General features: G+C 46.4%; 5 protein-coding genes and 1 pseudogene across 11 annotated transcripts in view; 3 read left to right on the top strand and 3 right to left on the bottom strand.

Annotated features, from left to right (window-relative positions):
• Positions 1-4,645: 4,645 nt before the first annotated feature.
• HSD17B1 (hydroxysteroid 17-beta dehydrogenase 1) lies at positions 4,646-6,821 on the bottom strand. The gene is made up of 6 exons (XM_032396629.1): positions 6,496-6,821; positions 6,222-6,389; positions 5,912-6,091; positions 5,696-5,789; positions 5,036-5,213; positions 4,646-4,924 (listed from the first exon to the last, which is right to left on the bottom strand). The coding sequence occupies exons 1-6, from the start codon at positions 6,590-6,592 to the stop codon at positions 4,700-4,702; spliced, it is 942 nt and encodes a 313-aa protein (XP_032252520.1). The 5' UTR covers positions 6,593-6,821; the 3' UTR covers positions 4,646-4,699.
• Positions 6,822-7,113: 292 nt separating this feature from the next.
• Positions 7,114-13,810, bottom strand: NAGLU (N-acetyl-alpha-glucosaminidase). Its single transcript, XM_032396628.1, has 6 exons — positions 13,422-13,810; positions 11,732-11,879; positions 10,722-10,868; positions 10,441-10,526; positions 9,607-9,863; positions 7,114-8,514 (listed from the first exon to the last, which is right to left on the bottom strand). Exons 1-6 carry the CDS (start codon positions 13,805-13,807, stop codon positions 7,304-7,306), a joined length of 2,235 nt encoding a protein of 744 aa, XP_032252519.1. The 5' UTR covers positions 13,808-13,810; the 3' UTR covers positions 7,114-7,303.
• A 6,618-nt stretch (positions 13,811-20,428) lies between these two features.
• On the bottom strand, positions 20,429-81,396 carry ATP6V0A1 (ATPase H+ transporting V0 subunit a1). Of its 4 annotated transcripts, none has more exons than XM_032396405.1 (22): positions 81,276-81,396; positions 79,109-79,272; positions 63,859-63,937; positions 61,629-61,726; positions 60,954-61,082; positions 54,709-54,812; positions 54,252-54,378; positions 52,343-52,425; positions 51,631-51,724; positions 47,691-47,903; positions 46,306-46,456; positions 45,266-45,405; positions 44,767-44,924; positions 44,049-44,139; positions 40,371-40,489; positions 39,477-39,693; positions 38,992-39,099; positions 34,112-34,219; positions 33,107-33,124; positions 28,085-28,202; positions 27,601-27,772; positions 20,429-22,011 (listed from the first exon to the last, which is right to left on the bottom strand). In XM_032396405.1, the coding sequence occupies exons 2-22, from the start codon at positions 79,223-79,225 to the stop codon at positions 21,918-21,920; spliced, it is 2,538 nt and encodes an 845-aa protein (XP_032252296.1). In that variant the 5' UTR covers positions 79,226-79,272; positions 81,276-81,396; the 3' UTR covers positions 20,429-21,917. The 4 variants fall into 4 exon arrangements, with proteins under 4 accessions (XP_032252296.1, XP_032252298.1, XP_032252297.1 ...); XM_032396407.1 differs by having other exon boundaries at positions 54,709-54,791; XM_032396406.1 differs by lacking the exon at positions 33,107-33,124 and having other exon boundaries at positions 21,448-22,011.
• On the top strand, positions 68,699-68,807 carry LOC116627028 (annotated as a pseudogene).
• Positions 81,397-102,676: 21,280 nt separating the features above from the next.
• CAVIN1 (caveolae associated protein 1) lies at positions 102,677-116,783 on the top strand. Its single transcript, XM_032396621.1, has 2 exons — positions 102,677-103,313; positions 114,324-116,783. The coding sequence occupies exons 1-2, from the start codon at positions 102,843-102,845 to the stop codon at positions 115,023-115,025; spliced, it is 1,173 nt and encodes a 390-aa protein (XP_032252512.1). The 5' UTR covers positions 102,677-102,842; the 3' UTR covers positions 115,026-116,783.
• An 11,412-nt stretch (positions 116,784-128,195) lies between these two features.
• The window catches only part of STAT3 (signal transducer and activator of transcription 3), a 69,952-nt gene continuing 56,814 nt past the window's right edge, over positions 128,196-141,333 (top strand). For all 4 annotated transcript variants that reach the window (XM_032396413.1, XM_032396411.1, XM_032396412.1 and 1 more), the window contains exon 1: positions 128,196-128,517. The gene's annotated coding sequence lies outside the window, so the exon portion shown is untranslated. The remainder of the gene's footprint in view (positions 128,518-141,333) is intronic.

Genomic DNA, 141,333 nt, shown 5'->3' with positions numbered 1-141,333 from the left:
ACGGGGATCTGGAGCGTGGAGGGCAAGGCGGACCTGAAAGCGTTTTGCGGATGTCCTTTAGACCCTGAGAGAAGAGAATGGCTTCAGCCAGGTCACCCAGGAGACAGCGGCAAAGGCAGAACTAACACCTGGCTTTCCTCTTAATAAATTACAGAGGTGGGGGTCACAGGGTGGCACTTAAATCAGGACTCAAGAGTCCCCGCCGCCCTCCTGGCGCCCTCCCAGTCCAAGGGTCCTCCTGTGGGAGGCCACAGGACAACTCTGTCCGAGTCCCCATCTCACAGTTGAGGAAATTGAGGCCCTCTATGTTCCAGGAACATATAAGGAAGTAATGGCAGAGGTCTTGTGGCTCTGTGGGGAGCTCTCCACACCACCCAGAACCAGTTTGAGGGAGAGAGGAGGAGAGCTCTGCATGGCAGCTCAGTAGAGTTGCCAGAGGATGGTCTCCAGACAGGAGAAAAGGGAGGAGGGGGAGACCTAGTGGCAAGCGTTTACTGTGAAGCTAATGGGGCCGGAAAGGCTGGAATTGGTAGTCTCCCTGGGGAGAGGAAGCCAGGTTGCCATCAGGAGATATTTCAAATAAAGTGTCCACAGAGATCTCAAAAGGGAGGGAAACCAATTTCCAAAGATTCCAGTAATGTGCTGTGGTTTATTTTCCCAAACTAAACAAATGCTCATTTTCATAATTATGGGGGTTTGTTTTGTATTCCTTTTTAAAAAAAGATTTTATTTATTTATTTGAGAGAGACAGCCAGCAAAACAGGGGGGGAGGGCAGAGGGAAAGGGAGAAGCAGGCTCCCCACTGAGCAGGGAATCAGACTTGGGGCTCCATCCCAGAACCCCGGGATCATGACCTGAGCTGAAGGCAGACGCTTAATCGACTGAGCCACCCAGCACCCTAAAAAGGTGTCCCAAGGGGCGCCTGGGTGGCTCAGTCAATAGAATATGCAACTCTTGATCTCAGGGTTGTAAATTCAAGCCCCACATTGGGTGTAGAGATTACCTAAAAATAAATTCCTTAAAAATAAAGAGGTGTCCCAAAGGTGTATAAGCCTCTGGCCCCACAGAGCCTGGATCTGCCCCTGGAGTTAAGGATTGGAAGAGTTATAGAGCCACAAAGGCATTGAGGCCAGGCTTCTGGCAGGAGACACCTTAGGTTGGATTTTATTTTTTTAAGATTTTATTTATTTATTTGACACACAGAGAGAGAGAGCATAAGCAGGGGGAGCAGCAGGCAGAGGGAGAGGGAGAAGCAGTCTCCCCAAGAGCAGGGAGCCCGATGGGGGCTCGATCCCAGGATTCTGGGATCATGACTTGAGTCAAAGGCAGATGCCTAATGGCTTAACCAACTGAGCCACTCAGGCGCCCCCAGGTTGGATTTTTAAAGGGAGGACCCAAAATGAACAAACAAACTGCAGACTCTCAGGAAGTACCTTGAAACATCTGAGCACAGTCCCACACAGAGTCATTGTTGGAAGAGATCATCAAGAAAATGTGACTGCCAGTTGACTCAGGCTGGACCTAGGCAATTGTAGGTTCCTCGCCCCCTCCTCTGTCAGAATATTCCCACAGTGGGAGCCTTGAGAGAGCAATGTTGTTGAGACCATCTGGACATTATAGGTGACTGAACCTATTGAAGGCTTCTATATAAACTTTTAAGATTCTGGTGGGCAAGTGCAGAGATCTTGCAGCCGCCCAGGACAAGTCTCGTATGTCAGTTCGCTTGCTTATGAAACCCACCACCTACCAATCTGGAGTGGTCTGCTTCTTTCTTCTGTCTCTCCTTGCCCTCTGTGTACAAGGGCCAGTTTCAGATTTCACCCAGGGAACTGCCCAGGTTGTGAACCAACACTCATTTTTATTCAGTAAGTGTGAATTTAGTGTCTCCCATGATCAAGAATGATTCTAGGTACAAGGGATCAACCAGTGAACAAAACAAAGGGCCTCCCCTGGAGCTTAGATTCCTGTGTGTCTTGGGATGGGGTGGTAAAAGTTATAAATGTATAACAATAAAGTCAGCAAGTCAATAAATCTATAACACATCTATTGATGGTAAGTGCCATGAAGAAAAATAAAACAAGGTAAGGGGACTACAGTGGAGGGAAGGGAATGCTATTTTAGATAAGGTTGTCCAGGGAAACAGCAAAGACCTAAAAGAAGAGAATAATCAGAGATTAGGGAAAGTGAACCAGACAGAGGAACAGCCAGTTCAAAGGTCCTGGGGCAGAAAGCCAGCAGGGCTGAATCAGATGATGGGAAGTGGTGAGAGGTAAGGTCAGAAAGGAGGTGGGGGCCAGATCAAAGAACGTGTTGGAGGTCTTGGGGAAAAGCCTTGGATTTTACTTAGAAAGCCACAGGAGGTGTTTTAAGCACAGACATGAAATAACTTTCATTTTTAAAAGGTCATTCTGGGTGCTCTGTGGAAATTTTACTGTTGGTGGGCAGGGGTGGCATCAGGGAAACCAATTAGGAAACTACAGCAATAATCCAGATGAAGAGATGGTGCCTGCATAGACCAGGGTGATTTCCGAATCTGCTTTGAAGGTTGAAGGTTCCTGCTGATGAACTGGTTGAGGGATGAGCGAGAAAGAAGAATGCAGTTGTCAAATACTGAAGCGAGGTAGACGGGCAAGAGCAGTGGTAGGGCTGGAATGGACTTGGCATTTGGACACATTAAGTTTATTAGGACTCAAGAAGAGATGTTGAGTAGTGAGTTGGAGATGTATGTCTGGAGTTTGTGGGAAACAATGGAGTTGGGGATACTGGAGACTTTGCTGGGGCTCATCGGCATATAAATGGTCTTCAAAGTCATGGGACTGCATGAGACTATTAAGAATTCGACTCTCCCCCTTCCCAGGTCAACCTAACTGAGCCTGGCTGGCTCAGTCGGTGGAGCATGGGACTCTTGATCTCGGGGTTGTGGGTTCAAAACCCACACTGGGTGTAGAGATTACTTAAAAAATAAAATCTAAAAAAAAAAAAAGTATGAATGTAATTTGGAGGGATTACACTTTGCCTTTCTCATCATTGTGTCCCCACCTCCCAGGGGTGACCTTGTGAGCACACGCATACACACACATCCATACACACGCTCACACAGGGGTGCAAAAGAGCAGCTTGGGGGACAGGAGCTGGGCTCTGAGAGCAGGGCCTATGTCTCAGAGATTCATGCCACGTTGGCCCTTTCCACTTCTGTGGCCTTTCTGGATCCTGAACCATCAGGGCCAGCAGGGCAGGGGGATAGGCAGGGATGAGCTGTCCCAGGAGCAGAAGCGGCCAGCAGTCCAACGGCCCAGAGCAGACCACTACCTGGAGGTAGCAGCGGGCCAAGATGCGGTGCCTCCTCCCCGCCCCCCTCAGGTTCCACACAAAACCCCAGCAGCCAGGCCCCTGCCCACTCCAAATGGTCATTTCCCTCCCCGTCTCCTACTCCCTTCCCCAGTCCCATCTCCTGGGCACACCTATCCTTCTTCTGCCTGCAACCCCGGGCCTAGTCTCCACCTATTCTCCACTCCACCTCCAGCACCCTAGAAGATTGGCCCTTTCACTGGCTCCTGCTGCTCCAGCGCCTTCCCCTGACTTCAGGAAGGACAGCCCATTGGGCCGACCCACCAGGCCTGGAGCCTCAGCTGAACCCCCTGGTGAGTGGCAGCTTCTGGGCTGGTGGGGATCCCTCCAGCTGAGTTTTGTCTAGGGCAGGGGCACAGAGGAGGATGGAGCTGTATCCTTTTGACTCACTTAGCTTTGTTTCTTCTTTACACATCTGGCTTCCACACAGGAACACAATTACAAGAGTAACACCCCCAGTAGTAGTAATAATAGCGGTGCCTGCTGTTAAGACCTCCATCCCAGGGGCGCCTGGGTGGCTCAGTCAGTGTCTGCCTTCGCCTGGGGTCGTGATCTTGGAGCCCTGGGATGGAGCCCCACATCAGGCTCCCTGCTTGGTGGGGAGCCTGTTTCTCCCTCTCCCTCTGCCGCTCCCCCTGCTTGTCCTCTCTCTCTCTGTCAAATAAATAAAATCTTAAAAAACAATAATAATAATAAGACCTCTATCCCAGCAGTTCCAGACATTACCTCAATTAATCCTTTCATACACTCCATGACATAGGTCTTATACCCATTTTACAGATAAGAAAACAGACTGAGAGCGGCGCCTGGGTGGCTCAGTCGTTAATCATCTGCCTTCGGCTCAGGTCATGATCCCAGGGTCCTAGGATCCAGCCCCGCATCGGGCTCCGTGCTCAGCGGGGAGCCTGCTTCTCCCTCTCCCGCTCCCCCTGCTTGTGTTCCTGCTCTCCCTAACTCTCTGTAAAATAAATAAATAAAACCTTTAAAAAACAAAAAAAACAGACTCAGAGAGGATAAGGCCCTTGCCTGAGGTCCCATGACTAGTGGGGGTCAAGTCATACCCCTACTCTCCCCCTTCCCAGGTCCACCTAACTCCTGCTGCAGACACCCCGTGGGAATCCAGGGACCACTCTCCACCCTGCCCTTCCGCGGACTAGCTCCTTCCTCTTTCTGGGCCTCGGTTTCCGCATAGGCATAACCCGGGCTAACCATGATCTTTCCAGGTCACCCACCCGCTGCACGCGCCACTTGTCGCACAGGTGCGGTGAGCCGGCCGCCTGGCGCCGTCCCCCGGAGCCGCGCGCCCCTGGGGCACAAAGGAGAGAGCGGCAGACAGCGGCGGGCCAAGACTTTATTGCGGGGCGGCGGCGGCTGGAGGGGCGCAGAGCACGGGGCCGCCGCGGTCCGAGGCCGTCTCCTCCTCCGCGGGCTCGTCGGCGAACACCGCGCGGTGCATGGCGGCGACGTAGCTGCAGCCGCTGGGGTCGGCCAGGCGCAGGTGCGCCAGGGGCAGGAAGCTCTCGGTGCTGAAGTAGCGCAGCGCGGGACGCGGGGCGCGCAGCGCGGCGAGGAAGACCTGCGGCGGCGGAAGGAGGCGCGCTGGCCGGGGGCTGGCCGGGGCTGGCCGGGGGCTGGCCTCCACCCCCGTCGCGCCGTCCCTGGTCCCGGGGCCGCGCCCGGCGCCTACCTCGGTCACCTCCTCCGGGTCCTGCGCGGCCTCGCGGAAGATCCGCTCCAAATGGCGCTGGTAGCGGGAGAAGAGGACCCGGGTCTCGGCGTCCGCGCCGTCCAGCGCCCCTCCCGGGACGCCCTCCTGCTTCTCCAGAAAGGCGGTGCGCACCGGGCCGCACTCGATGAGGCTCACGCTGCGGGCCCAGAGGGGCGAGTGGGCGGGGGCGCAGCCAGCGGGCGGGAACCCAGCCCCACCGCCCGGCAGGGCAAGGCGGGCCGGGCGGGCAGGGCAGGAGGGACGGGGGTCTGTGCGACGGCGGCGGGCACCGAGTAACCAGAGCCTTTGAAAAGCGGCTTACTGCCCGAAAAGCACCCCTGCCCCCCCCCCTCCGCCCCACAGCCATTCGGGCGTGTGAGGATTTGCATCAGAATTCCAACCTGGCAGGCTCCCTTACTGTGTGACCTTGGGCCAGTCACCTAACCTCTTCGGGCCGAGCTTCCCAGCTGGATGGCAGCAGAGGTGCGGTAACGAGTGGCAAGTGCCCTGGCACACAGTAAATGTGAGCCGCAGTGGGGAGGGGCCAGGGAGAACACCTGAGAGAGGTTCCAACAGGACAGGGTGCTGGAGTTCCCAAAGTCAGGGGTCAGGGGTCCCGGGGGCGGAGCGGTGACTCACTGGACACCGAAGGGCGGCAGCAGAACCGCCAGACTCTCGCATAGACCTTCGATCGCGAACTTGCTGGCGCAGTAAACGGCGTTGAACGGCAGCCCTTCGAGGGGATTAGAGGCTTTGGATGCGCGTCTGGGAGGGTCTCCACCAGGAGCCCACTGCAGCCCGTGGCACTGCCACCAGGCTCCGCCCCTCCCGCTGGCCCCGCCCCATTCCACGCACCCATCAAGCCGCCCATGCTCCCCGTCACCAGTATGCGTCCCGAGCGGCGGCGCTTCATGTCGGGCAGGAAGGCCTGCAGTGTCCGCACCGTCCCCGCCACGTTCACGTCCAGCACGGACCCCACGGCGCCAGCCGTATGCACCTCCAGCGGCCCGAGCAGGCCCCGCCCCGCATTACACACTGAGGGGAGAGAAGTCGGGCCCTGCCTGCCTCTCTGTCCTCGGACCCAGTAGGTCCCTGGGCCTCGGGACATTTTGGTTTGGACACAGCGCCGGAAAGGCTCCTGCACACGTGTTGCGGGGAGGCTCACCCAGCACATCCACGCGGCCCTCGGTCACGCGTGCCCGGGCAGCGGCCACAGAGTCTGCGTCCCTCACGTCCAGCTGCAATGTCTCCAGGAAGCCAGGAGGGCACCCTCGGGCCCGGGCCGCCTCCCACAGCGGGCCCTGCGCCCTCAGGTCCCGCAGCGTGGCATACACTGGAGGTTCCAGAAGAAGACGAGGATCTGAATTCCCTGCTTACCCCTAGCTGGGTCCCCTTGGATCTGGGCTGCTCCTTTCTCTCCATCCCAGCCCCTCATATACCTTTGAAGCTCCGCGAGGGGTCAGATGCCAGACGCAGGGCCAGGTGCAGGCCAATGCCGGAGGAGCAGCCAGTGATGAGCACCACGGTGCGGTCCATGGGGAGAGGAGTGTGGGGAGTGCAAGGCTCGGGTCTCTGAGCTAGATTACCACCTGCTCTGCTCCGCCCCTGCCCCCGCTCCCGCCCCCGCCTGCGGGGTCCCCACCCTTTGTTGTGTCTCCAGCCTAATCTCAAGGCTGAGCCCTCCTTCGGGTCTGGGGCCTACTCTCCCCATCCTGCTGCTGGTCAAGGCAGAGATGCTTGGAATACCCCTTCTTCAGTGGCTGGTCAGAAGCAGGGCAAAGCTTTGCAACTAGGAGATGTGGGCTCTCATGTGGGCACTAAGTGCCCTGGGCACATCTTCCCTGGGTGTGCCTCTGCCCCATTGGGACAATTATAGGTTCCAAAGTTTGCTGCTGAGGGTGTGAAAGTAAACGTTTTGGCAGGGCATTCCCAGTTCCAAGGTCGGGTGTTAGTATCAGAAATGGGGAGGCCAAAGCGAGGGGGCAGGGAGAAAGAGCCTCACCCCAGTGTCCATCCTATAGCCCCGAGTCCTCCCAGGCATCATGGTAGTGACAGTCTGACAGGCCCAGGTGATTCACCAGTTTATTAAGTTGTATTAAAATAGTACTTTGATCCCAAATTTGGGGTGGTGGAGGAGGGCGGCTCACCTCCCTCCCAGTTTCCCATGCCTGATCCTCTGGCAGGTCTTGAGTTCCTTTGCCCAGGCCTGGAATTTGGGAAGCACACCACCCAGGGGTGGTTCATCTGTCACAAGGAGCCAGCCAGCAACCGCGGGTAATATTTGAGGAAGAGCTTCTTGACCAGGTCCACAGTGTCACCTTGGGGCTGGCTGGGATACCTCCGTGTGCCGAAGACAAAGGTCTGCTCCAGCCAGAAGGCGTTCTCGTCAAACTGGTGCTGTTGGAAGGGAATGCCTTGGACCAGGCTCGCGACCAGCATGTCCACGAAGAGCTCCCAGCGCGGGGTGTAGTAGTCAGCCACCAGCCCGGCCAGCTGCTTGTTGGCGTAGTCCAGGATGTTGCCCTCGGGCCCCCACAGCGTCAGCTGGTAGCGGCTGTTCCGCTCATAGAAACGGGCCTCGGCCTCGCTGACGGCGGCCGCCCGGGCCTGCTCCAGCCAGCCGCCCAGCAGGAAGCGGCGGTCACTCGCCAGCACTGTGTCCAGCGCAGGCAGAAGCTCGTAGACCAGGGTGCCTGCCGCCCTGAGCAGGGGAACCAGCTCCTTGTTGAGGTAGGCGGTCCTGGCCTCCCCGTAGTGGAGGCTCACCAGCTCCTGGGCCGCCTGGCGAGTGACGTCCAGCAGGTCGTAGCGGAAGGCGGGGCTCGCGGCCAGGGCGGGAGCGGCCGTCAGCAGCAAGCGCCAGGCCTCGAACACATCGGAGCGGTTGTACCAGACAGTGGTAACCATCCGCAGGGATGGCCTCCTGACCAGAGGGCTGCGATTGTGCCCGCTGCAGGCCTCCCCGGAGCAGTTGTAGACACTCCGGAGAAGCAGCCTCCATGCGGCCTCTGTACCCTTGTGGGCGACTCCATACCGACGGGCCGCAAAGCCGGTCACCCAGGCCTCCAAATCGGCCACCGGGTCCTTCCGCCAGCCCAGCTCGGCCATGAGGGCATAGACCACTTCGTTCTGGCCAATGCCCTCAGGGGCCATGCCCGTGCCCGCCATAGTGGAATTGGGGAAGAGGCGGGCCGCTGCAGGGCCCCGGTTCACGGCCTCCAGGGCCCCGAACAGGCCGTGGTTGCCCCCAAAGTTATGCAGCATGCACCAGATAAAGGGCTGGCCGTGGAAGGAGGCCGTTCGGATGTACACGGGCTGGCTCTCAGCAAACAGGTCCAGAACCAAGAGGCGGCCACGGGGCACCGCCCCCAGCACGGCTCTCACCTGGGCCGGCCCCCAGAACTGGGGCTGGTGCTGGAAGAGCCAGCCTTGGAGCAGCCACACGGCGTCAGGGTCCACTGTGGTTGGGGCAGGGGTAGGGAGACAGAGAAGCGGACTGATGAGAGGAGAGAGGGCAGGGGAACGTTCACCCATTCTACAGATGAGGAAACGGGGGTCCAGAGAAGTTAAATGACTCTAATCACAGACCGCTCCTTCCTCTGTAACCCCCAACCCACAGGGCACTGCATCACACAACCCCTTCCCATCGCCTCCTCCTCCCAGCTGGGAGCTCTAGGGCAGTGTGGGCAAGCTTCATGAAGCATCAAAATTACCCAGAAGGCTGCTTAAAACAGATCCCTGGGGGGGCGCCTGGGTGGCTCAGTCCTTAAGCATCTGCCTTCAGCTCAGGTCAATCGTGCTCCCCGCTCGGCGGGAAGCCTGCTTCTCCCTCTCCCACTCCCCCTGCTTGTGTTCCTGCTCTCGCTATCTCTCTCTCTGTCAAATAAATAAATAAAAATTAAAAAAAAAAAAAAAACAGACCCCTGGGCCCAAGCCCAAGTCGTTCTGATTCAGGAGAATATGCAGACCTGACAGGCTCTGGGACGAGGCTGAGGCCACGGGTCCTGGACCCAAGTGGGTTCCCTTCCTGGCTGACACGGAGGCCTCCCCACCCAGCCACTGCTGACCTGACCCCTCTCTGCCCCTCCCCTGTAACTGGCAGGAAGGAGCACTGGGTTCCTTGAGCACCAGGAAGGGCACCCACCAGCTTTGAACACATCCCCTAACCTCTAGCCCGCATTACCTCCCTCGGCTCGGAGGCAGAGGCCAAATGAAATACTTGCAATAGCCAGCACTTAATGGCACTTTCCTCTGGGCCAGGCATCATTCTGCTTATGAGGTAGCCCCAGTAGCCCCATTTTACAGATGAAGCAACTGAGGCACTGGGTGGGAGGTAACTTGTTACAAGTCACACAGGCCAGGGTCTGAGCAGGCTGTCTGGCTCCAGAGCTCACCTCCGAACCGCAGTGTGGTTAAGTGAGATGGTGTGTGTGTACAAGTGCTTGGTCAACTGTCAGGTGCTGCCTCTTTCCACCCCACTGACCTCTGCTGCACCCATGTCCCTGAGGGTGAAGGGAGGCTCCCCTTCCCAGCTCCCCCTGGCATCAAACCTGTGATCATGGCCTGGTAGACAGAGGCCGTGGCTGCCGTAAGGTAGGAGGGCTCCGAGGAGGGGGGTTGCATCTCGTTGAAAGTGTCGGCCCCATAGATGTGATCCGTGCCAAACTCTTTGGTCAGCTCCCGCAGGAAGAGGCTCCCAATGATAGGGAATAGAGGGTCTTCCGGAGCCAGGAGGAAGGAGCAGGAGTAGGAGCAGTTGAAGTGTCCCCAGCTGCCCAGCTGGGTGACATTGACCTGAGGGAACACCCTAGCAGGGGAGGAGGCGGCAATCCAAACATTTACTGGAGGCTGACACAGTATTCACCACCAGCCTCACTGGCTTATCTGCAGTTTCCGGAACTCATCCCACTCTCCCGTGCCTCCGTGCCTTTGCACAGACTGTGCCCCCTGTGGCTGGAGTCCTTTCCTCCTCCCTCTCTGCTTCTGTAGCTGGTTACTCCTCAACATCCTTTGAGTTTCACCTTATCTGTAAAGCTTCTGCTCTCTCCCCCTCCCACCGGCTGAAACAAGCAACACTCATTTTTCAAGATGTGGCCCAGTGCCGCCTCTGCTCTGAGCCCTGGCAAGCCCTGTGACAGTGGTGTGAAGCAGGTGCTCATGAGCATGAAGGAGGTGCTAACCAAGGCTGGGGGCCCCAGCAAGGCTACCCGAAGGAGGGGAGGTCTCAGCTGGGCCTCGAAGAATTTTCCCAGCCACAGGAGAGGAAGGCCAGCAATCAAGCCCAGGCCTCCATCCAGAACTTCAATTTTTCTTTAAATCACGTCTTGCAGGGAAAAATAAATTCCCTCTCTGAGCCAAGATGGAGGGAAGGAGGGGAACGTTACCTGGTGAGAGCCTTGGGGACGTGCCCTGCAAAGGCAGGCAACACTGGGATCATGCCGAAGGAGCGCATGCGGTCCAGGATCCGATGCTGGGGGAGGGGGGCAGAGTGGAGGGGGAGGTGGTGGGCGTGGCCCTAAGATGGGAGGCCCTCACTACCCCCCCCAGCACACAGAGTCCCCAAGGCCTAGTTAAGAGCCCCAAGGCTAGCCAAATACCACCCTCCTTGGCCCAGGACTATGTAGCACTGTCCAATTCTGCCCCCTTTCCTTCCCCGTCCTTTTACCTGTAGGTAAAGCTGTTTGAGGTGCCAGGAGCGGGGCAGGGGGCCACCCCAGGTGTGCAGGTTGCCCATCCGCCCCCAGGCCAGGAAGGCGGGGCCTGTGAAGTACTCATCGATCTCTGACTGGGTCAGGCCCAAGGCCAGGTACACCTGAGGAGGAGGGTGATCCCCACACATAAATACATATAAATACATTCATCTCCGTTCATTAATTCATTCACTCAACACTCATTCATCTCTTCTCTGTGCTGAGCCCTAGAGTTACTAAGACAAAACGTGACCCTTGCCAGGAGCTCACAGTCCAGGAGAAACAGACCTGTGAACAGGTGAGTTTACTAATCAGTCAGTTCTGCTGCAAGGGTGAGGGGAGGCACAAAGGGGCTCTCCCCCAAATGGGAAAGGGGCCTTAGAAGGCCTCACGGAACAAGGTCGCTTAGAATGAGGGGTGAGGCCAGCTCTGCAGGGAGACTAAAGAGCAACCCCCCACCCGGCCCCCAGCAGCAAGAACCCTCAGGGCCCAGGCACGGAAGGGCCCAGGCAGGGCAAAGCCTGAAACTGAGGGGAGCTCCTGAGTGTTGACAGCAGCAGGTCTCCACCAGATCTGCATCTCAGAAAGGACACTGGTGGAACTTAGGAGCCAGGAGTCCTGTTCAAAGACTCTTGGGTGTGTGTGTGTGTGTGTGGGGGGGGAGTCCTTCAAGGAGAGGGGGCAAGAGCCTGCACTGGAGCCATGAATAAGGATGAAGAGGATGAGACAGAATCCATGGAAGCAGCAGCCTGACCAGCTGTGGGGGTGGGAGAGAGGGGAGCCCAACTCCTTAGCATTTCTAGTGGGGTGCTGGGGTCCAGCCCCCAGGAAGTGCTCCTCTGTGTTCAGCTCAGCAATGGAAGCCTGTTTCCAGAGAGCTGGGGCCATCATGCACACCACAAACACTTCTGAAGTCTTTATTCTGTGTGTCAGACCCTGAGCTGTGGGGAGACAGGAACATGGGGCGGGGTGGGGGGAAACGCACCCGCTGCCAGATGGCCTCCTGGCCACTCCAGGCCAGTGCCAGGTTGATGCCATTCAGTGCCATCCAGTCCAGCTCCCACTCCCAGCGGGCCCAGTCCCACCACACGAAGGAGTAGCTGTGTGTGCACACATTCTGGTAATAGCGGTACCTGCGGGTGGGGTCATGAGCTGCAGCATGTCACTGGGGGCAGAGGGGACGTCCCCCAACCTCTGAGGGTCCCCTGCCCCGGAACAACCCCCCCTCCCCAGATCTAGCCCAGAGGGGAGGGGTTGTGGCCCCTTTACTGCTTCACTCCAGGACCCATCCCAGGTGGCGCTGAGACTCAGTACTGAGGCAGGAGGGAAGAGAGGCTAGGGAGACAAGGCGGCCAAAATAAAGCCATTCTGGTTTTAGATTGACCCTTAACCTAAAAGTCAGCAGGTCATAAAAAGAGTCACAAGATCCCACTCATGGAAAACTACAAGACCCCACTTCCTCCAGCAGTAAAAGCCACAAGGGTTGGACATTCTTAAAATTGCTCCCCATGGGTAATTCCACAACCCAATCACAACCCTAACACAATGGAAAAATTAACCACCCAAAGTAAAGGTTAAACCCAAAGTTTAGGGGCGCCAGCGTGGCTCAGTCAGTTAAGCGGCTGCCTTTGGCTCAGGTCATAATCTCAGGGTCCTGGGATGGAGCCCCTGCATTGCGCTCCCTGCTCAGTGGGGAGTCTGCTTCTCCCTCTGCCCCTCCCCCTGCTCCTGCTCATTCACTCTCTCAAATAAATAAATAAATAAATAAAATCTTTAAAACACCCAAAGTTAAAAAGTAAGCCTCTCCCTATACGGATAGCTAATCTGAAAAACTTACAAAAAACCCTTCGTTAGAGGCAAAGGGGTGTCCTCTTCCTCATCTGGGAGAGATGGCTACTTTGTGAAATAGCACCTTTCTTACTTCTAGACTTAATAATATCTTTGTCCCTAGACTTAATAAATCTTTCTCCCTTCTCTAAGCAGCTTGCTCTTGAATCTTTCTCCCAAAAAGCCAAGAACCTGCTTATGAGGGGCCTGAGGGCCTCCCATTCGGGGCGTCCGCCTGTCCGCATCAATATGGGAGCTTCTGAGGTGCCCCCCGGCTGTCCCAGGCAGTATTTGGGAGAGCACACTGCATTTCCAGTCAACTCTTCGAGAGACCCCTTCTGCACAGTGGTTAAGCGCTCTATGGCAACATAGGTCCCTGTCCTGGAAAGGGGGGGTCCCTCTCCCCACAGCCAATGTGGAGACAGGTGTGTGAACACACCACCTCCCTGCGGTGGGACACGCGCCAGAACCGAGGCTGTGAGGGGGTGGGTGTCATTCCTTGGTGGGCATCTTCCAAGAGAAGGTGGAAGGAAAGGAATAGCATTTTCTGGTCCCTAATTATGCAAAGTCTACGCCCGTCACGGTGCAAATCTTCACGACCAACACTGCGCGATAGACGTCATTATTTCCATTTTTCAGTGACCCAGCTGAGGCTCTGAGAGGCTGACTTATTCAAGGACACCCGGCTTTTGGAGGCAGAGCGACCCTAAGGCCAGCGCCCCATCAGTCCCGGCGCAGTAGCTGGCGCGGGGCGGGGCCGGGACTCTGCGAGGCGGGCGCCCGGGGGCGGGAGGCGGCAGGCAGGTGCAGGCGGCCGCGAGCGGCGTGGGACTCGGCGCGCCCCGTACCTGTTGGGCGTGGCCTCGGTCAGCTCCTCCTGCACGGCGGGCAGCGGCTCCGGCAGGCGCAGCTGAGAGCCCGACCAGGCCACGTGGCAGCCGCAGAAGTCGCGCAGGTAGCGGTGCAGTCCCGCGGCGGCGGCCACGCCGGTGGAGCCGAGCACCCGTACCCGCGCCCCGGCGCCGCCGCCGCTCAAGCGATAGGTGTCCAGGCCGGACTCAGCCGCCAGGGCGCGCTCCACCGACACCGAGAAGGCGGCCGCCGGTCCGGGCCCCAGCAACCGGGCCAGCAGCGCCCGCACGGCCGCCGCCTCCTGGGCCTCGTCCCCGGCCGAGCCGCCCGCGGCGGCCAGGAGCAGGAAGCCCAGGACCGCCGCCACAGCGGCTGCCTCCATGTTCCTGCGGTCTCGGGCTGGCCGGGGCCCCGCGGGGCATCAATTGCGCCTTGGCTAGGGGGCGGGACGGCCCGAGTCCAATCAGCTGCGGGCCTCAGGCCACGTGGCACAGACGGTGGTGCGCCAGCCCGCTCTGGGAAGACCGCGCTTCTGGGTCCCAGACCCCAGCCCCGAGGGTGTCTCCTGACCGCACGTGGTGTGGGAGCGCGTGACCCGTGTCATCAAAAGCCCGGGCTGTGACCCGCTGCCCTTCACAAGCGCCTTCAGGTACTGTTGTACCTGAAGAGCTTTCACATGTAATTCGCTGCCCTCCATCCAGGCAACTGTCCAACAGATATTTTTATTTGGAGTTTTATTTTGTACCAGGCACGGCCACCCTCCTTTAGGGAAAACCTAGAAAGCAAATACATAAGTTGAAAGGAATCTGGAGGCCTGGGTGGCTCAGTCGTTTAAGCCTCTGACTCTTGATTTTGGCTCAGGTCATGATCTCAGGGTTGTGAGATCCAGCCCCACATGGGGTTCAGCAGGGAGTCGGCTTGAGCTTCTCTCTCTCCTTCTCCCTCTGCCCCCTCCCCGCTCATGTGCTCTAAATAAATAAATTTACTCCTAAAAAAAATGGAAAGGAATACGTTCAAACTCCACCCCCAGCCCCAGCAAAGCTTACAGACAAAACTCACAGGTGTCTGCACTTGGCCCTAACTTTCTTCTTCTAGGTTATGGTGCCCTCCATTCTAGGAAAGTAGACCCCAACTACAAAACATATTCTTCTCTAGTTTGACCACAACCCATATCCCGGATGAGCCCGGGACAGAGCTCCTCAAAGAACCTGCCACCTCCTGTTTTACCTGGCCAAGAGTTGACACCCCCCCATCCCACCACCCCATGGACACAGATGTGACCCTCTCACATCCTTCAAAACCCCTTAAAACAAAACAAAACAAAAAAACCTTAAAAGACCCAGCCTGACAGAAACTCCGGTGACTTCTCTTGGAATGTCTGGCCCCTCTCCTCCCTTAGACAATAAACTCTGTCCTGCTTGTTGCAATTCTTTGCCTAGGACACTGGCCACCCTAACATAAATAAAGTTGTGATGCTGTGAAGAAATACAAAGTTACCCAGCCTAAGGCTTCCAAAAGGAAGGAACATTTAATGTGAATTAAATTGGGATTGACTAGGAAACAGGGAGGAGAGAGCATTCCCGGCAGAGAAAATGTATATATGAAGACTGTGGAAGGGTAAAGAAAGAGCTGGGCAGATTTGAGGAACTAAAAGTTCAGGAAGTTGGAGAGATGGGTCATGTGAGCATGGACTGGCCGTGGTGGGGCAGGGCGGGCTGGGGGGCAGGTAAGGCTCTCCATTTGATGCTTAAAGGGTAGCCGAAGTGGGACAGGCGGAGCCCATATCTTCATTGTACATATTGGGAAACTGAGGGCCAGAGAAAGGAAGTGACTTGGACAAGATCAGTAACTAGCAGGAGAACATGTCTAGGACTAGAACCCGGACCTCCTAACTCCCAGACCAGCGTTCTTGCCACCATTCCCAAATGATGCAACTTTTTAGGCTGTCTGCCTGGGCACGGTGGGGTCAGGTGAAGCAATGTGGTGGCATGAAGTGGTGGGCCCTTCAGGAGGAACACACTTTCTAAGAGGATTCTGGGTCCTTTTGGAGGCATATGTAGCTTTTTCCCGGTTGTCAGGCCTGAGTGAAACTGCTTAGAGAAAGGAGAGGGGTCAGAGGAAGAGTTGCCAGTGCAGAGAATCCAGAGCCTGAACCAAAAGAGAACACAGGAGTCCACCGAGCTTGCCCTGCTCCTCTGCCCCCTGCCCAGCCACAGACACAAACTGCAGTCCCCCTGCCTTGTTCCCAGCTCAGTGAGCAGCTCCTGTGGGAGGTGCAGCCCTGCTCCCAGTCAGTTCCTGGTATCAGAAGGTTCTCACCCTTTCCCAGGGAGCAGCTCCAAGACTAGCCCAGAGAGCTGTGCCCTCCTGGGTCCATAGTCTATAGCCCCTGGGCCTCTCTCCACTCCCCTCCAATTTCTCCTCCAAACACTCTTTGCTCTAGGTAAGACTTGTCAGACTTTCCTCCCAGGACCATTTTACCAGCATTTCTGGATCTTAGGGCACACGAGGGTTGGGGGAGTTGGGCTGCAGGTTGTCAGGTCAGGGTGCCTCTCTATGGGATCTGGATTCATCTAGAGTGGTGGCGGTTGCTGGCAGCAGCAAAAGATTAGGGACACCTTCCAGGGGGTTGGTAGCACATTCAAGGCCTGAGCTCATGGATGCTGGGCAGGAGCTTCATGGATTACTCCAGACAAGTCACACTGTCTCTGCTCATCTTGCCAACCAGGCTGGGAACTCTTTGAGGACAAGAGGGGGCTGGCTGAAGAAATTAAGGTACATCAACTGGATAAAATATCATTCGCTAAAAAAAAAAGGATGAGGACAATGTGTTGTGTTAATGTTCTGCAAACTATATATTTATATTTAAAGATCAAACTAGTGGGTATAGCAAACTCCCATTTGTGTTTTTAAACCAAAAAAAAAGGGCCATGGAAACAGTGGCTGCCTTGGGTGGAGCACTGGGACTCTCAGGGTGGGAGGGGGGCTTTTATCATAGGGCCTTTTGTACTGTCTGATCATTTTACCATGACACACTTTATTTTTCAATTAACGTGTGTGGAACAAGGGAGCTGGGCTCTCCATTCTCCATCTGTCTCCTCTTTTGTTTCTGGCCAGCCTGACCTTCTGCCTATGCACCCCAGAATACCTCCAGGGTCACTTACTCCTTTTGGCCTGTCACAGCCTGTAGGATCCCACCCACCTTGCATGTGAGAAGGAATGTGTGGCTCCTTCCCTGTCTCGCCACCAGGGGACAGCCTACACCCGGACATGCCTTGGGTTGGCTGGGGAGCAGGGAGAGCAGGCAGGTCATTGAGAATCTGGGATCTGAGGGGAGCTCCAGTGGCCCTTCCACCCAGGGCTCCTAGGGGCAGAAAGAGGTGCAGTCCTACCCAGGCCCCCAGTGAAGGACAGGACGGAGAGTGGGGTCCTGCAAATGCTGATGGACTTGTCTCCTATCTCTATAACACCAAGCCACCCTCTCCCACACTTGTTCCAGTACCTCAAGGTGGGGCACTCCCTGGATGGGAGCACAGACTCACTCAGCAGAGGTCTGGGGTGCAGGGATTCCATAAGAAGGGGATCATATGGCCCTAGCGGCCTGATGGCAGCGCATCTCTTCTGCTCTCGGAAGAAGGGGATCAGGATACATGGCATGTCCCTTAAACACAGGAGCCATGGATCTATCCTGCTCCCCGCCCATACCCCAGGGCTCCTGGGATTCCCACCCCCCCCGCCCCCCTCCATGGCTCAGTTCCTGCTCAGTCCATCTTTAGCTGCTGCGCTGGAGGTGGCCCAAGGCCACTAGATCCCCCAAGTTCCGCTTAGCCAATGACCTGCCAGCCCAGGTCTTTTCCGCTGGGCAAGGGAGGAATTTCTCCCTGTGGAAGCCCTAGGTCTCCCACGCCCTGCCCCATTTTATTGATACAGACCATAAAGTTTACTGATTTAAATATTCAATTCAGGGACGCCTGGGTAGCTCAGTTGGTCAAGTGTCTGCCTTCAGCTCAGGTCATGATCCCAGGGTCCTGGGATCCAGCCCCACATCGGGCTCCTTGCTCAGCAGGGAGCCTGCTTCTCCCTCTCCCTCTGTCTGCAGCTCCCCCTGCTTATGCCCTCTCTCTTTTTGTCAAATAAATAATCTTAAAAAAATAAATGTTCAATTCAGTGTTCAGTGTTTTCTTTTTTTTTTTTTTTAGCAAATTCAGAGTTGTGCAACTGTCACTATAATCTAATTTTACATTTTCATCATTCCCCAAAAGAAACCCGGTATCTATTAGCAGTCACTGCTGCCATTTTAATCCAGCCCCAGCCCCATCCAGCAGCCAGTCCTAGGCAACTGCCCATCTACTATCTGTCTCTACGGATCTGCCCATTCTAGACATTTCACATAAATGGAATCACACATTATGTGGTCTTTCATCTGGCTTCTTAGCATAATGCTTTTGAGGCTCATCCATGTTATAGCATGTGTCAGTACTAGATTCCTCTTCACCGTAGACTAATACCTATCGTATGTATGGATGGGCCACTGTTTGCTCATCCAGTCACCAGCTAATGGACATCTGGGTTGTTTCCATTTTGGGGCAATGACCAATACCACAATGCATACCTGTGTACAAGTTTGTATGCATTTTTTCCCCATTTTTCTTGGGTAGATATGTAGAAGTTGAATTGCTGACTCATGTTAATTCTATATTCAACATTTTGAAGACCTGCCAGACTGCTTTCTGAAGGAGCTACACCATTTTCCATCCCCCTCCCCCTTGCAGTTCCAATTCCTCCACATCCTTGTCCACAGTTGTAACTGTCCCTTTATTACTGCCTTTCATGGTGGGTTTGATGTGGCAGATCCTCCTGTAGTTTTGATTTGTATTTCCCTAATGATGCTAAGCATCTTTTCATGGGCTTATTGCTCATTTGTGTTTTTTTTTTCCTAAAAATGCCTACTTAAATCCTTTCATTTTTTAAATTAAAAAAATATTTTTTTAACTTTTTTATACATTTTTTTTTTTAAGATTTTTATTTATTAGAGAGAGAGCGTACAAGCCAGGGGTAGGGGCAGAGGGAGAAGCAGACTCCCCGCTGAGCAAGGAGCCCGACGCCGGGCTTGATCCCAGAACCCTGAGATCGTGACCTGAGCCGAAGGCAGCCACTTAACCGACTGAGGCACTCAGGCACCCCTTAAGATTTTATTTTAAAGTAATCTCTATACCCAACATGGGTCAAACTCACTGCCCCGAGATCAAAAGTCACACACTCTACTGAGCCAGGCACCCCTAATTTTACCTTTTAAATTAAGGTATTTATATAATTCTGACTGAATTGTAAAGTTCTTTATATATTCAAGATATATGTCCCTTATTAGATACGATTTGCAGTTTCTCCCAGTGTGAGGGTTGTTTGGATTCTGTCCTTTAAAGTACAAAGCCTTGTAAGACTAAGGCCCTTATCTTTGTTTTTAGATTTATTTTATTTTAGAGAGAGAGCGAGCCTGTGCGTATGCGGCAGGGGGAGGGGCAGAGGGAGAGGAAGAGAGGGAGAAGCAGACTCTGTGTTGAGCACAGAGCCCAATGCGGGGCTTGATCTCATGACCCTGAGATCATGACCTGAGCCGAAATCAAGAGTTGGATGCTCAACTGACTGAGCCGCCCAGGCGGCCCTAATCTTTTATTTTTTATTTTTTTTTAAGATTTATTTATTTAAGAGAGAGAGAAAGAGGTGGGGGTGGGGTAGAGGGAGAGGGAGAGAAACTCAAGGAGGCTCTGCCTTGAGTGCTGTGCCTGAGATCAGGACCTGAACTGAAACCAACAGTCGGACGCTTAACCCACTGTGCCACCCAGGCGCCCCTCTTTAATCTTTTTATCGCTTTGCTTTTGGTGTTGTATCTAAAAATCATCACCTAACCCAAGCTCGCGAAGACATTCTCCTGTAATTTCCCCTAGGAATTTTAGTTTTTAACTTTTACATTTAGGTCTACGACCCACTTTGAGTTAATTTTTATATACAGTGTGGGGGCTGCAGTCCAAATTTGTTCTTTCGCACGTGGATACCCAGTTGTATAAATACTACTTGTTGAAGACTGTTCTTTCCATGCTGGATTATCTTGGCCCCTTTGTGGAAGCTCAATCTTCCACAAAGTAAATCTATTTACTTCTGGACTCTCAACTCTATTCCACTGAGTCCAAATATCTATTCCTTATTAAGCCTCCCTTTTGAGTCAGTAACAGAGCAGAGGTTAAAGAGCTCCTCCACCTTGAGTCCCATCCTGGACTGCTCACACGTGGAGCCAGGTGGGGGTGCCGCACTCAAGGGCCTGTTCCAGGGCAGGTGGCCTGTCGGGGAGGAGAGGGCTCAAGGATAAGGAACATGAAACAGGGGGGTTCCTGCCCCCCTCACCCCTCCTGGAGCAGCAGCTGTCAGCCCGCCGCTCCCATTCCTGCGCAGCCCCTGTCCTGGAGGCCCCAGGAGGAATGGGGAGGGAGGGCATGGAGGAAGAATGTGGGTGCCTTACATGGCAGTCAGGAGGGAGCCGGCGCCCTCCCTGCCCGCCCCGCCTGCTGGCTCCTCGGCCGCCTGCCTACCTCAGCACCTCACATTCTCCCGCTGCCCTGTGGAACCCCACGCAGAGCCTCTACTTACACCAAGGCCAAGGGCATCAGGGCTCAAAATATCCAGGCTCCTGAGTCCTGGAAAGCACACTTGGAGAAGAGGGAGAGGCGGGTGGGCAGATGCCCAGGCCCCCTCGTGCCCTGCCGTCTGGGTGGGTAGGGCGGGAAAGGAAGAGGAGGAGGGGTCCCCAGGTCCCCTCCCCACTGGAGGCAGTATCTGAGAAGCTGCTGGGCTCGAGGGAGGGGAAGGCACCCAGGAAACTTGAGAGGTGAGAATTTCACACACTGCCGGCCTGCAGCTGTGGCCTCGATCACAGGAAAGCAGACGTGCTGGAGGAGGGGCAGGGGCCTGCGACAGGGGCTGTGGGCACAAGGACAGGCAGCCTCCCTGGTAGGGTCAAACACACTTTATTCAGCACAGGAATGTGTGAACACAAGGGCCTTGGGCAGGGTTCCTGACAAAGAGCTCTGCTTCAAACCCTGCTGTACCCAGAGCAAAGTCATCATGTAAACCACCGGGCCCAGAGGGGAGGGGGCTCAGCACAGGGTCACACTGGCCAGCACACAGGGAAGCTGGGGTGGGTGGCCCATGCCCAGGAGAGTTGTGAGCAGCTCTAAGTAACTCACTCAGAAAAGCCAGGGTGGGAGGGGGGCAGGGGCCTGGCCCATTCAGGGGATTATCTCCACCACTGGGGGCCCCAAGGTTCAATTTAGCTGAAGCAGCCAGGGCTGCTGTGTCAACACATGATTCAAAGGCCCTAAAAGCCATAGCCCTGGGGGTGACAGGAGAGGTGGCCCGTGGGGGTGGGGGTGGGGGTGCAGCTCTCACAACCAGCACACTGCAGCCCTGGCATTGCCTCCAATCCGCAAAACGTAAATGGCACCAGCCTTTGCTGCCCAGGACCCCACTCCCTTGACTGGGGTCCCCAGTGGAAGTGGGGAGGGGCACAGGAGGGCAGAGAAGGCAGGTCTGCAGGCAGAACCACCCTGGATGACTACGGTCCTGCCCTCAAGACTCATGATTGGGGGTAGGGGAAGGTCTTGGGGTCTGCACCAGGCAAGAGCAACGGTTTGAACCCTCTGCCCAGAGAGCGTGCTTGTGGCAGGGCCCACAGCTTGGCCTGAGAAGCCTCCAACCAGAGGAGGCAGCCCAGGACCTCTCTGCTCGGGTCACTCCTGGCTGTGCTGTTATGCTGGGTACACACAGGGGCAGGGGGAAGGAGGGGATTCTGGGAGGGAGGAGGAGAGGGTGTGGTTAGGGAGGTGGTGCTGGGCACCCTGGGACCCTTGGGAGTGACAGGGAGAAGCCGCGCACGACGGCACAGCTGGGTCCAGCTGAATTCCTGATTAACAACTGTTCTGAAGACCAGAGGGGATGGGCAGAGGACAGACATGCCACCTTCCTGGAACTACCCCTGCTAACCCAAAAATGGGGCGTGTTAAAGAGCACCCCTGCCCCCAACCAGTAACTAGAGTGGCAGGAAGAGGGGGCTCAAAGTCTGGGTGTGGATGGTGACAGCACTCCTTCCGTGGGCTTTGGGCTCAAATGTAAAATGCACAAACTTTTTCATCACCGGGGGACAGAGAAGGGGCTGTCTCTGGCTGGACGGAGGCTGGGAGGGCAAGGCCGGTGCCTAGTGGGTGTGAGTGACAGCCAGAGCCCGGCTTCTCTCTACACTACACATGAAGGTGGCGGTGGCAGGGGACTCAGGGAGGGACGGATCTATCTAAATAACTCACAGGCGGCTGGGGGAGGGGTGGCGGGGATGACACAAACGCCCCGATACCCAGGGAACACAACCAACAGGCAAGAGGAGCACAGGTAACCACTGTGCAGGGAGTGGGGAGGGCAGCCTGCCGGCACACAGCCCCACGATGGGCTCACTCGTCAAACTTCCCTTCCCGAATGTGCTCGAAGGAGAAGGGTAGGAACTTGAAACCGGTTCCGCTGTAGAATTTATTCTGGAACTCCACCCTGGGGAAAGGGAAAAGGAGTGTCATCATTCCACAGAATCCTTTTGGGATTTCACAGTGGGCTAGAAAGATGCTCTGACTCACCTCCCCAAGGCCTCGCTTTCCTAGCTGAGCTTGGGAAAGCAGCTTGGCCTTCTGCCACCCACCCACCCACCCAGCCCAGCCCAGAGCTTGGCCTAGTTCCCACAGCGCACACAAGCCCTGCTTCTGAAGGCAAGAGTGCCGCATAGCTCCTCCCTGGTTTGTCCTCAGTTCCTGCTCCTTCCTGTTGAGCACAGTGTGTTTATGCAAAACTCTTTGTCTAGCCATGTGCAAAAGAAGTGCCCTTGGTTTGAGTCTCTAAGGGCAATGTAGAGACTAACCACTGGACTCCCGGCCGGCTCAGGGGCTTGAGGCCGAACTCTCAGGGAAGCACCTGGGCAGCAGCGAGCTCAGCGCCAGGGACTCTGGCAAGTGCCCTTGTTTTCTAGTTTGTTTCTTTTCCTTGCAGGAGGAAGGAGAAGGGAGGGTTTTGAGTAAACACTGGAGGCTTTGGGGAGGAAATTCCCAGGAAAGGGGCGTGGGGGGGAGGGGAGTCTTCTCCAAGTAATGGCAAAAATATTCTCCAACTACAAAAACATCTGAGAACGAATTCTTCTCTCAGGGGCTGAAAGGAAAAGCAGAGCTTCACCTCCCTTCCCAGGCAGCCCAGCATCCACCGCTGACGGTCTCCCTGGGGCCCTTTCCAACTCTGAGGGGCAGGAAGACAGCACTCCTGGAAGCAGAGCTGGGCTGCAGGCTACACTTCCCCCTGCATACTCCCTGGATGGCTGCCCAGCAACCAAACCACCACCAAATATGGGCAGAAAAATGCATGATTCAGAGGATAAAAAAGCCAAGGAGAGCTGCCCTGAGGAATGGTTTCCACTCAGCGCTGAGTGACCCTGGGGACACCAGAAGGACAGAAGGACAGGCAGGGCTCGGAGCTGGGGCCCGCTGCAGGCAATGGTGCTCATGCAGGGCATGGTGGAAGGACTGTCTGCTTCGGGGGTCAGTCTGTGGTGGCCCTCAGAGGTCCTCAGAGGCCCCGTCAGCCCTGGGGTGCTGGCTGAGGACACTGCAGAGCTGCCGGCTCCACTCCCTGAGGAGAAGAGGTGAACAGAATTTTCTGCGTGGGCATAAGAACAGGCGGCCTTCTCCTCCCAGCCCCACATTCCAGGGGCTGGGCCAAGGTCCCAAAGCCTCCCAGACTCTGGAGGGGTCCCTGGGCCAAGGGAAAATAGGACCTGGGGGAAGGGGCTTCAAACTGAAGTCAGTCACAGGATTCCTGGCAAAAGCAATTTCAACCCAGGATCTGGACTCGTCCCCATATCCCAACCCCCTGAGAAGTCCTAGAAGCTACAGCTATTCAGGCCTCCGTTGGGGGAATTAGGTGGGGATGGGGTAGGTTCCTGCCTCTCACCCACTGCTGTCTGGTCCTTCACGTTGAGTAGGCTGTTTGCATATGGCAAGCGCATTTCTGAACAACTGGAAAGAGACTGACACATCCCGTTTGCATTCAACAACATTTATCGAGATGGTGGGCAGGTCATCTTAGGGTCTACTCGGGGTCCAGAACTCTGAGCCCCTGGCTGGCTAATCACACAAACAATTCGAATTCCAAACTGGATGAATGGACTAGAAGCTTCAGAAGTTTTCAGATGCCCGTGGGATCACCATCCTTCTCTTGGCATTCCTCTGTGTGCCTCATCTACCCAGGGGGCCCAGCGGGAAGGAAGGGCTACACGTGTCTGGGATGCAGGTGCATAAATTCTGCCAAGTGAGCCCATGGGCAGTCCCTCTGACACATGGCCTGATACCACCTCTAGCACCAGCCACTGCCTGTGGTTAGACTTAGGGTGGCCACCACCACGGACACCTCAGGCATCTCATGGTCAGCCCGACTTCACGCCCCTTCTCGGCCTCACTTACCCCAACCTCCCGGAACAAAGCTGGAAAGCAATCTCCCTATCGGACTCCCCACCCACCCCTCCCTCCCAAGCAGGGAAATGTGTACTTCCTGAGAAAGTACAAACATGAAGTTCTTTGCGCCAGGGCCCTGCTCGCCGCCCAGCAAGTTCCTCTTATTTTAGGAGCCTGCTACACCACCCAGGGAGCCTCCAGAGCCCCACCGTGCCCCAAGCCACCTCTAGAATTCTACAGTTGTGAGGAGGGCCTCAGGAAATCGGATGGTTTCTCGGACACCCCTTCCCTTCCAGCTGCAGTACTGGCAAAGGCCACCCAGTGACCCCGAAGGATAAGTGGGAGTCCCCGGAGCACTCACCACTGCTACATAATAGGAAACCTTATTTCCTTGAGTGAGGGAAGGGGGAAGGAGTCCTGGGTCTCCTCCCTTTCCTGGCGGGGGTGTGAGTGAAAAGAGGCAGTTTTAGGAAGACGATCCTAGACCGAGCTGCTTCTCTGGCCCTTTCTGCCGCTCTCTGAGCAGTCCAGGGCCTGGAACACACATCTGTCTAATGGCCCACATGTCAGGGCAATGATGGCAGCCAGGAACTACACTTCAGGTGTGCTTTCTTCCAGGCCAGCCGTTCCCACAACCGTCCTGTGGTAGCCTGCTGCGGCGCCACTCCATTCCTTATGATAATATGGTCCCCCCTTCCTTTGGCCCTCAACCAAAGGAGTTGGAGTTTGTGAGTGTGCAAGTGTGCACATCGACACGTATGTGGAATCTGCTCAGTAAGAAGGGATTTAGTTCCTGAAAGTGGGCCAGGGGGCAAGAGTCTTTCTACTAAAGTCAGTTTGGTGTCCACAAACTGACAAATCCTATCCCTGCCTTTGCCTTTCCTGAGGAAGAAAAGACAGCTAATTACAGTAGGCAAAAATAGATAGACACGTAACTCAGAAGATGAAATCAGCAAGTTGGGACAGTAACCTGTTCACTCTCGTTTTCAAATATATCACCCACCTCCTTTAGGACCCCACATGAATCTCAGACTAGTGGTTTATGTTTGTTACCAAAGCAGACATTGTTGTTCTTGTCCCCACTGAAGACATCCAGAACTTTTATAATGGGGCAGCCCTTGCATCAGGATCAGGAAACCCCAGCTGACAGCCAGGGGTAAAGTGACAGGTATGAGGACGCCCAGGCTGGACCCCAGGAAAAATAGCAGCAATGTCCCGCAGCCATTTTCAGCAGGACCAGCTGTCCCCAGCCTCACAAGAGGGCCATAACTCAGAATTCCTGCAGACCTGGGGGACAAGAAGGCCCAGGAATCCCTGCAGTGCATCCATATTCGGCCAGGAGGGGGAGCACAAGCACCCGTTTCATTCACCCCCTTTCAGTAAGGGCGATGCTCCAAACGTGCCTCCAACAATGGATTCTGAAAGCCGAACAGTTTCGTGTTTCTCTTCTCCGTGATACCTCTACTACCCAAACCAACCAACCCACAAGTTTGTCTGACGAGCCCATTCCTTGAAAATTACAGGCATTCAGATGTGCCTCCCCCAGGGGGTCTCCCCTCTCTAAACACTAAAAGCAGTTTCTTTACAAGGGACCATGGCCAAGATGCCTTCTCCACAGGGCAGCCCACTTCTGAGCAGGGCGGCTGCGATCTGCACTTGAACACAGTTTATGATGAGCCGGGGCACTGTGACAGGCACCTGGTATGCACATCATTTCCTGTTTATCACCACAACCATGTTACGTGGATACCATCCTCTCTTCATCTGAGAGAAAGTGAGGTTCAGTGAGGTAAGTGCTCTCCTCTGGGGGTCACCCAGCCAGTGACAGCAGAGATGGAATTTGAACCCAGGTGGGCCTAATTCTGAAGCCTGTTCTCCTGTCGCTCATCAGGTCCTTGGGCTCATTCACAGGGCCGTGGGAAGACACCTTCATTTGAAGGCCACAGGTAAGCCTGAGGGAGACATAATCCTTCTGGCCACAACAGAACCTGGCCTCCCAGGCTGCCTCTGCTCACTGCTCTGACTGTTCTGACCCAGCACCGTGACTGCTCCCCAGCCCGCCCAGGGAGGAGGCTACAGGCTCCCCACTTGGGTTGGGATTCAGGTGGGGTAGTAACTGGCCCCTCAAGCACAGGGCTCAGGAAGACAGAGAAGTGACTAGGGAAGGAAGGAAGAAACAGTGAGTCACCAGAGGCTGGTCACACAGACATTGCCTCATACCAAGTGGCTGAGGAAGTGTGCTGGGGAGAGAGTATGCTGATAAGCTGAGAACAGGGTGGCGTGCCAGCAGTCTGAGCCCCACAGCGCTCCTAACCTCCTGGCTGGACAGTAGATAAACAACAGCTGGGTGGGGAGGAGGGCAGCAAGGAGGAGGAAGCCAGCCAGAGGACGGGTTATTTTAAAGAAGCTTTTGAGGGAAGAGTAAGTCCCAGTTGCGCCCCGCCCTTCCATGCCTCACATTCCCCTCTGTCCATAACAGAGGAATCTTTGAGGGGGCTCAGCATAACCAAGTCAGGAGGAAAACCAAAGATAAGGGGAATGGGGCAGAGGATCCTTGGGTTCAGGTTTAGAAAACGGATGTAACGAGACATTCTACACACTCTCTGATCTTGAGATCATTAGCACCACAGACCATCTCGTCTAGGAGTTCCTAAGGTAGGGTCAGTGAGTTTGTGACCCCCCTAAATGGGTAAAACTATTGGGGGGGGATGTTTCTCTAGGGAGAGGGCCCAGAGCTTCCAGGGCCACTGGGGTTTGAGACCCAAAAAGAGAGGGAGAATCACAACATAAAGGAGGAAGCAGAGACTCAAAAGAGGGAGGGCTTGAGGTAGAGAAGCCAGATAAAGTACAGGATGCCTAGTTTTTAGTATGAGTATGTCCCATGTACATTTGGGAAATACTTATACTAAAAAAAAAAATTCACTGTTTATCTGAAATTCAAATTTTACTGGATGTCCTGTAATTTTATTTGCTAAATCTGGCAATCCTACCTTGAGGTCATAGGGTCACTGCCTGGACCAGACCCCACCTCTCCCACCCCCTGGGACTGAGCTAGCTCTCTCCAGGCAGAGCCATTAAAAGCCACAAACTACTTGAAGGAAAACAAACAAATCCAAACCTGCCCTTCTGAAGAAGCTGCTTCAGGGCACTGAGCTACACACTATGGAACCAGGAACCCCCCCCACCCACATGGAGTTGCCAGGGCTCCTACCCAAAGACACCAGGACAATGACAGAACAAGGGGGACAAAACTGGGGTACAGTGTGCTCTAGCATCTTCCTGGACTGCAAATCTATTCCAGAGTTGCTTCCATCGCTCTGAAGACAGGAGAAAGTTTATGCCAGAGCAAAAAAACCCCAAACAAACCAACAACCTCAGCAGGTCCATAATCAAGAGCAGTAAAGAAGGCTAAAGGCAGGGAGAGGGAATCTGACAACACCCACCAGAGAATTCTCCCTTGGGGGCTCTGAAGAGTGAGCTGTGCTTTTGTGGAGGTTTCCTGATGCTCACTCCTAATGTAGGTCCTTGGGCATAATGATGTGAATGAAAGCAGACACTTCCTAGTGTCTCTGGATTCTGTACAAGAGCAAAGCTGCCCTCCGAGCAGCTAAGGACACATCCCCAGCCCCCCGAACTCGCTGCCGCTCACCAGTGTAACCGCAGCGCATGGAGGAAGGCCGAGAGGCCCTCCATGATCAGGAGGATGGCCACGGTCAGGGTGGCAAAGGCGGCGAAAATGAAGAACAGCGCCAAACCTCCTGCCAAGCTCTTCACGCTGAGGCCGATGTGGATCACCATGGTCCAAAGCACCTCAGACAGCTCTGGGGAATGCAGAGACGGGACATCTGGTTCAGTTTGGCAAGAGGTGTTGTGGGCCCTCCAGTTTGCTCTGCTGTCCCTCACCTGAACTGTCTGCTGCACCCTGGCTCCCTGCAGCCTTAGGGGGACTAGCATGCATAGCTAACCTGGCGAAGGTGCTGGTCCTCCCATTTGGACGTTGTTCTCCCGGGATTCAGGAGTCTGAATAATTCCAGAACCCTTATGTTATTTCCACTCTACTTAAGCCCTACATCTGAGAGAGTGCCCAGAGAAGGGGAAAACCATAATTTTCGACCTGAGAGAAATACACTCACGTGCATGAGCAAGGCTGAGGGCCCAGAGCCGCAGGTAGGAGGCGGTGTTAGAGATGCAGCCCAGGCAGTACTCGATGGTGTGGATGGCCTGGTGGACCATGGTGTCCCCAAAGTCAAACTGTCATGGGAGGAAACCAGAGAGAAGATATAAGGCTGGGAGGGGATGTGTAGATGGTGCTGTGGCCACTTGGTGCTTTGGGCCTGGGTCTGAGCACCAGCACTAACGGCTACACGGGCCAGGAACCCCCAACGCTGAACTCAGGTGGTGATTTCAGCTATGCTATCCCCAGAAATCTTGCCTGGCTTAGCCCCCAACTGGGACACCCCATTTCCCTTAATTCTCTACATTTTAATGACCTCCATCTTAATGAGATGATTCTCAACCCGTTTGTTTTTTCTTCCCGCTAGGCTGTAAGCTCAAGAGTGGAATGTATGCCGAGTTAAGAGCACTCAGAAATGGACTGTCTGGACGCGGGACTCCTAGGGCCCTGCTGCTGGGCCTCCTCCAGCTGCCTTCCTCTTTACGGTGCCGAGGGAAGCGCCCTGCTCTGAGTCAGGAGAGCAGAAGGGCTTTCCCCGGCCATGCTTCAGGTGACAGGCTATCGGGCCAGAAGCTGCCGAGGCAACACTAAGCCTCTACAGCCACTCCACTTATTATTCTTACAACCTGCTGGGAGCAAGATAACTTTTTTTTTTTTTGGTGGCTTCTGAGAAGATGACACAGGGAAATTCTGACAAAAGTTTTCCAAAATCCTCCAGTTGACTGAGACCACACTGAACATCTATTGTTTTTTTGTTTCTGTTTTTCTTACGCTCCCTTTCTCCCAGCTTTCCTTCCCACATCAAAAGCCGTTTCCAGGGGCGCCTGGGTGGCTCAGTTTTTAAGCGTCTGCCTTCGGCTCAGGTCATGATCCCGGGGTCCTGGGATAGAGCCTCGCATCGGGCTCCCTGCTCAGCAGGAAGCCTGCTTCTCCCTCTCCCACTCCCCCTGCTTGTGTTCCCTCTCTCGCTGTGTCTCTGTCAAATAAATAAATAAAATCTTTAAAAAAAACAGACAACAAAACTGTTCCCAGAATAAGGGGGTAGAGCTAGAACAAGCTTGCCGGAGTTCGCATGCAGCCCGCTCCAAGCCGCGCCGGGAAGAATTACCGGCATCTCCACAGGCGCGCCAGACACACTTCAGGCCTTCCCCCACCCTGCCAGGTGGAGCAATCAGCGGCCAAAGAACAGGAGGCGGGCCCTTCCTGGGCTCCTCCCACACAGCCCCCCCAGAACCCCAGAAGCACAGGGCCTCCCCGCCTGGCCTGCCTTCAGCTCAGAGTCTGTTTTTCACCAGTTCCTTTCAAGACTCACATGACCACTCCCAAAGGACACCAGAAATGTTTTTGGAAATTGCATGAGGGCAGGGCAAGAGAAGGACCTGGCCCTAAAGTGCTAACAGCCCAGGCCTCAGGGGTGCGGCCAGGAGGGAGAGAGACCGGCTCCAACACGCCATCTTTGGGCGACTGCCTCAGTTTCCCTCACCTGACCATCTACACTCTGAGTATTTCTGGGCTTTTCTTCAGCAACAGGCTCTTCAAGCCTCCTAGTTACCCTAAAAACTCGTTACCCCAATCCCAACAACGCTAAGAGCTCTTTCCCACCAGTGCTGGCTGTCGCCCCAGGGCCTGTGCTCAGAGGAAAGAAAGGTCCCTGCTCCCAGGAGCACTGCTCCACGAAAGCAGGGACTGCTGGGTTTCCTGTAGAACCAGCCCCCTTTCAGCAGTTTTATTCTACCCAGAGTTCTTCCCAGAAGAATGGAGAACACACACGGAGGAAGCCTCGCTTCTGGGTATTACCCACACTCTCTGCACTTTCTCTTCTTCCCAACTTCCTGCTTTGTAACCTTGGGCAAGTGTTCATCTCTATATAATGGGGGGAGACTGTGGTGGGTGAGGAGTTAGGGTGAAATGCAGTCAAGCACTTAGGAGCCTGATCACTGCCTCCGGAGTCAGCTGTGACTGAGGAGGGCAGCTGCAGACTCCCGGTCTACACACTCCTCCAGGTGCGCGGCCCATCCCCTCCTCACCTCCTGGGCCCTGCCCTCCACCCTCTCTGCCCCACAAACCCGACCTTCCCGGCACCCGCTCCCTTGCCTCCCGGGTGTGAGGTCTAACACATTCTGTGTCCTGACTGAGCCCCTGCAGTGTCTCCCACTGTCACCTTTTCCTCCTCCCTCTGTAGACATTCGCCTGCCCTCGGTTTTCCTCCTACCTCCCTGGATGCTCCTTCCCAGTCTCCATCTTGGTTCTTCCTTAAATGCTGGAGGTCCAGCGTCAGCTCTTACACCTCTCCTGCAGCGCGGCCGCTCAGGGCTTGGAGGGCCACCCGTAGGAGTGACTCCCAGATGGACACCTTCATTTCCGTGTTGACTGTTTCCAACTAGCCGTGCTACATCTCCTCCTAGTGTACCACAGGCGCTTCAAACTCAGTGCCGCCCAAACTCATTAATCACTCTCCTCTGACCCCACCGGGACCTACTTCTACTCCATGTCCCATGTCTAACAGCGTCATCACTAGGGCCCCAGGCACCCAGGCCTGGAAGTCAATCTTGAATCCTCACTCTCACTGTCTACATTCATTAAGGCCCTGGGACCTGTAGCTCTAACTTCCTTGATCTCATTATCCGTCCCTTCCTTTCCAACTCCCCTGCAAATGCCTCACTTCACTTCAGGCCTCCCAATTCTTTCATGACTCATATCAGACTAGCTGGTCTCCATGCCTCCAGACTGTGACCCCGCCCCAATCCAATATCCCCTAGAACACCCCCACTAGAGCATTTCAGCAATGTCCTCTGACCGGCTCCTTGCTATCCAAACACTCTACCGCTGCGTACTTGTTTATCCCCAACACGTGATGGGCCCACACGCCTGTCTTTCCGATAACTATACACACTGATGGGTCTGCATTCCCACCCAGTCCCCACAGAGACTCCTGCTTGACTGGACTAAGTTAGCAACAATCTCCTCAGGGAATCACTTCCTGGTCTCCTCTTCTCCACCCCACCCCAGTGCTCGTCAGGTGCCCTCTTTCTGTGTTCCCACAGCATCCTGGGCACACCTTAATCACACCATCTGTCACCCAGACGGTTTCCTCAATTTGGCTGGGAGTTCTTTGGAGGCAAGGGCTATGTCTCTCTTCCTGCCGTTTCTGTAGCACCAGAGTGCTTGGCACATAGAGGGTGAATGAATGAATGGGTGGGATAAAAGAATTAATGGATGGGAGGGTGGGTGGGATGAATGAACAGATGGATGGGTGGGTGGGATGGACAGATGGACAGATGGGTGAGCGGGATGACTGAATGGAGGATGGGTGAGTGGGATGAATGAAAACATGGACGGATAGAATGAGTACACAGATGGACAGGTGGGAAGACCACACCTGGTGAGATGACACAGTAGGGAGAGGTGCCACTGACCCTTGCTGAATGGTTACAGCCTTTAAAGATTTCCCAGACGATCAACTGGCCTGGCTCTGGTTTGCAACTGGACTTAGCGCTCCACAGGGAGAAGGACTACTGCTTCCACCAGGCTGGAATAATGGCCTACATGGGGCATATAGGTTTTCACAGCCAAGCAAAAAGGGGAAGTTCTCGAAGAAGTAGGCTGGACTTAAAAAAAAAAGTTTTGTTTGAAATCTTTAAATAATTCTAACAGTTAATCTAAATCTGGCTATGGAGAACTAGACTGTACATGTGCCTGATAAAGATAAAATGTCATTATTATTTAGGAAGCCACGGGAAGCTGAACCCTTGAGGGAGTGGAGGGGCAGAGACTAGGGAGGCTGAATTACAGTCCGTCTTGTGTGGTTGTCCAAAGACCCTGGGACATGGCTTACAAATGAGGACCATTCTGACGATGAGCATGGCACTGGGTGCTCAACTAGGAAGACACTTGGCAAGAACAGTGTTGTTAGGGGCTGTGTTACTGGGAGAGGGCCGGGCTCCTCACTAACAGGGAACACACTCCCAGCCAGCCCTTCCAGGCAGCTCAACCAGTGACTATGATGAGCAGCTCACAGGAACACAGAGGCTCCTGGATGCCAGCAAAAGAGCCTCTCCAGCCTTCAGGAAGATGGAGCACGGTCTGTTTTTACACAGAACAGCATAGGTTTTCCTGTTCCCATCCCACTGCCCCTTTAGAGAGGACCAGGAGAGCCAGGAAAGGGAAGCGTTCATTGGTCTAGGTATTTTAGAGAAAAGTTTTGGGGAAAGATGCAAACAGTGCAGCAAGGCCTTTAAAAAACCCAATTTAAAATTTCGTGTATTGCTAAATGAATTACTGCTGAGCTAGAAGGCCTCCTACTCCAAATGTGGCCTGAATAGCCAACTTTGTTTCTATTATCTGGTATAATATGAACTCCTGTCACACAGATGGGATTTTCTCTGGGATACATCGGAGAGGAAAAGCCTTTTTGAAAGCTGTCTCCCTTCCACCTGGGTCACAGGGAGGTAGATCTGACCCCAAGTGAGGGCCCAGCAATTCTCACTTCAAGTATCATCAAGCTGATGAGGACAGTAGGAAGAGGTTGGCTGCATCTCAGACAGGGAGGAAGGGTGAGCTTTACTCACTAGCTCTCCGAGGAGCAAGGCGGAAACAGCTACTCCCAGCGGCAGAGCTACCATACCAGACATAACACCACAGGAGAGGAAAGCAAAGACCACTGGGATTTAACCCCCAAGGGGGTCACCTCAAGAATGCCAAAGCAGACATTACTTGTAGCTCCTTTCAAGCCATTCTCAGAGGTATCAGATCAGCAAAGTCAATGAAACAAAGACAGAGGTGACCGACATGAGATGCAGTTAATGGAGATGAGCTTTTTCAGAACACAGGTTCACGAACTGGTTAGAAATGGCCAGTGAGATGCGGGATGCGCAGGTGTCATGTGCGGGCCCCCGGTTGCAGCAGGGTCAGCAGACGGATCACAAGGATGGCAAAGAGAAGCCCCAGATAAACATGAAGGCAAAGCCAGCTTGTTTCTTACCACTTCATCCTCGGTAGGCTTGTAAACACAAATTTACACTTAGTGGGAAGCCATGCCACACAGTCACAAGTCACAAGCACAAGGTTATTGACTGTTTCTCGGGAAAACTGTTAATGTTAAATGGGCCTCATGTGTTGGAGGCAGGCCTCCTCAGCATACACAGAAAGCAAACCCAGTGGGATTCAGAGCATTAAGATACATATTTTTTAAAGGCACCCCAACCCTTATAATTTCTTTTTTAAAATGTCATACACATAGGGGACGTGGTCAGTCAGACTGAAAAGTTCAGTCACCTGGGTCCCCAACTCCCATTCTATTTGCTTCAAAAAGAATATAACAACAACAACAACAAAAGAATATAATGAATAGATGACATTCAAAAGTTCAGTTCAGAGGCTTTGTGGTGTGAGTGGTCAGGCAAGGGGATTGGATTTTAAAAATCAGCTTGGAGGTGGTGGTTTAAGGAAAAGTCTAATTTGGCCTTACTACTTTTCACTCTCCCTGTAAAAAGTAGGCAAATAACATTTTTAAAAAGCTCAAATAATGTATCTGCAACAGGAGCACATTAGTGGGACAAGACTTTAAAAAGTACCCGTGGTTACAGTTCCAACTGGAACCATTCCTGGAAGGGGCAAGGGATGAAGAAGCTGCCCTGAGGGGGCTGTGTTTCTGGTAACAAGAGCGGGGAAGCCTGGGCCCACTCTGCCCTTGGTCCCCAGGAGGACAGTCAGTCACTGAGATTGGCATGCAGAGTACTGTGGGCAACTCAGAATTCAACGAGTTGGGACAAGGGAACACAAGTGCCACGGGCACCCAGGGGGCACCTGGAGTTCACAGCAGGCCCGCTGGAAAAAGCTGTGCTGCCCAAAGAGGCCCAGAAGGCAGGCTGATCACTAGTATTAGCATTTTCATTTTTCAAGAAGACTGGAGGGAGGCCATTACCGCACACAAGACGAGGGCTGACCCACAAGAGAAGGAGAGGAAGCCCATGCCACTGGATCTTACCTCTTCCGCGTCCTCTGAATGGGTGGAGAGCTGGTCATGCTGAATAATCTCAGCATCCTCCTCTGTCGGTCCGTTGCCCACCCTGATCCCACCAAAGTTGAGAGTTCCCTACACAGATGAACAGAAAGAGTAGAATTTGCCTGGGCTTTAATGTGACATTCTGTGAGGTGGGGAAGGGCGATGGTTAGTGCATACAAACCTCAGAAAAGCATATATTCTAACAACAAAATCAAAACCCGCTGATCCAACAGCTAAGTAAACACAAACCACTGTCCCCGCCCCAACCACCACCGGCCCAGCCCCAGCCCCTGCATTTACTACCTCAATCTGATCAGTTCTGCCTGCCACACCAGGACGCACCGACCTGGCCTCAGTCAAGGCTAATTGAGATGCCTGCTTGGACAAAAAGCTTCATATGAACAGACTCTTACAATGACTATAACTCTATCTGTAAAGCTGTCAGTGCTCTAAGTTTTTCTAGAACTCAAGATCAGACTTTCTAAGAGGGAGGGGAGCCAAATGACAATGGTGACTATAACCTGGTCGGATACACTTTCAACTGGAACCCAAGAGTTCCAGCAACCTCTCCCAGAAGCGGACCGGGTCTCTGCCCAGGAACAAAGGACTTCCTAGATCAGGGAAGGGAAAAAAAGCTTAATGTGCATCAGCCTATGGCTAGAGAATACGGAGTTTAAAAAAAAAAGAAAGAAAGAAAGAAAAAGAAAAAGGCTCCTTTCCTTCAGTGGAGGACTCTGGAGTGTTAAAACAACTTTTTTACAGGCCTGTGGGCAGATGGTGATCGGGTGCTTGCTTCTTCCCGTTTCCCAGGCATTGTGTTCAACCAGTTCCCCAGAACCAGAATTTCTAAGTCAACCTGACTTGGAAAAGCTTGGCTTAATTGAGGCAAAAGGACTCTTTGAGTGCAAAAACCAGGCAGAACTGGGGTGAAGTCAGACAAATAGCAATGAGTGCTAATCTGCCAGAGGGAAAAGGAGCTAAGAAACAGCCCCTAGGCCTACTTCTTGTGGTTTCTGATCAGGAAGCCCAAAGGAGGCAAGAATTCAAAAACTGCTCTCCTGCAAAACGGCCTTCTGGGCAGCAGTATGCAATGTGCCAACAGGTTTGGTCAACTGCCCTGGGGCCCCACTCACAGCTTCACCTTTTGGTGTGCACCTTCTACCACAGCTTACGGACTACCAGAACTCAGTGTCTGGGCAAAGTCTCTCTCTCCTTGTAGCAGGGGTTCTCCTGTGCTGGTCAGAGAACCAGCTGCATCAGAATCACCTTGAAATTAAATAGAGATTCTCAAATGCTACCTCCAGAAATTATACATTTAGTAGGTCTGGAGTGGGGCTTAGGAAATCTATGTTTAAAAAAAATTTTCCCCAAGTACAAACTATATAATCATTTTTACTGTCTATCAAAATTGAAAATGTAAGCACACACAAAAAAATGCAAGTACCCTTTGAGACTTAGCAGTCCCACTGCTGGGAACATCTATGTTTATAAAATTTTATCAAGGTACAAGGACTATGATATTCCCTGCATTCATATCTGTAAAAGCAAAGAACTGGGAACAACCAACACATCCATCAACAAGAGAGTGATTACACAATTTTAGCATATCCAACAGAATGTTCTATGGAATACTAGACAACTATAAAAGAGTGAAACAATCTCCCAGGATACACTAAAAATTTTAAAACCTAATAAATCAAGGGGCAGAAGAGTCAGTTTAAAACACAATTCCTAGTGTGTTTTAAACACATATACATATACATGTACAAACATATATACATATTTATATTAATGGATAATAGATATATGCAGAAAAAATTTGGAAGCAAAATTCCCTTGCCTTTGAGCAGGAGAAGGGGCCTGGGGAGAGGGGGGCTTTCTCTTTCTATACTACTTGCATTCTCTAACCTATTGCTTTAATTTTACTTTTTTGTGTTTTTGTTTTAGTAGGGTTTTAGTAGCCCCAACATGGGGCTTGAACTCACAACCCTGAGATCAAGACATGAGCTGAGATCAAGAGCCAGACGCTTAACCGACTGAGCCACCTAGGTGTCCCCTAATTTTACTTTTTAATGTCAGTAGGGGATTGCCTAGGTCATGGAATTAGGGACCATCTTTATTACTTCTTCTTTTGTTTTAATACCCTAAGAAACAAACAAATTTAAAGTTTACCAGGTGATTTTAATGTGTAGTCAGATTCGGGAAGCCCTGAGACCCTGGGCACCTCCAGGTCATGTGAACCTTACACCTGACAACCCTCAGAAGGTGGACTGCAAGTACAACAAAGGTCACTGGTGACAGGAGAGGACCCCAGCATACCCTGACATGGGTTACAGGGTCCAGGCAGCCTTCAGGCTTTAAGGCTCCCAAAACAGAAGGTCATTTCTGAAGCTTTCCCCAACCAGCAGAGTGAGGGGCAGACAGGTAAATCACCTCCCCAGGCAGACACTAAGAAGTGTCCCTTCAGGACACAGGACATGAGAGTTATAGGAAGGGGGGAAGAGACATATACATCAGCAGAAAAAAGAAAAGAAAAAAGTAAACTGTGATATACCACTTACAGACAACCAAGAGGACACAGAACAGAACACAGATCAATGATCGTATCCTCAGCCCTTAGGGTCAAGAATCCAGGACCCTTGTTGTAAAATGACCATCCTGATGCCTTCAGGCTGCTCTCTAGAAGCAGATATTTCGCTAAAGAACCAGTGGGGCGAAGAAGACCCTATGAATGTGCAGCTTTCCAGACTGGGGACATTTAATTTGGGTAGTGTCACAGAAGAGGATACCAGAGTTAAAAGCATCAAGACTGATGCATCAGAAGCACACCATAAATATGCTAAGGCTAGGAAAAAGAAGAGCACTGGGAAAGAATGTCGATAATGGTATAGTATGTGCTTTGTGGGTTTTTTTTTTTTTAATTTCTCACAGGAAAGGAGAGAGTAAGTCCCTATTTGAACATAATTAAAAGCAGCAACATTAAATTATCTTCTGATCCAAAATGTCAGCCCTTTTAGACTCGTTCTAGAAGGATGATTATGGCAGGTTTCTAAGTTTAAAATGATCAGAAACACCTAATGAAGGAAATAGTCATCCATCTGAATATTTCATTTTCTTTTAAAGGAGTATGATGCCACTAGATCACACTAGTAACATGTGTGATCACTACTGGTGAGATTTTAAAAATCTTATTGATTACCTAGAATAGACTGGGCTAAGTTGGTAACAGTGCATTAAAAGAGTTTGGTTAAAAGATATTTTTAAGGGCAAATACTGAAATGCTTAACATTCAAAGTGCTGTTGCTGAATTATGAGTTGGTATTTAAAGAAGGAAAGATCCGAACAGATGACTTTGCTTACTGCATCAGATGCAGACGGTACATGCGACCCACGCAGACTGGAGGTCTCAGTGGAGCAGCTGAGGACAGGAGGGCTTCTGAGTCTCTCACAACAGAGTAGACATGTATAAGGCCCCACTGGCAGGAGAGAAAGTCATAGCTAAAATGGACCAAATGTCCATGCGTCCCTCCAAAGCAGAAGTTTAAAGAGCAGGGAAATTAATTCAAGAATCACAGGAATGTTCTCACTCCATGCTGAAAAATCATCTAATACATGGTTACAAAAGACAGACATGAAAGTGGATGAGTCCAAGAGCTGCCATCTCGGATTAAGATAATGGGATTCTGAGAGGGTACAACAGTCACTCTGCTTCCATAGACATGACTGTACTTACAGTTTTTAATAGAAACTTAGTAGACAAATGGTAAAGATGACATTAGAATCTATTCATAAGAGGTGGAAATCTTTTGTCATCGTCTTAATGAGTAACAAGGACGTACTTCCCAAGAGCTCACATGTCCCATGCTCTCAATATAACTGAAAAGAATTCTGCTGCACTGTTTGCCACCTCTTTACACAAAATGTGATGGTTTGTCAGTTTTAATTCACTCACTGTTGCAGCCGCTGCTGCCTCTAGTCCCTGCTGGCTCGGGGTTGGGCTGACTGGGGCCTCCACAGGCTGCCCTTCCTGATAGTGAACGGAAGAGAAGAGGAAGGGAGAAAGAAACAAAAGAGGGAGGGAGTGAGGGGGGAGACGGATGGAGGGTACATGGAAGGATGAAGATGGTCAGAAAAGGGAGAAGGAGGGTCTTGTAACTCAGCTGCTCTCAAAAAGGAATCAATCTAACAGCCGTATGAGAGTCATGCAGTAAGATCTTTTGGGCTTTACTAGCCAGTGTGGTAAGTAAGCATTATTGCACAGCCAGAAATGAAAATTTGGCAACTTAAGTGTGTGTGTGTGTGTGTAGAATTCATAAGCACACATACATTAAGTAAACACAAGTGTATGTGCTGCTTTTTCAAAAGAAAAAAAAAATCAATGTTCTTTAAACCAAATCCTTTTTCCGGATGTCTTGATTGGTGAAAGTATCATGGTCTCATTTTAAAAGAAAATGTCTCAGCGTCAGCCCTGTGGTTGCCCAGGCAAACCACATGAGTGGGTTCACCCACCTGCAGCTCTTACAGCCCTGATTTGGCTGATGCTGCATCTAGGCAGGCCCAGACCTGGATTGTGCTAAGCACAGCATGAGCAAAGCATGACCAGGAAAGGTAGAAACTTATGACTTGTTTCCTCTACCTGAGCTACTCAAAGCTGAATCCAGATGTTCAAACAGCAAGTACATGGGTTTTTTTGTTTTTTTGTTTTTTAAATTTCAGCAGGTCCAGTGCTCATGCTGGGATATGACACAAGTGCATTTTAAGAGCATATAGACTTATACACGATTCATTATATCTGGTGAGGAATTGCCTTGATCTCAAGGAAAAAAAAATCTAGTAACTTTCAGCAATAAAAGTACACCCACCAAATGCTTCCTCCTCAAATATTGATGGCGAAGGACCAGTGGTTTAAATAGTAGCATCCAAGGTACACACAGTAGCGCAACCACTACCAGGAAACACTGAATTCCTTTCTACAAAGTAAGGACAAGGCACATCACATTAATCAAACACACAGTTTCCAACTCCAGCACAAATTTCCCCCAAACAGTACTTTCTTACTGATCTAGGAATAACACTATCTAGCTTCTCAAAATAATTAGAAGATGTTGTGGCAAAGCCCAGGAATTGTCTCACAGGATGGGAGTTATAAATTCTACCCTTTGTGGACACAGGAATTACATTAGATCCTCTGAAGCTAAGGAGGATGGGCTGAATTTAGGTCTGATGTATGGGCTGAAAACTAATACCACAGAAAGAGATTTTTAAAGGCTTTTCCAGAGTCACAGAAATATCCGGCTTCCTGATCTAGGGTAACCACCTAAGACAGTCCACCTCCGGGTTGACACACCTGTCCGGAATACAGCATCGAATTACTAGAGTCCCCGTAGGAAAAGAGAAACATGTTTATGAAATGGATCAGAAGGCTTGGCGCTTTCTCAGATGTATTAGCATTATAGGCTGTCCACTTGTAAAATATAAGGATAACCAAGTAGCCAAACAAAGAGGTCATGAAGATTATTTCAGGAATAAATCCAAAGTAGATATTCAGGGGCTTCTTGAAATAGCTAAAAAGGAAGAGAGAAAAAAAAATGTTAAAGGTGAATAGACCCAGGGGTGCCTGGCTGGTTCAGTCAGTGGAGCCTGGGACTCTTGCTCTCAGGGTTGTGTATTCAGGTCCCACGATGGGCATAGAGCTTACTTTAAAAAAAAAAAAAAATGGTGAGCAGACCCAGGGTCACCCTTACATGAAATGGAGTACTTACTAGATTTCCTACCTACAGCTCCCTCAATTCTGTCTTTATCACTTTAAGAAGTAACAGCCAGAAGCACTGGAGGCCAAAAGAGACAAGCAGGATTAACCATGACTTCCAAACTTTTGGACCTTGAACATCTTGGTACCACCCCCACCAATCTTTTCCCATGAGAAAGAGATTGGAAAATATAGTACATTCTGGAACCACAGTTCATAATCTTATATGAGTTACACATAAAAGAAAAAAAGTAACTCATTTTGATGAAAATGACAAAAGGTTTTTCAAAGATCTTTACTGCAGTTGTGAATTGTTAAGGGACAAATATTAATTAAGCCTCATTTAAGAATATGAGATTTTTATAAAAGCACTTCTTTAACATAGAACAGGGTTCTAAGTTACTTATTCCTCCCCAAAGATGTCATGATTTCTTTAGGCAAAAGCATTACCTAAGCTATGCATGTTCTTGTGACATAAACAGAGCAACTCACGTATGGTTGAAGAGGCTCAAAGTGACTCCAAACATCATGTGGATGATGCCTAGGATAACAGATGTCTTCATTTTAAAGGAGTTGAGAAAGGTCAGTTTATTGGTAGCAATGTTCCAGATCTGTCACAACCCAAGGAAACAAAAAGGCATTACAGAGTTCGTGAATAGGATATTATTATTCACCTATTTTTTTTTTTTAAAGTAAGCTCTATGTCCAACATGGGGCTAAAATCACGACCCTGAAATCAAGAGTTGCATGCTCCACCAGCTGAGCGAGCCAGGCTCTCCTATTCACCTATTTTTTAAAGCTTTTTTTTTAATTATGGAAAGTTCTAAACACAGACTTAAGTAGAGAGGACAGTATAACAAACTCACATTTACCTATGACCCAGGTGAAGAATTACCTATTGACTCAAGGTCAATCTTATTTTATCATACAGACAACCTACTCCCCACCTCCGTAGTATTTGGAAGCAAAGTCCAGATACCATATCATTTTAGCTGTAAATATTTCAGACTTTTTTTTTTTTTTTTGAGAGAGAGAGTGAGCCTGCACGCTGGGGAGGAGGAGGAGAGGGTGGGGAGAAGGGCAGGGGGAGAGACAGAATCTTTTTTTTTTTTTAAGATTTTATTTATTTATTTGAGAGAGACAGCGTGAGAGAGAGCACGAGCAGGGGGGAGGGCAGAGGCAGAGGGAGAAGCAGACTCTCCGCTGAGCAGGGAGCCCGATGCAGGACTTGATTCCAGGATCCAGGGATCACGACCTGAGCTGAAGGCAGATGCTTAACCAACTGAGCCACCCAGGCGCCCGAGAGAGAATCTTAAGCAGGCTCCATGCCCAGCATGGACATGGGGCTCAATCTCATGACCCTGAGGTCATGACCTAAGCTGAAATCAAGAGCAGGACGCTTAACTGCCTGAGCCACCCAGGCGCCACAGCCTGCCCCCCCGCCCCACTTTTGGGTAAGGACTAATTTTTTTTAAAACATGACTACAATACTGTTATCACTCCCAAAAGCATTAACAACGATTCTTCAATATCATGAAACATATAGTCAGTATTTAAACTTCCCTGGTTGTGCCCCAATTTTTTATTATTTATTTATTTTTAAAGATTTTATTTATTTATTTGAGAGAGAGTGAGAGAGAGAGAGAGCACAAGCCAGGGAGAGAGGCAGAGGGAGAGGGAGAAGCAGACTCCCCGCTGATCAGGAAGCCCGATGCGGGGCTCGATCCCAGGACCCTGGGATCATGACCTGAGCTGAAGGCAGATGCTTAACCGACTGAGCCACCCAGGTACCCTGTGCCCCAATTTTTAAAAAACATAATTCATGGGGCGCCTGGGTGGCTCAGTCGTTAAGCGTCTGCCTTCGGCTCAGGTCATGATCCCAGGGTCCTGGGATCGAGCCCCGCATCGGGCTCCCTACTCTGCAGGAAGCCTACTTCTCCTTCTCCCACTCCCCCTGCTTGTGTTCCCTCTCTCGCTGTCTCTCTCTCTGTCAAATAAAATCTTAAAAAAATAAAAAAATAAAAAATAAAAACATAATTCGTTTATTACAAGTAGAGTCCAGATCAGGTCTCTACGTTGACACAGCTCTTAAATATCTAATCTATAAATTCTCCCCCTACTCTCCTTTTTTATTCTTTACAAAATATATGAAGAAGCTGGGACATTATTTTGTAGATGTTCCCACAGTCATTGTTTTGCTGATCATATCCCCATGGTGCTGTCGTTCCACCTATTTTTATTTTTTTTAATTTTACTTATTTATTTGGAAAATAATAATCTATTTGAAACAGGAAAAAGGTAAGAAAAAAAAGAAATGTAAAATTTTAGCCTGAAGGATAAACGAGTTGTGAGGAAACACCTGGAGCTCAATATATTATTTTCCCCTGGTGCTGGAGTTTTACAGTCCTGTGGGATCCGTAAGCTTGTCATCCACCTGTTCCTCCAGTCTGTCTTCTGGGCGAGTTCCATCTATTTTTAAATATTAGTTGCCTTAAGCTTTGTCACCTGGGCCTGGACATCTGTAATATTTTCCACAGTTCTTCTGCCTCTACGTGACCATCAGATTACATTTCCTAAATCAATGCCTCTGATGTGGTCACTTCTCTGTGCCCAAACCTACCCTGCACCCCCACTGTCTTCTTTAGGATAAAGTGCAAATTCAGGAGCGTGATAAGCCAGGTCTTCCACCAGCTGGCCTGGCATCATTTTTTCTGAACCGACACCCTTGTGAGGAGCTCATCCTTGGTGACTTCTAACCTGACAACTTGTGGCTGGTTCTCTCTCAGCCCCCGTCTCCCCTGATATTCAGTTCTACAGGTCCAACTGCCTGACGGACATTTATACCTGTGCCTCCAACAGGCACTTCAAACTCAACACTTACCCTTAAGCATCAAATGAGATGTACATAAGACAACAACAAAACCAGAAAACTTTCTGTGAACTACAGAACACTATATAAAGTTACCTAATATTATTAGACTCTAAGCTACTTGAGGGCAGGAGCTACAACTTAAATTACGTGTTCCCCCCAGCAAGCACTATGCCTGCACACAACAGAGATCCAGTAAACATTTGTTAAATGCTTATGTGAAATGTTATTCAACCTCTCCAAGCCTTGGTCTCCTTATCTGTATGACAGGGATAGCAGTTTCAGGGGAAATCAAAACTGTTTCAGGGCAAATCAGATGTGCTGAGGGCAGAGTACAGAGTACAGTGCTTGGCCCACAGTGACCATTTTACTAACATTTACTTTTATAATAATCAAAATGAGTAACTTTGCATCTCCCTACCTCTATGCTTTTGTACACACTTCTCACCTGTAACAATCTGAAATATTTTTTAAAGGCCAAATTAATGCCCATTTTTTAAAGAAACCTTGATCTTTCTGGCCCACAATGATCTGTTTTTCCTCTGGAATTCTGTATTCCTTCCTGTCGAATGCTCATTCTTAAATTCCTCCCTCTATCCCCCTTTAAGCACACAATACAAAAGATCTGATCACACTTTGCCTACTTTCTTTTTTTTTAATTCTGGGAAAAGTTTCTGTAAGTATGTAAAGATTAAAATGGAAATCTAAAAATCCATAGGAAAGAACTGCTTCTGCTTTGTTAAAATATCTGCTAAAAATAAAACCCAAACTAAGTTAAACAGAAATAAACTGGGAAGGAGTCTTAAAAGTCAATCTTCCCAGGGTCAAACTTATTAGGCACCTCTGAAATAAACAGTGCGGGAGAAATTATTCGGCTACCTAAGGCACTTGGGTTTCTAATGCTTTGGAAGTACTCTAGACAGACACACAAGGGCTTTCCAAAAATACTGCAAGAAAACCAAATAACTATCTTTAATTTAATTCTCTCACTTCAGGGTTGCATTTTAAAAATCTGGTGTTAGGGGCACCTGGGTGGCTCAGCTGGTTGGGCATCCGACTCTTGGTTTTGGCTCAGGTCATGATCTCGGGGTCCTGGGATCAAGCCCTACAATGGGCTCCGTGCTCAGTGCAGAGTCCGCTTGGGATTCTTTCCCTCTTCCTCTCCCTGCCCCTCTGCCCTTCCCCCTACACGCATGTGTGCATGCGCTCGCTCGCTCACTCTCTCAAATAAATAAGTAAATAAAATCTTAAAAAAAAAAAAAAATCTGGTGTTAGACATAATAGGAAAGAAATGCTCTTACTGGATCGATGCCAAAAGGGTATGGTCCACCAAAAACTCCAGGGACAGACGGGTTCAACTGCAGAACAGGGTTCCCCCGAAGCGTCTCCTCCCTACCATGTTAGAAGAAAAGTTCCATTTGTTTTTATCAAAAGAGGAAACTGCTGGGGTCCAAAACTGATCCTAAAAGAAACTACTACAGCTGTCTTGTCTCTTCAATAAAAGAGGAAAGACTAGCATCTGAGAATGAGAAGGGATCAGAAATAACAAAAGACCAAAACAAACAAACACACCTACACAACTAAGTAGGGAATTTGGGGAATCTGCTTTTAATTTACAAAAAGAAACAATGTGCCTAAATTTACAGTCTCAGTTTCCTTCCTTCCTTCCTTCCTTCCTTTCTCTCTTTCTTTTTTCTCTTAAGTAGGCTCCACGCCCAGCGTGGAGCCCAATATAGGGCTTGAACTCACGACCCCAAGATCAAGACCTGAGCTGAGATCAACAGTCAAATGCTTAACTGACTGGCCACCCAGGCGCCCCAGGCACTCAGTTTCTTCATAGTGCTGAAGGAATCACAAACACTTGCCAGGCTGGGGCATAAATAAGAGGGGACACTGCATTCTTCTGAAACAGAGACGCTGTCAGCCACTTCCTAAAGAAGTATAAGTTTATCTCTTGTCTGGAAAATCAGAGCTGAACAGAAAAGGAATAACCTGACTTTTAGCTTCTTTGCAACTTACGTCCAATTATATAAAGTGAACATCGGCCGTACACTCCAGGATGACCCGAAGATATTAAGAGACTTGGAAAAGCAATCATTGTAGATGAGGCCAGTGTAGATGGAAAACACACCCATCAACAGAATAATGTACCGGCCGCTGAACACCGTGCTAAACATCTGGGAACCAGAAGAAAGAAGTCAATGAAACGTACTCCCTGTGGCTCAACATTATTGTTGTGACAACATTATTGAGAATATATGACCATTCTTCTCACACTAATTTACCCCACCCACCCCAGGTCAGAGAACCTAAAGGCCAAAATACAATGCTAACAAGAAATGACTTTCACAGCACATGACCGCTTTAGAGTTAAAATGAATGTAACGTCTCTACTCTTGAAACAGCCTCTGTAACTTCTATATAAATTCATGGATAGAAGACTTCCAGATCCTAATTTTATAATGAATGCTTGAGAAATTACAAAGTTTCAGTCCAACACACATGGAGCAAACATTACCTCATTCTCATTCTTCTGAGAGAGGATCCGGCTCTCCCTCAATACCATCCATACAGCAAATAGGGTCATCAAAATACCATGGCCAAAGTCCCCAAACATCACAGCAAACAGGAAAGGGAAAGTGATGATGGTATAGGGAGCTATAAAGAAACCAGAGAAAGAAAACAAAGTACAGAAAACCGCAACCACCAGCAGCAGATCACATTCCTCCTCATACTCTAAGATCAGTATGAGGGGACTTATTCCCTAGCTGTTGGTCAGATGGACTCCCAGAGAAAACCTTCCATGGCAGGATCTGCACGTCCTCACAAAGCAGCTCTGATGGGATCTGGGCTACTGCTAGCATTTTAAACAAAGAACACAGAGAGTGAAAGTTTTGTCCCTAGCCCTGGCTGGGCACTTCCTTTGTTCTTTGATTCTTTTTCTCTAAGCCCTGGAACACTGCTCCTTTGACAGGCTAGCTTTCTTCTCTTGTGCAGCAACCATTTCTCAGCTGAAAAAAGCTCCCAGGTAAGTGGGAGAAAGCCCAGAACTCAGAGCAAAGCCAGTCCTGCAGAAGACTCTAGCTAAAAACAAATTCTCAGACTCTTGATTTAATAATTAACTCTCCTGTTTTTCCTTTGTGAAACCTGCTTTGTGTCTAAAATGGTCAATAATTGCTATATTTTCTCTGTCTAACCTGGAATAGGGAAGCCATTTAAAAATATCAGCAATCTTGGAAAAAAACTTTTTGCTTAGAGTACTTCCTGCAAATGTGCTAGAGAAAGCCAGGTGTTTCATAGTTGTGAAGATACACAAAAGAATCCAATCCACTGAGCTCACTCCTATAAAACCACCTCTCAAAGGAGTGCCACCCAGCAATAAACCTCCCTCCCTGTGTCAAAATGGGCACCTCCTTATAGGAATTACACTAGAGCTGAGGTCTTGACAACATAGTTAATTTTATGCCAGCTACTCAAGAACATCTGAAGGGAGGCATTAGAAGAGACAAATAAACAAAATATAAAACTTCTAGAGGGAGAAGATTCAAGTTTTTTTACCTGGATTTATCTCTCGGTAAGTTCCAATTCCGTAAGCATCTACTATGTTCTGAAAGCCATATGTGAACTTGTTCGTTTTGTTATAGGTTGGGGGCGTCTGATTTGTTTGCATCCTGTTCAGAATAGAGGGCACAGTGGAACCACTGTGTTCCTGGGAAACATTAAACACATATATCAAAATTAGATCATCCTAATTGTGGTGGTTACATAGATGTATATATTTATCAAAATTCATCAAACTATACATATAAAATAGGAGCATTTTATATTATGTGAATTGTATCTCAATCTTGCCCAGTCTTTGGAGAAACTGGAGCTAGGTATAAAATCTACAATGAAAGATTTAAATTAAGTGTGAAAGAATATCCTTATGTGAGAAAATTCAATTCTAAAATGTGCAACCAAAGAAAACATGGAACTTCCTCATCTGGAGACATCCTCATCTGCCTTTCTACTAAGAGTATTGTTGTTCTTTCCTTTTATGGAGAAAGCAGTGTTATCTTCTCAAACTCTAACTGCTAGACAGGACTGCTAGGGTTATCCCTCAGAAGCAGTCTGATGGGGGAGCCTGGGTGGCTCAGTTGGTTAAGCATCTGTCTTTGGCTCGGGTCATGATCTCCGGGTCCTGGGATTGAGCCCTGCGTCAGGGTCCCTGCTCAGGCTCAGCTCCCTACTCCCTACCAAATAGTAACTAACTAAGCTTTAGTTACTAAGAGGGGTCTGCTTCTCCCTCTCCCTCTGCCCCTCCCCACCGCCTGCTTGTGCTCTCCCTCCCACCCTCTCTCTCAAATAAATAAATAAAATCTTAAAAAAAAAAAAAAAAGAACCTATCTGAGGGGCAGAGAGAATGGATAAGGAAACTGACGTTCTGGTCAGGAGCTATTCTGAAGAATCATGGGTATATGACCAAGTCATTTCGTCTTTTTTTTTTTTTTAAAGATTTATTTATTTATTTTGAGAGCGAGAGAGAGAGAGAGAGAGAGAGAGCGCGCGCAAGCGTGCACACATAAGTGGGGGGAGGGGCAGAGGCAGAGGGAGAGGGAGAGAGAGAATCTCAAGCAGACTCCACGCTGAGCGTGGAGCCCGATGTGGGGCTGGGTCTCACAACCCTGAGATCATGACTTGAGCCAAAATTAAGAGTCAGACACTCAACCGACTGAGGACTGAGCCACACAGGCACCCAGTCATTTCATCTTTTTTGAACTGCAGTTTCCACATTTGGAAAACAAGGATACACAAAATGTATTGTTAGGAAACAAGAGGAGTACAAGATGAGTATATCCAAGAACTCTGAAAGTAAAAATGCCATAAAAATGTGATCAATTAATGTTACAGTGGGTGGGAAGTGCTCTTTCCCACTGCACTGCCAGCTACAGGGGACTCACCGTGCCCCTCCTGAGCGCAAACTGGATGGAGTCAAGGTCGGTGACGGGGCACCAGACCTCTGCAATCAGGCACTTCTGGGTCACGTCGATGTTGCACAGGTTCAGGGTGTGGTAGATGGCCTTCATCTTCCTCACCTTGATGAACCAGACACGGATGTTCTTAGCAGCTGCCTGCAGGACCCTCTGGCGGTGATCCTCTGTTTGATTGAGAACCTTTTGGGAGAGAAAGGAACTAGGAGAGATCCTTCTACACCAGGCTTGGGTCCAGGATATGAATGACAAAGAGGCACAGCTTTCTGAGAAGGGTTGCTAGGGATTTATTCTTCTTCTGACTAGAATGGCTTTTGCGGGGGGCAAATTACAAGAAATTAGAGCTTTAGTTACTAACATTCATTTTTCTTTTGGCTTCAAGCTGAAGAGAAACCTGAGGAAATAGTTTTTAGTTCCTCTATATTTATCTTCCCACAAATCCACAGCTTACTTACCTGGATCATTAAAGAGCAATGGCTTTCCATGTAGAGTCTGTAACTCAGACTCAAAGTTAAGTCAGCATTATAGGGCTGGGAGTTGACAAAATCCACACTTAAAAACAGTTAGCTGCAGAATGCCCTGAATATAAGCCAGCATCAGGGAATGATGGGAAAGAGGCAGTGCTGAACACCATCACCCGCCTATGCCAAGAGAGACTCCATGCCAGGGAACAAGGGACAGAAGACACTATGGGGTCAGAAGGACTCAAGGCCTTAGAGGAGATTAGACTGCCACATACCACTGTTATCGTGGGGCAGATAAGGCTTTATCTTTCTGTCAGGCTTCTTGGGGGAAAAAAAACGTTTCAGTGCTGATCCTTTGGAAACCAGTACACATTGCCCTCACAGTAATCACACTGCCAAGACTAGAGTGAAAGGAAGGGGCAGGGACACTTAACATTCTACTGCCTTGTTTATCACCATTTAAGATTTCAATAGCAGGAGAGGGGCTAAGCCAAAGGGCGAGCAACCCACCACTCACACTTCTGCATGAAAACTGACCTTAAATCTCCATGTTTCTTTAAAGAAGAAAAGCTATGCACTAACCATTTTAGCACAAGGCTCCATCATACCTGACTCATCAAGTCAATTCAGAAAAAAGTAGTAACTACTTTCTGAAGGGCAGTAGGTGGTGACCTCCATAGAGGTTTTTAAAAAAAAAACGCATGCGGGGTGCCTGGGTGGCTCAGTCAGTTAAGCGTCTGCCTTCGGCTCAGGTCATGATCCCGGTGTCCTGGGATCAAGCCCCGCATTAGGCTCCCTGCTCTGCGGGAAGACTGCTTCTCCCTCTCCTCCCCACTTGTGCTCTCTCTCACTATCTCTGTCTCTCTCTCAAATAAATAAATAAAATCTAAAATAAATAAATTAAATTTTAAAAACGCATGCTAGAGAAACTTGTGCTCTCTCTCACTATCCGTCTCTCTCTCTCAAATAAATAAATAAAATCTAAAAAAATTTAATTAATTAATTAATTAAATTAGATTAAAAAAACGCATGCTAGAGAAACTCTTGTATCACCTGAGAAGGAACAAAGTTATTTTCTCTCCTTCTGGCTGTTGACAATTTTACAACTACTATTCAAACTTCTGGAAGGATGGGGATAAACTTGTAAGCAATGCCCTATCTGCTTTTCTCTTTCCCCATCCCCCACCCCCACATCTCACTCCTTGATATTCAATCCCTTTTAATTTTTTTAAAAAGATTTTATTTATTTATTTGACATAGCGAGAGAGAGCACAAGCAGGAGGAGTAGCAGAGGGAGAAGCAGGCTCCCCACTGAGCAAAGAGCCCGATGCGGGACTTGATCCCAGGATCCTGGGATCATGACCTGAGCCAAAGGCAGATGCTCAACCAACTGAGCCACCCAGGCATCCCTTTTATTATTTTTTTAAAAGATTTTATTTTTAAGTAATCACCACACCCAACATGGGGCTCGAACTCACAGCCCCGAGATCAAGATTTGCATGCTTGGGGCACCTGGGTGGCTCAGTTGGTTAAGTGTCTGCCTTCAGCTCAGGTCATGATCCCAGGGTCCTGGGATCGAGCCCCGCATCGGGCTTCCTGCTCAGCGAGAAGCCTGCTTCTTCCTCTCCCACTCCCCGTTTGTGTTCCCTCTCTCGATGTCTCTCTCTCTCTGTCAAATAAATAAATAAAATCTTAAAAAAAAAAAAAAAAAAAAAGAGTTGCATGCTCTACCGACTGAGCCAGCCAGGCACCCCTCAATCCCTTTTTAAAGTTTCAGTTCAGGGGCGCCTGGGTGGCTCAGTTGTTAAGTGTCTGCCTTCGGCGCAGGTCATGATCCCAGGGTCCTGGGATTGAGCCCTGCATCGGGCTCCCTGCTCAGCGGGAAGCCTGCTTCTTCTTCTCCCACTCCCCCTGCTTGTGTTCCCTCTCTGGCTGTGCCTCTCTGTCAAATAAATAAATAAAATCGTAATAAATAAATAAATAAAAAATAAAGTTTCAGTTCATACAGCTGGATATTTCAAAGATCAAATTCTGACCATATTGCCTGTGCCTTTAAAAAATCTACGTGTAAGTCTAGGAGGGGATAAGATAGCCCTAGAACCCAGAACACACTAATTGGCCTATCACCCATCAGCAGTTCTAAAAAACTCTCTTCCCGTGGTTAAACAGGTAAGTGTATCTCTGAGGAGCTGGAAATAGGTCAAGTTGGTGGGTCATAGACAATGGGAGTTGGAGGGAAAGATGACAAAGGGAGTTGAAATGGGAGTTACAACATATCTCTGACAATTTTGCCCCTGCTGGAAAGAACTGTCTTTGAGATTAAGTAGTGGGCTGCCTTATCTGTAGGGGACACCACCCAAGACCCCCAGTGGGTGCCTAAAACCGTGAATAGTACCTAACTATATATAATACGTTTTTTTCTATACACACATACCTATGATGAAGTTTAATTTAAAAATTAGGCACAGTAAGAAATTAACAATTAATAATAGAATAGAATAATTGTAACAATATGGTATAATAATAAAGTCATGTGAATGTGGTCTCTCTCTCTCTAAATATCTTATTGTACCGTACTCACCCTTCTTGTGAGGATGTGAGAGGATACAATGCCTATGTGAGATGAAGTGAGGTGAATGATGTAGGCATGTGATGCAGCGTTAGGCTACTATAACCTTCTGACATCGTCAGGGGATCATGTTTAAGACCCACAGCTGACTGTGGGTGACTGAAACCTCAGAAGGCAAAATCACAGATAAAGGGGGGTGGGGACTACTGAATGTTTTAATGTTTCAAGAGGGCAATCATCACATCCTTTCAACAGGGAACAAAGCTCCAACTGGCCACACTTTCCTTCCAAGTACGCCTCAATCATGACTCCATCCTTAGGACCTCATGACAACCATGGAACATATTAACCACACTGGTGATGTGGTAAAAATCTAATAGTCTCTTCTTGGGTACAAGACTTACAGGACTCTCTGGCTAGACCGTGTGGTTAAGATCCAAGGTGACCAGAAGTTACATGCCAAGCTGTTAAGAGTGGCTGCCTCTGGAGGGAGAGAGTGTGTGAGAGAGGGCAGAACTGACTTCACGCGTACTTCTGTATTACTTGATTTTTTTTCCTTAACTAAGTATACTTTTTTTTACTCATAAAAAATACCTCAGACTCACGAAGAGGGAAACTGAATACTTGAAGCAACAACAACTTCAGATGTATAGCATTCCTGTCGTGTTTGAGGATGATTAACGCTGTTATGCTATTTTTAACAGTCATTCCCTGAAACTTTTCCCCAGCTCCCAAGGGCACAAGTTACCCATGGACACTTCTTTTTTTGCATCCTGGCTGCTCTTGGTGCCTAATAAACTGTTAGTGTTTCAAGGAAGGGGAACGGTCTTCGATTACAGTACTTCACACAAAAAAATTCCCTCCAGCCCTCTGGTACCATTTGGAGATCGTCAATCCTGGTATTAACTCCAGAAGCCATTTCCTTCCTCTCCTGTGGTGTCTCAGGACAGGGATAGAGTGAGGCCCGGAACCTGGAACATACAGACACAGCCTGATGGACACTGAAGTTTCTTAACCTGTTCAATTTAAATAACCTCAGAAAGTAATCTTAATGTACTAGAAGGACCAAAACTAGAAGGATTAGCTCAGACTGGTGCACTGATCATTAATAAATATGAAATGTCCTATAGATGGAGCAATAACATTTGAACTATCTTGACATTCTCTGCAGCTACTAAATTCCCTTAGATTAAAATTTTAAAAACTCAGTAATACAAATCATATTGTAAATTACTTGAGAAAAATGGCACGGAAAAGAGATCTTCCGGACAGAATTTCAGAAAAGTGTGCAGGCACAGTGCCTATGGCACACTGCTGGGTACACAAACCCATCGTCCTAGAACAACGTAGCATTTATAAACCATGAGTCCTAATTACTTTTTTCCAAAGAAAGGAAATTGCGGTTTTGATAGTACTTCTAAAAATGAACTTAGGTCATTTCTAATTGTTTAAAAGAGCCCTAATATTATTAAAAGATATATGCGCTGTGTCAAAGTAGACTAAAAGGGTTATTGTTTCACTCTTCTATATTCTAAGCTTAATAGTTAGGCAGCCTGGCTGCACCCCTCAGGGAGGCACACTTCTCTTACCCTTCGCAGATCTTCTTGACTCTGTTTTTCAGCTGATCGCCTTGGAAGAAAATGATGAATACGGACTTGTGCACGTAGTCACCCTGGGCCCCAAACCCAAAACAGAGCATTCAGACTTCTGGCCCGGAAGAAAATTTCTTAAATACCCTACTGTCTTGGTGATATAGGAACAACGGGAGTCACTGAAGGATATGGCAACCCTGCACTTGAATTATTATCCTCCATCCGTTTAAGCTCTGCTATAAGAACATTTGCCCTGTAGTCTCTCATTCACACAAAAAACCTTAGATATTTGTTTTTAAACTCAACCATGAGCTTAACACAGACACTAAGATGATTCTCCTTGTAGCACCATATAGCCCTTTATACCAATTCAACTTCAAACCTTACACTGCCTGAGTAAGGATGGAGGCGAGGAATGGAAGCCATTCCTGTTTGTCCTATGCTTAGAAGTTCCCAGATAAAGGGGACTGAGGAACTATAAGGAAGTGAGGGTTTGGGAAGAAGGCTGATGTGGAATCTCATGCTTCATGCTAAGTTTGATCTAAGGGGCAGGGAGGAGGAGGGCAATCTATTCCAAATACCAAGTTCACACATAAAGTCTGACACAAGGACTGCAGGGAAAGATCAGAAAAATAGGCTTAACTGGGTGTTAACCAAGACTGCCTCTGGTTGCCTGTACTTTCTCATATTCCTAGGATTTTTATAATAAAAAACAAACTTTAGAAGGATAAAAGGAGATGAGGAATGAAGAAAATGAGGCAACGAGCCTTAAATCCCTAAATTCTCCAGAATGGAAAATAAACTGGAGCACATTCCTTGTGCAGCCTCTCTGCTGTAGCTATCCAGACCCCTTTCCTCAATTTGTTGATAAAATAATGTTTCTGTTGCCCAGAAACTTGGCTGAATATTCCTGAGAACAGCTCCACATTAGGAGTCACTGCAGACTGCAATGTCTCTACAACGCGAGGACAGCCTCCGGTGGGTCTGCACAACTGCTCCTCTGGGGGCTCCCTGAACCCTAAGTGTCACCACTCTCCTCTTCAGGAGGATAAAAGGATAAAAGCCTCAGGTGCTCAGACCATTTCAGCTGCATGACCCACCCACTCTGAGAAGTCTCACAATCCAATCTCTCTTCGTGGAGCAAAGGATACTAATTTAAGAACATCCAAAAGATAATTTTCAACAAAAAATCCAAGCCCAGGCTTCCAAATATTACCAATACAAAAGTAAAGTAATTTTTGCAGAACATTTCATCTTCCTTGCTTGTGATCCTTGAAATCAGGATTCACCATACTTAGTGTAGGTTGATGTTAAGAACTCTGTCCCATTATGTCAAATGCCAAGATGTTCAGCCATTCCTACTTTGCAAAGCACTGGGTAGGGAAGATCCTCCTACCTTGCACAATAAATTATTTTTAAACTAAGTTTCTAAATCTCCCAACAAACAAATAGACAAAAAACCTTACCAACTAAAAATTTCATCACCTTATAAAGCTCATAGTTGAGGAGGAACTCTCTCCTCTTCTTACACATTGGTATTACCAAACCTGGAACCAGATGTCATGCTCTGATTTTCATAGAAAGTTAATTTTCTTTTGGCCTCTGCTAAGTAACAGAAAGTATATAAAGCTTAAGTTTAAAATAAGGGGAAAAAAACATATAGTCCAAATCATACCGACACAGGTGGGGCTTGAAAACGTCTATGCATCTGTCAGTATACATCATAGGTACACAGAGGACGGAAGTTAAGAGGAAAAGAGCAGTACTTCCTATTCGCAGATCAGGGTAGAGGGAAACATAAGGGCTCCTCTGCGGGAGGGTCAGATTCAGGTGGTACCATGCAGTGTTACTGCTCTGAGCTCCCTTTACAAGACCTACTCCACAGGACGCAATTTCCTTGTCTTACAGTCACAGGATCCTCCAGGGGGTTCTCGATTTCAGCCTGTCGCAGGAACACATTTCCCCGGCAGACCCGCCAAAGCATGCGCTCAAAAGTAGGGATGCGCTCCCGGTTAATCACACCAGCCACGAAGCTGTGGGAAGAAGAGCCAGATGGGGAACTCTATTCCACACCATGGGATGGAAGGCTTTAAGACAAAGAAGTGAAGTGAGGGGAGGGGGCAAGACAAACACAAGGCTATGCAATGTTATGTCAAAAGGGCTCCCAAAGTTTTCTTCCCAGAACCAGGAAAGGGTTGACAGAACAGCTCAGGAACTGAATCCAAAGTGACATAGGAACACCTCTCAAGAGGCTCAGAAGAGAACACATCCTGGAAACAAGTGAATGCCCAGCCTCACTACTCTTTTGACAGCAAACATGAATGTGACCCCACTGAGTTATGGAGGGTCGAAATAGTACTCACCCAAGTCTTAAAGGTGTGCCTCTTCCCATCTCACTTGGCTCCAAGAGGGACGAGGACTCTTCCAACAAGTCTGGATCCGCCATCTGCTGATGATGCAATTCAGCCTGAATTCACAAATCAATTAATATCTAATGAAAATAGTTAGTGGCATGCAGGGAACGAGGAACCAGGAGATAAGTTTGGAAAATAAAGATAGAAAAGAAAAAAACCACCAAAAGAGACGACATACCCATGAAAAGAATAGGGGAAGAAAACAAAGGAAAGAAACAAGAGGAAAAGAAAGCTTAACTGCCCCAGTAAAGCATCGGGGAAATGGTTTTTGAAATAAGGAATAAAGGAAAAAAACACTAAATAATGGTGACAATGTATAAATCTGTTATTTGGTGGAAACCATTTTATCTGTATTTCCCTAACGAGCCACGAAAGTACTAGGAAATACCTGTGCATGCGGATGGAAGCTGAAATGTTTCTCCGTTTTCAGCAAAACCAAAGCAGCTCTGAAGATACTCTCAACATCAAATTTCCAGGCAGCTAGAGACTAGAATTTTCCCTGGGTGGGAATGTGAAAGATGGAGACTCTCTTTCCAAGGAAGAAGAAAAGCACAGCCACCGTCCCAAGCAATGTGAATAGGAGAAAGGCGGAAGGGGCATTTCCACGTGTCTGGGTTTCCATGCTCTTCAAAATTCAGAACATGAGAGCTTTCAGCATGGCCACCGTATAAAATGCCCCAAGCCGTGGGATTTAAAGAGTATTTCTTTCTCCAAAAGGAGAAGCGGCACAGCAGCTGGACAGGCCTGGACCTCCGCCGCATCAACAGAAGGAAGAAAAAGTGAAAACCTATCTGAATGTCCTAGTTTCTGACCAGGAATCTAGGAATATTAAAAAGTTCATGTTAGGCTACATAGTTTAAGGGTCACTGAGAACAAAGTGGAAACCAATAATCTCAATCAAGTGAAGATAATGTAACTGATAATAAGCCAATATAGAGCATGTAGGCTAGTTTAATTGTTCAGATTTAAAATTATTTCCACCATGACAGTTTATACAATGAAATGAAGGAGGAGAGGGACCTTCTCAGATGGAGGTCTGTACTTCCTAAATTCTCTCTACCCAACACATCCTACTACCTTTTAGTCTTACCAGGAAGGAGAAGCTGCTCTAAAAAATAAAGGCCAATCAACTTCTCTACCACCTGATCTCCCCAACTTTAATATCCACATACTGCTTGTTTAACCAAAGACTAGAAATCAGCCAGAAGAATCTTCCTTTTCAAAAGCAAAACTAAACAAAAAAAATCAGGAAAATTTTTCTCTATCATTTTCATTCCAAACATCAATTTGATTCTCTTCCTGTTAACCCTGCGATCAAAAAATGTCACAAAGGAACCTCACTTGATAAGTGATAGGACCATAAAGGTAAAGTCAAGGGGTGCGGGGGGAAGGCTTTAGGATTGAGTATAAACCTGAGGATATAAACCAAATGATAAGGCTGAAAGCCTAAAAAAAAGAAAAATTTGGGGGGAAGTGACTTCTAAAAGTTGATGCAGGATCAACTTTCAACTTTACCCCCTACCCCGGCTGAATGAAAGGAGGGACAGAACAGAACGGAAAGGAAAAGAGACAGGAAGGAAGGAAGGAAGGAAGAAGGAAGGAAGGAAGGAAGGGAAGAAGGAAGGAAGGGAGGAAGGGAGGAAGGAAGGAAGGAAGGAAGGAAGGAAGGAAGGGAAGAAGGAAGGAAGGAAGGAAGGAAGGGAAGAAGGAAGGAAGGAAGGAAGGAAGGGCAGGCACTGAGTACGTCAGAGGGCAGACAAATACTGTCATGAGATGTGAAAAAGTTTAAGATGAGATAATGGGGGCAACAGATTTCCACTTGCTATCGAATGGAAGTTTAGGGGGCTTTTTTTGGTTTCTACTTAATATCAAATCAGCTGATTGCAAGCCACAGGCAACTCATTTTAAGGATCTAGATGACTGGGGTGCCTGGGTGGCTCAGCCATTTAGCATCTGCCTTCGGCTTGGGTCATGATCCCAGGGCCCTGGGATCGAGCCCCACATCGGGCTCCTTGCTCAGCAGGGAAGCCTGCTTCTCCCTCTCCCACTCCCCCTGCTTGTGTTCCCTCTCTCGCGATCTCTTTCTCTCTGTCAAAAAATAAATAAAAATCTTTAAAAAAAAAAAAAAGGATCTAGATGACTACCTCACTTCAACTTGTTCTTGGGATGTCCCTTGGCAAAAACCAGTGAAACTGACTGCTACCCACAAGACTTCTGCCTACTTCCCTGTATGGTTCACAAGACCTGCTTTCAGTAAACCCAAAAGATCAGGCACAGCGCAAACATATGTGCTCTATAGGGGACAACTGCTGGAGCAGCAAAAAGCACTGAGCGACAAGACTACTCTGTAGGCTACTACTCACCTGGGACTCTGGGCGTAAAAAAAACTTCAGCAGAATTAAAATTAAATGGAAACTTGCAATAATATTCTAATTAATAATTTCACTACTTCATACTTAAGAATCCTAAATCTTAGAGAGGGAAGTCAAACATTTTTAAATAAAATAACTGTGCCTCATGGGGAACTAGGAGGACCAGAACTGCTTACTGAGGGCCTTTACGACAATCTCTAAAACCGCACCGTGGGGTATCTGAATCCTATTCTGGGTTCCCTAATAACAAAAACAACACTACCAACGTGCGTCTGAATTACTTGCTATGCTCTTTGGTTCACCTTTCCCCTAGTCAGAACACTAAAACCATGCCCTGAAAGAGGAAGCGGCAGAATCTCAGCAGCGCCCTGTCAACAGCACATCCAGTTCAAGCTGCATTAATTACCAAGAGCAAACACTTTTACTTCCATCTATATTGAGAGAGAAATCACATTTCATCACTTAAGGTGTTCACCCAAGCCCCAAGGGAGATGGCAGATGGGAAAGAAAAGTAAAGTAAAGCAGATGGATGGAAGACTCAGAAGGAAAGGAAGGCAGGGACCTGCATGCCATTAACCATTACTTTTCCAGTCTTCTTTACGCTCTCATATGTTAGGGTGCTTATGGTAAAAGATGCAGAGAACTCTCTCCAGCTCTTACAGTTCTTCATAAGCAAGAAGACTGAGAAAAGGATAATCATTAACAAGTCATTTTAAATGCTCTGGGTAAGAAATGGCTATGTCGAATTTGCAATCATCTTAAATCATAAGAATGTTCGATTTATGTTTACTCTTCCCCTTCCAGACATCTTGCCAATCATGACCGCTATGCCTAAAGATGGAAAGAATCATTTTCTGATTGAGCCATTTTTGGCTAACTCATTATTATAAATTATTGATCATGTTCACCAAATTTTATAAAAAAAGAAGGGTTTGAACTGGTCGTGTTTTAGGCCATTTGCAAACACTGTAGTTTCAGGCATGGAAGACAATCTCGTGAAAAAAATTACGTTTCCGAGATTTGAGGGTCCCAAGTTTATCTTTTGCATTATTTGAAGTGTGCACTCACGTGCACAGATGCACTTACTCTGTGAGGTCTCATTTCCTGTCAAGGCAGCTGTCTGGCAACAGCAGGGCAAGGGCCATTGAAAGGGACCTGGCTGAGCCTCTGAGCTAGTGGCAGGCCTCCACAAGGCACTGATTCTGCACTTGGGAGAAGAAAGGCAGAGTAGCTCTTGCCAGAAGACTCCCCGCACTATCGTAAGGGTGCTAGGAACAAGAGAGACTGATGACAAAAGCAGCCGAAGAATCTCTCACATTGGCGCCAAGGCCTCATGCTCAAAAGTACTTTGAGATTATTACCAAAAAAAAAAAAAAAAAGTTTTGTGTGAGTGAGGGGGAAAGCAACCCACTGTAGATGGAGCATGAAGGTAATGAAGACTTCCAGCCTGCCTTCTCAGCATGGGTGTTTCATGTTTAGATTTATTAAGAAAAGAAAGAAAAGAAAATTCCTAAATCCAGAACTTAGGATTTTAAAACTGTGATCATCTTTCCAAGTGATTTTTCTTATTTTGTTTTTAGTATCTTGTTTTTAGTAACATTAACAATTCAAGTAACTATTGCCCATAAGGGGGTCCATTTGTCGGTCTTTATTCAGATTTTCTCTCAGAATGAACTAGACAAGGAAGCCTATTCCATCCCTTAAACTCAGGAGGTTATGAAAGACATCTGCATACATTTCAGCAACATCCAGCAATAAACTAAGACTATATCAAAAGGGGAAGAAGGGGGGGAGGGCAAAAGAATTAAGCCCCAAATGATGCTCAAAGTACCTGAGCTTTGATTCTGAAGCCAGCTGAAATGGGATCTGCGGGCAGCAGCTTAGACACATTTAGAAAAGCACGTATCTGTGAGCATATGGGGGCACTGTGTTCTGGCATGTTTCCTGATATGACTAAGCGATGCATTCCTTGAGCACAGGGACCATGTCTTACTCATCTTGTGCCTCACGAAGAGTAGGTGCTCATTAAGTGCTCAGTGAATTAATGAATATAAATACAGTAACAGTTTAGGCAGTGAGCAACCGGAATTCCAGATTATTGTTCATGAAAGCTACACGGCAAAAGTGGCCATGCCTGTTGCAAAAGACCTGAAACACATGGAAAGAGTTAATCACACTGTCCCACACCCTCCAATGGGATGAGATATCGGGGACTGGTGAAAGAAGTTTCTGTCAGTCTCAAAATTCTCCACTCAGCGAGCTAGCTGAATATTCACACCAAACCTCTCTTGATACATAGCCAGATTCTGATTCTTGGGATGATCATGCAATTAAATTCATATGCGCTCTTTCCCGTTCCCTTGCCCCAACAGATTTTTTTTAATTAGCATGGCTTCTCTGAGTCAGTCCTTAGTTACTGAGGAATGTATCACATCTTCAGCTTTCTGAAGCCCAGTGGTTTACAAACTAGCATACCTCAGCGTCACCCTGTGAAAACAGATTGCTGGGCCCCACCCTCAGAGTTTCTGATTCCCTGAGTCTAGAGTGAGGACTAGTAATGTGCATTCTGACAAGTTCCCGGGTGAGGCTCATGCTGCTGGTTACAGAGCCCTTGCTCCAGTCTAGAGGGCTAGAGAGTTGGTCTTTCCTTAAAAGACAGATATCAAAAGTAGAACTGAGAATACACCACGTGGGACACCTGGGTGCCTCAGTGGGTTAAACGTTTGCCTTCAGCTCAGGTCATGATCCCAGGGTCTTGGGATAGAGCCCCACGTCAGGCTCCCTGCTGAGCAGGGAGCCTGCTTCTCCCTCTCCCCACTGCTCATGCTCTCTCTCTCAAAGAAATAAAATCTTTAAAGAAAGAGAGAGAGAGAGAGAATACATCATGTACTAACTAAAACTGGCCTTCTATTTTTAAAAAGCTTTGCCAAATTTTTTATTGTTGTTGAGCAAAGGAAACAAAGAATGTTATGGAAGGCACATTGAACAGTGACTGGACCAATAGCTGAAGTGTCTGATATTGCTAATCTGGTGGCAAAGACACCTTACTGTAAAAAAAAAAGTTACCGATATCTTAGGCCACCAATAAAGCAAGTCCAGGCTAAAAGCTAAGTCTCCTCTCCAGGTGTAATTAGAAGGAAGTCTTCTGAAAGTCTTGCTCCCATGTCTTTCCATAGGCTCACCTCAGCAAACTGTCATGTGCAACCTACATTTTTAACCCAGGAACTGATTTACATTTTTCCCTATAAAGTAGTGCAGTGAGTTTCCATGGAAATCCAGGAATTTCAAAACAGGCATCCTACCAGTATTTCCATACAACATAAAGAAAAACTCTTGAAAAATTAAAATGTGACATGTGCTATGTGGATAGTTACAAATGTGCTCATGATTGATAAGCAAACATAGAGAATAAAATAAAAATAAAAACTTGATGATAAAAAGTTCAGAGGTTAAAACTTCATTACAATTTCATGTAGGACCAAATGTTTCTTGTTGCTTTAACTTTTACCTTACCTTAAGCCTTTACTTACCTTAAAATATAATGTAAAAATTTCAACTATGTATATACAACTACTTTAGGGTTCCTTTCCCCATCTTGTGATGAAAAATTGCAGAAAATTGCAAAAATATACAAAACCATGACTGGCTGTGTACTGCATGAAAAATGGAACATAATCTGACATTTCTTCAACTAAAATGGTGCAAAAATGGTATTGCTTTCAACTAGCAAATTAAAATAATTTCTGGAATAACAACATGGCCCACTTGTGCAGGTGTGATAGATATCAGCTGCTCAAATACTAAAAGAAACAATAGTCTGACCTCATCGAAAAACTGCTGAGTTTTGCGAAGTATAAATTTTAGTTCAGTCAGTTCCAGGAAATTTCTCTTCAGAGCTTCCTGGTTTGTGTTGATTTCCTTCAGTTCATTTTCAATCTTCTCAAAATTGGCCTACAGGAAAAAAAAATCAAACTATTAACTTAAACTAACCTCAATATGCTTGTTCTGAAAGACAGATGAATTCATCTATCCCACAGAATTCTTGCAACCTTATGGTTCAAACATATTTTATATCTACCCAGCAAATATGTGATTTCACCAGGGCAATTTTCTTCATGAAAATTTTTTGCTTAGCATCATCTGTCTTTACCTATCGGTTCTATTACACACTTGGTTGAATTTCTCAGGGGACTTTGGATGGATAAAATAAATATTGAAAAGTCTACTGCTTATTCATTTAGTCTATGAGATTAATAAATTGCTAGATAAGTTGACATTAATCCAATAAGGTTTCAATAAGGCAATAAGCATTTATTTGGTGGCATGTGATACCGTTCAAGATAGTGCTCTATAGTAAGTCTCCACAAGAAACTCACAAGCAAGAGACAATGCGGACAACAGCAGCAAGAATTCCTCTACTCTCCATCCACACAGGAAAATAATTTCTGCATTTAAGTAGAAAGAAATGTATCTGGCTTCCTTAGAAGAACTGTTTACCTCTAAGTCAATCATGTCCCGGGGGAAGGGCACCTCTGGGTTTTCACCAGTGTCCATAATAGGGATATTAGCTTTTCTTATCTCTTTCTCCACAAATCCTAAAATGACAGAATCAAAACATTCATGTATAGCATAGGCCTGGAACTGCCAATATTTAAGGCAAAAAATAAGAGCAAAAACCTGGCTAAAAAGAGCTTTGTTCTATAAAGATACTTTCATGTAAAACAAGCACAACATGTAAATCCTTTTTCCTCCACGTTCCTCTTCTTCCACTGCACACTCTCTAAATCACAGCTACCCCAAAGAGGATTGTCATCCCACAACCATCTTCTTTCCCTCTTCTGATCTTAAAAGCTCATCTGCTTCAGTTCTCCACCCTGTGCGACTACTACTCCAGAGTATGATGGTTCTGTTTGTAGACACTGTTTGCCAAGCTCCAGAAGAGCGCAATTCCATAGAATATTTGACATTTAGCATACTAGTGAAACAACTCCAGATCAAAAGGGTTTCATAAAATTTGAAAACAATCAAATCAGTTTTAACAAAACAAAAAACAAAAAGCATGACACAGTGTAAGGCCCCAAAATACCAGAAGAGAAAAGTGACAACTAGTGACTTTTTGAGGGCAGAGACCAAATTCACCCATCAGCTAACTGAAAGCTGACACAGTATAGTAGCAAGATCATTGGTTTGGAAGCCAGAGAGAACAACCGGGATTCAAATAGTGATTCCAGCATAACTGCTTATGTTCTTGGGCAAGTCACTTAACCTTTCTGATCTTTGGTTCCTCCCTCCCTTCCCCCCTTCCTTCCTCCCTCCCTTTCTTCCTTCCTTCCTTCCTCTCTCTCTCTTTATTTTTAAATAATCTCTATACCCAACGTGGGGCTCGAACTCATGACCCTGAGATCAGAAGTCAGATGCTCTACCAATTGTGCCAGCCAGGTGCCCCAGCTTCCTCATTTATTAAATGAGGTAACACCCACCTAAAGGAATATTGTGAGGAATGACTGAAATAAAGTATATGAACACCCCAACTCTCAATAGGACCCTAACAAATGTGTTAGTTTCCTCTCTCATAAAAAGGTCAAATTAAAAGGTGGCTGTGTTGACATCTAAAATAGATAGTGGGGCACCTGGATGGCTCAGTTGGCGGAGCGTGCAACTCTTGATTTCAGAGTTGTGGGTTCGAGCCCCATGTTGGATACAGAAATTGCTTAAAAATGGGCACCTGGGTGGCTCAGTCATTAGGCGTCTGCCTTTGGCTCGGGTCGTGGTCCCAGAGTCCTGGGATCGAGTCCCACATCGGGCTCCCTGTTTGGCGGGAAGCCTGTTCTCCCTCTCCCACTCCCTCTGCCTGTGTTCCCTCTCTCGCTGTGTCTCTGTCAAATAAATAAATAAAATCTTCAAAAAAAAAAAGAAATTGCTTAAAAATAAAATCTTCAGGGGCGCCTGGGTGGCTTAGAAGCGTCTGCCTTCGGCTCAGGCATGATCCCAGAGTCCTGGGATCGAGTCCCACATCAGGCTTCCTGCTCTGCGCGAAACCTGCTTCTTCCTCTCCCACTCCCCCTGCTTGTGTTCCCTCTCTCGCTGTGTCTCTCTCTGTCAAATAAATAAATATTTTTTAAAAATAAATAAAATAAAATCTTTAAAATAAATAATTATTGGGGTATCTGGGTGGCTCAGATGGTTAAGCGTCTGCCTTTGGCTCAGGTCATGACCTCCAGGTCCTGGGATCGAGCCCCAGGTTGGGCTCCCAGCTCAGCAGGAGTCTGCTTCTCCCTCTCCCTCTGCCTTTCCCTCCTGCTCGTGCTCCCTCTGTCTCTCTCTCTCTCTTAAATGAATAAATGAAATCTTTAAAATAAATAAATTAATTAAATTAAATTAAAAATTATTTAATAAAATAAGATGGTGGTCTGCGTCCTCTCAGAATTCTATAATGCAATACTGCTATAAAACCTTTCCCCCCAAAAAAATTTCCCATATTTCCCACAATATGTTCAGTTTGCAGCCTTGTCATCTCAAACGAGGTTTCCATTAAGCACCACCTAGCCCCAATACCACAAAATCTACTTGTACACAAGAAATTCATCTTAATATCAGGATTGTAAGACTATTCTTCCTTTCTTTTTCTCCTGCAATATTTTCTTCTTTTGTTAAGAGGACTAGTGTCTCTTAATTTAAGACAAATGACTCATTATAGGAACATGACACGGAACCAAAATGCACATACGAAGCTTTCGATCCATTTCTTCACATCTTCTAACTTCATTCACAAATTTCCGCTGGAAAACATTCACATCTGGATTTAACTGCAAAATAAGAAGACAATGCTACATATTTAAATACTGCATCTACTTTCTGTTTCACAAGCAACACCCTGCAAAGTGAAAATCTAGTATTTTGTGTCAGTGTACGATGCAACACTAACAAAAATGGCCTACTGATCTACATAACCTGCTTCGGGGCCAATCACACCAACTGAAGGTAAAAACCCCTCCCTCACTGTAGCACCATATTACTGGAATGGAGGCAAATTAGATAAAATAGTATGATACAAAATGGTCTTCCCAGGCTGAAGTCAGTGAGCTCCCCTGACCAAAAATTTGAGCAACGAATGTAACAGAAGCTCTGCCAGGTTTTCCTTCTCTTCCTCCCCATCAGAAGACACAGAAAGCAAACTTCTCTTATTCTTCTGTCCCAGGTCTTCACTTCCTAGGGGACAGGCTGGTTTATTCATTCACACATCACAAGTAATTTTCAAAGCAATGTGACAGATATTCTGGGCAATACAAACAAAAATAAAACAAGTTCCTACTTACTAAGAAGCCTGCAATCTAATAAAGAAAAAGGATGAACACAACCAATAAGATACCATGTGATAAATTCCAGAAAAGTAATACAGATAAGGGGCACCTGGGTGGCTCAGTCAGTTAAGTGTCTGACTCTTGGTTTCGGCTCAGGTCGTGATCAGGTTGGGCTCTGCACTTAGTGTGGAATCTGCTTAAGATTCTCTCACCCCGGGCCGCCTGGTGGCTTGGTTAAGCAGCTGCCTTCGGCTCAGGTCATGATCTCAGGGTCCTGGGATCGAACCCCGCGTCAAGCTCCCTGCTCAGTGGGGAGTCTGCTTCTCCCCCTCCCTCTGTACCCCCCACCACTTGTGCTTCTCTCTCTCTCTCAAATAAACAAAACCTTTAAATAAAAAAATAAAAAGAGTGGGGCGCCTGGGTGACTCAGTCGTTAAGCATCTGCCTTCAGCTCAGGTCATGATCCCAGGGTCTTGGGATCGAGCCCCGCATCGGGCTCCCTGCTCAGCGGGAAGCCTGCTTCTCCATCTCCCACTCCCCCTGCTTGTGTTCCCTCTCTCGCTGTCTCTCTCTCTAAAAATAAATAAAATCTTAAAAAAAAGAGTAAAAAAAAAGATTCTCTCACCCCTTTCCCTTTGCCCCCCCTTGCATGTGTGCACACACTCTCTCTCCAAAACAAATAAATAAAATTAAATTTAAAAAGGAGCTTAAAAGTATTACAAAAAAAATTTAGGGGTGTTTGGGTGGCTCAGTCGTTAAGCGTCTGCCTTCGGCTCAGGTCATGATCCCAGGGTCCTGGGATCGAGCCCCACATCGGGCTCCCTGCTCGGTGGGAGGCCTGCTTCTCCTTCTCCCACTCCCCCTGCTTGTGTTCCCTCTCTCACTGTGTCTCTGTCAAATAAATAAATAAAATCTTTAAAAAAAAAAAAACAGTGGAGAATGACCAGAAGTAGGCACAAGATACCCTTCCGGGCTGATGGAAATATTCTATATCTTTACTGGGGTGGTGTTTGCAAAGATATTAAATTTACCAAATCATCCAATTGTACTCTTAAGGTCTATGCATTTCAGTGAATATAAATTTTACATCCATAAAAAACATGGCGGGGGGGAAAGGAAGGAAAGAAAATAAAAGGGAAAAAAAATGAATGAAAGAACGAAATAAAGAAATGAACATATGCAAGAATAAGTATGAGAAAAAAATGAGTAACTAAGTTGAAAAAATGTACAAAGGAAACATCTGAGCTGGGACTCTGGGGGATAAGGCAGAGTTCACCAAGCAGAAATAGGCAGAATGAAGCAGAAAGACGATGACAAGTGACTCAGAGACATAAATAAATCATATATTCAGAGAAGGGGAAAAATTGTTCCCTAAGCAGAATGGAATCAAATAATCTGATTTTCTAAAAACACTTCTTAAAGATTTACTTTTTTTTTTTTAAGATTTTATTTATTTATTTGACAGAGACACAGCGAGAGAGGGAACACAAGCAGGGGGAGTGGGAGAGGGAGAAGCAGGCTTCCTGCAGAGCAGGGAGCCCGATGCGGGGCTCGATCCCAGGACCCCGGGATCATAACCTGAGCCGAAGGCAGACGCTTAATGACTGAGCCATCCAGGCACCCCTAAAGATTTACTTTTTTGAATAATACTGTGTATGAAGAACAAATTGTAAGAGGGACAGATTGATAATGGAGAAACTAGTAAGGACATTATTGGTATCATTGTATTAATATTAGAGAGAATCTAAGACAAAAAGCATTATTAGAGATTATGAGAATCACTACAAACAATTTCGAGGAAGATGCAACAATCTTAAACTTGGATGTCTCTAGTAAAATGTTTTTTTCACCAAGCAGGCAGTATCTTGGCCTTCCATTCAGAAATTTCCACTTCAATGAACATGAAACTGAAGCGAAAGTAGCCACAAGACTACTTTACTGGTTTCACTATCTGTAGGCAAAGTTCAACTGCAGCCCGTGTCAGGTAAGACATCCCAAAATATTTGGGCAAGGCATCCTCAAAATATTTCCAACAGAAATTAACAGAACCACAAGGAGACACTGACAAATCTGTCTATGTAGTGGAAAATTTTAAATACAATTTTAAATTACTGATACATCGAGTCTACCAAACATTAGTAAGGACAGAGAAAATGTGAACAACCTAATTAATAAGCTTAATCTAAAATATATATACATACACACACACAATTTTTTTATCCCAGAATCCAACAGTTCTCTAAGAATTATGAAAACTGACAACAAAATAGGCCATATAGCAAATCTCAGTAAAGATCTTTACTATACAGATAATGTTCTATGATAATGCAATTAAGTTAGAAATCAGTATCAAGGGGCACCTGGGTGGCTCAGTCGGTTAAGCATCCAAATCTTGGTTTCAGCTCAGCTCATGATCTCAAGGTTGTGAGATTGAGCCCCATCTGTCTCCTTGCTCAGCGGGGAGTCTGCTTGAAGATTCTCTCCCTCTGCCCCTTCCCCCACTAGCGCACACGTGTTCTCTCACTTTCTCTCTCTCAAATAAATAAATAAATCTTAAAAAAAAAAAAAAAAGAAATCAATATCAAAAATACAACCTAGGGTGGCCTGGGTTGCACAGTTGGTTGAGCAGCCAACTCTTCGTTTCAGCTCAGGTCATGATCTCAACAAGCCCCACACAGGGCTCTGCACTGCTTAAGACTCTCTCTGTCCCAGGGCACCCGGATGGCTCAGTTGGTGCAGTGTACGACTCTTGATTTCAGCTCAGGTTGTAATCTCGGGGTCGTGCGATCAAACCCCGCATTGGGCTCCAGCTCAGCGTGGAGTCTGCTTGGGATTCTCCTTCTCCCTCTGCCCCTCGCCCCGCACATACTCTCTCACTCTCTCTCTAAATTAAATAAAATCCTTTTAGCATACTCTCTCACTCTGTCACTAAAATAAATAAATAAAATCTTTTTTTAAAAAGGCTCTTTCTCCCTCTCCCTCTGGCCCTACCCCCCTGGCTCTGTGCATGCACTCTCTCTCTAGATTAATTAAAAAAAAAAAAAACAACCTAAACAATATATTTGGAAATTCTAAAATAGTCCTAAATAATTCATGACTCAAAGAAGAAATCATAATAAAATTCTTAAGGGTGTCTGGGTGGCTCAGTTGTTAGGTGTCCTACTCTTGGTTTCAGCTCAGTTCATGATCTTGAGGTTGTGAGATCGAGCCCCACAGGTGCGGTCAATGTGGAGTCTGCTTCAGATTCTTTCTCCCTCTCCCCCCTACTCTGCTCCTCCCCCTGCTCACGCTCTCTCTCTAAAATAAATAAATAAAATCTTTAAAATTATAAAGAAAGAGAATTATTTAAAAAAAAAGAAATTCTTAAAATATCTGGAATGGAATGATAATGAAAATGTAAAGATTGGGGCGCCTGGCTGCCTCAGTTGGTGGAGCATGTGACTCTTGATCTTGAGGTTGTGAGTTCAAGCCCCACATTTGGCATGGAGCCTACTTAAAATTTTTTTTTAAATGTAAAGACCAAACTTTGTGGGACGCAGCTAAAGTACTATTTAAAAGGAAATTCAGGGGTGCCTGGGTGGCGTAGTCGGTTAAGCATTCGACTCTTGGTTTCAGCTCAGGTTGTGATCTCAGGGTCGTGAGATTAAGTCCTGCGCTGGGCTCCGTGCTCGGCACGGAGTCTGTTTGAAACTCTCTCTCTGCCCCTCCTCCCTGCCCTCTCTAAAATAAACAAATCTTAAAAAAAAAAAAAAAAAGGAAATTTATAGCCTTAAATGCATGTAATAGAAAAGACTAAAAATGAATGTGCTAAGTGTTCAAGAAGTGAGAACAAGGTAACAGAAGGCAGAAAACAACAAACAGCAGAAATGAATGAAAGTCCGAGAGAAGATCCACCAAACCAAAAGCTGTTTTTGGTTTTGTTACATTTTTTATTTTATTATTTTCTAAAAGCTGGTTATTTAAAAAGACAAAATAGAGGCACCTGGGTGGCTCAGTTGGTTTTAAGTGCCTGCCTTCGGCTTGGGTCATGATCCCAGGGGCCTGGGATGGAGCCCTGTGTCGGACTCCCTGCTCATCAGGGAGTGTGCTTCTCCCTCTCCCTGTGCCCCTCCCTCTGCTTGTGCTCTCTCTCAATATCTCTCTCCCTGTCAAATAAATAAATAAAATCTTAAAATAAATAAATAAAAAGACAAAATAGACAAACCTTTATAAGACTGAGGGAAGGCATAAGTAAATATAAGAATTTAAAAAGGCAACTACAGTGCTTGCTTTGGCAGCACATATGCAAAAAGAAAAAAATGGAACGATACAGAGAAGATTAGCATGGCCCCTGCACACGGATGATGCACAAATTCACAAAGTGCTCCATATAACAAAAAAATAAATAGGCAACTATAGATGGAGATTTTTAAAAATACTAAAATGAGCATTATGCCAATAACTTCTCAGAAACTTTGGATTACAACGATTTTCTAGAAAAATATAACTTATCAAAACTGACAAGAAAGAAAAAAACAAAATAAGCCTATAATCAGTAAAGAAATTTCAAAGGCTAAAATATATCCATCTAAAAATATCAGGCCTGGGGCACCTGGGTGGCTCAGTTGTTAAGCGTCTGCCTTCGGCTCAGGTCATGATCCCAGGGTCCTGGGATCAAGCCCCGCATCGGGCTCCCTGCTCCGCGGGAAGCCTGCTTCTCCCTCTCCCACTCCCCTTGCTTGTGTTCCCTCTCTCACTGTGTCTCACTCTGTCAAATAAATAAATAAAATATTTTTTAAAAATATCAGGCCTAAATCCATCAAAATCCTAGAAGAGAACACAGGCAGCACCCTCTGTGACCTCGGCTGTAGCAACTTCTTGCTAGACATGTCTGCAAAGGCAAGGGAAACAAAGGCAACAATCAACTATTGGGACTTCGTCAAGATAAAAAGCTTTTGCACAGCAAAGGAAACAGTCAAAAAAAACAAAAGACAACTGACAGAATGGGAGAAGATATTTGCAAATGAGGTATCAGATAAAGGGCTAGTATCGAAAATCTATAAAGAACTCATCAAACAACACCCAAGGAACAAAAAATCCAATCAAGAAATGGGCACAGACATTTCTCCAAAGAAGACATCCAAATGGCCAATAGACACATGAAAAAATGCTCAACATCACTTAGCATCAGGGAAATACAAATCAAAACCTCAATGAAATACCACCTCACACCAGTCAGAATGGCTAAAATTAACAAGTCAGGAAATGACAGATGTTGGCAAGGATGTGGAGAAAGGGGAACCCTCCTACACTGTTGGTGGGAATGCAAGCTGGTGTGGCCACTCTGGAAAACAGTATGGAGGTTCCTCAAAAAGTTGAAAATAGAGCTACCCTACGACCCAGCAATTGCACTACTGGGTATTTACCCCATAGATACAAATGTAGTGATCTGCAGGGGTACCTGCACCCCGATGTTTTTAGCAGCAATGTCCACAATAGCCAAACTGTGGAAAGAGCCCAGATGTCCATCAACAGATGAATGGATAAAGATGTGGTATATGTGTACACACACACACACACACACACACACACACACAGGAATATTACACAGCTATCAAAAATGAAATCTTGCCATTTGCAACGGAACTAGAGGGTATTATGCTAAGCGAAATAAGTCAATTAGAGAAAGACAATTATCATATGATCTCACTGATATGTGTAATTTAAGAAACAAAACAGAGGGTCATAGGAGAAGAGAGGAAAAAATAAAACAAGATGAAACCAGAGAGGGAGACAAACCACAAGAGACTCTTAATCATAGGAAACAAACTGAGGGTTGCTGGAGGGGAGATGGGTGGAAGGATGGGATAACTGGGTGATGGACATTACAGAGGGCATGTGATTTAATAAGCACTAGGTATTATATAAGACTGATGAATCACAGACCTGTACCTCTGAAAGCAATAATACATTATATGTTAATTAAAAAAAAAAAGAAAGAAAAAAATAAAAATAAAAATATCAGGCCTAGAGGCGCCTAGCTGGCTCAGTCGTTGGAATGTGCAACTCTTGATCTCAGGGTTGTGAGTTCAAGCCCCACGTTGGGTGTAGAGCTTACTTGAAAAAGAAAAAAATAATAAAGAAAAAAGAACATCAGGCCTGGAAGGTTTAAAGATAGTTTCTACTAATCTTTCAAAGACTAGATAAGCCCAAATCTTTGTAAAATTATTCCAAAGAGGAAAAATGAAGGAACACTCCTCAACTAATAAGTAAGACTGGCCAGTAAAAACTTGATACCAGATAAGAACAGTTTGAGAAAGGACAATACAAGCGAATGTCACTTATTGGTACAGTAGTCGCCCCTTATTCGCAGTTTTAGTTACCTGTAGTCAAATGTAGTCTGGAAGCAAGTGATCCTCCTTCTGACACACAGTCAGAAAGTCAATAGTAGCTCCACGCTGCGTCACCATGCCTACACCATTCACCTCACTGAGTCTCCTCACATAGGCATTTTATCCTCTCACATCCTCACAAAAAGGGTGAGTACAGTACAATAAGATATTTTGAGAGAGAGTGACCACATTCACATAACTTTCATCACAGTATACTGCTGTAATTGTTCTATTTTATTACTGTTGTGTCAATCTCTTACTGTGCCTAATTTATAAACTAAACTTTATCATACGTATATATGTATAGCAAAAAAACAATACATATATAGGGTTTAGTACTATCTGTGGTTTCAGGCACCCAAGGTGGGTCTTGGAACATATCCTCCATGGATAAGGAGGGGGACTACCGTATAAGTGAAAAAAATCCTAATACAACATTAGGAAACTGACCCTCCAAATTTTTTTAAAATACACCTCATGACCAAGTTGCGTTTACTCAGGTTTGCAAGGATGATTTTACATTAAAAAAAAACAACAACTATACAAATGGCCAATAAGCATATGAAAAGATGCTCCACATAATTGGCCATGAGGGAAATGCAAAACTACTATGAGATACAACTTCGTAGTCATTAGGATGGCTATAATAAAATTTTTAATTTTTTTTCCAGATTTTATTTATTTATTTCAGAGAGAGTGAGCGAGTACGAGTGGCGGGGGGAGCAGAGGGAAAGGAAGAGGAGAAGCAGACTCCCCACTCAGCAGGGAGCCCGACAAGGGCTCAATCCCAGGACCCTGAGATCATGACCTGAGCCAAAGGCAGATGCTTAACTGACTGAGCCACCCAGGCGCCCCTATAATAAAATTTTTTAAATGGAAAATAATAAGTGTTGGTGAGGATGGGAACCCCTGTACATTCTGGTGGGAATGTAAAGGGGTGTGGTTGCTGTGAAAAGCAGTCTGGAGGTTCCTCAAAAAATTAAACACAGAATTACCATATGACCCAGTAATTCTACCCTTAGGTATATACCCAAAAGAAATAAGAACTCAAATATTTGTACACAAATGCTTACAGCAAGCATTACTGACAAGAGTCAAAAAGTGGAAACTACCCAAATATGTTCATCAACTGATAAATGAATAAACAAACAGCAGTATTATACATATGATGGAATATCATCATTCAGCCATAAAAAGGAATGAGGTCCTAATACAAGCTACAACATTGGTGAACCCTGAAAACAATATGCTAAGTGAAAGAATCAAGACACAAAAGGCAACATATCATATGATTCCAATTATGTTTAATGTCCAGAATAGGGAAATCCATAGAGACAGAGATAGATTAAGTAGTTGGCCAGGGCATGAGGAGTGACTGCTAATGGGTACAGGGCTTCTTTTGAGGGTAATGAAATGTTCTGGAATTAGACAGTGGTGATGGTTGCACAACCCTGTGAATACACTAAAAACCAATGAATTGTACACTGTGAAATGGTAACTTTTTTGGCCTATCTCAATTAAAAAGAACATGGGCAGTAGAGTCAGACAGTCCAGGGGTACAGATCTGTGTGTCCTGGGTAGCTATTTACATCTATGTCATAGGTTCCTAGTGGGGAAAATGAGAATGGTAAGTTCCACTCTTCAAAAGTAGGTTCTACTTCTCAGGGGTGCTGTGAGGAATGCCTACAATAATAATGTAAAATGCTCAACATGCATCAGTCAAAAAAATGCAAACTATCCTTGTGATTTTAAGTGTTAGACAGTAAGGGATTGAACAGTAGAGAAGAAGTATTTCAAAGAGAAGAGTGGATGAGGGGACAGATGAGTCACAGAAGATTTTAACACGCTGAGTGAGAAAAATGTCTTATTCAATTGTCTCTCTAAAACCCAGAGCGGTATCTTTTGCAGAGAAGATAGATAACAACTCTATAGTTCTCTCTTATATCCGAAACTAAAATTCATTTTATTTGTTTGTTTATTTATTTGTTTTTATTTTATTTTATTTGTTCATTTGACAGAGACAGAGTGAGAGCACAACCAGGGAGACAGAGGGAGAGGGAGAAGCAGGTTCCTCGCTGAGCAGGGAGCCCGACATGGGATTCGATCCCAGGACCCTGGGATCATGACCCAAGCCGAAGGCAGCCGCTTAACCGACTGAGCCACTCAGGCGCCCCTAAAATTCATTTTAATATGTGCACATTTTCACAGGAAAAATAGATACAAAAAAGAAAGTACAGATACAAGCTGCAACCTTGAAAACATGCCAGATGAAAGAAGCCAGTCACAAAAGATTGCATATTATATGATTCCATTGACATGAAATGTTCAGAATAAGCAAACCCACCGAAATAGAAAGTAGATTAGTGGCTGTCAGGGGGTGGAAGGGGGAGGAGGGGATTGAGAGGAAATGGGCCGACTGTTAATGGATTCAGGGTTTCTTCTCAGGGTAATAAAAATTCTAAAACTGACTGTGGTAATGGTTGTATAACTCTTGTGTATATACTAAAAATCATTGAGTTATACACTTCGAATGGACAAATTATATGGTACGTGAATTATATCTCAGTAATGCTGTTTAAAAGGGACTGTAGGAAAGAAATCTGGATATGTAATTTACCAAATTAACAGATTAAAGGAAAAAACATGATAATCTCAATAAATGAAGAAAAGGCATCCCATAAAATTCCACAATCATTTGTGGCTATAGAATCAGAAATTGAAAGGAATCTGAATAATTTAATAGAATTTTCCAAAAACTTAAGAGTAAACATCTTACTTAAATTGTCAAATACTGGGGTGCCTGGCTGGTTCAGTCGCAAGAGCATGCAACTCTTGATCTCGGGGTCATTGAGTTCAAGCCCCACGTTGGGTTTAGAGATTACTTAAAAAAATTAATAAAAATTGGGGCGCCTGGGTGGCTCAGTCGTTAAGTGTCTGCCTTCAGCTCAGGTCATGATCCCGGGGTCCTGGGATCGAGCCCCACATCGGGCTCCCTGCTCAGCAGGAAGCCTGCTTTTCCCTCTCCCACTCCCCCCACTTGTGTTCCCTCTCTCGCTGTGTCTCTCTCTGTCAATTAAATAAATAAAATCTTAAAAAAAAATTAATAAAAATTAATTTATGAAATACTAAAAAGATTCCCCTTAAAGTCAGGAGCATAGATAAGAATGCCATGTGATAGGGGCACCTGGGTGGCCCAATCAGTTAAGTGGCTGCCTTTGGCTCAGGTCATGATCCCAGAGCTTTGGGATCAAGCCCCACGTTGGGCTCCCTGCTCAGCGGAGAGCCTGCTTCTCCCTCTCCCTCTGCCTGCCTCTCTGATGACTTATGCTCTCTATCTCTCTGTCAAATAAATAAATAAAATCTTTAAAAAAAAAAAAAAGAATGTCATGTGACAGATACATAGCCCTACTTCCTTATTAACAAAAATCCCAATTTTGTTCAAGGCAGTTACTGCTCAGTTGAAAAACCACTTTCCCCAGACCCACTTGCAGCTAGACTATGCCACAATTCTGGCCAACAGAAATTAGGAAAGTCTCCTGAGGATTTCTGAGGGGTTTTTTTTCTCCTGATATAAGTACTTCTTCCCTTCACTTACTTCTTCTTGCCCCGAATATGGATGTAATACCTGGAGCTGTGGTGGTCATCTACAAGGACAAAATCCAAATACTTAAAGATGGCGAAAAAGAGATACAGAGGGCGCCTGGGGGGCTCAGTCGGTTAAGCATCTGCCTTTGGCTCAGGTCATGATCTCAGGGTCCTGGGATCGAGTCTCACATCGGGCTCCCTGCTCAGCGGGGAGTCTGCTTCTCCCTCTCCCTCTGTGCTCTCTCTCGCTCGCTCTCTGTCTCTCAAATAAAGAGAATCTTTAAAAAAAAAAAATGGGTGGTTCGCATTTCCCACCCTGCTTTAAAAAAAAAAAAAGAAAGATATAAAATGATCTTAGGGCACTGATGATAGTGTGAAGTTGGGCTTCCTGTTACATGAGAAAATACACCCCTATCACTTGGGTTTTCAGTTACATACAGCTGACCACAATCCTAACCAGTATTAGTTTGCCGTTACTCTTCTTCAACACATTAGTAAAAGTCCTAATGTATATGGCAAAGTAGGAAAAAAAAAGAATAAGGATTTGAAAGGCAGAAACAGCCTACTCTCCAATGGTGCAGTAAAAAAGATTATATCAAAGGTAGCAAAATGTTAACAACTGGTGAATCTACAGCAGAGTATTCAGCCTTGAAATATTTCAAAATAAATATTTACGGCAAAAAATACTGATGAGCAAAACAATGAATTTTGTGACAACAAAAACCATGAACAAAGGGAAAAGACAAGCCAAGTTATCAGTAAAGGATCAGAAAAAGATTAGCTTCCAGAATACATGAAGAACTTCTACATATTCTACAAGTCAATAAGAAAGACAAGCAACCCAACAGAAAAACAAGCAGATGACAGGGACAATACATTCATGGAAAATGAAACCCATGATGCCCAATAAACAGATAAAAAGATACCCAGTGTACTAATCAAGAAAATGCAAATTAAAACAAAAAATACAGCACTTCACACCCATCATGTCGGCAAATTCCTTTAAGCTTGAGCACAGAGGTATTGACATAAATAAAGCGACAGGAACTCTCAACCAGCAACAGAAGTTTGAACAGGTTCTACACTGTCAAGTACACTTTGACAACACCTAACAGTTAAAGAGGCGCACCATACTCAGCAATGCCCTTCTTAGTTATAATCCCTGAAGCAGCAGCAAGTCCGTGAGATCGAGACTTTACATAGCAACACTAGAACATCATTTGCCTTTTTCATCCTCACTCTCTCATGAGTGTTCAGTGAAGTTTTCCAGAGGCTCATGGTATACGTCACAGCCAGATAACTGCAGAAGCAGATACGAGAATCCAGCTCTCTTCTATTAATTCAGACATTAAAGAGATTTTCAAAAATGTAAAAGCAATGCCACTCTTCTATTTTTTTTTTCTATTTTGGAAAGTGTAGTTATTGTTCATAAAAATGTTATTTATAACACAGCGGGTTTATTATTGTGATTTTTAAAAAAAATAAGTATTTTAAGCATATCTCATACAATAAATATTGATAGCTATAAATCACATAAAAGCTCTTTGGGGTCCTCAGTCATGTTTTCAGAGTGTAAAGAGGCCCTTAGACCAAATGTTTGAGAACCACTGCCCTGGAGAAACTATCACACATGTATACCAGGAGACATATACAAGAATCTTCCCTGCAACACTGTAATAGCAAAGAACTGTCCATCAGAAGGAAAAAATGATAAGACTGTGTATAAAATAACTACATAGCCATTTAAAGAAATGAACTAGGGCGCCTGGATGGCTCAGTAAGTTAATTGGTTAAGCGTCTGCCTGCCTTTGTCTGCCTGCCTTCCATTCAGGTCGTGATCCTGGGGTCTGGGTATCGAGTCCCACATCAGGCTCCCTACTCTGCGGGAAGCCTGCTTCTCCCTCTTCCTCTGCCTCTCTCTCTGTCTCTCATGAATAAATAAATAAAATCTTTTTTTTTTTAAGATTTTATTTATTTATTTGACAGAGACACAGAGAGAGAAGGAACACAAGCAGGGGGAGTGGGAGACAGAGAAGCAGGCTTCCCGCGGAGCAGGGAGCCCGATGCGGGGCTCGATCCCAGGACCCTGGGATCATGACCTGAGCAAAAGGCAGATGCTTAATGACTGAGCCACCCAGGCACCCCTAAATAAATAAAATCTTTAAAAAATAATAAAAATAAAAAATAAAGAAATGAACTAGCATTACCTATATCAAATGGCCAAATCTCACAGATTTAAAAAGCGCAATGCCTGGGTGGCTCAGATGGTTAAGAGTCTGCCTTCAGCTCAGGTCATGATCTCCAGGTCCTGGGATCAAGCCCCATGTCAGGCTCCCAGCTCAGCGGGGAGTCTTCTTCTCCCTCTCTATCTGCCTCTCCCCCTGTTTATACTCTCTCTGTCTCTCTCTCTCAAATAAATAAAAATCTTAAAAAAAAAAAAATAGGGCGCCTGGGTGGCTCAGTCGTTAAGCGTCTGCCTTCCGCTCAGGTCATGATCCCAGGGTCCTGGGATCGAGTCCCACATCGGGCTCCCTCCTCGGGGGGAAGCCTGCTTCTCCCTCTCCCACTCCTGCTGCTTGTGTTTCTGCTCTCGCTATCTCTGTCTCTGTCAAATAAATAAATAAAATCTTTAAAAAATAAATAAATAAATAAATAAATAAAATAAAAAGCAAAATGCTGAAGGATATATACACTATACCATGCATCTAGTTTTAAAACATGTAAAATCATACTAGTATGTGTGATTATTTAGTGATATATATATACACACACAGAAAAAGTAAAAAATAAAAACACATGGGAATGACAAAAGCAAAAACTGGGCGTAGAGCATGCTACTCTTGGTCTTGGGGTCATGAGTTCAAGCCCCATATTAGGCACAGAGCTTACTTTAAAAAAAAAAAAGGCAAAAATCATTGCAGAGGTTACCCCTGTGGAGGTGGGAAGAGAAATAGCATGGAGGAAGGATACACAGGAGCCTTCAATTATATGTGGAATGTTAGCAGAAACACATGTATTCATTATATTATTTCCTATATTTTTTTGTATGATTGCAATACATCATAAGTAAAGATTAAGAATGCTGAATAGATACTGGGTGTTAGGAGGGGTAAGACACCATAGGACCAAATGAAGGACTGCAAATTAAGGGTGACTTAGGTTTGATTTAGGTCTTAACTCTAGAAAACTGGAAGAATATCGATGCATTAGCTCAAATTTAGGAAGTCGGGATGAAGAAATAGTTTGGGGGAGCGCCTGGGTGACTCAGTCCTTAAGCATCTGCCTTCGGCTCAGGTCATGATCCCAGGGTCCTGGGATCAAGCCCTGCATTGGGCTCCCTGGTCTGCGGGAAGCCTGCTTCTCCCTCTCCCACTCCCCTTGCTGTGTTCCCTCTCTCACTATATCTCTCTCTGTCAAATAAATAAATAAAATCTTTAAAAAAAAAATAGTTTGGGAAAAGGTAAGGTGGTGGGATTTAGACATGCTACCAGGAGAAGCAGAAATGATAAAATTCTTACAGAGTTGTAAATTTAAAGATGGTGTTTGGGAGCTGTCAGGGCCAGAGATACAGATTTGGAACTCACTGAATAAAGATGGAAGATTTGAGAATAGATGAGATCATCAAAAAAGGTGATAAAGGAAGATGAGGGTATGGAGAAGCTTATCCAGAGAGAGCAGAGGAGAGAGCTTGGGGAACAGACACAGAAGGCCACGGTGGAGAAGATAAAAGAGAGGCTAGAGGAAGATGGCAGTGAGTCCTCAGAAAGGTCAGAGAAGGAATCAGAGTCAGACAAGAGAACATTCGAAGAAAGAAGGTATAAAACAGTTCAAAGAGAGTAAGGAATGTACTAGGTCACCGGATTATATTCATATAATTTCAGCGTGCCAATTTCAGGAAGCCAATATTGATTAATCCCAACCCTTTCTGACCACTCCTCTTTCATCCATTCATTCCAACAAAAGCTGATTGAGTATCTTGTATGTGGACACTAAGGATACAATGATAGTCTCTGTCTTCATGGTCCTAAGATCACAGTAGAAGAGAAAGACTAATCAATTACTAACAATGATGAATGTAAAATCACAGCTACAATGAATGTTATTAGTGGGAGTACATGGGATTTTGAGATTGTGTAATTAGGGAATTGTTAACTCCTTCCTCCTTTCAGCAGTGTATATTGTGCCTTCCTGAACAGACTGTAAGCCCAAGAGGGCATACTTTTTTATACTCTTATACTGTTGATTTTCTTTTGATATTTTCTCCAAGTGCTCAGCATAATGCTTCAAAATAATGGGTATTTAGTATATGCTTACTTACACATCTGTAATGGGATGCATCAGATTTTGCAATAAACACATCCTATTGTATGGAAGAGCTATGACATTTTTTTTAATAACCTGCTACGGGTGTTAAAGAGGCCAAAAGCAAAGTGTAAGCCTTGAAAAGGTTAGCTTGGTGTTCTCTACCTGTATCTCAAGCAATTACCTTGAGACTACTTAGGATTATTCTCAAAGAGGGAGCTAGTAAAATCATGGAAAGATTGGCACAAAACATTCTCACCTCTAGAGACAACTCGAAATGTACACTCTACCAACAGTAAGCCAGTGCTATAATGTTATTTTTGCAAATAAAAAGCAAAACATTCATTATAAGGCAATTGGCCCTGACAAGAAAAACAGAGTTCAGCGGTATTCAAGAAGCAGCCCCACAACTACTTACATCACGAAACTGAACCTTTCCCAGTTCTCCTAATTCACTGACGCAACAATAAGCAGCTTCTGACTGTAGAAAAAGCTGGGCCAGCGTCATCTCCTCACTCCGGAAAAGCTCCCCCATGGTGGCAGAAAGTACCACTCAACAGAGTACCTGGATTTCTCTTCAACCTAAAGCAAAAAGAGAAAACTGCATTACCAAAAGAGCTAAGAGCAAACACCACAACAGTAAGGCTCTTTTGTTTTGCATTTCATATCTTCCATCCCATGCAGACAGATCTTTAACATTCTGTTTAGAAGGACAGAAAGGAGAAATTGCAAAAGGCTGTTACTAAATCCTCTCCCACAGAGCACCTGATGAAAAGCCACTTCCTTCACAGTCAACATCAGGATCAAATGACAATATTTTGGGGCATCTCAATACATATGAATGTATCCAGTTAAAAACAGAACTGGGATTCGCAAACAGCTCTTTAAATCCCTGGACAGGGTATTATGAGGCAGTGACATTCACACTGCTTGACCTTTTTTTGGCTTGTGTCAGGAAACACACGGAAGAGACCTAGATTACCCTCTCATAAAGGATGTCTCCGTGGAGACTAGTTTTCTACCCGCTACTGCCCATTTCTAACTGTTGGAGTCCCAGCACTACGCTACAGCTATGGATACCTTAAAGGGTTTAACCTTCCAACTGCTCAGGAAACACCACTTTCTCCCTAAGGAATCTAAACGCATCAGCATTATCTCAAAAAAACGGGGGGGGGGGGGGGGGGGGGGGACACCTGGCTGGTTCAGTCAGTACAGCATGTGACTCTTGATCTCAGGGTCATGAGTTCAAGCCCCATGTTGGGTGTGGAGCCTACTTAAAAAAAAAAAAAAAAAGAGCCAGCTTGCAAATTAAGCTCAATTTCAAGTCCAGCATGACAGGAATACATTGATAATGACAAAGCAGTTTTATCAAACCACAGAGAATAAGCTTGCCACCTCCATAGCTTTCAATTTCTTATCCCCACCTTCAAGATTAATTACATTCTTCCATCTGTCAAAGCTTCTCATGCATGAGCCAATAAAGGTTTCCTTTTAGGGCTGTCTTATCCTTGCCCGGTATGAAAGACAATGGCGCTATCAGTGGTCCTGAAACTGCAATTATTTATTCTCAATCAGCTATTGTAAGGCACAGACTGTACCCTATCTAAACTCAGCAAACCGTACAGTATTTTTAGTATCATGAGGGCATCCATAATGATAGGTGAAACTGGCATTACTGTTCTGCAAGGCTGGAAGACATTTTGAGAAATCTGAATGACAAAACCTTTGTGCATTTGATGTTCGAGGCAGCAAAATAACACACTCAGATATAAGCAAAGATTTCTCAAGAGATTATGTAGCCTGCCTTTAAAATTGTCTATACCTGAGTCACCCAAAACAGCTGTTACCAACCTCCCACATCTTCCCCCAAACAAGAATAGATTCCACAACCTCTAAAGCAGGTAAAATTATGCCTGATCAGCATAGTTCAGGGGCTGCCAGTAATGACAGCCTCCAGAGTTGCCTCCCTCCTTCTGTTCTTTAATGATTACAAGTCTCCTAGAACATCTCTATCCCACTGGAGCCAAACAGAAAACTAAACAGGCCAAAGCGATTCGGGGAGGAGAGGATGTCACAAAACAAAATATGAAGGAACAGTAATTCTACACAAGATGAGTACAAATAAAGCGCCCGGCGTCCAGCCTCACTATCGTCATCCAGTCCTCGCCTCCTACGAGGTATTCAAATTCACCTGCTTTATTTCCTGTCTACCCAGTGAGAAAGCAGGAATTCTCTGAGCCCAGGCACACCTACCTCCAGAAGTGGCGATTAAAGGGGGAGGGGGGGAGGGATCATCAAACTGGGAGCCCCTTTAAGAAGCCCCCCAAATTCTTCTGCCTACCTAATAACCTTCTGTTCCTCCGCCTACGCCTTAAATGGGGAAGGGTTGAGGGCCTCCAAAGAGGAATGAACCTCCGATTCCTCTGCCCACAGGAGGGGTGCCCGAAGAGGGGCGAACCCCCATTTCCTCTCAGAGACCTAAGATCTCTGTTAATTCCTTCGACAAGCGAGGAGGCTATTAGAAGGATTTCCCATGCCCTTCCGAGGCGTCTCCCTGCCGCACTGTACCTACATGCCCCGCTCACCTTCAGCCCCCGGCCGGGCCGCAACCAAAGCAGCCACCCCAGACCAAGCCCGCAGCCTCAGCGGCTCGGGACATCAGCGCTCGACGTGCGTGCGTCCGCAAAGCCCTGCCCCCGCGCAGCCGCCGGCTCCGCCCCCAAGATGACCTCATTGCAGTCAGCCAATGGGGTGAGGCCTGGGTCTGCTGCCGCACTGCAGAGTCGCGGGGGCGCGGGCAAGACCCTGAGTGCTGACGCCATCTTGTTCCCGCGGCTGCGGCTCCAGGCCAGTGGGATCGGGGTGTCTGACGGGCTGCTGGGCGGGTGCTTGAGGACCTCAGCCCGTATGCCCTTCATAATCCCTTCTCCCTAACACCCTCGAGGCTGGGCTGCCTGCTTACTTTCTTTTCATATCCAAAAAATTAATTCACAACTTTTTTTCCTCGAGGAAAGTAACATCAAGGAAGGGGAGACATTATGAAATGACCTGAAAGCTGGAGAGCTTATTAAAAGCGCTTACAGTCCAGTCTCCTCTACATTACACACGCACCCTTTTTCCTTATTTTACAGAAGAGAACATTTAAGCCCCAGAGTGAGCAATGCCTAAGATCCGTAGTAGAGCCTTGAACAGGGAGGGGGCTCGTTCACTTAAATATGGAAAAGCCCTTTTTAGAAAGGTACTCGGTTAAGTCCCTCTGGCAAGGGTTCAGGGTCAATTTTTCTCCAATTAGTGGGAAAATCCCCGTAAGACCCTATGCTGTGACAGTGAAGTTTCATCTTGTTCGGTGGATTCCTGCAGGCCCATTTGACCATGTAAGGGTTTTCTATTCCTCAAAAATTTTAAAAGAATAACAAGTTTTTTAAAACGCAAAAGTGGGGCACCTGGGTGGCTAACTCGATTAAGCCTTCAGCTAGGGTTTTGAGCCCAGGACCTGGGGATAGAGCCCCATGTTGGGCTCCCTGCTCAGCAGGTAGCCTGCTTCTCCCTCTGCCTCTGCCCCTCCCCGTTTGTGTGCTCTCTCTCTCTCAAATAAAATCTTAAAAAAAAAAAAAATGATACTGATGTGGGAAAAAAAGGCAAAAGAAAAATTAAATTTCCTTACTATCTACAGCCCACTGACAAGTCCCTGAGACAGAGTGACATTCCTTTAGGAACTCAGCTGCCTCGATGTTAATACCTTGCTAAGGGCAAAAGGCAATCTTAGCCCGACCCCCAGGATGCTGTAAATCTACCTTAACATATAAAAATTCCTTTGGCAACCTCCTTTATCTCTACCCCCCAAGATACTTGTTGGCAATCATCCCCCAAGCATATGACCCACCGATATACATCTGAAGGGTCTCATGACTAAGGTTTTATTAGACAGTAATAAATGACCCTTTCCTAACAATAACTAGCCCCCTCAAGTTCCTGGAAACTTCCTTCCAAATTCCTTAAAGACGTAACGCTATCCCTAACCCCCAACTTGAAAGGCCACTCCTCATGACCTAGTGCAGCTCTTTCTGCCCACAGGTCCTGTCCCTGTGCTTTAATAAAACCACCTTTTTGCACCAAAGACGTCTCAAGAATTCTTTCTTGGGCATCAGCTCCAAACACTAACATTTCCTACATCAGTGCTACCTACTATTTATAAAAACGCCTTTCTCAAATACTGGTATCAACTTCCTAAGGAGGAGTAAGGATCCCAAATCGTTTGTAGTAACCAGAGCTGTGTCAAGAAAAACTCGGAAAACCGGTCTTTCAGGCTCTGTGGGTGATGGAACCCTATTGAGATTCAGTGTAATGAGGGAGATACTTCAGATAAAAACCTGATGCTGATCATTTTGTCTACCCGGCAAAAAACATCATCAGTGCTGCTTTACCAGTGTAAACGAAATAATGAAGGCAAAAATGGACGTTTTATTTAAATTTTCTATCTCCTATTGTGAATAAAGATATAACTTGATCCCATTATGATTTAGTTGAGAAGCAGCACCTTGGAGAGGCCCAAATCCTCCCCTTTCCTGTGATCTTCAATGTCCCATAGCTGTCTCAACTTTCCTGGCAGGACAGATAGAGACCCACATTTGAAAGCCTGCCAAGTTTTAGAAAACTATTACACAATGATGTCATTTCCTTCCTCTGAGATTTAAAAAAAAACAAACTCTTTTTTTTTTAAACCTCAGAGTCAACTTGCTAACCACACATTTTTTGCACTCCACCTTTAAGACAGTCTTTCATCTGGACTCCTGAATCCCTTTGAACTCTCTTTTTTCATGGTTTCCTTGAAAGTATATCCTCTCAAGAGTTCCTTTTCTGGCTCCTTTCATCTCCTGCCATCAATCTTTCTCCAGTGTTCCACTCCCTCCATGCTCTCTTCCTTGGCAGTCCTGCTTCTTGTCATGTGTAAATGTCTATGTGTGGGACTCACACCGATTTTTCCATCCACCTCCCTTCTCCAAGGCTTCCAGATGGAATTTCAAACAGCCTGAATAATGCCATTCAGGCAACAAATGCTTGCTGAGGGCCTAACATGTGGCAAACATGGTGCTAGCTGCTTGGGATAGGAAAAACGAAATAGACACACTTCCTATCTTCGAGGAGCTCACAGTTCAGTGAGAAATAAAGTTCCAATAATTATAAGAGAGAGATATTCATACTTACTATGTGACAGGCACTTTTCTAAGTGCTCTATAAATATGAATTCATTTAATTCTCATAACAATACTAGGAGGCAGATACTAGTATTTTTCCCATTTCATAGATGATATGGTGTGGGGCACCTCACTGGCTCAGTCAGTAGAGCATGCGACTCTTGATCTCAGGGTCGTGAGTTCAAGTCAAACGTTGGGTGTAGAGATTACTTAAATAAATAAATATTGGCACAATAATTTGCCCAAGGTTGCTCAGCTAGTAAATGGCAGAGCAGGATTCAAACCCAGGCAGGTTGGCCCCATTTCCTGGGCTCTTAAGTACTGCACTGCTCTACAGAGTCCTTTTGTTCCTCTGTTGCACTGTCTACAGAGTGCTGTCTCTGAGTCCAATCTGAGTTCAAGTCTTGATCTGCCATTTAATATTGATAACCTTAGGACTCTCTAAGCCCCAGTTTCCTCCTCTATAAAATGAGGTTAATAATGATACTTACCTCATATGGTTATTGTGAGGAATAAAAGGAACTTAGTACATGGTTGGCACTCAGTCTGCATTCAAAAACTGCTAATTATCATCATCATCATTACTGTTGCTGTTGATACACAAAATACCGTATAATGGACCTGAGAATCTCAGAAAAGTTTACATTGAGGAGGTGGTATGAGAGCAGAGTTTTGTTTTTTCTTTAGATTGTACTTACTTGAGGGGCGCCTGGGTGGCTCAGTTGGTTAAGCGTCTGCCTTCAGCTCCAGGTCATGATCCCAGGATCCTGGAGTCCCAGAGTTGGGCTCCCTGCTCAGTGGGGAGCCTGCTTCTCCTTCTCCTCCCAGCTCATGCTCTCTCTCTCGCTATCTCTGTCTCTCTCTCAAATAAATAAATAAAATAAAATCTTCTTTTAAAAAAAAAGATTTTAACCGGGCGCCTGGGTGGCTCAGTTGGTTAAGCGACTGCCTTCGGCTCAGGTCATGATCCTGGAGTCCCTGGATCGAGCCCCGCATCGAGCCCCGCATCGGGCTCCCTGCTCGACAGGGAGTCTGCTTCTCCCTCTGACTCTCCCCCCTCTCGTGCTCTCTCTCATTCTCTCTCTCTCAAATAAATAAATAAAATCTTTAAAAAAAAAAAAAAGATTTTATTAGAGAGAGAGAGAGAGCACAGGTAGGGGGAGGGGCAAAGGGAGAAGGAGCAGCAGACTCCCCATGAGGAGGGAGCCCAACTTGGGACTCAATCCCAGGACCCCCAAGACCATGACCGATCCCAGGACCCCGAGACCATGACCAGAACCGAAGGCACACACTTAACCAACTGAGCCACCCAGGCGCCTGAGAGCAGAGTTTCAAAGGATTATGCTCTCACTGAATAAAAACTGGCCCTTCCTCTCAGATCATTAATCCTGCTAATGGCATATTGTTTTCCTGGTTACCCAGGTTCCAAGCTTAAGCCATCTCTAATTCCATTATTTCTCTCTCTCTCCACATTTAGTCAGTTGCCATGTCATGTTAATTGTGTGTCCTACATTTATTTCTTGCCTCTACCCACTTATCCTTTTTATTTTCATTGCTAATAACCTATACAGATCCATTAGCCTCTCTCAGATACTAAAGCAAGAACCAATGGGAAGCAGCATGGGGTAGTGTAGTAGACCACAGTAGACCACTGTAGTGGTACCATCCTGAACTAGGCTTGAATCTCAGTTCCTCCATTTATTCCATCGAATATCAAATGTAAGAGAAATCTCAGCTCTAACAATTACAAGGTATCTGAACTTGAGCAAGTTGTTTCACCTTCTTGAGCTTCATTTTCCTCATTGAGACTCTCATGGACTTGTCTCCATCTCCTTTAGAAAACACAGTACTGGGGCCCCTGGTGGTGAAGTTGGTTGAGCTTCTGACTCTTGGTTTTGGCTCAGGTCCTGATCTCAAGGTCATGAGATGGACCCCTGTGTTGGGCTCTGAGCTCAGTGAGGAGTCAGCTAAAGTTTCTCTCTCCCTCTTCCCCTGTACCTCCCCATGCTCACTCACTCTCGCTCTCAAATAAATAAATAAATCTTAAAAAAAAAAGAAAAGAAAAGAAAGAAAGAAAGAAAAAGAAAGCACAGTACTTTCTACCCGACTTTTTTTCTCTATGACGGAACTATAAATTCCTTTTGGGCCTACTCATTCAATAGTAAGTACTATTTCTTGAATGAATGAGTGAATGGATGGATGATCCTGAAAGAAATGGGAGCCTCCTAATAAAAATCTACTATCAACGAAAGAACACAGGTAACAGACAAAAAGGAATATGATCACACCCTGCCTCTTTTCTTTATCCCCTTTATTTTATGGGCTTCATGATCTGGGAGAAGAGCTTGTGACAGATTCTTTTATTTATTTATTTTTTTTTTTAAAGATTTTATTTATTTATTTGAGAGAGAGAGAATGAGAGAGAGAGAGCATGAGAGTGGGGAGGGTCAGAGGGAGAAGCAGACTCCCTGCCGAGCAGGGAGCCCGATGCGGGACTCGATCCAGGGACTCCAGGATCATGACCTGAGCCGAAGGCAGTCGCTTAACCAACTGAGCCACCCAGGCGCCCTGATTCTTTTATTTTTTTAATGTTTAAAGTTTTTATTTAAATTCTAACATACAGGTAATATTAGTGTCAGTGACAGATTCTTCTATTTTTGTAACAGAGAGGGACAGCTGGGAAAGGTCCAGAGCAGAAGCTAAAAATCAGAAAATGTGTGTGGAGTCAGTCCCAACTTTGTAGGATCATCAAGTTTAGCACAATAGTGCTGATGTTTGTATTCCATTTATAGTTCTCAAAGTTATTCTACATCAAAGCACACCTATGAGGAAAACACTCCTTAAATTCCATGATGAAGAATACTTTTGTAATTTATTTATTTTTAGATTTTTTTAGTCAGTGAAAATGACTACTATTTAAAATATATTTTAATGAGGGCGCCTGGGTGGCTCAGTTGGTTAAGCGACTGCCTTCGACTCAGGTCATGGTCCTGGAGTCCCGGGATCGAGTCCCACATCAGGCTCCCTGCTCGGCGGGGAGTCTGCTTCTCCCTCTGACCCTCCTCCCTCTCATGCTCTCTGTCTCTCGTTCTCTCTCTCTCAAATAAATAAATAAAATCTTTAAAAAAAAAAAAAAATAAATAAAATAAAATATATTTTAATGAGAACACTTTTTCACTATCTTTTTTTTTTCTAAAGGTTTTATTTATTTATCTGAGAGACAGAGATAGCAAGGGAGAGCAGGAGTAGGGGGGAGAAGGAGAAGCAGACTCCCCGCTGAGCAGGAAGTCCAATGTGAGGCTTGATCCCAGGACCCTGAGATCATGACCTGAGCCAAAAGCAGACGCTTAACTGACTGAGCCACCCTGGCGTCCCACTTTCTTTTATCTTTAAATAAAAATGATTTACATTTTTAATATGAAACTGCTCTGCAATTAGGACTTAACTGCTTCCTGATCTACTGATTCCCCAGTGCTTCCAAGGCACCTGTTAGACAGGTCCTCCTCTGCTGGAGGTCCTTGTGGCAACTTCAGGGGCCTGATTGAACCATTTTCAGTTTTGCATTCACTGAAGGGATATTCTTGTGACCTTGAAGAATATGTGCTTTTTCTAATCCAAGCATCTTCTTTTTTTTTTTTAAGATTTTATTTATTTGTCAGAGAGATCCAGTATAAAATGCTGTTAATCACACAGACCTGGAAGATGGGAGCAGTTCTATAGGAGGCTTAGCAGGTAATGCAGTTCTGGGTGTCTAAACTGAGCTATTCCTTAGCATTTGGGAAAATGTTTCAACAAAAATTAGTTCTTCACTTCCAAGACAAAGCAGACAACAGAGGTGGTGGTCTAACAGAGTCTCAAAAAGTTACAAGAATTGTCACTATAGCGGAATGATTAAAATAAACATATATTGAATGCTTTTTTCCTTTTTTCCCTCAATTTTTTCCAACTGTTCACCTGCAAGTAGTTGGGAGCAAACAGTAAAATTGTGATTTAAAATTTTACTTTTGCTTGCCTGCATTCTTTGAGATGACAGTCGCTCGGTTTAATGATGGTTTGCATCTAGTCAAATCATGTTTTTGTTTTTCCCTTCTATGTAAAAATGAACTCTAGTTCTTAAACTGTTCTACCAAGGAACTGATTTTATTTATTTATCTATTTTAAGTAAGCTCTACGCCCAACGTGGGGCTTGAAATCACAGCCCTAGATCAAGAGTCCTGTGTTCCACTGACTGAGACAGCCAGGCGCCCCAGGAACTGATTTTAGTGTTGGATGAAAGAATTCCCCTGCCACAACCTTTAGGTGACTTATAATCACCTTTGACCATCATTCTTCTTTTAAAGATATTATTTATTTATTTGTCAGAGAGAGCAAGTGAGAGAGCACAAGCAGGGGGAGCGGCAGACAGGGGGAGAAGCAGGCTCCCCACCGAGCAGGGAGGCCAATGGGGACCAGATTCCAGGACTCTGAGATCACGACTGAGCCCCCCAGTCATCCCTTGACCATCATTCTTTTTTTTTTAAAGATTTTATTTATTTATTTGAGAGAGAGAATGAGATAGAGAGATCATGAGGGTCAGAGGGAGAAGCAGACTCCCCGCCGAGCAGGGAGCCCGATGCAGGACTCGATCCCGGGACTCCAGGATCATGACCTGAGCCGAAGGCAGTCGCCCAACCAACTGAGCCACCCAGGCGCCCCAACCATCATTCTTGAAATGCTGATTAACAGTGTGTTTCCATAGAAGTAATCCCTTTTCATCCTGAGTTCTCCAAAATAACACTCTGCTTTTACTTTCAAAGCCTGTCAATGTTTAAAATAAAAGCCTTTGGGGAAAAAGTAAAAATCTCTTCATCATAGATTTTGAGCCTTCCTTTGAAGCTCAAGGAATGTCAGCTTCCTTTAGCTCTGCTAGTAGTTACATCCACAGGGAGATATGAATGAGGCTAAGGCATGTGACATTTTCTGTAACCCTCAAGACTCTTGTGACCAACACGTGAGGCAAGGAACCTCTTAACTTGTGGAAGTTAACAATGTCATGGAAAAAAGGTTCTTAATGAAATGAAATTTACAGAGAAAGACAAATACCATATGATTTCACCAAATGTGGAATCTAAAAAACAAAGCAAACAAGCAAATGATCAAAAAGCAGAACCATAACTACAAAGAACAAATTGATGGTTGCTAGAGAGGAAGGGGGTGGGAGGAAGGGGCGAAATGAGTGAAGGGGATCAGGAGACAAAGGCTTCCAGCTATAGAATAAATGAGTCACGAGGATAAAAGGTACAGCTTGGGAATATAGTCAATGGTACTGTAGTAGCATTTTACAGTGACAGATGGTAGCTACAATTTTGCTGAGCATAGCATAACATGTAGTTGTTGAATCACTACATTATACACCTGAAACTAATGCAACATTGTGTGTCAACTATTCCTCAATTAAAAAGAATTTTAATTTAGAAAACTTGAGATGGGAAGAAGGGAAAGGACTGATTGACACAGGTCAGAGGAGACTCTCTGTGACATCAGCCCTGAAATATTTGCCAGAGAAACGAAAAACTTGGTCAAGGAGATTTCTGAAGTAGAGAATCTGGCAAATGTTTCTTCTGTACTGGGTTTCTAGTGACTTGGAAAAAGAAGGTGAGACCTGGAATGAAGAAATACATTGGAAAATTACAGTAGAAAGGGTCTGGTTGAGTCAATGGTCAAGGGATGTATTTAATTTGAACCGTTGTATTGCCCACCATAATGCCTGACATTCAATATATGCTTAATAAATTTTTCTTAAGTAAACTCTACACCCAACATGGAGCTCCAATTCAATGACCCCAAGATCAAGAGATCGAGTTTCATGCTCTACTGACAGAGCCAGACAAGCACCCCTACTTAATAAATATTTTTGGAAGAGGGGCGCCTGGGCAGCTCAGTCAGTTAAGCACCCAACTCTTGGTTTTGGCTCAGGTCATGATCTCATGGTCTTGAGATCCAGCCCCAGGTGGAGCTCTGTGCTCCGTGGGGAGTCTGCTTTCACCTCTCCCTCTCCCTCTGACCCTTCCTTTCCCCCACCCCCAAATCACGTGCACATGCTCTCTCTCACTCTCTCTCTCAAATAATCTTTAAAAAAATAAATATTTTTGAAAGACAAATAAAACTGGAAATGTAGTTTTTTGGTTTTGGGGTTTTTTTTGGAAATTTAGTTTCTTGTGACAAACTGATGTGGATTTTTTGTATTTGTGATCACGTTATTTAAGGCTGGATGAAGATTGCTATGCTTTACAGTTGAGTTGTTTTGTTTTATAAAGCAGGGTTTAGCTGGGCTTGTGTGGTATTTTAAGGAGTGAGTTGTGGGAAAGGGAGCCTGCAGGATATTTTTAGGGAGAATGTACAAGGGCATGGTCTTCAAGAAGAAAAATTTTCTTAGGAGGAGAAAGATACCCAAAGTGAACCTTCAGTTGGATATTGCCTTGAGCCCTATTTTCATTGCAAGTTTCTTTCTGCTTGGAGGTTTAGAGATTCTGAATACAGGCGAACAATTATTTCTATTAAAGAAATATACTTTGGATGGGGCACCTGGGTGGCTCAGTCAGTTAAGCCTCTGCTTTTGGCTCGGGTCATGATCCTGGGGTCCTGGGATCAAGCCCCAAGTTGGCTCCCTGTCAGCCGGGTAGTCTGCTTTTCCCTCTGCCTCTGCCCCTCCACCTTGCTCGTGCTCTCTCTCTCTCCCTCTCTCTCTCTCAAATAAATGAATAAAATCATACACACACACACACACACACACACACACACACTCACACACTGGTGGGGCGTTTAGGTGGCTCAGTCAGTAAAGCAGCCAAGTCTTGATTTTGGCTCAGGTCATGATCTCAGGGTCCTGGGTTTGACTGAGCTCAGCATCTGGCTCTGAGCTCAGTAGGGAGTCCACTTGAGGTTTCTTTTTCTCTCTCCCTCTCCCGCTGCCCCTTGCTGTGCATGCATGCACACATGCGCACTTACTCTCTCCTTCTCAAATCTTAAAAAAAAAAAGATACATACACACACATACCTTGGGACTTAAAATTTTCTGGCAATATGTATAGCTATTGACAACAAGAGATTTTTTTTTTTTTAAAGATTTTATTTATTTATTTGACAGAGAGGCAGCGAGAGAGGGAACACAAGCAAGGGGAGTGTGAGAGGGAGAAGCAGGCTTCCCGCGGAGCAGGGAGCCCGATGCGGGGCTCGATCCCAGGACCCTGGGATCAGACCTGAGCCGAAGGCAGACGCTTAACGACTGAGCCACCCAGGCGCCCTGACAACAAGAGATTTGAGTAAACCCTGTGAGGTAAGTGGATTTTACTTTATTATCTTATTATTATCCTTTTTAGTCTCTACACCCAGTGTGGGGCTCAAACTCACCACCCTGAGATCAAGAGTCACATGTTCTACCAACTAAGCCAGCTAGGGACCCCAGGGTAAGTGTATATCAGGAGCTTTCCAGTCTTTAAATGTTTGGTAGAATTCTTCACTAAAACCATTTAGACCTGGAGATTTCCTTCTTTAATTACATTATATTTTAAATTATAAATTAAATTTCTTTAACAGTTATAGAGCTATCCAAACTATCTATTTCATATTGGGTGAGTTGTGGTAGTTTGTGCTTTTCAAGAAATTGGAATACAGAATGTTTACTTCATCTCAAAATACCACCCTACAAAAATACTTATGGATGACAAAGAGAAAAAGAATAACTTTAGACAGGAAAAGTCTTCCAGACACCACCTTCACCACTGATCAAGGTTAACATCTCTAGCAATGGGTGAATCAAAACTATGTACCACCTGATAGGATATAATGACAAGAACACAGCATCCCTTTAGTGCTATTCCTAACAAAGATAAATACCCTAAATCCTATCATGAGGAAACATAAGACAAGTCCAAATCAAGCAACATTATACATAATAAATGTCCGATAATCTTCAAAAAAATCAAAGTTAGGAAAGAAAAGGAAAGAACAAGGAACCATGCCCCTAATTGAAGGAGAATAACGAGATGTGCAACTAAATTCAAAGTGTGATCACAGATTGGGTCGTTGAGCTATAAAGAATGTTATTGGGACAAATGATGAAATCTCATAGGCTGCTGAAAACCAGATGGTGATATGTATCAATGTTAATTTCCAGCTTTGATGGTTGTACTCTGGTTATGTATCAGAATGTCCTTATTTGTAGAAAATACATACTAAAGGATTTCGGTGATAAAACAACAAGCTGTCAACTTATTCTCAAATGGCTCAGAAAAAAATAATCTTTTTGTACTTAAAAAAAAAGCTTTTCTGTAAATTTTAAATAATTTAAAAATTTTGTAAATGAAACTTTTTTCCAGATAGCCTTTTCTCATTTTGATCACTCTGTTATTCTAGAGCTCCTAAACAATGATGGATATATTTGACATCCATTTGTATTAGATATCATCTACTTATTTGGGAATCTTTCTACATTTCTTTCTAATCTAATCTTTCTAATTTATTTCCTCAATGAGATTATTAAACCCTCAAAAGAAATATATTATGCTTCTATTTCCTTTGTATTTCCTTATAGTATCAAATAGCTACCCTTCATAACCACTTGAAAACACGAAAGGTTTTGGAACATGAATTATCTGAATAGTTTAATTGCTTCTTTCAATTTAAGCCCATTGAAAAACTTTAAATAATCTCTCTTAAGTCATATGATGGATCCAGGAACCAAGTCTGTGCTTATTGCTCTTTCACACCCATCACTGGCCTCTAGGATTCATAGAAATATGTGTCTTGGTGGAAAAATGAGTCACTCCACCAACGCGCAGCTGGACTCTCACACCCAGACAACAAAGAAAATGTGGAAATCTGAGCGAAGCACAAGGAATCTATGTCTGAACAGGAGTTCACATTCTTCCTGTTCTGTTACATTATGAAATGGAAACATGGTTTCCTGGGAAAAGGGCCAGATTTCACAAATTAAATGGTTTTGCTTAAATGTGCACAGCTGCTAAACACTTAAACTGTGCTTATTGAGAGTCTTATTTTAAAGATCTTGTCTTGATTCCAACTGGAAAGTTGAGAGGGGGGAGGGGTGGTCTTCTTGTGTGAATGGAATGAGTTTAACAGAAAGTTGTCTTGAATACTACCAGTTCTTGACCTGGTTCAAGTGCATGAAAGGGAAAAAAGGTTATGCACATTTCTTGCCACCAATGGTATGTTGACCATTCTGACATGTCCCTTTACATATATGAACAGGTTTCATCCTCCAAAGAACCTTAGTATTTTTTATTATGGGAAAGTTCAACTGTAGACAAAAATAGAGAGAATAATACAATGAATCCCTATGTACCTATCGCCTTGCTTGAACAAAGATTAACACATGGCCAATCTTCTTTCATCTACATCCCCTCCACTTCCCTCAGAACTATTTTGAATCATATCCTAGATGTGATATCATTTCATCTGTAAATACTTCAGTATGTATCTCTTAAATATAAGGATTATTTATTTATTTATTTTAAAGTGATCTCTCCACCCAATGTGGGGCTCAACCCCCAAAATTGGGTCGCATGCTCCACCCACTGAGCCAGCCAGGCCTCCCCAAGGAGTATTTTTGAAGTATAACCACAATGCCACTATCATACTTTAGAAGTTAATAATAATTCCCTGATGTCAAAGATCTAATCAGTATTCAAATTCCCCTGATTGTCTCATAAACCATTTTTTTGCTAACAATTTGTTCTAATCAGGACCATACATTGTAATTGGTTGACTTTTTTTTTTTTAAAGTAAACTTTTTTTTTTAAGATTTTATTTATTTATTTTTGTAAGAGAGAGAGAAATAGAGTGAGCACAAGCAGGGGGTAAGGGAGGGGCAGAGGGAGAAGCAGACTCCCCACTGAGCAGGGAACCTAATGAGGAACTTGATCCCAGGACCCTGGGATCACGACCTGAGCCAAAGGCAGGTGCTTAACCGACTGAGGCACCCAGGTGCCCTTAAGTAAGCTCTTTGCCCAACGTGGGACTTGAACTCATGACCCTGAGATCAAGAGTCACATGTTCTACCAACTGAGCCAGCCAAGTACCCCTCTTCTTCTTTTCTTTTTTTTTTTTAAGATTTTATTTGAGAGAGACAGACAGACAGAAAGAGTGCAGGCAGGGGGGTGGGCAGAGGGAGAGGGAGAGAGAGAATCTCAAGCAGATTCCCTGCTAAGCACAGAGCCCTATGTGGGGCTTGATCTCACAATCCTGAGATCCTGACCCCAGTCAAAACCAAGAGTCAGCCACTTAACCAACTGAGCCACCCAGGCACCCCTTCGTTTCATTCCCCCTTCATCATCATCTCTTCCTCTCCCCTCCACCTTTGCAATTTGCTTGTTGGAGAAACTGGGTTGTTTGTCTTGTAGAGTTTCCTACCTCTGAATTTCACTGATTGCGTTCCTACAGTGTTGCTTAATGTATTTCTCTGACCTTCAGGTTTCCTGTCAACTGGTAGTTAGATCCAGATGCTTGATCAGATTCAAGTTTGATTGTTTTTTGTTTGTTTTTTGTCAAGAATACTTCATGGGTGTTGGTGTGTACTTCCTATCACACCCTAGACACATAATATCAATCCTCTCTTTTCGTGATGTTAAGATTAATGAGTAGGTTTAGGTGTTGTTAGTCTGATATAACAATTATAGAGTTCCCCATTAGTTTCCACCTCAGAGTTTTAGGAGACATTAATGATCATTATCTTCATCGTTATTTTACTAGAGGTTACAAAATGGTGACATTCTAACTATCATTCTATCTTCATTTATGAGCTGAAATTATTCTATAAATAAGTTTTTTTTAAAGATTTTATTTATTTATTTGACAGAGAGAGACACAGCGAGAGAGGGAACACAAGCAGGAGGAGTGGGAGAGGAAGAAGCAGGATTCCCGTGGAGTAGGGAGCCCGATGCGGTGACTCGATCCCAGGACACTGGGATCATGACCTGAGCCGAAGGCAGACGCTTGACTGAGCCACCCAGGAGCCCTTCTTTTTTTTTTTTTAAGTAAGCTCTACACCCTGGATGCCTGGGTGGCTCAGTCGGTTAAGGTCAAGAACTCAAGACCCCAAGAGCAAGAGTTGCATGCTCTACCAACAAAGCCAGCCAGGCACCCCTAAGAGGTTTCCCTCACCAAGTATTTGGTTACCTAGAGGTACAATTCAGAGGTAGGATAAATGCTTATTTCTCTTTATTTCCAGTTTTTAGAATAATTACTTGTTCTCTAGTGGTGTCCAAAGGTGAGTCCCAAGTAGTTTTTTTGTTTAGCATCATTATAATGTTCATCATTATGAACTCATGAATTTAAACATATTTGATGCGTATTACCTGAAATCAAACAACTGGAAAAGTAAATTAACAATGTCTTTCTTTTTTTTTAGAGGGTGGGGGGGCAGAGGGAGAAGGAGAGAGTCCACACCCAGCTCGAAGCCTGACGTGGGGCTCCATCTCACAACCCTGAGATCGTGACCTGAGCTGAAATCAAGAGTTTGACGCTTAACTGATTGAGCCACCCAGGTGCCCCATTATGTTTTCTATGCATACTTTGCTACTTACATAAAGAAAGAAATCAATTATAAATAAATAAACCAACATCAGGAATTTCTTCTGCTTTTTTAAAAAGATTTTATTTATTTATTCATTTGACAGAGAGAGAGAGAGAGCGCACAAGCAGGGGAAGCAGTGGAGGGAGAGGGAGAAGCAGACTCCCCGCCGAGCAGGGAGCCCGATGCGAGGCTTGATCCCAGGACCCTGAGCTGAAGGCAGTTGCTTAACTGACTGAGCCACCCTGGCATCCCAGGAATTTCTTCTTAAAAGCATTTTCCAGGAACTAGCATAGGATTAGCACATATTTAAACTAATCTTCTATAGTTTCTACATCTGTGCTACTAAGACTCCTTAGACTCCTCCTTGTCCCTTTTTCTCTACATGTAATCAATCACTAAGCCCTACTGATCTTCTCTCCTATAGAACTACCATCAGATCTCTTCCCTCTGTGTACACTGTACTCTTTGGTTCAGATAGTCATCTTCTCTTGCTGGGACTACTGCAATATTGTAGTAGCCTCCTGATATTATCCCTACTTCTGGTCTCAGCCATTTCCAAACTATCATTTACACTTCCTTAAATCAATTTTTTGAATTTCTTTTTAATGTTTTAAAGTAATCTCCACACCCAATGTAGGGCTCAAACTCAAGACCCTGAGACCAAGAGCTGCATGCTCTACTGACTGAACCAGCCAGGTACCCCTCAGTTTTCTTTCTAAAATGAAAATCAGGGACACCCGGTGGCTCAGTCGGTTAAGCATCTGCCTTCGGCTTATGTCATGATCCCAGGGTCCTGGGATCAATCCCCGCATTGGGCTGCTGCTCAGCTGGGAGTCTGCTCCTGCCTCTTCCTCTGCCTCCCCCCTCATACTCTCTCTCTCAAATAAATAAAATCTTAAAAAAATAAGATGAAAATCAGCTCCTCTCCCTCTTTTGTTTCTTCCCTCCTCCTCTTGCTCTTTTGGTTAAAATCCTTAAACAGTGCCTTTAACCTTTAGGATAAAGGCCAGACCTATTACCATGACTTCCAGGATGCTCTGTGATTGGGAAACTTTTTCCTGCCCAACCTCACTTTGACCTCTTTGCCTCTAAACATCTTATACAACACCTTATTTAATAGGTGTTCATTTTGGGGGGGGAATGATAAAAATGTTCTAAAACTAACTGTAGTTGCTAACTATGTGAATGTACTAAAAAACATTAAATTGTACACTTTATTTTTGTAAGATTTTATTTATTTATTTATTTATTTATTTATTTAGCATGCAAGTGGGGTAAGGGGCAGAGGGAGAGAGAGAATCTCAAGCAAACTCTGCGCTGAGCTTGGAGCCCAACTCAGGGATCCTGAGATCATGACCTGACCGGAAATGAAGAGTTGGACACTTAACTGATTAAGCTACTCAGGCACGCTGAATTGTACACTTTATTTTTTTTAATTTTATTTATTTATTTTTAAGATTTATTTATTTGACAGAGAGAGGAAGAAAAAGGGAGAGAGCACAAGCAGGGGGAGCAGTAGAGGGAGAGGGAGAAGCAGGCTCCCTGCTCTGCAGGGAGCCCGATGTGAGGCTTGATCCCAGGACCCTGAGATCAAAACCTGAGCTGAAGGCAGATGCTTAACCGACTGAGCCACCCAGGCGCCCCCCGAATTGTACACTTTAAATAGGTGAATTGTATGTGATGTGAATTATATCTCAATAAAGCTGGGTTTTTTGTTGTCTTTACTTTTTTTGCGCGGTTCAAAAAGGTGGGTTTTTAAAAAAGAAAATGAAAGGGAGAAAAAATAAGTTAGCAAATAGGACAGGAAATAAATTAATACAACCTCACAAGGACCAAGAGGGAGCGTCTCAAGGACAAATTGGTCAGCAGTGCCAAATGCTGTAGGGTTCAAATAAAATTAGAAAAGGAGAGATAATTGGTAGAATATGGAGTTTATTAGTGACTTTTTTTAAAGATTTTTTTTTTTATTTGACAGAGAGAGAGAGCACAAGCAGGGGGAGTGGGAGAGGGAGAAATAGGCTCCCCGCGGAGTAGGGAGCCCGATGTGGGACTCGATCCCAGGATGCCAGGATCATGACCTGAGCTGAAGGCAGACACTTAACGGTCTGAGCCACCCAGGCGCCCAATTAGTGACTTTTAAGTGCTCGATTAGTAGAGAGGAAGCCGTCTTTTTGGACAGAGAGCAGAAGTTTAAGAACTGAATTTGGTGTTAGGGATCTATAGCAGCAGTTCTAGAAAACAATGAAATTTGAACACTAGAGATTGGACAGACCTAACCTTGAGGAGACAGGAAGGTAAAACCAATTAAGAGTGCAGTTTTTATTTGTATGCTTTGTTTTTTTATTTCTAGGATAAGAGACCAGTGCATGTTGAAGGCAGAGAAGGAGGAGAGGTTTTAGGGCATTTCCATTAATTTATTTTCTTGATGTTTTATTTGTTAGTCTGCATCACTGCTTCCCTGAGACTAAAAACTCTCCCCCCACAGCAAATTTGCCAGGGCTTTGAATGGTTTCTAGCACTAAGCTATGCATAAAATAGCTCTTAATAAATAATTTCAACTGTTTTCTGGCTCAGGAAAGCTACCCTATATATTAATGTTTGAGGGAGAGAAAAAGAAGGAATTTTTGAGGGAGAGAAATGTAAAATATAGTAGGCATTTTTTTTTTGGTATATGTCAGAGGGACAAGAATAGTGCCTATAAATCCAGGGAGAAAAACACCATTGCCGTCTGTAGCAGCTGAAAGCCAGCTCCTGAGAACTGGTTTTCCATGTGGGATGGTTTCTCTGATGTGAAGACACATCATTCATCCCAAGTGTTTATTATTAACAAAACATACTATCTCCCTATGATCTCTCCCAGGATGGATCCAAAACTGGATAGAACATATTGCATGCTGTGCCCCTCACACCTTGCTGGATCTCCCTAATTATATACTCATAGGACCTATGGCAGAACCACCATAGGAGATGAACAATACCTGGTTATCTCCCTCCCCAGCCCTGCACTTTCTCATCTCATGTTGTTGCTGCAGGGAGAGGGGGGAAGGGTATGCCCTTTCTCCTCCTTTATGCCTAGAGACTCTCCCCCTGTGAACCTTTCCCCCTCCCCCAGGAAGTAGTGGCAGTACTCCCTGAGCTGCTGGAGTACCTTCCACTTTGTACCAGAAACTATTTGTGCATCTGTCTCCCTTGCTGCACTATGAGCTTCTCAACAGCAGGGACTGGTCTTTATTAATTCTCCTTGAAGGCCCCAGTCCAGTAGCTGGCTCATGTTAAGTAGTCACACTTCTTGAGCAAATGAATGGATACAGGAATATGACAGAGCTCTGTGAGGTTCCAGCTGCTGACGAGGTTGTATCCCGGTGTTCTTTTTCTGGGCCAAAGGGTTGTTTGTTTCCACCTCTCCATTCCTTTTACAGACTGCCTCAGCAGCTCAAAGTACACAATGGAACAGTGTGCCTTTCAGCAAATAGAGTGAGCAATGGAAAATGCCAAGCATCAACCCTGCATGCAAGCAATGGCATGCTGAATGTAATTCCAAATAGAGACCAACTGACTATTTTCATTGAAATGGAATGAAGCCTTCTGGTAAGGCTCTTATTGGGCTCCATTTCTGGTTATCAGGATTGATAAAGCTAATGCAACAAGGCTCAGCACGCCCCCTGTTGGATTTAACTGGCATTTAGTAAGAAGAAGAACGAGAGAAACTCGATGCAATTTCTTAGACGTAGGTATGCAGGGGTAGGACCCTTTCTGCAAAATTCTCTGTTAAGAGGCATCAAATGAGTCAGAGATGTATTCACTGGACTATCCCTTGGTTATAATTTGACTCATCCACAAATACTGACATTCCTTTTTGAAGAACAGAAATATTTTCCTAATGTGAAAGCCAAAATGGCATGGACTTAATTCCTTTTAGCAAGCATGCAACCACAAAAAACAAATCAACCACTAAAACTCCTCTTCAGCATCTCCCCCACCCCCAATGAGGTTTAAATCGTAATTTCTGAATCTCCATTGATAGAGAACTGGCTACCTTAGTATATCCATACATTGGAAAACAAGTCAGCTCTATATGCAGTGATATGGAACAATCTTCATGGTATATTATTAACTGAAAAAAAGCAAAGTGCTGACCATATATATATATATATATATATATATCTTCCACAAGAAAACAATAACATTTTTTATTTTTATTTTTTTATTTTTTATTTTTTATTTTTTTTAAAGATTTTATTTATTTATTTGAGAGAGAATGAGAGAGAGCACATGAGAGGGGGGAGGGTCAGAGGGAGAAGCAGACTCCCTGCTGAGCAGGGAGCCCGATGTGGGACTCGATCCTGGGACTCCAGGATCATGACCTGAGCCAAAGGCAGTCGCCTAACCAACTGAGCCACCCAGGCGCCCAATAACATTTTTTTTTTTGAAAACAGTAACAAATTGTCTCTTGGGGGAGAAAGTAGTTGTGCAGACAAGTGTAGAAGGAAAAGTTCTTTTCACTCTACTTCTCTGTGTCCTGTTCACAATCTGTATCCTGTGTGTCACCTGTGAAAACAATCTAACCAATTTAAAAAAGTAAGAACCTGGGGCCCTGGGCTGACTCAGTCCAAAGAGCACGTGACTCTTGATCTCGGGGTCATGATTTGAGTTCCACATGGGGTGTGGAGATTACTTAAATAAAGAAGAACCTTATAAAGGGTTAGTAAGGTTCTCTACTGGCACTCTTCTTTTTTTCTAGAAGTCTTATCAATCCTCAATGGAAGCAACTTAAACTGCTATAGTACATTTTCTCTAATTTTTATTAAAATATTTTATTTATTTTACTTAAGAGAGAGCACACAAGCAGGGGGAGCAGCAGAGGGAGAGGGAGAAGCAGGCTCCCCTCTGAGCAGGGAGCCCTATGCAGAACTCGATTCCAGGACCCCAGGATCATGACCTGAGCTGAAGGCAGACGCTTAACTGACTAAGCCATTCAGGCAACCCAGTACATTTTCTCTTAAATTCTAAAATAAATTGGTAATCTGTCAGTTCTAACAGATATATATCTGCTAGTCATTGGGGCTATCCCAGACTGTCCTAGATACTGAGCTCTTCAGCATCTTTCTGGCTTGGTTCTCTGAATGGATTGTTGGGGCCTGGAGCCCCACTGAGCAGTTTTTCACTCTTCCTAATGATAATGCATGCCAGACTAGAAGTGACCTTTTGCCAAGACCATCATCTGTCCAGCTGGGGAAACCCAAGCTTGGTTTCCTAACCAGGGAAAAGGTTTGCAGCTTTTCTGGGGGAAAGAGGGCTGGTGCCACCCCAGGGAACTCTTAAGTCCAGTGCTGTGCTAGATAGCAAAATAGGGGAGCATGAGCAGCCTCTTTTTCTCTAGACTTCTGAGTCAAGGGTCCTCCTTGGTTCTGGTCCTTGATACCCATCACAGTTGAAAATATGTCTGTAGTTAATCATCAGGCCCGCATATTCGAAACCAGCATGCATGGGTGGCCATGTCTGCCTATCCCTGTCCCAATGAAAGGTAGAGTGCTAAGGTAGAAAGAGCCAGAGAGCAGTATAGGGACCTGATTTGAGCACCAAGCCAAGGCTAACCTGGCAAGTCACTTGCCCTCTCTAGGCCCTCCTGTTACTGTGTGTCAAGTGAGGAGGTCGGATTTGATGATCTCTCTCATTGCCAAGGGCCAGTCTCTGGGATCAGAGAAGTAGATGCACTCCTAGGTCCTGCTCTGGGAAGTCACTGTGAGCTAGGCCTCTGGCAGGGGGAAACACAGGAAAGGTAATTTTTAAAGAGCGGTGAGAGATGGGCAAAAGGCTTTACTTCCTATTTTATTGTCCATCTTAGTCCTACTCTGTTAGTATAAATCTAGGAGGAACCTAGAGGAGCTTTGCAGCTCCTCACCACCACTGTGATCTTAATCTAAGTTCTCCCTTCCCCCCAACAACCCCTCAAACATTTGTTTTAAAGATTTTATTTTTAGGGGCACCTGGGTGGCTCAGTGGGTTAAACGTCTGCCTTCAGCTCAGGTCATGATCACAGGGTCCTGGGATTGAGCCCCACATCGGGCTCTCTGCTCAGCAGGGAGCCTGCTTGTGCGCTCTCTCTCTCTCTGTCAAATAAATAAATAAAATATATTTTTAAAAAGTTTATTTTTAGGGCGCCTGGGTGGCTCAGTTGGTTAAGCGACTGCCTTCGGCTCAGGTCATGATCCTGGAGTCCCGGGATGGAGTCCCGCATCGGGCTCCCTGCTCAGCGAGGAGCCTGCTTCTCCCTCTGACCCTCCCCCCTCTCATGTACTCTCTCTCATTCTCGCTCTCTCAAATAAATACATAAATCTTTAAAAATAAAAATAAAAATAAAAAAAGTTTATTTTTAAGTCATTTCTACATCCAAGGTGGGTCTTGAACTCAACCCCAAGATCAAGAGTCACATGCTCTACTGACTCAGCCAGCCCAGCACCTCAGAACTCTTCAAGCTTTTTAGAACAGTGGTTAGTAACTTGGCTTTGGGGGAGGTAGAGGCCCCTTTAAAAAGACTGTGGAAGCCATGGATTTTTTTTTCCCTCTCAAAAACTGGGCACAGGCAAATACAGTATTTTGCATACGATTTTAGGGTCTCATGTTCTACTTGACTCCCCGCTCTAAAATTTCAAATGCTTAGGGGCGCCTGGGTGGCTCAGTTGGTTAAGCGACTGCCTTCGGCTCAGGTCATGATCCTGGAGTCCCGGGATCGAGTCCCACATCGGGCTCCCTGCTCGTCAGGGAGTCTGCTTCTCCCTCTGACCCTCCTCCCTCTCATGCTCTCTGTCTCTCATTCTCTCTCTCTCAAATAAATAAATAAAATCTTTAAAAAAAATAAAATAAAATAAAATAAAATTTCAAATGCTTAGGTACGTTTGTGGGTGAGCAAAAAAAGCGGGAGGGAAAAGGAGAGCCCCACTCTAGGACCTGTTTCCCTTCCCCGACTCACGGCTCACATTCCTCCGCCCCAGTCCCATTGCGCGGCCTCCGCTGGCAGCCGAGGCCCTAGTCTCCCGCTCCAACTATTCCAACTATCCTGGGAAGGGTGGGGCGCTCGGCTCTTGGGTCCCCCTCGGTTGCCCCCCTTCCCCACCATCGGTCTCCCCTTCTGCCCCGGTCCCTCCCTTTCTGGGGTGGGGCCAGCCAATGGGCGATGAGACTCCGGGGTTTGGCCCGGGAGCCGTGGAGCTCACCGATTCCCCGCCCCACAGTTCTGGCCACCGTCCCGGTGCGCACGGACGTGGCTCGAGTTTCCTCGGCTCTCTGCTCTTTCTCGCTTCCCCCCCCACCCCTCCCGCTTTTCCTCCTCTCCTGGGCTTCAGCTCCAGCTCCACCCGGCCGGCCCCGCACGGCTCCGGCTAGCCATGGAGGACACCCAGCTCCATATCATCGAGCAGCCGCTTCCCGAGTACCCCGATGTTGGGGACTCGGGGTCCTCCCCCATGGGGGCGCCAGCGGCGGAGGAGCCGTCAGGGGCCGGCTCTGAGGAGCTGATCAAGTCGGACCAGGTAAACGGCGTGCTGGTGCTGAGCCTTCTGGACAAAATCATCGGCGCCGTCGACCAGATCCAGCTGACCCAAGCCCAGCTGGAGGAACGGCAGGCGGAGATGGAGGGTGCCGTGCAGAGCATCCAGGGCGAGCTGAGCAAGCTGGGCAAGGCACACGCCACCACCAGCAACACCGTGAGCAAGTTGCTGGAGAAGGTGCGCAAGGTCAGCGTCAACGTGAAGACCGTGCGCGGCAGCCTGGAGCGCCAGGCCGGCCAGATCAAGAAGCTGGAGGTCAACGAGGCCGAGCTGCTGAGGCGCCGCAACTTTAAAGTCATGATCTACCAGGTGAGCTGGCGGGGTGGACCGCGCCCGGCCCGCTGTCTCCGGGGCTTGGGGTAGGGGGGACCTGCCCGCGGTGCGGCGCTCCCGCCAGCCTGGCGTGGCTCGGGGGACCCACCCTCCTTCCGGCGAGCGCCGCTGGAGTGGGGCGGGGTGGGGTGGGCGGCGGATTCCTGGAGCGCGCGGAGGGGCGCACTCTGCACCCCACGCCTTCTCACCGAGCCCCCTCCCTCTGGTGACAAACTCGCAAAAAAGTTAGGGGGCAGGACTCGAGGACGCTCCCCCCCAGGCAGACCGTTCCCAACTTGGCTCTGTGAAGTCTCCCTACTTGGCGGAGGTTTTGGGGAAAGCCAGGGGTCCCTGGCGGCCGGTGGGCCCGCTGTAAGCGGACACTGGCGGCGCGGCCCGGGTTTGGGGCCTCCGGCGCTGCCCGCCCGATATAGCGGGTGATTCAGGGCTCAGGCACGCACCGGCGGGGGCTGCGCCAGGCGAGGGACGCGACCGCCAGCACACGCCCCCGGACCCGCATGGGCCTCGGCTGCCCCCGCGTCCCCGCGCTGCGATCTGCCCCGAGCCTCTGGGCACTTTCAGGCCCTTGGGGACGCAGGCAGCGCTCCCGAACCCTCTCTGCCAGATGGAAGTAGGCACGGGGGCGGGGTTATGGGGGGCGGGGCGCGACGTGAGGAGTGCAAGAGGGGTTGGTGGGGCAGAATGGACAGCCCCTGCCGGTCCGGCGATCTAGGCGCGGAGAATCACCCTCCCGGCCCGCGGGACCGCGGAGCAGCCGGTGGACAGGCGGGAGGAGGCTGGCGCGCGCCAGGCTCCGCCCAGGCCGCTTGTGGCTTCCTTTGCACCTCTCCCCGTTTTGCCCACCCGGATAAAAATGCCATTTTTGTATCATAGCCGCAAATAAACCTGGAAATCTCAGTGCTGCTGGTCCTCTTCGCTCCCCGCTCCCCAATCCCATTAGAAGTGGCTCTGGGCTGAGGGCTTGGTGATCTTTGATCGGGTGGGAATCTGCCCAGCCTCTCCTCTCTGCTTCCTGCAGAGGTTGAGGTTCCCACCCCAAGGAGGTGAGGTCATGGGGGCGAAGGGGTTAGTGTATGCTCCCTTTGCCCCTTCCTCTCCCTCAGAAGGGAATGGAAAGAAAAGGAAGGCTATATTTCCCACACCCTCTAGGTGAGAGAACCTGTCAGGGAGCTGTGGTTTCCCTGACTGCACCAGGCCCTGGTCAAGCTGGGTTCTGAGTGACCATCTGGGATTCAGTGAGGTCTTTGGCTGGGTCTCTCTAGGAGGAGCTAAGAGAGATGCAGATTAGGACAAGGGTTTGGGAACAGACACAGGGAGATGGGTGAGCTCATACCCATCTGAGGAGATGGTGGTGGGACAGAGACAGAAGCGGTGCTCTCCCCCTCCCTCCAATGCCCAGGGACTCCTCCCACATAGCGCTAGAAGCTCCCCCACCAGCCCATAGAGCACAATCTGGTAGATTTTCTACTTAATCTACTTAATCTAACTCCTTGGAGGAGTGTGTGTGAGAGAGATTTTAGGGAAATCTGATTAGCACGGGGGGGGGGGCATCACTGGGGGAAGAACAACACGCAAGGGTCTCCACAGCCTGGTGTATGAGAGGGTTGCCACGAACAGCTTCAATATGCTGCCCTCCTCACTCTGAATATCCCAGACTGCAGAGTGTGGGAAGGTTCTCAGCCTCAAGGTAAACCTATGTCAAGGGTGGAGATGCTGAGAGGAGGACGAGTACTGAGGGAGAAAGACTCCGATGCAGAGGCCAATGAGAGCTCTGTTACTGCCTCTCGGCAGCTGGCACACACCTCTACATCCGTGTGTTTGGGGGGGGGGGGGGAGGAGGGCCTCTACTAACAGGGTGGCTTTGACTGCATCTGTACTAAACCAGGGCCAGTGGGAGGCAGAAAGTGGCAGTGGAAAGAATGGCTCAAGCTGGGGACCCTGAGCCGCTAAACCACAGGGCAAATAACTACAAGTAACACGGTTCCAACCTGGAGAGGAGATCAGCAAGGAAAAGATCCCAGCGGCAGGGGTGGGGCTCAGGGAAGCAGCACTTCCCTGAGCTGCAGAGCAGATGTCCAGGTAGGAGGCAAGGGCGAGGGCGTGGGGTACTCAGCTGCTAAAGGAAAAGCAGAGGCTGCTCCTCTGAGGTCTGCAGGCCTGGGAAGAGAATGAGGTAAAAATAGCTCTGCGCCTGGGCAGGCCTAATAGGGAAGCTTGGGGGCGGCAGCATTTATGGTAGTCAGGCTGAGGGGTAGGATGCTTGGGTAGCCAGGCAGAGAGAGAGAGATCTGGAGAAAGGCCTCCTGGGAGAGTGTGAGTTCTCCAGAGTGGGAACAGGGGAGAGGATGTTATATTCCCCACTACAGATGTGGGAGGTGATGATGTGGCAATGGGGGCAGGGTGGAAGGGAGAATGAAAGGCGTGGAAGGCCCCAGCTGTGGGATCAGGTCATCTGGCCCCCCATACCTTTTTTCTGGGGAGATAAAGGAGGGAATCTTTGTGTGGCCTCACCCCATATTCAAGGAACTGCTAGACATAATAATTTCATAGGTTAAGTTTGCATTTGATCCCCCCCGCCCCCATGAAATTCAGCACCTCCCACCCCAAGATATCAGAGCTCTCACCTTTAACCCACTTCTGAGTCATTATTGTCCTCTGGCATTTCCCTAGCTCCCTAACAAAAATTAGCAGTTTGGCAACCCATGCTATTAGGTGACACCTAACTAGGCAACAGCTAGTGAAGGAGAAGAACGAAATCTACTAGTAGCGAAAGGTCAGTGGACTGAGAACTGCTGGGAAGATCAGGCAGATCATGGGCACTGTACAAACAGGAGGAGCAGTGATCATTAAAGATCCAAATCTTCCAGGGGCACCTGGGTGGCTCAGTCGGTTAAGCGGCTGCCTTCAGCTCGGATTGTGATCCCAGGGTGCTGGGATCAAGCCCTTCATCGGGCTCCCTGCTCAGTGGAGAGCCTGCTTCTCCCTCTCCCTCTGCCTGCCTCTCTCCCTACTTGTGCTCGCTCTCTGAATCAATAAATAAAATCTTAAAAAAAAAAAAAAAAAACCAATTCTCCCGGATAGCGATTTGGGTATTATTAGTGTTCTTTTAGAATGCAGAAAAGGGGCTAAAATGGAAATAAACATTTTCTGGAGCAGTTTTGATGAGACAGTGATCTACACAAGGACCCATCAGACCTGCTCCAAGTGCTTGAGGATAGGACCAGGAAGCATTTAAGGGATTAAGGGCTCATAGGCTTTAAAAATGATATGAGGAGGGCGCCTGGGTGGCTCAGTTGGTTAAGCGACTGCCTTCGGCTCAGGTCATGATCCTGGAGTCCCTGGATCGAGTCCCACATCGGGCTCCCTGCTCGGCAGGGAGCCTGCTTCACCCTCTGACCCTCCCCCCTCTCATGTGCTCTCTCTCTCTCTCTCTCTCTCATTCTCTCTGTCTTAAATAAATAAATAAAATCTTTAAAAAAAAATAAAAAAAAATGATATGAGGAATTCTTCATCTCAGGAAACAAACTGAGGGTTGCTGGAGTGGGCGGTGGGGTGGGAGGGATGGGGTGGCTGGGTGATAGACATTGGGGAGGGTATGTGCTATGGTGAGAGCTGTGAATTGTGCAAGACTGTTGAATCACAGATCTGTACCTCTGAAACAAATAATGCAATATATGTTAAGAAAAAAAAAAAAGAAGATGATAGTAGGAGGGGAAGAATGAAGGGGGGGAAATCGGAGGGGGAGATGAACCATGAGAGACAATGGACTCTGAAAAACAAACTGAGGGTTCTAGAGGGGAGGGGGGTGGGACGATGGATTAGCCTGATGTTGGGTATTAAAGAGGGCACGTTCTGCATGGAGCACTGGGTGTTATGCACAATGAATCATGGAACACTACATCAAAAACTAATGATGTAATGTATGGTGATTAACATAACAATAAAAAGTAAAATAAATAAATAAATTTGTTTCATATAAAAAATAAAAATAAAAAAAAAATAAAAATGAGGGCACCAAGGCTGGAATGAGGGCTTGCTGGCTTTTCCTCCCCAAATCCTAACCTAACCCATATAGCTCTTTCCTGGACTCAAGGCAAATCAGGGCTCTCTTGTTCCAGAGCTCCAAACTTTTGTCCCCAAAATATTCCAATGTGGGGCTCTTGTCCTTCTCATCCCCTAAGCCTAGTGGCCATGGAAAGAGTGCTTACCACATCCTTCCTCCAAAAAGCTAAGTTTTTCCTGGTCACTGGATCCAAAGCAGGGAGGATATTTTTAGGGGTAATCCTAAGACCAAAGGAAATAATAGTCCTCCCTCTGATTTTTTTTTTTTTTTTAATAAAGTCTGACTATTGTAAAGGTCAAAATCAAAAAGGGATGCAATGGCACAGAGTAAGCAACTGATAGAGAGAAGTGAGAGGATATTGTTGCTAGGCAACCAACCTCAGAGATGAGTAGTGGTTTATTCCATTTCATTGAAGCATACCATTGTGAATATTTCATTATTCTGCCATTACAGATTTTTTGAGCTGGAAGATGCTTCAGAGATAATCAACTTCAGCTCCTTCACTCTATAGCTGGGGAAGTGGAGGCCCAGAGAGAGGAAGTTACTTGCCTGCTGTCACTCAAGTCAGTGGGGGGGGTCAAAGCTGGGGCCAGAACCCAGGTGCACCCCTTCTTCTGCTACATTCTCTGCTCCCCACTTCCTCCTTCCATTCCCAGGCTCTGCAGCAGAAGTCAGTGTGGAGGTTATTCCAACAGAGGGTTAGTTCTGGCTCCTTCATTCTCTCAGGGTGATAGCTGCACGGTCCTGGCACCCGGGCCGCTGTGTGTGTGTGTGTGTGTGTACATATGCGGGTGTAATAATCAACATTCCTAAGAGTGGCTAAGGTTGGTGGCCATTAGCTGCTCAGCCTCCTAGTACTGAAGCAGAGGCAATGACCAATGACAGTGGACCAGTGACAGTGGGAGAGGAGGGGTACAGAAGGTAAGGCATAGAGCTCCCTGGTCAGTATGGGTATCCCCTAGCATGGACTCTGCATCTGGCTATGAGAGGACCATGTGGCTTTCTCCTCGGCCTCCCTGCCACTCCCCCCTTCTCCTTGTACTCCACAGGGCAGACTGGCACCTGTTACTTGTGTTTTTGTGGCTGCAGGCTTTTACCCACTACTGCTGTCACTGGAGTCTGGTAGTGCCCCTAACTGTCCCTCTCCCTGACTTCTCATGATGGTCCAAAGCAAGAGCGGCAACTCAGCCCCTCAGGAGGGAGAATGGGAGCTGCTGCTAGGTCTTCCAGGATGCAGGCCCACCTGTCATAAAAAGAGCTTGGTTTTTGTTCCTGATTTCTCTGTGCATCTTGGTATCTGATATCCCAGGCGTGGGGAGGGGGAGGGGTGGCAAGGGGGGCAAGAGGTGGGGACATGGCCAAAGGGAAACAGCCAGGATGTCCCTCTTCCATGCCTCTCCCTCTCCTTATCCGGGGCGGCACCCAGTGCCCACCCTGCCCCGGGGAAATAATGAGAAACGGGATCAGCCGCATAGGACTCTGAAGACAGTGGAGTTGTTCGCCTACTCGCCTTCTTTTTCACTCATCAGAGCCTTCCCAGCTAGAGTCAATAACTGACCTCTTAGAGAGCTCCTTCTCCATCCCTGAAAACCTCTTATTCCCTCCAGCCCTCAATAGTATCATCCCATGACTGGCTGGGTAGGGATAGAAGGCAGGAGGCTAAGGATGGGAGTGGGGAAGATTCTAGAGGGAAGAAGAGAGGGGCTCTGTTTAAATTGTTTATTAAACATGGGCCTGGACCTGGGTTTGTCCCACTTTCAACAGCAGGGCCCTCTTGATGAAGCATATAAAATATGGTTCCTTTCCAGCCTGATACATACCGTACTCCCTTCCCCCTACTCACCAACTCCAATTCTGCATGCCCACTAAGGCCTCTTTCTCTCAACCCCATCTGCACCTATCTCAAGCCCCATTTAAACCCCTTTTCCTCATCTTAGCCCAAGAAGAAGCTGAAAGCACCCTCTGACCTGGCCACACCCAAGATCGTGCCTTTTGACCTTCTGCCTGAGACTGAGCCCTTTGATCTGAAGCCTGAGACAGTGCCTGAGCTCCCACCTTTTGACCAGACGCCTAGGACACTGCCCTATTACCCAGAGCCTGTGCCTCTGCCCACCCCAGAGAAGCCGACGGCCGGTGGGGGCACTTAGGGTCTCCTGGGTGATGCAGGGCTGTGGGCATGGGCTATCACTGCTTAGTGGTGGTCAGTGTCGGGATGGCAGGCCTCTTCCAAGTCCTGGGTGGGTGGTGGGTATTATGAAAACACTCTGGCATTATGCAGAGTTCAGGCAAATGTGATGTGTGTAATGGAGTGGGAGGTGAAGGGACGGGGCCCTCCCCTACCTCTCGGTTTCTGTCTTAATAGTAGACGCTCCAAACACCATACTGGAGCTGCACCCCGTGCTGCCCTGCATGAAACTGCATGAAACTGTGCCATGGCATCTGAGTCTCCTTCCCGTTCCCCTTCTGACTCCTCCTCAGGGACAGGCCAGTTTGGCTCAAAGCTTCTTTGGAGAGGGCCCTCATGAGGCCCAGGCCTGGGGTCTGTTCTGTGCCCTGTCCACCCCTTCCCTGTAGCTGAAGAAAACATTTACACTTATTTTTTCCATTTTTTTTTAGAAAATGTTTTGCAAAGGGATCCCTTATGTTTGCCAGATCCTGCCTTGGGCGGGGCACCCAAAAGCTGCCAACTCAGAGAGGCCAGAAGGGGGGACATTTTAGCTGGCTCTGGCTTGGATCCTCTGGCTTCCCTATAGCACAAAAAGGTTTCCTCAACTTTTTTCTTTTTTTTCCATAATCATCCCCCTAAGGAGTCCTTTTAGATGTTTTTTCCCCCTAACTTTCCCCTCCTCCATGAAATTTTGATACTACAGATATACTATGTCTATCTGTGTATGTACTGGGACTCTTTGAGCACTACAAACTATTGCAGTATCTAAAATCACCTCTCCTCTCAAGAATTTCCACCCTCTTGGGAGCAACATTAACCCGGTTGAGAATCCTACGCTAGCAGAAAGGACCCTCTGCCTTCGTTGTCTCTCACCCGTCTCGGCAATCTAAAGTAATGATCCTGAGTTTTTATGACTTTCCCTCTTTTCTCCTCTCCCCAAGCACCCTTTTCTAACATATTCTCTGAGCAGATCCTGGGTCTCTGAATGCCCTCTCCAAAGTCTTCTCTGGCTATTCTCAGGTAGTAGTTGGGGACAGAGCTCTAAGTCAAGAGAGGCTCCTGGGGTGCCTGGCTGGCTCAGTCGGTAGACAATGTGACTCCTGATCTCGGGGTCATGAGTTTGAGCCCCACCTTGGTTAAAGAACTTACTTTAAAAAAAAAAAAGGAAAGAAAGGCTCCTACTTAGAGTCATATGACATTTTCCCTTCTCCCTGACAAATGTGAAGTGCCTGGCCAAGGACTAGGCACATAGTAGGTGCTCGATTAAATTATAATCATATTAAAATCTTCTTCGTAGGGGCACTTGAGTGGCTCAGTCGGTTAAGCGTCTGCCTTCAACTCAGGTCATGATCCCAGGGTCCTGGGATCAAGCCCCGCATCGGGCTCTCTGCTCAGTGGAGAGCCAGCTTCTCCCTCTGCCTGCCACTCTGCCTATCTGTGCTCTCTCTCTAATCTCTCTGTCAAATAAATAAATAAAAGCTTTAAAAAAAAATTAAAATAAAATCTTCTTCCTAGACCAGAGGATCTTCAGTTTATACAGCAGGGTTGGGCAGTGGAGTGGAAGGGGCGGGAAGCCTTCCTGGGGCTCCTGAAACTCATCTTGGACTGGTGCCTTCCTGGGTTGGAGAACTGTGTGTGCTTGGTGGGGGGGCAGGGGAAGCTGTGCATGCTTTTGCTCAGACCTGGTCATTAAAGGTAACTCTGGAAACCAAGCCTGTTGGGAGTGGTGGTTTTGTTTAATAAAAACGTGAAAACAGAACAAGCAGAGCCCTCCCTCCTTGCCACCCCCTGAGGCCCCTCCTTTGGTGTAGGAGCTCTGCCAGGGCAGTAGGGGTGGGACAAGGGTGCTTGGCCTTTGTGCCCAGGGTGGGGGGAGGTGCTTTGGAATTGTGTTGGTGGTTGTTGTAGCAACAGGGTGAATGGGGTGGGCCCAAGACAGCGCTCCAAGCCTATGAGTCATGGGGGAAACCTGGCTTGGAAAGGGGGAGAAAAGAGAAAATTCATTAATGGAGGAAAAAAGCTAAAATCATAGTGGTATACCCTCTGCAGAGCCAGTCTACTGGACATTGTCCAGGGACTTAGGTGAAGTTATTTCTTCCCCCATCCCCTGACCTTCCACCAAGGCAGCTCCTCTGGTGTAAGCCATCATCACTCTGGCGGAAACCTACAATGAATGGGGTTAATATAGTTCCATATACCTTTCTGGACTGGGAGAGACACCTCCAAATCCAGGAATAAACCTCCCTTCACTGGGATTGTTCCCTGACGTTGTATTTGAGAACTTTCATCAGGAATTAGGAAGATGGGATTGGCTACAAGAGGTCTGCAACTCTGTCCCTAGCCCTGTTCACTTCCAAGCTCAGCTGGCAAACACCTTTAATCTAGGAAGCCAGAGGCCAGGAAAACGAGTCAGCTCAGCCTTTAGGGGGTGGGGTGGGGCAGGGCTGGGGGTGGAAGGGGGGTATCAGGGTTGCTGGGGGTGGGGCAGGGAGACAATGTTGATTTGTTTTCCAGCAGCTGGGACTGTTTCCTGACTATTCCCCGCCCATCACCCTAATCCTTCCCTAGCCCATCCACATTGTCTAAGTTTAGTGAAAGGAGGGGTTCTCCACTACCCTTTGGTGGAGCACATGTGGGGTTATAGTCAGAGAGGCTGTGAAGGAGATCAGAGCTGAAATTTTTTTGATACTGGGGCTGCAGGTAAATTCTGGGCGGAGAGGGATGAAGAAGCAGCAAAGAGTTTAAATCATGAAGAGTCCTAAAATGCTGTGTAAAAGAGAGGACTTGAGTAGCAGGCAGAAAGAAGTGACTGTAAAAAGGAAACCCAAAGGGTACAACTGAAAATAAGAAGGAATGTTAAGAGAGGTTGGGACCCTCTTACACTCAGAACAAAGAAAACAACCCCTTCAACTCCTCTGTGAGTGATAAGAGGCAGAGGGATGGACAGAATGACAGTACTAGGGGCCCCTGGGTGGCTCAGTCGTTAAGCGTCTGCCTTCGGCTCAGGTCATGGTCCCAGGGTCCTGGGATCGAGCCCCACATCAGGCTCCCTGCTCCACGGGAGGCCTGCCTCTCCCTCTCCCCCTGCTTGTGTTCCCTCTCTCGCTGTGTCTCTCTCTGTAAAATAAATAAAATCTTAAAAAAAGAAAAAGAATGACAGTACTAAGCCAGCTATGGCAGGTGGAGACTACAAGTCCCAGCATGCCCTGAGCCCAGATCACCTTGCCTGCTGGGAGGTGTAGTTGAATAATGAGAGCTTGAGGTGGCTTGATGCCCAGCAGTGCTGGTGCCCAGTTTGGGAGAAGAGGTGGAGCCAGCATTCTGTCTTTGTCCTTGCTAATGCTATTGACAGGGAGGGAAGGAAGTTGGGAGGGGGTGTTCCTAGTTTTCAGTATAAACCAGGAAACTCTGGGGGGATGTGGATGGGAGAGAAGAGGAAAGAGATTGGGGGCTGGGGGAGGAATTTCTGTAGCAGGTGGTGCTGAGATACCAAGTGGACAATGTGTGTGTGTGTGTTTATGAGAGGGGTCAACTCATGTTGCCTCATTTTTCTCAGATGGGACTTTTTTTTTACAATTCTGGGAAACAATCTTCAGAAAACCCTTTGAAAAACTACTATCGCTCATTCCTTCATCTGAAGTCCCTAAAGAGAGTCTGGACCAGAGATCTGGGTTTATGTTTATGTTCTTGGATGTGCCCCCTTTCCCTTTCTGTGCTCAGCCTCCCCTACCTTCTTGTGGGGGGTGATCCTGAGATTCTGAAATGTTGGCCCAGAGTCAGGATCTTGGAAAATCTTCCCAGAATGGAAAAGAGTGCTGGTGCTAGGTACTCCCAGGGGAAGAGGGAAGAACTGGCTCAGAGCTCCAGATCTCAGAGAATCTGGGACCACTACCCGATTCCTGGCCCCTTAAGCTCCGGTCTGGGTAAAAAAAAAAAAAAAAAAAAAACAATGGAAAAAGTAATCCCTCCCTTCCATTCCAAGGCTGGGAAGTCAGACCCAGAATAAATGTCCATGTTGGGGAGAAAACATACTCTTGGCTGCCAGCCAGCTTCTTCCTCTTTCCTCTCTCAGTTTCTACGTGGGGGGGAATGACCACTGCTGGAACAAATCAGTATGAGGAGGTCAAGGGTGGGGAGCATGGGCTCAGCACAGCTCTCCTTCCCTAAAACTGGTTCTGAAATGATTAGAAGTCTGGAAAACGCACTCCCTTTATCTTGCCTTCAAGCTACCCTACCTGGGGGTCGCCTGACACTAGCTGTGAGCTCACTCCCCTACCCCCACCCTTCAATGGCTTCCCAAACTCCTTTGCATTTTGGCCTGACTAGAGCAGCGTGTGATTTAGTGCACCAGAGGGCGCTCTGCCCATTTCCAAAGTTAAATTGTGTTCCCTGCGACGCAAGGGGTAAGGAGTAGTTTAATGTAAGATATATGGATGTAGATATATGACAGGTTTGGGGTCTGCAGAGATATTTAGCCCAAGCGCAATGACTCTACAGGCCAGTCTTCCACCGGAAGCTCGGCTCCCTCCTCGCCCTGTTTGTATAGTTACCATTCATTCAACACGTATTTATTGGGCTCCCACGCGGTGCCCAGCTCAGTGCCAAGGCTCTGGGGACACACCGACGAAGGAGTCGGGCGGATGTCACGGCTACCACGCACTCCCCAGAATCACCACCATCCTGCCGCGGGTTCGCCCAGTGTCCCCGCCCAGCCCTCCGCTCTGCCCCTCACCTCTGCGCTCTGCTCTCCCTTTAGGACGAAGTGAAACTGCCGGCCAAAGTGAGCATCGGCAAGTCGCTGAAAGAGGCGGAGGCGCTGCCCGAGAAGGAGGGCGACGAGCTGGGCGAGGGCGAGCGGCCGGAGGAGGACGCGGCCGCGCTCGAGCTGTCGTCCGACGAGGCGGTGGAGGTGGAGGAGGTCATCGAGGAGTCGCGCGCCGAGCGCATCAAGCGCAGCGGCCTGCGGCGCGTGGACGACTTCAAGAAGGCCTTCTCCAAGGAGAAGATGGAGAAGACCAAGGTGCGCACCCGCGAAAACCTGGAGAAGACCCGCCTCAAGACCAAAGAGAACCTGGAGAAGACGCGGCACACGCTCGAGAAGCGCATGAACAAGCTGGGCACGCGCCTCGTCCCCGCCGAGCGGCGCGAGAAGCTCAAGACCTCGCGAGACAAGCTGCGCAAGTCCTTCACGCCCGACCACGTGGTCTACGCGCGCTCCAAGACGGCGGTCTACAAGGTGCCGCCCTTCACCTTCCACGTCAAGAAGATCCGCGAGGGCGAGGTGGAGGTGCTGAAGGCCACCGAGATGGTGGAGGTGGGCGCCGACGACGACGAGGGCGGCGCGGAGCGCGGCGAGGCGGCCGACCTGCTGCGCGGGAGCAGCCCCGACGTGCACACGCTGCTGGAGATCACTGAGGAGTCGGACGCCGTGCTGGTGGACAAGAGCGACAGCGACTGAGCGGATGCGGGGCTCTGCCCGGGAGGCCGCGCCACCCTGCCCCGCCTCTCCCTGCCCCCTCCCCATGCCCTTCCCTCTGGAACTTTCTCTTTCGCATTCTCTCTCGGCCCCACGCAGGCTGAGATGTTTCTAAATTGACAACACCGCCCCTCAAGGAGCACCCCTCCAAGTCTTACAGCTGTTAAAATGGGAGGGGGAGGCAGCCTCCACCATGGATAGCCCCAATTTGGGCATAGTCTGGGTGGGAATGGAGAGGGGGAGTGATCCGTATCCTGGTCGTCCAAGTCAGGGATCTTAAAGGAAATTGCTGTCATTTACATGGTTGCCCCACCCCACTTTGGGGTAGGCTGCCTTCCCCCCAACCTCCACCTCACACTTGTACCCAGCTGCTGTCATTCCTGTTCACTGAGCTCTTCTTTCTCATCCTGATCCCTGGAGGCTTCAAAGCCAAAATTACCATAAAAGGAAAGAGGGAATCCTGAAGGGGACCCTTGCCCACACGTGAGGCCCCATACTGGAAGGACTTGAAAGCAACTTTTGGGAGAACTGGGGCAGTTGGGGGAAGAGGGCAGAGTGATCCGTGACCCTGGAATGAGAGTCTAGCACGGGTTGTATCTGTAAATGGTCTCAACAAGGAAGGCTGTAGCCAAGCAGAGCCCTGGGGAAGGAGCAGGTGGTGTAGGGAACACTTAACATGTTTATGCATCTGCAACAGCAGCATATGGCTATGGCTTTGGGAAGGAGAATGGGAAGTAGTAGAAAGTGGAAATGAGTGAAAAGAGGAGAATTCTCAGCAGCATGAGAAACACAGGACAAGAATCCCGTCTTAGTGGGGTCCTCAGAGGACAGCAGGACAATTTTCAGAATAAGGAGGGAGGACAGTGAGAAAGCGATGATCCAAAGAGAAGAGAAAGGTAAGCCTCGCCCTACCCCTTAACTGAGATCTGAATGGTGCCCCTTGTGGCAGCCCATTTCTTAAGTCCAGAAAATGAGGGTTCCAGAAGGGGGCAGCACCAGACTGCAGAGGGCTGGGAGGTAGGAGGGAGGCCAACTGGAAAGATAGCAAGGTGCTAATGGCCAGGCCACCATGCTGAGTGCTGGAGGAGAGATGGCGAGAGTATATGGAGCAACCCGGCCTTGGCTCACTCCTGGTAGTTTCTTCTCAAGATCCTTTCCTAGAGCTAGTATCATAAAGCTGCAAAACTTGCCGAGACCTCCTTGCCCTTGTGGGTTCCTCTCCTGAATCGTTGGGGATGACGGGGATGCTACTTCCAGTCCTGCTGTCCACTGACAGGTTCTCCTCAGGACACTTCAGTCTCCCCTGTTCCTCTCCAGTAAAGGCGGCTTGTCAGAAGCAAAGACAACTCCCTTCCCCTTCAAGCACAGCCCAAAGAGGAGGACTGAAGGCCTCCTCCTCCTCCCCCACCTCCTCTGCCATCTCTTCCCTGCTTTGCTTTTTAGAGTTGCAGCTAATTGTTTTAAGGGGTGGAGGGAGGGAGCCTGGGGACACGAACATTTTTTTATAATACAAAGCTTTGCTTCTCCCCCCTCCTTTTCTTGGTTCCTTCTCTCTTCTGAATGGTTGGAGACACTTCAGCTGAGGGAGGATGGGGATTGTGGGACAAGGTCCCTTGGTGCTGATGGGCTGAAGGGGCCTGAGTTGTGGGCAGATACAGTTTCCTGTGCGCTCCTGGGAGCCTGTCATGTTGCTGTGTCCTGGTGAGCAGCCTGACCAATAAACCTGCTTTTCTAAAACAATCTGTGCTGGATTATGTTCTCCAAAGGCAGTTACATAGGCTGAGTTACAGAGGGCAGGAGAGAACCAGGGTGGGAAAGAGGGAGAAGACTTTGGTTTAAACCTGCCTCATGTGCCGGGGTGAGGAGTGGGAGTGGGGTGTTATTATCACCCCTATTTTAGAGGTGAAGAAACACAGAGTGACTTGTCTAAAGTCAAGTACTCAGTAACTGGCAGAGCTGGGATTCTGAGCCAGGCAGCCTGGCTCCACAGTCTAACTGTTAAGAATCTATAACCCTCTACTGTCTAGATCCACTTCCCTGCTATCAGGGCATTAGCCCTCCAGACACACTGTTTACTCAGTTTGAGCTTCCTCCAAATCTGCACTTCTGAATCAGAATCAGGCCCAGAGGAGGCAGCCTGGGGAGGGGAAAAGTCAGAGACCCTGACTCAGAGAGCTAAATGTCATAAAGGATTCTGGTGCATGTCATATGTGCCAGTCATAGCCACGCAGCATGGTTAATTTTCCCCACAATCCTGGTATGGGCATATATTTCGTTGTCTGTGCAGCTTCTCTTCCCAATGAGCAAGCAGCCTGCCCGACCGTCCACAAGCTATGGATTTCCTAGAGCAATGTACTCAAGTCATCATGTGGGTTCTGCCTGGATATTAGAATCACCCTAATGAAAATAGTGTCATTTCTGGGGCTCCATGCCAGCCTTCTGCCATGACTCAAACAAGCTGAGTCCTTCCTCATGAGCCATGCATTCCCCTTCAACTCCCTTGCCCCTGCCACCAGCAACAAGCACAGCAGTCTGGAGTTCTAAATCTCCCAAAATGGGTTGGTTTCCCACCAAAAGAAATGAAAACTGATGCTGAAAATTCAGAGCCTGGGAGCCAGGAAACTTCCCTCCTGCCAAGGGAGGATCCTTCTTCCTCTGGGATCCGGATGTACAGCTGTGAGAAGCAGGGAATGATGTCAGGACCCCAACTGTGGAGTAACAAGGCCAACGGAAACCAGGAAAAGTCCTGGGACACCAGGCCATCATTTACTTCTCTTATCCACAAAAGACACCTGACATACACACACCCCTTTCCTTCTACAAGCCATGCCCCTCACTGGTCCACCACATTTTCAATACCAGCACAATGACTTTGCTGTGCCTTCCCTACCCAGTTTTATTCTGGGCACCACTTTGTTAAGAACAGTCCTAATTCTCTGAACAGCCACATTTCTGCTGGTCCCTGCTCCATGGCATTCCTTCTTTACATCTAAGTGTGGGGCCACAGCTTCCCCAGAATCAGAAATTACTCCTTTTCCTCTTCCCTTGCTGCTGAGGAGAGGAGAGCTCAGGTTCTGATGAGATAGTCAGCTGCCTACCAATAGGATTTGATGGCATTCCAAGGTCCCACAGCTACAAAGCATCTTTTCCACAAACTAGTCCTGAACTTGCCCACCCATCATTAACATTATTTCCATGACAATAAACTAGGGGTATTATCTTCTCAAAGGATCCCATCAAATGTGACCTGGGATCTAAGGAAGTTCCCCTACAGCCTCAGATTGAGTTTATCAGGTCTCTAAGTGGTACCTCCAAAGCTCTAAGAGGTAACTTTCTATTGGGGTCAGAAGCCGCAGCCAGTCTCAGACTGGTCCAGACCCTCATCTGCTCCCACCCCGAGTATTTGAACGGACTTTAGATTCTCTTTCCAATCCATTCCCCACATTATTGCCAGATAGAGATAGAAGATCTAGTGATACAGATATTTTTTAAAGAAAACATACTTTACAGTTTAAATGCCTTCCTTTGACCAAAGGGTTAAACTTAGTGACATGGCTGACAAGATCCCTTAAGAGTCTGGTCCCACCCCAGTTCTTACCCGTTCTTTAACATGCTCTTTGCAGAGTTTGCTGGCCAGAAATGGACCACACGTTTTCAAGCCTGTGGACCTTTGCTCGGGCTGCTCTCTCTCTATGGAATGGCCTCCCCTCTCCACCTCCCCTCTTAAACCAATCTTTTCCCCAGCTTCACCCCAGTCATACTATCCATTCCCTTCTCAGGGCTCCCATAGAACTTTATGTCAATAAACACTTGTTGAATGAATGAATGAATGAATGAGTGAATGACAAGACTCTATTGGGTCATAAACTCACCTCAAACTGGTTTCATCAGAAACAGAACAAAACGATAATCAGGGTGCCTGGGCTGGCTCAGTCGGTAGAGCACAGCTTGATCTCAGGGTCGTGAGTTCAAGCCCCCCATTGGTTATAGAGATTACTTAAAAATAAATAAATAAATAAATAAATAAATAAAATAAAAAATAGGACAAATAATGCAATATATGTTAAGAAAGAAAAAAAGAAGAAGAAGAATGTAGCAGGAGGGGAAGAAGGAAGGGGGGAAATCGGAGGGGGAGAAGAACCATGAGAGATGATGGACTCTGAAAAACAAACTGAGGGTTCTAGAGGGGAGGGGGGTGGGAGGATGGGTTAGCCTGGTGATGGGTATTGAGGAGGGCACGTTCTGCATGGAGCACTGGGTGTTATGCACAAACAATGAATCATGGAACACTATATCTAAAACTAATGATGTAATGTATGGGGATTAACATAACAATAAAAAAATTTAAAAAATAAATAAATAAATAAAAAATAGGGGCGCCTGGATGGCTCAGTTGGTTAAACATCCAACTCGTGATTTTGGCTCAGGTCATGATCTCATTGGTGATGGGATTGAGTGCTGTGGCACACTCAGTGGGGAGTCTGCTTGAGATTCTCTCCTTCTCCCCCTCCCCTCACTTGTGTGCATGCGTGCTCTCTCTCCTCTCTCTCTCTCTCTAAAATAAATAAATAAATCTTTAAAAATTGAATAAAGAAAAAAGAAGCTGAAAACAAATACAGAGGGAATTTCTGTAATCAAAAAAGTTCCTGGTAATAGGTCCAAGGGTGTCTGGATGCAAATTCTGTTGTAATATTATTGGGAGTTTATCTCTCCTATTTTCTCTTTTCCATTGTGTTTGTTTGATTAATAATCAGATTTTCCCCCATGCATTGGCAAAGATGACCATCAATAACTATAGGCTTATGGTTTAACAGCTAAACAATCCCAGTTAAGAGGGTTTCTTTCCAAATCCTTCCAGCGAGAATCACAGATATGATGTTCATTGACCTTGACAGGTCATGAATCTGAATCACTGTGCCTCTGACCACATCTAGGATATGTACCACTTCTAGAACCATAGAATAGAGAGTGAAGGAAGGCTGATTTCCTGAACGAAAATTGAGTTGTCAACAGAAAGAGGAGAGGATGATGAGCAGACAAAACAACAGATGTTCTTTCCCAATGATCTGTTTGTGATACTGTGCTGGAAGCCAAGAGACTAAAAAGACAACATATCTAGCTCTTGATTTGGAAAGGGTTTGCAATTAGTGGGAAAAGCAGATGTACAAAGGAGCTGAAAGAGTTGACTGTAAGGGAGGTAAAGCGAAATGCAAAGGCAGTACACTGGAGAGGGATTAATCCTGCTTGGGGAATACGGGGACATTTATAGGAGGAAGGGGGCTTCTAAGATGCACTCCTAAACCTGGGTAGGATTTCAAATAGATGTTGCTGGAGGGCTGAGATAGCATTTTACATGCTTTTTGTGTCACCAGAGCCTGATGGTGTCTCAAATATTGCAGTGGTTAATGCTTATTTAGTTGGAAATATAAGAAAAAGATGTTGGCCATAAAGGGAAAAAGGAACTTACATTGGAAGGCTGCCAAGATATCCCACAGACTCCAAGGAATCACTGAACAGCTAAGGCAGGAAGAAAGGAACCAGGGGATCTCCAGGGACTTCTGAGAGGGAGTTGATGGATAGCCCTCTCTAACATGCTGACATTAATGGAACTCAGCTCTAAGGGCTCCCAGGCTCTGTGCCTCTCAGTTTCCAATTCCAGATTCCTGGTACAGAGAATCTGATTAAGGCAGTTAACATCAGTGTTCACCCTGGATTTAATAACCTATGGCCAGGAGGACAGGATCATGTAATACAGATGTGGCTGAAAGGACCTATTCCAGTGTATGATTGCAGAGTGGGGAGAAGAGCAATTCCCAGGAAAGAAGGATTTGTTGAGAGCCAGGCAGGACCCAAGAGGTATCTATTAACATGGTAGGTACTCAGTAAAGGTAATTGAATGAAAGCAGTGCTGTGGGACAGGGAAAGTTCTCCAGGCAAAGGGAACAGTGTTCAGGGGACGCCTGGGTGGCTCACTCAGTTAAGCGGCTGCCTTTGGCCCGGGTCATGATCCCAGGGTCCTGGGATTGAGTCCCACATCGGGCTCCTTGCTCAGCAGGGAGCCTGCTTCTCCCTCTCTCCCTCTGCTTGTGTTCTCTCTGTCAAATAAATAAAATCGTTAAAAAAAAGGGGGGGGGAACAGTGTGCAGAAAGGCAGAGGCAGGAAAGCTGAAGGCATGATCGAGGAACAGTTAATAGAACTATGGAATGTTGGAACTAAAAAGGGTTTTATTTTATAGATGAGGCAACCGAAGGAGTCATTTTACAGAGGAAGTTGCTGCGGACCCAGGAGAGAAAGTAATTTATCTGCACCTAATAAGACTCAGCATGAAAGAGTTGTCAGAAGAGAGGTGGTCCTTGAAGTGCTAGGAATAGATGAGTTTGCCAAGGGAGAGAATAAGGGGGAGAAGAGGATGGAATTTAGAATTAAAGGCAGGAGTGCCCACCTTTAGGAGGTTGTGGGGATTGGAGGAGGGGAGCAGCAAAGTGGGTCATGGATGGTCAGAGAGGGGGAAGGACATCCTGCTGGATGCAGGGTACTTTCATAAACATTATCTCAGGTAATTCTGATCAGTATTGGATGTCTCTCTGCTCAGAAAAGCCCCTGCCCTTTCCCTTCAGGGCTGTGTCTCCGCTGGGTGACCATGACCCCTGCCCCTGTCCACAGCTGCCTTGTCAAGGATGGAGATCTGGTCCTTTCTGGGCCAATGAAATCCTCTCTGCCTGCAATTCAGAATTTTGAGCTCACAGCCACAGAGCCTGAACATTTTCAGCAACAGCTTCGAGTCATAACAAAGGATGGGCACAGCTCAAATGAGATGTTCTACAAAGACTCCCTCTGGTGAGGTTCCTGAAATTGCCCTTCCCAAGGTGTGGTTGTTCAACTCTTTATTGGAATTTGGGAGAAATCTCGGTTTCCTTCCAACAAGTCTCCCCGATTTTGCGATTTAAAAAAAAATTGCATAAGATAATGATAGCTAACATCTATTGAGGGGTTGTCGTGAGCCAGATGCTGCATTGAATGCTTGGCAGGTTATCTTGTCTAGTCTTCACAACAACCTATGAGGGAGGTGCTCTCATAGTTCCTGTTTCATTGAGGAGGAAACTGAGGCTCAGAGATGTCACGCAACTGGCCCAGGGTCACATTGCTGCATAGGTGTGGTGGCCGAGCTGTGGACCCTGCCAGGATCTGGCTTTTATCAGCCATGCTTCACAGTTAACTTGAGATTATCTTCTGATCAAAGACATTTTAAAGTAAACTAATCAAAGTCAGAATTATGTACTCCATTCAAAGATGTGGGTGCTGAGGCTCAGAGAGGGTAAGGAACTTGGCCAGGGCTGCGCAGTTCATTCTGTGTCAAAGCCAGGATTCAAACCCTATGTGTCTCACTTCAGCTCCATCAGCTTTGTAGTTAATGCAATGGCTTCTATTGACCGCTGCAATGGTCAAGGGAAGAAAGAATGTCTAAGAGACAAGAGGGGAGATGATTGATAGTACCACATTCTACAGCAACGTTAAATAAAATGATGAGAAGAAGACATTAGCTTTGATGAGGAGGAGATCCCTGATGGCCTTCAAGAGCACTGTCCTATGGAGAAAAAGGACAGAAGCTACCTTGGTAGAACAAGTGGGGGTAAGGACATGGGGGACTGATGGGAGGGGGGTAACTTGAGGGTCAAGATAGGAAAGAAGGAATATCTTCAGAGACAGAAGAGAAGAATAAGTAGAGAAGGTCAGGAAGGAGAGGAGAATTGATAACTCAGAGAGGGGAAGTATGAGACCAAGAGCACTTCCACTCATTCACTAAGCATTTAATGAGCACCTACAATATGCCCAGCACTGGGGAGACAAGGGAGCAGCAAACAGGTAAGATTCATTTTCCTGGAACTGACAGATAAGAAACTTTATACAGATAAATAAAATGAGAATGATAAGAGTTCACAGGAAACAGCACATAAAGATAGTGATTAACATGCTGGGAGCAACTGTCGGTGGGGGTAGTTACACAACACAGTTACACCTGCCTATCTGAGCAGGTGAGACCAGTAGGGTGAGAAGGAACTAGCATGTGCCAAATTTGGAGAAGGAAAAAGAATGGCCTGTGCAAAGGCCCTGAGGTGGAAAACAGACTAGCTGGAATTTAGTGGGCAGGAGGGAGGTTGGTGGGATAGGCAGGGCCTTGGCAGGGATAAGAAAAAGGAGAATCGCTTTATCCTAAGCTGCATGGGCAGCCATGGAAGGGACAGAATGACATGGCATGAATGATGTTTTAAGCAGCATAGGAAAAGAGCTTTGCCTTGAAAATATTGAGGAGGGAGGACTGTTCTTCAGACAGGAGGAAGGAGAGATGCTCTTCTTTATTATTTTAGTGAAGGGGAAGTTGGGCAGTCCTGGTGAGCCTTTCTGTCGCTGAGCCCCACAGAGGTCCCATCACACACACAAGTTGCCCCTTGCTCCCTTTGGTCACCACAGTGACTCATCACCCATTTGTCACCCCCAAGATTCTTCTCCACATCTCTTCTTTGCCAAGTCTCCTTGATTTAGAGTTTAACTGCTAATTTCTCCAGGGAAGAGAGAGTAAATAAAGTTTCTAGAACCTTACAAAGTCTGATCAGTCTCAGTTCCTGATCTAGCTTATAGTTCCTGAGTCTGTCTGAAATGATAAATGGAAACTTATCTTACTTACTTATTGCCATGTAACAAACCACCCCAAAACTGGTTTAAGACAATGACAACATTTATTTTGCTCATGAATTTGTAATCTGTGTAAGGCTCAGCAAAAATGATTCACCTCTGCTTCACTTGGCCTCTGTTGGGGTGGCTTGAAAGCTGGGGGCTGGAACCATCTGGGGGCTGGCTCCACTCAAGTTGACGCTTGCTGTCAGCTGAGCCTTAGCTGGACTGTTGGCCAGAACACATACATGGGGCCTCTACATATAGCTTGGGCTTCTTCAAACAATTCTAAGGGTGAGTGTCCCAAGGGAAAGTCATGTGGAAGCTGTATCGTGTTTTATGGCCTCCCCTCAGAAGTCATACAGCATCATTTCCACTGTATTCTATTTATTAAAAGTGAGTTACCGAGGGAGTGGAATCAGACTCTACCTTTAAATGGGAGAAGTATCAAAGAATTTGCAGACATGTTTATAAACCACTACAGGCCTGAATGGGATGGACTCTGGTTTATTCACTTGATGGGTAGAGGGTGGGCACCTCATCTTTCCCCTCTTTTAGACTCTTCCTTGGGAATCCAAGAGGAAAATTAAGCCTGGGGATATAGTCAAAGAAGAGCAGCCATTCAGGCTCTCGAGTTAGACGTACTTGGATTTTAATCCTGGATCTGCCATTTACCAACTCTGTGTTCTTAGGTAAGTCACTTAACCTTGGGTAAGCCTCCTATTCTTCATCTGTAAAATCACAGTATCTTCCTCATGGGGTCATTGTAAGGATTAAGTGAGTTAATAGCTGTTTTATATATATATGCTCAGAGCAGTGGCTAGTTCATAGTAAACACCCCATGTTAGCTATTTCTAATATGATTACTCAATATATGTTTATCAATATTTAACTCATGCTCAAGTGAGTTCTGGGATGGATGCTATATGCTGGAATTATGAAAATGAGCATGAAGGGGTTCAACCTTCCAGGAACCTACAGCTATATTCCTACAGGATTATATGTATAAAAATATAAATATAATATATTCATATTATATATAATAATATATAATATATAAATATAATATATTTTATACATATTATATATATAAAATAATATATTATATATATATATATATTTTTTTTAATTTTTATTTATTTATTTGACAGAGAGAGACACAGCCAGAGAGGGAACACAAGCAGGGGGAGTGGGAGAGGGAGAAGCAGGCTTCCCACGGAGAAGGACCCCGATGCGGAGCTCGATCCCAGGACCCTGGGATCATGACCTGAGCTGAAGGCAGACGCTTAACGACTGAGCCACCCAGGCGCCCCTGTATATATATATTTTTAAGTAATCTCTACACCCAACGTGGAGTTTGAACCCATGACTCCAAGATCAAGAGGCATATACTCCACCAACAGAGCCAGCCAGGCACCCCTGGGATGTGTTTTAAGCATGCAGGCAGAGTCCAGGCTTCAGAGTCAGCCAGACCTGATTCTCATTCTGGGTTTGTCTATGGTTTCTAGTTGTGGGAACTTGGACCCATCTTTCACTTTCTCAACCATAATTTTCTCAGTTGAAAATGAGAATTATGATAGTACCTACCTCACTGGGTATTGGTGAGGATCAAATGAGATAATCAGGGTAAAAAGCTTAGCACAATTCCTGGAGCATGGTAATTACTTAATACGTCTTAACTATTAATTTCATTTATCAGGAAGTAGGCTAATTAATGGAGACATTGCAGTCCAAGGTAAAAAGTGCTATACTGGATGGGGAAACAAGCTGCTAAAGTAGTCCGGCAGGAGATTAACTTTGCCAGGAAGAATTTCGGAAAGCCCTGAGGAGGTAATGTTGGACTGGGTTTTGAAGAATGAGTAAGAGTTTTCTGGCCGAGAATGAAGAAAGAGAAGGCATTCCAGGCGGAGGGACGAAGATCTGCAAAGGCATGAAGTAAGAGAAGGTGTTGACATGTTTGGCTGAAGGTGATAAATTCAATGTGGGAGTTTAAGGTGTATGGTATGAGGGGAAGGAGGCTGGAAAACAGAGTTCAGGTCAAAGCATTGGCTTATGTGGGAGAAACTGTAAGCTATCTGTAAGCTGGGGGGATTCGGTAGAGTGTGGAGAAAGGCCAGTAGTGAGGCTGGAGAGAGGTTTTATAGGTGGAACAGATAGGCTCAGGGGAATATTTTATGTGTGCATGTGGGGGAGGGCAGTGAGGGAAACAATGGCCATCTGCTGAGGAGTCAAGGGAGGAGGGCGGGGTTTGAGTGGATGGAACAAAGCTACGGGATGGGGAGTCCAAAAACCTGGCTCTAAACCCACCTGGTATACCGCTGAGTATCTCCAAGATCTTGAGAGTGTCACACTATTTTTTTTAAGATTTTATTTATTCATTTGACACAGAGAGAGAGCACAAGTAGGGGGAGTGGCAGGCAGAGGGAGAGGGAGAAGCAGGTTCCCCGCAGAGCAGGGGGACCCCAATGTGGGACTCGATCCCAGGACCCGGGGATCATGACCTCAGCTGAAGGCAGTCGCTTACCCAACGGAGCCACCCAGGCGCCCCAGAGAGTGTCACACTATTTTATCCTTAGTTTTCTATTGGTAAATAATATGGCTTCTATCGGCTACATATAATTATTGTGAAAAAGAAAAGAGGTAATGAGTAAGTGCTTTGTAAGCAGTAAATAACAAAACAAATATCAGAACTTATGTTATTAGGGAGGCGGTCAATTGCATGGAATAGCACAGCTAAAGCAGCGTTTAGGTGAGATGGAAGGTAAGGGTATCTGTTCTACTGTTCTGGGGTGAAGATAAACACAGGAAAACACACACACACACGCACACACACACCAGATAAATACAGTAATTTCCACACTAGGACTGGGCTGGGTCTACAGGAGGGCAATGGGAAACTCAGTTCCACCACCAGTGACTTTACCAATTGTGCTATAGATGCTTTCACCTCTCACTTGGATTTAAGATCCAAATCTGGAGTCTTTGGCTGGGCTTCAAGTATCTGGGGAACCATCAGAATTTGTGAGTAAAAGTCATGCTGTAAATTTCTAGGGGCCAGAATCCACAGTCTCTAGCCGACTCTCAGAAGCATCTGTGACAACCCCCTCTCGCCCCCCAAAGGTTAAGAGTCATTGAGTTTCTCACCAGAAATTGAGAAATTTCTCACCAGAAGGCGACAGGTGTTCATTTTTAATTTTTGACTTTTCTAAACTACTTCATTTTTCGAAACAAGGACATGTTTCATTGAACCATGAAATGAAAAGTTTCACTGAAAAAAACTCATCAGGGGCACCTGGGGGGCTCAGTCAGTTAAGCGTCTGCTTTTGGCTTGGGTCATGATCCCAGGGTCCTGGGATCAAGCCCCGAAGGGAGCCTGCTTCTCTTTCTCCCTTTCCCTCTGCCTGCCGCTCCCCCTGCTTTTGCTCTCTCTCTCTGTCAAATAAAATCTTAAATAGAAAAGAAAAGAAAAGAAAAAAAAAACTCATCAGGGGTTATCTGGATGGTGCCATAAGCGCCCTGTTTAGATTTCATCCTTATACCTCTTTGTATTAAACACAATAAACACAAATATTACTAGCTGTTATTTTTAAAAACCCTGATAGTGTCAGCGCGTGAGCAAACACACACACACACACACACACCATTCCATTATGCAAGGTACATCCCCTATTTTGTAAGGTAAAATGACTACATTTCCTATAAACTACTGGCTTCAATGCAGTAAAACTTGGAATCGAAGTAGACTAGACGAAGAAGAAAAAGGCAGGCAATTTCAAGTATTTCAGCTCAGACTTATAAAAATAATGTGTGTATGTGTCAATCTTCACATGCGCTGCCGTCTGCCTTCTTGTGAACCCGCCAATGTGCGAGCCGTTGGCGTTTGATGCTTGAAGCGACGGAACGGAGGACAGGGTTAAATCCACTACCCTCTCCCCACGCACTCTAGTAATTACTCTATTTCCACGTCATGTTTCCGGGTGTGTGTGTCCCGACTCACGCAGAAACTGAAGTTCAAAGCAGGCGGGAGTCATCCATGTTCTTTTTGCTGTCCCCAGAAACCCAATTCTGGCGTTGGGCCCCCTGAGGATCTGGCGATACCTGGGGACTGTCTAACTGGTTGATTCCCACGTGGTAAGTCGCTTGCAAACTCGCCCCCACGTGGTGCCAAGGGCTGGGAAAAGGGAGAGCAGGCAGGAGAGAGCCGCATCAGGGGCATTTAAAGTGTCCTGACGTCACGCATTGCCAGGAACTCAGCTGAGTTTTCAGCAGGACATTCCGGTAATCTTCCCTCCCTCCCCCCGGGTTTCTGTGCCCAAGGCCGCGGCTCTTCTTCTGCTGTGGTGGGGGGAGGAGCACTAAGTGCTAGGAACAGCCAGAACTGGGGCGTTCCCAGCCTAATGTTGGCCCCGCCCTTTCCCCAGAGGCTCTTCTCATTGGCCAGTGGGTGGGGCTTCGGGTGTACTGTATATGCACCAGTGCTTCTGGGAGGCCAGGGAAACTGGCCGTTTCATGAATTATGCAGAAGCGGCGTGTCTCTGCCAGGCTAGGGCTGGGCGGGGATTGGCTGGAGGGGCTGTAATTCAGCGGTTTCCGGAGCTGCCGCGGCGTAGACGGGGAGGGGAGTCTGGGGTTCCGACGTCGCCGCGGAGCGAGCGAGCCCGAACCGGATCCTTGACGAGCTGCCCTGCTCGGCGCTCTCTCTCGGTGTCTGCCAGGAGAGGCCCCGCGGCCTGAGGGAGCCCCGCGGCCCGCACCCCGGCGCAAGCGCAGCCCCGGCCTATCGGGCCTGAGCCCGAGAAACAGGTGAAGGGGGTGAAGGGTGGGGCCGCCCCCCCCGACGGCCCCCAGGCCTGGGGATCCGGAGGGGGGCGCGGGAGGGGCCGGGAGCCTCTGCAGTGTTTGGGGGAGTTGTGGATGGAAACTTAAGAGGGGCGGGGGGGGGGAATACGTGGAGACGCGAGGGTCGATCTGAAGGGACAACTCCCGGGATGACAGGAGCGGGCCTCTGAAGGGACAGGGGGCGCTGGAAGGAAGTTTCGTTCTTTGGAGAAAGGGCAGACGCCGAGGAAGAGAGAAAATGGGCTCAAGGGGGAGGACAGTGGGGCGAGGGCACTCCAGGGTGGGGGTGGCAGGAGTGAGGGACAGCCCCCCGACTTCCTGCTCCCAGAGGCTCTGGGGACGTTCCGGCCACAGGAGCAACTGTCAGGCCGGCAGAGATCACGGGCGGGAGGTGGGGGTGTTGGAAAGAGCTTTCTCCCCTCTCCCCGGCGGCGCCCGGCGGCTCCCGGCTGAGCCAATTCCTCGGCCTTGCCCTGTTCCCTCTCCTTTAGGAGCCAGCTGTGCCCCTCTAGAGGTGGGAATAGGTGTCTTCCTCCTACAGCCCCACAGGCTGGTTGGTTGTGGGTAGGATTATTGCATAAGAATCAAGTTTCCTGTAGGGAAATTGACAGTCTTGTACTCTTTATAAATTCCCTCCACTCTTTTTTTTTTTTCCTAGATAAAACCTTGCTTCCCTCCTCCCCTTCTAAAAACAAAACAAAGCAAAATAAAACCCCCATCAAGCCAGTTCTAGAGAGAAATAAACCTCTTTCTTCCTTGACATTGTTCTTTTATAAACACCTGGTAAACTTGGCCAGAAGATAAATAATTGAGCCCTTGCGTTTACTGGATTGTGGTGTTGCTTAATTGCATAGGACAGAATGAACCAATCGAGTGTGGGAGTTTTCTGTCTTTGAGCCAAGATCTTGGGTAAACGCAGAGGGAAACAAAGACAGGCTGGCCTTGGCGAAGCCGAGCGTGCAAACTTTACCTGCGATTGGGGGGTGTGGTTGGGCTTAATTTAGCGACATTCAAACCATCATCCAAGTTGCTTTTTCCATGTTTAGTGCACATCTTTCTGTGTTACATCAAGTGTGTGTGGTATTGACACTTAAAAAAAAATAAAAATGTATGTAATGTGTATCTGCTGGTTTTTATCATGTGTGCATCTACAGGCTATATTCTGTGTATGGGTTGTAACTTTTTGGCTGGCTGTGCTGATAAAGCATTGGTTGGAATAAATCAGAACAGTATAAATCATCTCAGTCTTTCATATGTGGATTTAAACTGTTATGACTTGATTCAGCCAAATTTCTGTTTTATATTAAATATGTCTGTGTTCCCTGAGTCGACACATTTATTTCCTTGTTACATGTGCCGGACTGGCACACTAGCAGAATTTTTGCTCAGACATTTGCATAGTGGGATGGGGAAAAGAAGTCTGGAATACTGAAAAAAAAATTGTTGTAGATATTGGAGGGTTGATCTTAAAGTCTATATATTTGTTAGCATATCCACCACAGAGAACCACTAGCAAATTCATGGGTCTTTTATTTCTTTTTTTTTTTTTTTTTTAAAGATTTTATTTATTTATTTGAGAGAGAGAATGAGATAGAGAGAGAGCATGAGAGGGAGGAGGGTCAGAGGGAGAAGCAGACTCCCTGCTGAGCAGGGAGCCCGATGCGGGACTCGACCCTGGGACTCCAGGATCATGACCTGAGCCGAAGGCAGTCGCTTAACCAACTGAGCCACCCAGGCGCCCTGGGTCTTTTATTTCTGTATATAGTACTTTTGGGAAGAATAACTGTTTAGAAATATCCACAGCTGTGACTTGCCTTACAAAGAGTAGATAGTTCGTATGACATTAACCCCATTTTATAGATAAGGAAACTGAGGCTAAAGGAACAAGGCGCTTGCCCAAGGCAGCAGAGTGTCACAGTGGTAGAACTTGTACCTTTGGCATATTTTGTGTTATTTTGACCTATGTTAAATATTAGATCTTGATTTACAGTGAGTGTAGACCCTGCTGGGGAAAGTGTCACTGAAATTCTCACATCTATCTGGACAGTGAAATACCACAAATAGGCTGTAAGACTCCAAGGGAGATAGCCAATAAACAGGTGCAAAAAGAAGTAGAACTAGGGTTTGTTTAGGTTACTTTTCCGTCTGCTGTGTATAACTTGGGAAGTCACTAACTTCTTAGTCAGCATAACTTGTCATCAGAATTTAGCTATTTGCTAATGGAGAGAGATAAAAATGCCATTTAAATCCAGAGTGCCTTGTGGCTTGATCAGTGATCATTTGTGTCTCTAGAAAGTTGCTTTCTCCTCCTGCTTCTGCTTGTCTTGACTTTCTGATGTGAGATGGGGCAGAGGTTGTGACCATTCCAGATGCTGAGTCCAGCACCTTTTTACCTTATGGTTTCCCCAGAGGTGGTGTACAGATCAACAAATATTTGCTTTTTGCAACTTTGTGAAAGTTGCCATGAAGAATCAGAGGCTTTGTTCACAGGACTTGCAGTCCACTGAGGGGACTTGATAAATGCTTTATCCCTATAGGGCAACATGTCCTCAAAGAGGTGGTGAGGTGTTAAGCCTGTGCCATCCAACAAGGTAGCTGTTACATATTAAAGTATATATAAAGCACATCTATAGAACATTCCCATTGTCCTGGAAAGTTCTGTTGGACAGTGCTGCACTAAGTGCTATGGTCTTCAGAGGAAGGAGAGGTTATGAGGCCTGGAATGGTCTAGGAAGTCTTCTTGCCAAAGGAGAGATTTGATATGGGTCCCAAATAATAGCTGAAATGTGATAGGTGTAAAGAATTTGGGGTGAAGAGGTATGGTGGTACAATAGGAACAAAATCCTGGTAGATTAGGAAGGTAAGTAGGGGAGGAGTGTCTACTCATAAGAGGCCTTGAAGGCTAGACCCTGGAATTTCAGGTTTTGTCCTTCCAAAGATTTGTGAGGCCAGGTATTGGTGTTTAATTATGGAGTGCCCACTGTGTGTCGGGTGCGTGCCTGGCATTGGTTAATTTGTACAAAGTAGATCAGTGCACATGGCCTAGGGGAGTTGTCCTTGGGCCTGAGCTTATAAGTTGGGCCAGCACCCAGAGAGGTGTTCTGACTTAACAGATTGATGTGTTTAAGTGCAGAAGTGTCTTTTAGGATTTTTAATTGACTGTAAATGGCCACTTACATTTTATGTCTTCCATATTTAAACAATTTTACTATAACTTTTGGGTCATTTATAAAAAACACCAAAAGAGCACTTGAGGATGTCCCCAAATCTTGAAGAAGTCCTGGTTCCTGGAGCAGCCTTGGTGAGATCCAGCAGGATGACATTGCCGGGCCGTTTCAGTCTTTGTCAGTTATGGTGAAAAGAATTAATGTCCCAGTTACACATTTGTTACTCAGAACCTCGGCTTACTATGGTGCACTTTAGTCTGGATGGCCAGATGGTACTTTGGTGGTCAGTTGTTTGAAATGTCTCTAGTTTTGGGGGCGCCTGGGTGGCTCAATCGTTAAGCGCCTGCCTTCGGTTCAGGTCATGATCCCAGGGTCCTGGGTTCAAGCCCCACATCGGGCTCGCTGCTCAGCCGGAAGCCTGCTTCTCTCTCTCCCACTCGCCCTGCTTGTGTTCCCTCTCTCGCTGTGTATCTGTCAAATAAATAAATAAAATCTTAAAAAAAAATGTCTCTAGGTTTTAAAAGGAACAGCATGTGGAAGGATGAATTTCTGTTCTGCTCAGTTCTCATTATGTTAGGATTATCACAACTCTTCGGTCAGGCAGGCAAACGTTTTATTTCATTTTTGTTTTGTTTTAATTTATTTATTATCAGCAAACATTTTATACTGAAAACCAATTACTATGCTAGGCGGTATCCAAGGGTAATGAAATATTGTTACTATTTTCACGGAACTAGAGGCATTGTGCGGACCAGGGTGTGTGTTGCTTCAGTATGGACACAGGGCAGGGGAGGTGACAGGATAAGAGGTTCACATCACATCTGATGCTCTGGAGTCAGATTGGTCTGGGATCAGATCCTGGATCTGCTACTTCCTCCTCCTCCTTCTCCTTCCTCCTCCTTAACTGAGTCTCAGTTTCTTATCTGTAAAAGTAGAGGATAACAGGGCCTATGTCCTAGGTCTGTTGAAGATTCAATGAGATAATATAGGTAAAATGCTTAGCATAATGCCTGCCCCACAGTGAGAACTCAATAAATCTAAGTTCCTATAAAATATCCCAGAAAAGAGATTCATTCTCTTCAGGGGTGGGAAAAGGCTTTATCACAGAGGGGCTTTATCAGGTCGGAATGCCTATGAACGGGGTTTTGTAGGGTGAATAGGAATTCTCCCGACAAAGTTGAGTGGTGAACAGTTGCGTTCAAGGCCAGGAAACATGAATGTGTAGAGGCTTAACACAGCAGAGAGTGTCCAGGGAGCTACAAGTGCAGGTTCTTAATTTAGGAGGGCTGAACTGAGGGGAGAGGAAGCCGCTGAGCTACGGCCCTTCCCCCTACTCTTCTGTTCCTTATTGGGTTCACATGTCATTAAAACTAAGTTGTTTGGTCCTGCTTACAAAAGAAATATATGCTATTACAAAACATTCACATTTGTAGAACTATAAGCTATGTGTATTTTATATATATCCTGTTAATAGTTGTATTAATGTTTAATGGTGTGTATATCTCCAGATTTTTTGCACCTTTTTCTACTTACCAATTTATCTTGGACACATTTTTTGCAAACTTCTTTTTAGTAGCCTAATAAAAGAACAATAAGGAAGGCAAATCTACCCCCCAAAATACAATAAGGTTTGGATTATCTGGCTTTTCTTTCTGCTACCCCCACCCAGAAGAATAAATGACTCTTCTAATCACTGAACTTTTGCCTGACCTTTGGCTTTATAACTACATTGGACAAGGAACTTATTTTGAACTTTCCTAAGGTAACACGGTAGTGTAAAAATGCTTGGGCCATGTGTTCAAGGGTCTCATGATCCAAAGTTGCTATAGGAAGTAAAAGAATGGGCTGTGAGGTCAGACTCCTTGGGCTTTAATCCCAAATCCAGCACTCCTTAGACTTTGGGTCAGTTGCTTTAACTTCTCTGGGCTTCAGTTTCTCTAGCCATAAAATACAAATACCAGGCTTCATTGTAGGGAAGTTGTGAGGATTAAGCAAGATAATTTGCATATATATGTATGTGTATATGTTTGTTTGTTTTAAAGATTTTATTTGTTTACTTGATAGAGCACAAGCAGGGGGAGCGGCAGGCAGAGGGAGAGAGAAGCAGGCTCTCCACTGAGCAGGGAGCCTGATGCAGGGCTCGATCCCAGGACTCTGGGATCACGACCTGAGCCAAAGGCAGACACCCAAATGACTGTGCCCCTGTTTGTTTATTTATAGTAGGCAATATGCCCAATATGGGGCTTGAACTCAGCACCCCTAGATCAAGGGTCGCATGCTCTACCGGCTGAGCCAGCCAGGCGCCCCACAAGATAATGTAAAGCACTTTGCACAATGCCTGGCGGATTGCTAAAATTTTAGTGCTAATAATTAATATCATTAAAAACTGCAGTATCTACCTACAAAGTCAGGCAAGTTATGATTCATGGTAGCCATTAATGACCCAAAGGAAAGAAGGAGTAATTGGGAGATTCTAACCTAATAGGAAAAAACTAAATGAATAGGGACCAGGGGGATTTACATTGTGGTGGAGGAGATGGAGGCTGTCACGTAAAAGGAATAGGCAAACCGTAAATTCCTGTTTACACGAATGCCCATGTGATAGGTCTCTTTGCCTCTTCCAAAGCCTATGATTGTGGCCATTTAAGTAATACTCGACACATTAAAAATTTATTACCACTTAGGAATTTGAACAGTCCCTTGGAGTTCATAACACCAAAAGTGCACATGATGTTGAAGGTTTGAGGGGGAGAGGAGCCAGACACGGAAGGTGGGGCTGCATACTGTTTGGGGGTGTGGCGCATCCCAAGTGGAATGAATGACCTGTCTGAGGCTAGGAGGTAATTTGTCCCTTCACGTGTGTGTGTGTGTGTGTGTAAGTGCGTATGTTTTCACCGGAGGAGTAGAGCTTTATTTTCTTGTCCTGTAACTTTCCTTCACAAACGCATCTGTATTCAAAATAGCCTTGCGGTTAAGAAGAATCACTCAGCGGGGTGCCTGGGTGGCTCATTGGGTTAAGCACTTGCCTTCGGCTCAGGTCATGATCCCAGAGTCCTGGGATCGAGTCCTGCATCAGGCTCCCTGGTCGGCGGGAAGCCTGCTTTTCCTTCTCCCTCAGCTGCTCCCCCACCTTGTGCTCTCTCACTCTCTCTCTGTCAAATAAATAAATAACATCTTAAAAAAAAATAGAAAAAAAAAAAAAGAAGAACCCCTCAGCTTCTCCCTGAAACAAGTTTTTTCACACTGGCTCTCCCGTTCGGGATCCGAGAAGCCAGGAAAGAAAGGCCACCCTGTTGCTTCTAGCACGTATGTGGGGCAGGAGGAAGCCAGCAGAGCTTGAAAGAGAAAGTAAACCTTCTGGTAAATAAATGGCTTCCCTATTGTGGAGGAGGAGCACAAATTATTAGGGGGATGTTTGGGTAGTTTTTGTAAAAGACATTTCTGAAAACTGATTTAGATTAGCGAAGGTGAGCTCAATTTAGGAAAACCCTGCCCAGTCTGGTGTTAACCACCTGTTTTCCCGCTTTGTTGGTTGATTTTATTAGTTTTCGGTATCCTGACCACTCATTCTGGTTATGAGAAATGGAGGATTTGAGTCTGAATTTGAGCACCTGCTTAGGTGAAAGCTTCCTAAAATGCATGTTTTTCGAGTCTTTTCTAAGGTTACTTTTGTTTTGCTGTTTAGCATATGCTGTTTCTATGACAGAAAAGCATAAGACTTTCCTTTGTTCTCCCTTTCTCTCCCACCAAGGTAATCTTCAAAACCCCAAAGCCCAGATGTTAGCTGTGTAATTACCTCTCCTATAAACCAATCAGAGTGCAACATTGCATTGAGTTAGCATTAAAGTAGTCAGCCTTTGAATTTTTTTCTACTTGTGGTTTAGACACGATAAATATTTAATCTCAGACTGATTTTGTCTGACAGATCAGTTTGGTATTTGGGCCCCTTTTTATCAATATGTTTAGGGAAAGCAAATTTATTGAAACGTTAACCAAAATAAAACATAATTAAGATGGTGACTGTTTTATGCATAGGGGCAGATGGAACAATTGAAGCATTCTGGAGCCAAATATCAATATTTATTCTTTTTTTTTTTTTTTTAAGATTATTTATTTATTTGAGAGAGAGGAGAAGGAGCAGAAGGAGAGGGACAAGCAGACTCCGGAGCCCTAGGTGAGGCTCCATCTCAGGACCCTGAGATCGTAACCTGAGCAGAAACCAAGAGTCGGACTTTTAACCGACTGAGCCACCCAGGTGCCCCCCCTTTTTTAAATTTTTATTTACTTTATTATTTTTTAAGATTTTATTTATTTATTTATTTGACAGAGAGACAGACCCTGGGAGAGGGAACACAAGCAAGGGGAGTGTGAGAGGGAGAAGCAGGCTTCCTGCTGAGCAGGGAGCCCTATGCTGGGCTTGATCCCAGGACCCTGAGATCATGACCTGAGCCGAAGGCAGACGCTTAATGGCTGAGCCACCCAGGTGCCCCTCTCTCTTTTTTTTTTTTAAACAGGTATCACATTCTGTTTAATTTGGGAACTCCTGGGGTTTTTTTTGTTTTGGGGGTTTTTTAGAGAAGGAGAGAGAGAGAATGGCAGAGGGAGAAGGAGAGAGGGAATCCCAAGCAGGCCCCTCGCCCAGTGCAGAGCTCCATGCAGGGCTCGACCCCATAACCCCAAGATCATGACCCGAGCCCAAATCAAGAGTCAGATACTCAACTGACTGAGCAACCCAGGTGCCCCACAAATATCAATATTTATTCTTAATTCTATGTGTTATTGTCCTTTTGCATTTAAGTGCATAAATAAGAGTGGACTGTAACTGTGTAGATGCACATGGGACACCTTAAAGTCCTAATAACTGTGTTGGAGAATATTGGGTTCATGGAGCCATCTGAAATTCCTGTTTCTCAGTGTACCACTGTGGTGCCAGACATTGATAGTGGGTGAGGTTGTGCCTGTTGGGGGGCTGGTTTATGGGAACTCTGTACTTTCTGCTCAGTTTTGCTTTGAACCTAAAACTGCTCTAAAAAGTAAAGCTTATTAATTAAAATCCTATTTCTGCAGAAATATCCAGGGTGCCCTGGGTCAGAAGTGCTCTGTGTGATTCCACAGACTTCTGCCTCAGTTTACCCTAACTTTTACAATCAGGGTACCATTCTTATATACCCAGTGAGAATATCTTCCGAGTAGGGGAGACTGAGGCTGGATGTGGGGGATAGAGAAGACCCACACACCAAACAGTCTGTAGATTAAACTACTTCCCCTTTCCCCTAGGAAAGATGAATGCTAGCTAGTCTTAACCACAGATTTGCTGCAAGAATATATCAGTTTTGTTTTTCGGTTCCAGACTCCAGGTTTCTTTATCGTAAAAGCAATATTTTAGGGAAAAAAAAGAAAGAAAAAGTTTAAATTAATCAGTACACAAAGGTTTGTAGTGAGCGGAAAGTTTTCTTTTTACCTTATCCTCTGAATTCTCTTTCCCAGGGACAGCTAGTTACCCATTTCTTATTTTTTCAGAGTGATTTCATTTGTATGCATGCAAACATATTATTTTCTCTCTCTTTTTCCCTTCCCAAAGAATGTAGTACATTATACACATAATTCTGTATCTTACTTTTTGTCACTTTATCTCAGTAAACACTTCGTGTGAATATGTTTGTCTCATGTTTTTGTGTGTGTTTGTTTTTAAGATTTTATTTTTAAGTAATCTCTCTACACCCAACCTGGGACTCGAACTCATAACCCTGAGATCAAGAGTTGCACATTCTTCCGACTGAGCCAGCCAGGCACCCCTGTCTAGTTTTTTTTTTTTTTTTTAAAGATTTTATTTATTTATTTGACACAGAGAGAGAGAGGGAACACAGGCAGGGGGAGTGGGAGAGGAAGAAGCAGGCTTCCCGCCAAGCAGGGAGCCCGATGCGGGGCTCGATCCCAGGACTCTGTGATCATGACCTGAGCCGAAGGCAGACGCTTAACGACTGAGGCACCCAGGCTCCCCCCTGTCTAGTGTTTTTTAAGATCTGCATAGTATTCTAGGCGATGGATGCCATCATTTATTTAGATTTTTCTTTTTTAAGTACAATCTACCCCCCCAATGTGGGGCTCAAACTCATGACCCCAAGATCGAGAGTCACATGCTCTACTGGCTAAGCCAGCCAGATGCCTCTTGCTTTTAGTTTAGTTTTTTTTTTTTTAATTTTAATAATTTATTTAATCTAATGATAGTCATAAACTGCAGAATCTAAAGACAGAAAACAATGTGGTAAATATCCTCATATTTGTCTTTGCGCACATATGAATAAATCTGTACATCTATACTTTTAATGTTTTAACCATACTATGCATACGGTTTAGAAATGTAGCTTTTCAGTTAATAGTGCAGATTCTTTTTTTTCTTTTTTTTTTAAGATTTTATTTATTTATTTGACAGAGAGAGACACAGTGAGAGAGGGAACACAAGCAGGGGGAGTGGGAGAGGGAAAAGCAGGCCTCCCGCGGAGCAGGGAGCCCGATGCGGGGCTTGATCCCAGGACCATCAGGACCTGAGCCGAAGGCAGAGGCTTAATGACTGAGCCACCCAGGCGCCCCAGAGTGCACACTCTTCTTCTGAAACTTTAATTCTGGGGAGAAATCTAGCTATGTCATTAAATGAAACTCCAGTCTGTCACTTGGGCAGGTAGGAATATTACAACTCCCCACCCTCACCCAGTGCCTACCACCCACTCAGTTTTTTTGAAAGCTTGCTGTTCATATACCTATGATGCTAGGGCCCAGGTTCCATTAATTTCAACCACTCCAGTCCTAAAGCAACAGGCTATTTTGTGTCCTTGGGCAAGTGCGGGCAGGAGCTGTTTTTGGTTTCTGTATTGTTCCCTTGGATAGGCTGCTTATTGATGCTTCTGTTTGAGGTGTCTGTAGGAGCCGTTCTCAGAGTGTGGTCCACAGATCCCTGAGGGCCCCTGAGACCTTCCACAGGGGGTCTTTGATATCAAAGCTATTTTCAGAATGTTATTTGTGTCTTTTACTTAGTTGGAATTTACATCTAACACTAGTTATTGTATGTAGTGCACTCACAGAAAGAAAAACTGACTTAAGAATGTCCATGATAGGTGGCACCTGGGTGGCTCAGTCATTAAGCGTCTGCCTTCGGCTCAGGTCATGATCCCAGGCTCCTGGGATCCAGCCCCCCTGGGGCTCCCTGCTCAGTGGGAAGCCTGCTTCTCCCTCTCCCTCCCACTCCCCCTGCTCGTGTTCCCTCTCTCGCTGTGTCTCTCTCTGTCAAGTAAATAAATAAAATCTTTTAAAAAAAAAAATGTCCATGATACAATAGTAAACAATATTAGTTTCTTTCCCTTTCAACTCTGGAGGATGTGCCTTTTTTGATATTCTGTGATGAAATGGGAGGCAGGCATAAAGCACTTCTGCACTCAGAATTATGGTGGTTGTCTCAGGGAAGAGCTCTTGTGGGAACATTTCAGTTATAATCTCAAACTAGCTGCTTTTTTTCATGAAACACAGTTTTTACTTTGAAAGAATGACAGACAAACCAACCGGAATGTTGGTAGACATTTCCTCAAAAATGAAAGAAGAGAAGCTGTCTCTTCAAGGAAAACAACTGGCAATATTTGTTGCCAATGATAAAATTTAAGCTTTCGAGTGAAAATTAGAATTTGGGGAAACTTGAGAGAAAAATTGTGAGTTTGATGGCTTTCTCATATTAATGAATGGAATTTTTTTAGTAAAACAAATGTGATTTTTTGATAGTTTATAACAAAATGTGTCGACATTTGGAAAGTCTGCGTGTCTCTGAGAGAGTGTTTTCCAAATGATTAGTGCACAACATTACTAAATCATGCTTGGGGAAACACTCTATTCAAAATGCCGGGTAGACTCATGGATCTCATTGCAGCTGAGTATGAAAAGTTAATTGAGATCCAAAGGCATGCAATCCACATTGCATCTGATCTTTAAGAAATTACCACTTGTTGAATTTTGGTGTAGTGTTAAGGAATATCCAAAATTATCTGTAAAGGCTATTAAGATACTCTCCTCCCTTTTCCAACTAGTGTGAAGTCAAGTTTTCTTCATCAAAGCAACATACTGCAACAGATTGAATGCAAAAGCAGATGTGAGACTTCAGCTGTCTTCTATTAAGCCAGACAATAGAGAAATTTCTAAAACTTTTAGTGTCACTCTTTCCACTAATTTTTTTTTGTTTTGGAAAATATAGTTATTTTTCATAGAAATGTTATTTATGTTAACATATAATAGGTTTATTATTTTTTAAATGAATTAATATTTTTAAAATTTCTGTTTTAATTTTTTTTCTTTTTTTAAAGATTTCTATTTATTTTTTTTTGACAGAGAGAGACAGCAAGAGAGGGAACACAAGCACAGGGAGTGGGAGAGGGAGAGGCAGGCTTTCCGACAACGAGCTGGGAGCCAGATGGGGGGCTCAATCCCAGGACCCTGGGATCATGACCTGAGCCGAAGGCAGACGCTTAATGACTGAGCCACCCAGGCGCCCCTCTGTTTTAATTTCTAATACAGTAAATATTGGTAGATATAACCTTCATAAATAAATGCTCTTTGAGGTCCTTATTTTTAAGAATATAAAGGGGTCCTGACAACAAAAAGTTTGAGAACTCCTGGTCTAAAGATTTTAGTACAAGAACCTCCAGGATACTTGTTTAGAAAAGAAAAAGAAGATTTTATGGTTTTGACCCAGGAATCTGATTTAGTAGATCTAGGGTCATTTTAACAAGTAGTCAGGTATTCTTTTTTTTTTTTTTTAAAGATTTTATTTACTTATTTGACAGAGTGAGAGATAGCGAGAGCAGGAACACAAGCAGGGGGAGTGGGAGAGGGAGAAGCAGGCTTCCTGCCGAGCAGGGAGCCCGATGTGGGACTCAATCCCAAGACCCTGGGATCATGACCTGAGCTGAAGGCAGACGCTTAACGACTGAGCCACCCAGGCGCCCAAGCAGTCAGGTATTCTGATGTAGGTGGTCCTTGGCTTGAGACATGATGCTCTAAAGAACCATAAGCTATAAAGTCTTTTTTCAGATTAGCAAAGTCATGTCCACAGGGTTTAGAAATCATTGTTGTTTTGGACATAAAGGTAAATGGTAGACATGTAGTTTACTGAGGAAAAAATGCTTTGGAGATTCTTTTTTCTTTCTTTTTATTTATTTATCTTTTAAAAGATTTTAAGTAATCTCTACACCCAGTGTGGGACTTGAACTCACAACCCCAAGATCAAGAGTCGCATGCTTAGGTGCCTGGCTTGCTCAGTTAGAGGTGCATATTGCTCTTGATCTCGGGGCCCCTGGATATTTCTTTTTATTCTGTTTACTCTTCTTAGTATTTACGGACCTTAATATTAATCATGGGTGGATTATGACTATCAAAAAACTCATGACTTTACTAGATTAATGTTCAGTCTTGTTTTATTGATAAACAGTACATGAACATATTAAGACAGTTTCTGACTGCTTTGATTAATTTCAGACATGTCTTTATAATAAGTTTCAGACATGTCTATTTCAGACATGTCTTTTTTTAATATTATTTCTTAAAGAATTTATTTACTTAATTGTTTTAGAGAGTG

Source organism: Phoca vitulina, unplaced genomic scaffold (genome assembly GCF_004348235.1).
Source record: "Phoca vitulina isolate PV1807 unplaced genomic scaffold, GSC_HSeal_1.0 scaffold92, whole genome shotgun sequence".
In the NCBI taxonomy this organism is placed as follows: domain Eukaryota; kingdom Metazoa; phylum Chordata; class Mammalia; order Carnivora; family Phocidae; genus Phoca; species Phoca vitulina.
Note: the sequence above shows the minus strand (reverse complement) of the source record. Positions and strands in the feature narration are given on the sequence as shown.

Coding starts and splice junctions, on each gene's coding strand:
- HSD17B1 (XM_032396629.1), bottom strand. CDS start 6,592: ATGGACCGCACCGTGGTGCTCATCACTGGCTGCTCCTCCGGCATTGGC. Junction 6,092..6,221: donor GGGCCGCGTGGATGTGCTGG/GTGAGCCTCCCC, acceptor CTCTCCCCTCAG/TGTGTAATGCGGGGCGGGGC. Junction 4,925..5,035: donor ACCCGGAGGAGGTGACCGAG/GTAGGCGCCGGG, acceptor CCGCCGCCGCAG/GTCTTCCTCGCCGCGCTGCG.
- NAGLU (XM_032396628.1), bottom strand. CDS start 13,807: ATGGAGGCAGCCGCTGTGGCGGCGGTCCTGGGCTTCCTGCTCCTGGCC. Junction 11,880..13,421: donor ACCGAGGCCACGCCCAACAG/GTACGGGGCGCG, acceptor CCCCACCCGCAG/GTACCGCTATTACCAGAATG. Junction 9,864..10,440: donor GTCCCCAAGGCTCTCACCAG/GTAACGTTCCCC, acceptor CTCCCCTGCTAG/GGTGTTCCCTCAGGTCAATG.
- ATP6V0A1 (XM_032396405.1), bottom strand. CDS start 79,225: ATGGGGGAGCTTTTCCGGAGTGAGGAGATGACGCTGGCCCAGCTTTTT. Junction 61,727..63,858: donor AGAAATGGATCGAAAGCTTC/GTATGTGCATTT, acceptor CTGTCATTTTAG/GATTTGTGGAGAAAGAGATA. Junction 22,012..27,600: donor CATGCGCTGCGGTTACACTG/GTGAGCGGCAGC, acceptor CCCTTTCCCCAG/GGTGGAGTTCCAGAATAAAT.
- CAVIN1 (XM_032396621.1), top strand. CDS start 102,843: ATGGAGGACACCCAGCTCCATATCATCGAGCAGCCGCTTCCCGAGTAC. Junction 103,314..114,323: donor TTAAAGTCATGATCTACCAG/GTGAGCTGGCGG, acceptor CTCTCCCTTTAG/GACGAAGTGAAACTGCCGGC.